A 101919-nucleotide genomic window follows, 5' to 3' on the forward strand; every position below is an offset into this window, starting at 1 on the left:
ACCCAAAGTTGAACATTTTTCAACTCTTGGCAGCTAGGAAAAAAAAGGCCAAATGCTCAGTGCCGAGTAGAAGCCTCATCGCACAGTGGGCGTTTGTTGCAGAGTGTAAATACACAACACTTCCATTGCTGGCAGCTGGAAGACAAAAAATGCTCTGGTGGACTCAGTGTTAATTAGTAGATTAATTCAATTTGAGGCAAAAAAAAATGGAAGTGCACCGAACAGACTGTCCTTGTTTTCTTTACGTTTTCACAGTTGTTTCCTCTTAATGCAGATCGTCTGACGGTCATCAGCTTCACGTCATTGACCGCGCTCAGCTTTCAGCCTGTGATGTAATCAGCTGAAACTCTGGAGTCAATAGTCTGAATCATGTTGAACTCACATATTTAGTTTGATGACTCTAGATAGAGCTGAGCAGTTAGATGTGGAAGAGAAGTTTAAGGACCTTTAACGTCTCTGCAGGAAGTGACAAACAGAGACGAGACATGTTGTTAAACCCAACATCTGTGCAGCAGGTCGAGGGCAAGAAAAGCTGTATTTTTATGGAGTGTGGACTGTTAACTGGTGAGATTCCCTTGAGCAAGACACCAAATTCCTGACTGTTCCAGTAAATTTGTTTTAGGATAAACTGCAGTCAAAAGATATGAAGAAGTTGATGTTTATGATCCTGTTAAAGTTACAGCAAAATGTCACTAACAATCTATTCTTCATTGTCAACAAAAATGTTATATATATTAAACTTTATTTACAACCTGAACACCAAAAATTAGCACATTGTGTAAAACGTAAATAAAAACAGAAAGTTAGTGCTGGTAACAATCTGGATAGTCCTCTTCAGCCTAGCGGACACAACGTTCGTGATTTCTGAAAACAGTTTGAAGTGAGGACTCATCAGGCCACAGCGCACTTTTCCACTTTGCGTCAGTCCATCTCAGCTCAGGCTCAGAGAACCACACCCCATCCCTTTCATGCCTAATCATGACACTGTCACCTGTTGCCAACTAAACTGTTTACCTGCAGAATTATTTCGGGTGTTTTTGGTATATTCCACAACTTTCCCAGTCTTTTGTTGCCCCTGTCCCAACTTTTTTTGAAACAGGTTGCAGGCATCAAATTCAAAATAAGTGTATATTTACAAAAAATAATGAAGTTCTCGTAGTATCAATGTGTGAGCATCAGATATCTTGTCTTTGCTTTGCATTCAATACAAACTGAAAATGATTTGTAAATCATTACATTCTGTTTTTAATTTATGTTTTACATCACCTCCCTATGTTTTTGGAATTGGGGTTGTATTTTCAACAATGATTCTGACAAATGCATTCCTTCCTTAAAAATGTTATAGGACACAAACCATCAGAATAATATCACGTTATGTCTCTTTTATGTAGAAAAGACCCACACGCCTCTAGATTCAGAGACTCCTTCATGTACAGCAGTTTTATGTAATGGTGGTTCGTGGTGGTGGAGTTATTAAAGACTGGAGCTATTTAAGTCTTGTGCAGCAGATGTGCACTGATGATATCTACAGTCATTTCACTCTATTTTTGAAACAATACATTTTTCACTCTTTTAATATTTTGTCTGTAATCTGATTCAGTCAGAAAATCTTTTCATTCCTCATCCTCCTTCTCTCCTCTTTATACTCTAAAACTCTATTCATTTTTCTTGTATTTTCTTGTCCTTGGCCTTCTTTTATAGTATATAAACCTTTGATTTTACTCAGATCTTCTCATGTAGATTCTAAAATACCGGTGGCTCACCTCAATAACAAGCATGTTTTTAACACAAACTGACAGCACTTCGCAAGCTAGTGCCATCCTGGTAAATACATCCCACTGATCAGGCCTTAGGAGGCTTAGAAAGATTTCAAAAAGAATCAGTAAAGACAGTAACAACCAACTACAAAGATCCTGGCAACAACTTCCAGCATACATCAGAAACAAAAATTCATTCAACAGTTTTGGAGCTGACCAGTTTAGCCCCAGTTTCTTGAGGCAGTTGAGGGCAGTGCCCTGCTCAGAGGTGCTTTGCTCAGAGGCTGCCTGGGATTAAACACCTCGACAGATTGGAGAACAAGGATAAACTGCAAAATTTGCCTTCTGTTTCAAACCGAGATGAGTTAATCCACGCTGACATTTATCCTGATGTCTTATTACAGAGGAAGTCTGAACTGTTTGACTTCAGGGTGAAAGTTTGGAGGGAACTTTTTTTTATATTTAGTTAATCCACTTCTCTTTAACCAGAGCACATTTCAGCACACACAGCTCTCTGAATCAGATTCACACAGAGCTGAGCTCCAGGCATTTGCTGTCATGAAATACCATGAAATAACATTATTTGGTTTTGTTTAGCAATCTGGGCTCACAGAAAGATGGTCTCAGTAAGACTATTCCCATCTGTACAGAAGGAAAAATATGATGTTTCTCCTCTGTTCGACATGTTTGACTCAGTATAAACAATGAACAGGGATCTTTTATGGTACACATTATGAAATATAAAAATATCCTGGAGGGATATCACAGCTAACATGTTTCTATTATCAATCTAATTCACCTTTAGGGTTACCTTCTGCCAACTGAAGATACCAATGGTAACATTTTTCTCACTAGATAGCTTCTTCACACCATACTGTTTCCAGTGGTGGAAAGTAATTTAGTACATTTACTCAAGTATAGAGTGGTTGTACTAATGTCACAGTTTGGTGAGTAACGCAGACACATGGCCATATCAGAGGTACTGAGATGTAAACTGCAGACTGGGGGATGACTCCATGATACATCGAACAGATGAAGTAGCTCTTATCACACCCCACTAGTGATGGAGGGGTCATACAATGTGGGGGTCTCCCTTTGCAAGGTGCAGTCCATTTGTGGGTTCACATCTCTGTGCATGGATCATTTTGTCCCCTGGGTACAGTCTCCCAGGTTCAGTTATAGAGAAGTTGAGGGGTGGAATATGGAACAAGAAGATAAGAAATATAACTGAGAGAGAGGTGTAGTGTCTTATATTTACTCAACAGGATCTTTTTTGTATTTTACAGGAAGCAAATGGAGGGATGCAAGAACAAGAATTCTGATTAGCCTACAGTTAGCTTCAAGGTCTTGATGCCCCTGTCAACAAAACTTTATAACAGCTGATTGCAGGATAGATTGGTAACAAGCTTGGTAGATGTCGGAAGGTGTACTTTTTTCCCTTTCAATTGAACTAGGTTAGTAGCTTTCCCCTACTTCCATTCTTGGTGGTAGGCTAGGCTAAACATGTCCTGATCCCAGCACTGTACTACTGTGGAGATGAAAGTGACCTGACTCTGGAGAGGACAGTTATCAAGAGGTTTTACCTAAATGTTAGCGTGCAAAACTAATTAATGCTTGATGCAGCAGATGGATACAAGTGATACTTAGAGCCTCTGTCTTAATGCAAATGAAAATTAGTGTGAATGTTGATGAGTGTGCTATGTGGGCAGATAGTTTTATATAGATATACAAATAATATAGTGAGGAGGCAGAGGATTAGCTTTTAAAATTGACTTCTCAGTAGTGAAATGAGTTTCCTAATGCAGGTATTAGTCACTGACAGCAGGTCAACAGGTTTGTTTTTCTGTGATGGAGATAATAAAGAGTCCAATCTGTGCAAACATGGCACCAAAGAAAGCTTGTTTTTCTGTTGAAGGGAAATTATGAGGCTGAGGAGCACCATTTAAGGCTAACTGTATGTCATCCACTTTCAGCTTTTAATGGATCCTGTGACCTCTGGCATCCTGGAAATGCCTCAATTTTGGAAAACCTAAACCGTTAACACACTGCTAATGATGTCAGATAGGATTTTTGTTCTCTGAATGAAGTTTCACAGGGTCAGTTTAGATAAGAGGAAGAACTGGACTCATGGTGTAATACCATTATCATCCATTTAGTGTAAATGAAAAACTGAGGAGGCATCTAGGCATCTCTGTAACATCATTTCTGAAGCTGCAAGTCAGGTAAAGTAACATAAAGGGTAAAAAAGTCTGCCTATGGAGAAGATGGGGTGGATGGATAGGCACAAACAAGTCAACACTGACTTCTTTTTAAGACGTTATTTAAACTAATGTAACTTACATATGTAATATTATGGCAACATAAGTGATGTACTTATTTTAACCTAACCATGATCTTTTCTTGAACTTGCCCAAGAAGTTTTGTTTCCTAAACCTAGCCAAGTAGTTTTTGTGTCTTCATTTTGAAAGTCTTTGTGAAGTTTTAAGTGTAAGGCCACTGACCAAGCTGCTGACCAAGCAAGTATTTGACAAGTTTAGAGTGAGAACTTGTTGCATATACAGACAAATGAACATGAGCCAAGTACTGAGCCTTGTGGGACCCCACAAAACCAACAGGTTCTCTAAACATGAGAGGCTCAGCAGTGAAGGCTGAAACTCCATCCACCTACTCATATATATGTATAATATATATATAACATTAATAATTAAAATTATTTACATAGGAGACACTAGAAATAGTTTTAAAAACTCTCTAACCTGAAGGTCTCTGTTGTATCTTTCAATTCAGAGTATAATTTCTTCAAGTGACCAAATGCTCCTGTAAAAGTAGAATTAGTTTTAATTGTGTGTCTCTGTCGGGTTTTTAATTTCCAGGAGTACCACTGGATGCAGTGGTGGATATATCCATTTAGAAATAAGAAATAAAGCTCATTTGCAACCTTTCCATGGATTAATTTGTGTAATGAGGAGCTGCTACAGTTTCTCCTCTGAAGAAATATGAAGCTGCGGCTGATTAAATTAAAGCAATGAGTCTCTGCTGAGGAGGTTCATACGGTTACTCTCAGTCCGCTGTTAAACTCAGCTGTGTTCAAAAAACTCGGAAACTCACGCCAAAACAATCAGGATAAATACACTACAGTTAAGAAGAAAATATACAGTTTTGATTTGGGGGTGAACTGTCCCTTTAAACAAAAGGATCTGAGAACCACTACTTGAAGGCCATAATAGACATGTATATCAAAATGTACCACTTAAACAATGCACTGGTGACAAGAAAATGTGTGTATACCTGTGTATTTGCACCATTATACTTCTTATTATGATGCTGCTTCTTTATAATTCATATTTTCCAGATTATAATGAAATGATCTGCCTTATTTCCTTCCATCCTTTTTCTGTGACATGCTGCCTCCAATTTAATAAAAAGACATCCACACTACTATTCATTTGGTGTATTTTGGAGGTGACTCTCCAACTGAACTAGATACCTGATTCCTGATGTTAAAGTTTGTACGTGTTTATCAGATGGGGCTCATAATTCTACATGCTTTTTGTAATATTTTTAGGTATTTCTCCTGTGATTTCCAATTGTTTTAATGTTTAAATCCTCCATGCAGAAAGCGTGAAGTCATTTCAAAGTTTTTATCCACATTTGACAACATGTCAGTTAAATTCCCACAGATATCTTTGTGTGTGATACACAGAACGCTGTCTTTCCACTGCCTTGTATGCAAACTTCTCAGATAAATGGCAGCAGGGAAAGTTGGGTGTGTCTGTGGAAATAAGGCCTGCAGGTGATTCTGAAAAGCAGGCGATAAGAGAACAGGATGAATCAAAGTCTTATCAGAGAAGAGCTCTTATTGCTCTTTTGTTTACTACTCTTCCTCAGACGAATGAGCTGCCAGAGAGCGTCATCAAACATCCTGCAAACATCCTCTGGGTTTAAACGCCACTACAGGCAGGAAATAAAAAAATTACAGAGTGGATATATATTTTAATAGAATAGTGGATGGAGAGAGGAATGTACATTAACTCTAATTGTTTAAGTCAGTTTTAAAGAAAAAAAATTAAAATAACGGACACTTCTTTTTAAAGATGCACAGATTTCAATTTTCTTGGCCAATTCTGATTTTTTTTTTTTGAAGGGTCTGACCTACCAATTCTGAGTTTGGCTGATTCCAATTTTCAGTCTTTCTAAGAACTGTAATTGACAGCATTCACAAACATTTTTGCAACTTTTCTTGTAAAAATTAAATTGGATGCTCATAATAAAACACTGACTATTAAATATTCATTAAATACAATTAAAATTTTATTTATTTACAGGCCTTATTATAGTTATTATATTAAGATTATGAATCGGGTGAACATGATGAACCGATTTCACGTGATCTCCTGTGGAAGCAGATGTAAACAAACCGGAAACTGACACGGTGCAACAGTTTGCTGCAGTAAAACTTTGCCGTGAGAAAAACAGACGCAGAAGTTAAACGAGTCTGGATGAGAAAATGTTTGAGGAGACACATCAACACAGGTTGTTTATTCTTCAGCCAGAACAGGAGGTGAGATTTTAACTGTCGCTCTGTGAACAGCAGTCTGCTGCTGGCTAACATTAGCCTGAAGAGCTAGAGAGTTTATAGCTTATCTGAGACATTGTCAGCTGCTCTGTCTCGTTGAAGACTGTCTGTCTTTTCTTTATCCTGTTCTTGGAATCTATCACTGACACCAGCTTCAAGCAAGCATGTGTCTGAGTGTGTAGCTATTATCAGCGCTGTGGTGATATCATGGTCAGTTTATCTGCAACAGGTGTGCGACAACGACCGGCACAGAATCGGATTCGTGACACTGACTAGCCGGTCAGGGCCGGTCATGCTGAAAACCGGCATTCTGAGCGTTGCCGATTAATCGATGCAAGACTACTTATTTTATCTCTAAACTCTTTCTCTGATAGATCTCATTGTTATAAATGTCTGATGCTGTCTGAAGCTGAGTTTTGCAGCAGTGTGGTATGACTCTAACAAGACTGAAAACATGGAGCCAGTTACAAATGACTGTGTGGGTCGTCCCTGCATCTCCATCTCTGCTGCTGATGAACACGAACCTCACCGCTGTTTAAAGTGTGTTTGTATAAAATCTTAGCATCTCAATTTATTAAGTAGCTTATTTCTAACTCTGGGGGCATAAACCTATTAAGCCGAAACATAAAATATTCTTTTGATTAAGTCTAATATTTTTAAAAGTCAGTAGATGCGTGATATTATTCAGCAGGACTGCAGTGAAGTATGAAGTCTGATATTTAAAACTTTGTTGTACTGCCATGCAGAGTCCTCTTTGTGGTTCTTCACGTACTACTGGTTCTCTCTCAGTGCAGCAGCCTCACACTGTGTTTTGCATCCAGTATAATCACAGTCTGTGCGTCTGCGGTGGGAAATGAAGTGACGGCCTGGTGATGTATCACCTCTGTGTTTCCTTTAATTAATCCTCCTCCTGTGCAGTAAAGTGAGTGTAATAATTCCACACAGGCCGCTCTGATCTGCCTAATGTGTTGCTCTACCTCTGACTTAAAAGCCAAACCATAAATCCAGCTGCAGCAGAACCTTTAGAGACACTGGCTGAATAATGTACCTATTAGATGATAAGGAGGGACTCAGCAAGGGGCGGGGTCACGACAGGAGGGGACGGTCTTCCTCTCAGCTCTGAGGTTAACCTGTGTCAGAGAAACTCAACCGGAATTGACCTCTGAACATTTTTTTATTTAAATGTTAGTCACCTAAAGTTCTACAAAGCAAACTATCAGGTTATAGTAAGCACTGTTTCTTCCTAACTGCATTTTTCCTTCCATAAACTCATCAAAAATCTTTAAAAAGTGGCTTGAATTTTTCACTGTTTGGACAAAAAAAATTCTTGACTGAAAATTTGAAATGTGCTACTATAAAATTCTGTAAACTGGTGAGGTTGGTGATGCTTGTATTATCTCCTCCGTTTCTCCTCCTTGGAGAAGAAGTTTAAAAAATTAACTTTTAAGTTTGAATAATGTCTCTATACAGAAGTGTCCTTGTCCCAATAGCTTAAAAGATGTCAAATATGTCAGACTGAATTTTGGAGAGAAGTGAATTGCCTTCAGTTTTTCCCAGTGGCCACTTTTGAATTCCCAAAATGCTCAATAAGCATTTACTCTATAAACCACCATTATAAAAGAGCTGAGAAGGAAATTTTAAAATGAAAACTACTTGGTTAGGTTTAGTTAAAGATCATACTTTGGGTTAAAATAAGTACTTTAGAAAGTTACAACATATGAGGAGTTAAAAAATGAAATACAGCCTTATTATGTTTATTCTGTTGTAGATCATGGTTTTAGAATATGATGCATTGTTCACATATGAAGAGAGCTCTGTATGTATTTAAAACTTATGAGGGCTTTTAAAGGTAAAGTTCAGGAAAGATGGTGACTTTAGTTAAATGTTAGTAAAGTGAACCTGTTTGGTGTTTCAAGTAATTGTTTTCACAAATCTAGTCTGAACTTTACCTGTTGAACCAGACTCCAGAGACACAGGTAAAGTTCGAAAAACAAGTTGGCTTGTGTAACCCTGAGTAGTGTGCTCTCTGGCAGACAGGTGAGAATCCTGGAGGCAGAGAAAAACATCTGTCAGGTGAAAACTAGCTGGCAGGTAAGCAACAGGCAAATGCAAAACTAACTAAACTAAACTAAAGTACTGAGCTGGATATGTGGCACAAACAAACCGAGTACGGCACAACGATCCAGCAGAGACTGGATGTTGCTGCTGGCTCCTTATACTGAGACGGTGATGAGAGCCAAGTGATTTCTTTATGACAAAACCAAAACACACAGAGCACACCACATCCACTCTAAAGAGCTGAAAATAACAAAAAGACTCACTCACATAAAGCAGGTGTCACAGACAGGAGTCATGGGGGAGAAGTTGTGACACTATCTTTCTTGAATCTAAGAAAGTGCCATGAGAGCCTAAACAGAACCGTATTTTTGTCATGGTTTAGTAAATAAAAATGAGTAACATCCTCCTCTCTCACCCTCCGTGCTTATCACTTGCACTGCCTTCTCACATTGCAAATCATACCTCTCTGACCGACAGTAGTTCATAAGTATAAGTAAATCCAACTCTAACAGAGCCCTTCAGTCTATCAAGCTCTCCCCCATCAGTGCTCAGCCCCCTCCTTTTCATGCTCTACATGCTTCCACTTGGTTACATCATACGCTGACATGGCCTCCATTTCCACTGTCATGCTGACGACACCCAAATTCATTACCGCTGACACTCACTCCCACTCAACCTGCCTCGCTAATATAAAGGGCCAGTTGCACCAACAGGATTTAAGCCTGGTCTTAAGATAAGTTGGTTTTAACTTAGCTTTCTAAATCCAATCTAATCTTGCTCCATGTAGCCTTCAGCCCTCTTCTTGCTTAGATTGGGTGTAAATCTTACGCCTAGTCAGGAGCAGGCATCAAATCAAAGTCTAGACTGATTTATACAGATATACAGCCTCTAGCGGTGATAACATGACTTATTCAACAGAACCGTGTGGAAAATTAAAGCAATGCAGACGGGAAATGAATGATTATACAGTCAGATGTAACATCAGACATTAGAATTAAATATCATGTGTAGCATTTACATCTGTCCATCTATTTTATCTGAACAACCATTTATATCCTCCTTTATTTCTCTCTAAGTCAAGTGCCTCTTATTTGTTATAATGTTGGGTTGCTCAGCAGTCAGCATTTTCTTGTGCCGGCTGTACAGCTCTTGTAATTTTTGTACCTCAATAAGAGATGCCATCACTTTTTTTTTGTCTTTGACCCTCCATAAACATTGCCACAAATTAGAATTGATTAACTACAAATCAGCAAGACAACACAATATTGTTAACAAAGTATCGTAGTAATACATGCTGATAGACAACAGCCATAGTCTTGTGGACATTCACATGAATGTATATTTCTAAGACGGGGCATAGTTAAACCTGCGCTTAAGTTTGGTTGGTGCAACCAACGTAGTTCAATCTAACGACTGGTCTTAACATAGAGCGACTTAGCAGTAAGGATCAGACTTAGTAAAGACCAGTTGCAACCCACCCCTGGATGCGAGCTATCATTCTCAAACTCCACAGTGACAAATCTGAAATAATTCCACAACCCTGGTGTCATCTGACTCATCTGACCCTCTACTTTGAATGGCATGTTATTGCCCCCTCCATTATCTTCTCAGCAGCTGAAACGCCCATCCATGCCTTCATCACCTCACCTCTAGACTACTGCAAAAGCATCCTGTACAGCACATCCACTAAAATCCTTAACAAGCTACAATGAATCCACTGAGACCACCAGTGGATCCTTTAAAGCCTCCACTGGCTCCCCAACAAAATTCTCCCCATCATTTACAAAGCCCTCCACAACCTAGTCCCCTCCTACCTGACTGACCTCCTGCTCCAACATAACCCTACCTGCATCCTCAGATCTGCTGACGCCAGCGTCTTCACGCTTCTCTCCCGATCCAAGCACCTGACCTAAGAGGACAAGGCCTTCTCCATTTCTTCCTTTTCTCTGTCTCCCATCTCCTTTATCATCAGTTTTTTAGCTGTTTTTATATGGATGTAGCTTTCTGCTGTTTCTAGCTGTCTGTAGTTGCTTTTATGCTGATACTGCCTTTACTGTCTCTTTATATGTTTGATATTCTTTTATCTTTCTGCCATGTAAAGTGTCTTTTAAAGCACTATACAAATAAAATGTATGATTATCATTAATAATAATAGAATAATCGAAATATAATCACTAGGAGGCAGGGTTGAATGGATCATCATTGTTCTGTTTTCAATGTGAGCATTCAGTCTTATATTAATATATTAAAATAGGTTCCAGATATCATAAAGATAATCTGCAGCTCCGCCAGCAGCTGCCAAAATTCATTATCACTGCTGGAGGACAGGATTTTATTTTGTAGTGTGAATGTTTTGAACAAAGAAAAAAAAAACAAAAAAAACGTCTGACTCTGCATTTGCATCTGTGCAATGTTTTCACATGTATTCAACAAATGTCTAATTTCTTCTATTTTTCTGCTGGATTTCTGCAGAGAAACACTGAGCGAGAGATGAAGAATGAAAGATGCAGTCGAGTTTGAGTTCAGTTCTCTGAAATATTTTATGTGTTGCCTTGAGAAACTCTGTGCTCTGCATAGCAATGACAGAAACAGAATGTAAATTTCAGATTGAATTTGGATGAAATGTGCTCACTGGTGACCTAAGGCCAGTTTCATTCTCTGCGTCCTCCTCTTTTTATGGGAACATTAAACTTGTTTCAGCTCTCTTTCCGCCGGCTGAAAGGACCAAACCAGTCTTGGCTCTGAGTCCATCCAGACGATGTTTTTAAGTCCCAGCGTTGTTTTACAGCTGCAATATCTGCAGGAGAGATGGCTCTTTGAATAGTCTCTGCTTGCTTTTAAGACGGTTTGTTAAAAAGTCCATCATTCATCTTTACTGCAGGCAGAACTGGAAATGAATCGTTTAAATGCACGGTTAGGTTTCTCTGCAAATATGAAGCTGTACAACAGAATGGTCAGGAGAATAAAAAGTTTCATTTATAGGCTGTTTTTAACTTGGTTTTTGGTGCCGTTTGTCAGCTTTTTTGTCAGCAGCATTACAGAAAAACTAATAGCCTGATTTTCATGGAAGTTGGTTTATAGACGAGCCAAGGAAGAACTCATTAAATTTTAGAGGGGATCTGAATCACAGGGTAGATACACAGATTATTATAATTTTTTTTTAATATTGTAAGATGGGGCATTTAGCCTTGGTGGGATGAATGTCATACATCTTAAAACCCAGTCGAGTATAGTAAAGTTCAGTGATGACAAAACAGCCAATTGTAGCAACACGATGACTCCATATCACAAGCCAGATTCACAGGAACCAGTAATCCTCTGGGGTAGACAACAGGTGTAGCTGCTCAACGTTCATACAGAAAGTAGTTGTTATGGAGCACATGGGGTTTGTGATTTCATGGGAAAACCAGTACAATTGTAACCTCAATTATGAGTAGAATACCTTTTAATTCTCTGCCCACTTTCCTCAAGAGGCTCTTGCCTTTTGCAGGCCGCTGTTGTAAATAAGAATTTGTTCTTAATGACTTGTCTGGTTAGATAAAGGTAAAATGAAATATAATAGAATAGAATAGAATAGTGCTCTCAGTAGAGTGCAAATCTCTTTCAGGCAACATGAAAATAATAACTCCTTTGTAATCACCAGTATTTTAATTAGTAGCTGTAACTTAATCACATATTTTTTTCTCAGTATCTGTAAAGGATTACAAGTACATTTATGTTGTAATGTAATTCCATGTATTAAATTGAATGTAAGTAGTTACTTTCCAACACAGCTTGTGTGAAATGTTGTCATAATTAGGCTATGAATTCTAGAGTTATTGCCAAAAACATGTATTGCAGCAGCGGCCCTGAAAACCAAAACCCAATCAGTTCCAGTGTCCAAGGGGGACATTTGTACCAAAGTTGAAGAAATCCCCTCTAAACATTCCTGAGATATTGTATTTACAAGAGTGGGACTGTAACAGTCTGGATTTTGCTATAATGTTTCCTGTTTATCTTGAAGTACTAACCTCTTGTGTCATTGCAGTTCCTTTTCTGCACCCGGCTCTGCCTCCTGTGTGATCTCTGCATTTGAATCCGAGTTGTTACAGGATTTCTGATCTTCTCCACCAAAACTGAATCAGTTCATCCTTGAGTCCAAGTGAACATTTGTGCAAAGTCTGAAGAAACTGCCGTAAGGAATTCTTGAGATATCACCTTCATAAGAATGGGGTGACCTGAAAACATAATGCCTGTGGCCACAGCTGTTGCCAACATGGAGGCAGGAAAAGGTTTTCTAAGGTTTTTTAAAAAATTGTGAATCATAGGGGTCAGCATATCGTCATGAATTTATGCAATAAAAAATTGCATGTCCTTCAGCTTAGCGGAAATAACAACACTTTTTGCTTAAACGAAGGTGCATCTTCCGAAACATAAATACACACATATCATGCAAACAAATATATTTTTACTCACATCCAAATGTGAATGGTCTGACATGAACTCTGAAAGATATTCAGAAAAATTGTGTTTGAAGGGCAAACTGTTGGTCTTGGCAGAGGTCCATGCTTCAGTTTTTGTGCAGACCTAAACAACAAGAAGCTGATTTGTCAGACTGAAAAGCTCTCCAGTCGGGTGTAAACACACGTTGTAAAGTTAGTCCTGGTAGACTTTCAAAATAAAGACACATAAAAATCTTGTTTAGGTTAAGGAAAAAATCATGGATTGGGTTAAAACAAGTGAATTAGTTATATTATGTTACACAAGTTACAAAGAGGTCAGCGGTGGTTTCAGATGCACACAAACCCCGGTTTCTTGGATGAAAGTCCTGTGTTTGTTACAAACAGAGAAAAAACAAACAGCTTCTCTGATAATAAACATCCCTCCACATGTGGCTGAGCTGCAGTTTGCAGATGTGATTTTCTTGTCTCTTTACAGCCAGTGAAAACTACAAAAGTTAAAATATTTGATCAGCAGATCATTTCAGATGATCACACATCACTGCAGGTTTCAATCAGCTGTGATTCATGAACTCACACAATGATAAAATGTGTCGTGTTTAATCACTGATACTTAGTTTTTATTGCTGCTGTGTGTAATCAGGCTACTGCTGTCAGAGACTCATAATTCACACTCAGACACACAAACACACACAGTCACAAAAACAACTACACAATTCTGATATAATGCTCCTTAATTACAGGAGACTGGACTCAGACAAAAGCTCCTATTAGCTTCTTTTACCAAATAATTTGGCCTGAAATGTGTTCAGTCTCTGCTTGGAACCACAGGGGTTACATGTGACTAACATTTCTAAAGGTCAGAGTGAAAACGCATGGAGCAGCTCCACATCAGATGGAGTTGGTCCACTTTGAATAAATGTCATCTTTACATGTGTCACACGCTAAAAGCCATCGAACAGGTTTCCAGCTGGCTGAACTTCACTGAGCGCCACAGAAACATCCTGAAGGTGACGAAGCTTCTTCAGGTGAAGCGGTGGAGTCTGACAGCCGGCAGGTTCAGACTGAAGACGTTCAGGAGGAAATAATCAATACAGGAGCTTAATGTGACATGATCTGTCTCTACACTGAGGCAGAGGCGGATCCTGCAGATAGTTTATATTCTAGTGGAGACCACAAAAGGTTGATTGCTTTGTTATCACAGTTGTAATGGTTTGACTCCTTATTAGCCCTGTAACACCATGGCTCAGTGGACGGCTGTTGTTCTGTTATGACGTACCCACCGGTGTGCCAGGGTGTGCCTGAGTAGCTTCCACATGTCTTCCTGTACTTTTCCATGGTTTAGACATCCTTAAGTCAGCTCATGGCGGCGATGATGATAGCCTACTGAAACTTCCAGTAACTGGGCCAAAAGTCCGAACCATCCGAATATTTTCACACTAGAAACAAACCGAACCATGTTTCAATTTGAGACTTTTGCTCCAACCAAGGTTCAGCTATTTGGTCTGGACTGTTGCAAATCAGAGGTTTCACATCTGTAATTTTAGGTGTCAAACTGAAAAGTTTTAAAATGTGAAAACACCCTTAGGCATGTGTACCCACAGAGACTTCTTATTTCTAAATAAGTAACTTTCTATCACATCAGGCTTCATCGTGACCTGATGACACAATAATCAGACACTAACAAGAGCCACAGGCACAAAACATCAAAACAAGCCAATACAGAACATAAAAGGGGTAACAAAGACCCCTGGCTGAACTCAAACTGGGGACATTGTGACAAAATTATCACCTTAACTGACCATGATGCCCACATGTGAAGTGATATTTGAAAATGTGTTAAACGAGGCATCTCAGAAGTGTAGAAAGACAAGAGTGTGTGTGCGCGTGTGTGTGCGCGCGCGTGTGTGTGTGTGTGTGTGTGTGTGTGTGTGTGTGTGTGTGTGTGTGTGTGTGTGTGTGTGTTTGTGTATGTGTGTGTGTGTATGTGTGTGTGTGTCTTTGCTGTGAAATGTTAAATGAAGGAGTCTTCATTAGCTGCAGGTACGATCCCTCTGCCGGCTCCACACACTTTCTGCTTGTCAACGAAAAACAGCGTTTGTCAGATTGAATCTGTCACTGCTGCTGAGTTAATTTGGTTTCTGGAGGAACAAAATAAAACTCAGACACTAAAGAAACAAACACAGACACTAATAAACATCCTCAGAGTTAGAGCAGACGCTCCTGCATCGAAGGAATCAGACAGATCGCTCCCTCTTTTAAAGCCAGCTGTGTCGTTCTCATGGTCTGCAGCTGTTTGTGAATTGGAAGCATTTCCTCTGCTTCCTTCCAAACCTCTTTGTAACACAGTATGGAGGAGTTTGCATTGTGAAGCACACATGGTGATGATTTCCATGAAATAAACACAAAGACTCGCAGAAGGTTTACGCTTTATTCTTCATGAAAGAAAGACGACACACTTCTTTCCATTATGAAAAAACGATCTTAGTATTTATTGTGCAAACAGGAGCATTTCAGTTTGTTCTGAAAGTAAACCACAAAACACTTGATGCTGTCGACTTGCTAAAGCTAGCATTCACATACAATTCAGAGCACCTATTTTTCTTTTTCATGAACATAAGTTTAATTGCTGGAATGCAGCAAAAACTTAAAGGATGCACCAACATCTGAGTGTTGTCTGCTGGGTAATGTACATGAGGAAACTAGAGGAGCGCACTCAGATCCCCGCAGGCAACAGATGAGGCACCCACAGCAATATCACTACAACTACCAGATGCAATGAGCAGAGATTTGCAAACTTCTGCCAACATTAACATGATCCTTGCATTAACATTTCTTATTTGTTTTGATTCTACTTGAGAAAGTTTGGGGACAGCGAGTCGAGGTTTTTGGCTCAACTTCATTGACTTAAAATGTGCACGGAGAAGAGGAAGAGGGTTCAAGAAGGCAAAACTCCTGCAACACTTGTGGTACATTGAATAACTCCATTTGCAGACCAATGCATTTCAGCTCCGCTTTCATCGGTATCATCCTGAAACACATTAAAACCAAAACTTGTCTAATTAGGGACATGAGTGATACCAAATTTGGTTCATGAAGTGAAGAAGTGCAACCAAGGGGTGGTAGCAGGTTTATACCTGACAAACTTTACCCCAAAATGTGTCTATTTAATATGGCATAATTAAATAACACTTTAATTCAGAGACTTTTACACCATTTTATACACAATATAGAGAAAATAGCAAGATATGTCACAGAAGAATGGATGCATCAAAAATGAAAAAATCAGAATCCATAACACAAAAAATGCAACTGCAAAATTTCATGAGTGAGGTATATTTAATATAAAAATGCATTAATTAATTTATAGATGATCCTAAATATATACATTTATTATATTATATTATATTATATTATATTATATTATATTATATTATATTATATTATATTGGAATCCGATCAGAACTGATCAGAAAAAAGTGTATCAGTGCATCTTTAGTTCACTGGAATTTAAAAATGGAAATTTTGTGCGTCATCTGCATAACAGTGATATGGATACTAATTTTCTGTTCGTGTATGATATGTCCCAGTTGTAGCATCTAGAGAACAACAACAGGCCAAGGATGGATCTCTGGGGAACACCTCAGGTCAGAGGGTCCACAAAAGACGAGGCATCACCGACCACAAAAAAGTTCAGTTTGATAAATAAGATTTAAACCAGTCTAGAGCAGCGTCCCTGATGCCAACCCATTTTTCAAGGTGATTCAATAAAATAAATTTCTAAACTGTGTCAAATACTGAGCTGAGATCGAGAGTTTACCCTCAGACGATTGCTGTGATTTAGATTTAACTTCCTCCATGTTGGCTGGTACTTTGACAGTTTGTGATCACAGTTATATGTCATGTGTTAATTTCAGACTCTATCTCTTTTGACTGAACCATCTTCATCTCCTCTTGACTCTCCATCCTGTCAAACAGACAGTTTTCATTTCCTGTGCTGTTACAGACACCAGATGAGTCCCGACAGCGTTTGTGTTGATCTCTCTCTCCAGACTCTCCTCATACGACGCCTCCGGCTGCTGACTGACGGCTGTGTGGAAAGCTAATCGATGGCAGGAAAACATCAGCAATAATCACCCCCGCCAGAGGCCCAGAGAGCGTGACCTGACGGAGACAGAGCCCCGTCAGAGCAGGAGGGCAGCGGTGATGGAGTCTGTCTGACAGACGGGAGCTGCTGAGAGCTTTGATAAGAGTCAGAATGTAACCTGAGGCCTCTGAAGCTGAACGATCAATCAGCTGGATGGATTCATTCAGGGAGGAGAGACACACTGCTGCTGCCGCTGCTGTCATCATCAAACGTCTCCATCAACAACCAACAGTTTTTTTCTGCCATCATTCATCTCCAAACACTGAACATGGACAACACATGTTTCTGCCTTAAAGTTTTCAGGTGATGCTTGAAAAAAAAGGATGTTTCCAGATGTTTTTCTGACTTTAATGTTCATACAGAACATCCTTCTACTGAACAGGTATACAATTTGTTATATGATAAGTTATACACTATATATTTTTTAGATATTTTTATGGATTTTGTACTTACTGTCAGTGTTGGGAAATTGGATTGTATGGGGTACTTATCCTTAGTCAGTGCATTACCTTCAGAAGTCACCACAGTCCCAGTTTAGTAGAAGGAGAGAGAAGTCCCACATAAGGCCCACCTAAAAAAATCAATTAACTGTCAATGAAAGTTAGAACTTTTTCATCCCTTTACTTTGCCGTCAGACAGCTGTTTATTTTGGCACTACAGTTTCTCAACCCTCGCACTCACCTATATTCCTACGCTTAAGAGCAACGGCCTGTGCTGCATTGTATAACCCTGCTGATCAGCTGTTTAGGTTAGAAAGTTGCAAGATCAGACTGCACTCAGACTTGATTAGATGGTGCATGTATGCATTTTTCAGGTTGTTCAAATAAACAAGTGTCACTGTATATAAAGTAAACAGCCTATGAAGCTACGGTTGTCTCATAGTCATTGTGCAATAAAATGAAGTGAGAACTGAAAACTTACCTTGAAGATATTTCTCATTAGGCCCGCCTGGTCTTGGATGTTTTTTTTCCAAATTATCTTCAGAAAATAGAAGGTGGTCTGCAGGACAGCAGCATGCAATGCAGCAAAGAGCTCTGGGTGGTTGGTGATATAGGCTATATGTGAGGCACTGATGTTCTCTGATGCACAAAGATCCTCAGGTTGTGTTGGAACTATTCCCACTCATGACAGCAGTAACCCTTCTGGTCTAAGGGCATCTGCTTACAGTTCACACATCAAATGTAGTCAAACTATCACCCAACTACTGCAAATTGTAGTTAAACTAGTAATTAAACTTCATGTAGTTTACTGCACCCCTGCACTGCTTATCTACTATATTTATAAAATATTACAGACTAGGGATGTAATATAATGCTACTACCTTCATATATTTATCTCTCAACTTCAGTGTTGTTTGATTTTTTAATTCTGCATGTTAAATCTGTGACTTGTGTACAGTATTTTCCCTGACACCTCCAAATTCTCATCAAGCAAAAAAAAATGTTTGGACAGAAGCACTTCTTGGATTCAAATTGCGTTTGTTTGAGGAGCTTTATGAGGGTACACAACACAAAAATAAACAATTTAAATGCCTTTTTTCTCATGGTAGGCTCATATCAGACTGTTAAACCAAACTCAACCAAGTTTTGGCATCCATCATACTTCAGGGAGTCAAAAGACGTTTTGACAAAGAGTGTCTGCGCAGTTTTCTTGTGATTTTTTCAACCCGTTCACATCCCAATTCATCACCTTCTGGCGTTCCGAGTTTCATACTGATGTACAATAATTACCCTTCAGTGGGTGTATAAGATGCTGCCTGAAAGCCTTTTCAACACGTCACTAATGCTGTAAAACAGTTGCAGTTTGGTAGGTTTAGGCACAAAACAACCTGGGAAGGTTTAGGATCAGACAATGTTTGGGGTTCCATCATGTACTTTACATGTTGTCACTGAAGCCACTTGCTAGATGAAAGTCACATGATGCATGTATTATATGTACCTTAAAACTTTTAATCACGTTTTGGTTTCACATGGGACACAAACCCCAGCTTCCCAGGTGAAAGTCCTGTGTTTGTTTGAGCCGTCCATCCACACCTCCTCCATATACAGACTTCTCCCTCTTTATACTACATAGTACGCTGGTGCATCTCTTTCAGCTGCTAACAGGCACCATGCACATCTGTATGAGTCCCGGAGGGGTGGTGACAAATTGTTGGTTGGGAATGGATGTTCATTCCCATCAGGTTCAGTTCACAAAGCAAAGAGAAAATATGCAGCACCCAGAAACTAAACTGCACTCACATGCTGGAAAAATAAAGCCTGGCTCTGTAATTAAGTTATGGTAATTTGATTAAACTCAACTTTATTTTGGAACTTTACTCACTTTTTAACAGTGTGCTTATTCAGCAAAGATCCTTATAATTAAGGTCTGTAACTCAAATTGGGCCTCACAAAGACGTACATACAGGAACACACACATGCACAGAAAAAGACACACACTTATAGAGGCGGTATCATCCTCTCCACATGGTTGATTGACAGGTGAGGGGGCGGGCTGCTGGTGCCATCAGGCCTGAGCTGTGTCAGAGTGCAAGTAAACACACCATGCTGGAGAGAGAGGTCTGATCCTGAACGCCTCATCGCTCAGCGGGAAACAGTCTCAGCTGATTAACAGAAAGCAGCGACTGGTTCAATCGTGCAAGTGAGATGCAAATCAGAGACAACTTTGAAGATTCAACCGTCGGAATTATGAGTCAAATAAATTAATATATAATGTCATGTATCATATAGACTTTTGCAAAAACATCATTACATTTTTAAATCATGTCAATTCCCTTAATTTATATAGCAATAATATGATGAAATGAAATAATAATTCAGAATTTAACAGAATAAACAAATGTATTTATCAAGTGCCATATTTAAGAAATTCCTTATTGTATAATTTTCTCTTATTATTCTCTGGTATTTTTTATATTGTGTATTATAAGTTATTTTTCATTTTTGTTTATATTTGTTTTAGTTAATGCATATTTTTAATACAAATTTAAGTAATCAATTTCTAATATTTTTTTTCTAATAAATCGGTTGATTATATTTTTAGTAAAAGTCTGTCATTAATCATCAGACTCCATATAAAAAACTCCTTTTTCTGATAGCCAGAAATATATAGCAAATATATAAAGATACTGTTTTACAAATGAAAATCTGAATATGAACATAATTTGCAAGTATTTCAAGAAACATTACAAATGTGTTGTTAAAGGTTTTGACCATATAATTGTACATTGTTGTGTCATTACAGACTGTGTGCGCTGCAGCTTCAGTAGAAGCTCTGAATAATTTATTCCTTCATGGAAAAAGACACAGTCATTACAGCAGAATGTAAAGAGCAGCAGATTGCAAATCACAACAATGCTGGAGTTCAGGGAAAACATAAAAATAGTTGCTGGCTCGTACATTACAGTAATAATTCATGTTGTCAGTGCTGCTCACCAACAACTGTAGATCCACATTTTCCTTTTCTGATGACAGCAGCCTGTCTGCAGAAACATTCTTATGAAGGAGGATTATATCTGACAAAATACTGCTGCTTTAAATCCAGACATGTTCAGTTGATGATGGAAGAAGCAGCAGGAAGACTGAAGCTCGCTGATTAGTAGAAGTTTATAAAAGTGGCATAAAGCTGCTTTGTGCATTTCTGCAGATTTCCTGGTGTCACAAAAGAGGATATTTGGTAAATCTGTGCCTAAATAAAAACCTGCATACTCTAAAGCTCCTGCTTTCAAATTTTTACTTAAGTATGAAAGCATTCTGATCAAAACTAAAGTTCCCAAAAGTAAAACAACTCATAAAGAATGGCCCCTTTCATAATAATAAATAGAATTATTGTAACCATCACTAATGTTGTAGCTAGTAAAGGTGGAGCTAATTCTAACTACTAATGAGTTATATTCGGTATTGATTTAAATCTGTAAAGAGTAAAATTAAATAGCTTTGGGCTGTAAAAATCCTTTCATCTGGTGTTTAAACTATAAATGTCAAAAAGAAAGTGAAAGGTTTGCATATTAATTGAAATTGTACTGAAGAATCGGTTTTATAAGTAAGTAAGTATATATAGTGTAATACATGATTCAGTAGGAATTAATTAAAATTAAAAATATCCCCCAAAAATGACTTATTGTAATTTGAGTGTTTATAAAGTTATGAAGCGTGTCTTCTTACACACACACACACACACACACACACACACACGCACACACACACACACCTTGTGCTCCCGTTTTTCCGCCCCTGCTGCATCAGTCCCGGTGTGGATTTTGACACACGTTATTGTAACTGGTGTGACGTCAGTGAGAGAGAGAGAGAGAGAGAGAGAGAGAGAGAGAGAGAGAAAGAGAGAGAGAGGGTGCAGATCGCAGCGGATCTTCAGACCTGGAGGCAGCAGCTGCATCTCCTCCTCCTCCTCCTCCTCCTTCTCCTCCTCCTCCTCTTCCTCCTCCTGCACTTCTCACCACCGGGCACCGACCAGCCCGTCTGCGGGGCGACAGACCCGGCGGGGAAACGTGCAACATGCCCGCTGAGCAGCTCCAGCCGGGCCCGGTGTCGGTTTGTCCACTTCTGGAGGGATTTACGCGGACAAGCGGACGGAGACTGCCGGTGGATGTGAAGCGCAGAGAGCTGTGAGTTATTGGAGAACTTCATATCCGGAGCAGGTTTTGAGTTTTAATGAACATGCTGTGGTGGAGGGGATCACCCCGGCCATCTGCTGCTGCTGCCGGCCGCTGCGCACCGTGACGCACCGGGGAGCGCGGCGAGGACCCCGGCAGCTTCACCCGGAGAGCCCGTGGAGGGAAGACAAACCCCTCTGTGCTGTTTAAAACCTCCTCCTCCTCTTCCTCCACTGTGGATTGGTCACTTCAGGCTTCATATCCCGGAGATGCAACAGCCCGTCTGCCGCCTCCGTCCTGCTCTGGGTCGGATCGGGATGGATGTGGCGCAGTGAGGAGGCTCCAGCCTGCGGAGAATCACTGTTTGGACTTTTTGGCTCCCCTCTCCCTCATGCAGCTCCTCCGGCTGGCCTGGGCTCTGACTGCCGCTGCGGTCTGCCTCCTGCTCCTCCTGCTGCTCCACAACCACCTCCTCAGAGAAGGTACGGCTCTGTAGTCTGCTCACACACTCTGACTTTGATATGGTGCCTGTGTGTGCGCGCGTGTGTGTAAGGTCAGAGTCCAGAATGCTTCAACAGGTCACAGAGAAGCTGTTAAATTGATTGTCCATCTTTTCCACTTTTGTTGTTAAAATCGACATGTGTGCGCACGTGTGTGTTTTGTGCACTTGTTTTCCCGTGTGTGTGTGTGTGTGTGTGTGTGTGTGAGCAGCAGTGGATGGTGTGGTGATAAAAGGCGGGAGATGGAGAACAGATAAAGCAGCAGTAAAAGCAGTAACACCACCAGCCCCAGGGTCGGTTCATGCCACACCGGACAGGGCCGGGCTGTGCAGCCGGACTGAGGTGCTCAGGAGGCGTGCTGAGCTCCAGCTAAGGTCCGCTGGCTTTTATTGGAAGTATCCAGAAAGATTAGAGACAGACGATAGAGAGAGGAAACACACACACACACACACACACACACACACACAAACCACTAATGTTCACTTTCATCACAGGTTAATCAATAAATATTTAAGTACCCTGATTAATTGTTTAATCAATAAAATTAGAGACCGATATATGGGCCATTATTGGCCTGATACTGGCACAGCTATACTGGTCTATATTTTGGGATATATATGTTGTCCAGTAATTTCTTATAGATCATAATGCAGAATGAATGCAAATCAGATTCTTTCTTACTTTCTAATATCATGATATCGATATCATCTGTCCCATAAATCCCCTAAATAAAATGTTAGACAGGAGTGAAAAGTGTTGATTTCATCACACTCAGCAGTGTCTTCAAATGTCTTTTTTTAATCCAAAATGAAAAGATATTCAGTTTACAATCAGAGAGAAAATGCAGGAAATCACAGAGAACATGCCAGAGAATGGTTGTAACTTAAAAACTTTTAATCAGATTTCCCAAAAAAAAAATGTAATTATGCCAGTGAATTAAAACTTGTAATTAAAATAGTGATTCATTTTCTGTCAGTCAAACAATCTATTAGTCACCTAATTTACATCTGAGTATTCATTAATTACCAGAGGTGGAAAGTAACTAAGTACATGTACTCATGTTCTGTATTTAAGTACTTGTGTATTTTCATTTTCTGCTGCTATACCTCCTCTTAACTACACTTTAGAAGTAAATAAAATACTTTTTACTTTAAACTGTTGTGACTAGTTTTTTTTTAGATTAATAATACAAAATAAAATAAACAAATAAATTACGCTAAATCACAGCCAGAGTACAAGTAATTAAAATTAGGTCCACTTATAGCAGCATTACTTACATCACTAATTATTCAGTGATATTATATAGTTTATTATTCTGAAATTCTGCGGAGGTAGAGCGGGTTGTCCACTAATTGGAACGTCTGCATGTGTTCTTGGGCAAAATACTGAACCCCAAATCTGTATCATCAGTGTGTGTGAGTGTGTGTGTGAAGGGACGAATGTGACATATGGCTGTAAAGCTATTTGAGTGGTCAATAGACTAGAAAAACTCTATATAAAATGCTGTTCATTTACCATTTAACTATATTTTGATTCAATACATGTAGAGTACTTACTAGGTGCCCCCCACTATTGTTTCATGATCATCTCTATCCACTTTTGCTCCCTTTTCTAGCCTCCTAGAAGTAAAGCATCATCATACAAAACTAATGAGTAGTTACGAGTTTTTACTGAGGAATTCACAATTATTTCATTAATAACAAATCAGAGTTGACAGGACAAGATGCTAAGCTAGCTCGTGATGGTATGTTGTAATACTTTAATTTATAACCAGTTTAAAAAACATGTAATAAAGCTAATTCTCCATCAGTGACACCACGAGGAGCGGCAGCTGCAGGTCCATCAGTCATTTCTCCCTCCTTCGTTTCTCCTGCTTCATTTTTTAATCAGCCATTCAACACTGAAGAAACAATCATGGCTCCCAAGTCAAATATAATCCTACATATAGAAACAAAGTTCTACCCCTGCATGTTTTTTAATATGAGAACTTTATGGCAATTTGTAAATACTTGTACCTGAAATGGGAAAATTAGAAGTCCCCCAAGGATACACACTGAAATATTTACTAATGTGTCGAAGCTTTGAACAGTTATTTTGTTGAATATTCGTGTCAATAAAATACAAGAAAATTAGGCTTAAACTTCTTCTTAATTCTAAAGTGGCTCCCCTTTTTGGAAATTACTCCTCCACCATAGAGTCTGTTGCAACATTACTTTGATTTTCCGCCATGTTTGTTGTTGCTGTGTGTAACGGTATGACATCATTCTGTGCTGTCAGACAGTCAGTAATGTAGTCAGTCAGGTTTGCAGCATCGGTCTTAAAACACCAGCATCTCCTGGAGAAACTTTGACTGGGAAGTACACAAGCTGAGGCGAAGGCAAAGCTGGCGTTTCACTCGTCCCGCATTGAATCGGGTCGGTGCACAGACTTGCATACTTGCTGATCCCCAGTACTGCATTTTAGGCAGTATGGGAGGTATTTTCTGATATTGGTATCCATGTTGGAACACTTTTACAGTAGGTGAAAGTCCTGTTCTTTCTCACTCTTTATACTATGTCACATGACACAATGAGTTTATAGCTACATAACCTTGTGACACAGAGCGGCGTGACACATGTCAGTATTTGATGACCTGGGAGTGAAAATGGGCTGGAATCTGATGCTTCCTACCCGCCTCTGAAACCAACTCCCCACCCCGTATTTTAATTTGTGCCGATTATCGATTGAGTCATTTTGGATGCTTTTACATACGTCTTAGTGATAGATGACATGAATTTTCTTTACCTGCAGTCTTACAACGCAGCCTTCAGTGCGCAAATGAGTGTTTGTAATCTACAGCTCAGGTCCATCTGTCCAACATTAAGCTTTGTTTTTGTCCTGAAGCTCAGAAGAGTCCAGTTGAGTATCAGAGCCTCATTTGAGCTTCGACCTGCATTAACAGGATCAATGTAAAACTGCTCAGTGATCCATGTGGAACTCGGCTTTTAGCTTAAAGAGGATGGGAATAAAATAAAATCAAACGGTCTCTGCTTCCCTCCTCAGCAGCGGTAATGATCCCATGTGATGGTTTGTGAGTGTCTGGGCTGGTTTGTGTGCGGCTCGTTATCAGAGGTTTGTGTAATGTTGAATTTATCCCTCAGTGTGATGCTCTGCAGGAGAGCAGCAGCATTAATAACATTAAAAAATTATAAACCCAAAGTGAAGAGGACAGTTTGAAGTACAAACACTGAATTAAACACACATGCTGAGCCACAGTCACACTGAGTTTTGATTTCATAAAACATCAAACGATCAATGTTTTTTCTGTTTTTGTCCCACTTTGAACCTTCAGCGCTCTTCCAAAGGAGACGCGTCACGTTTGCAGTAATGGCTTCAGGATTAAAGGGGCATTTAATCAATGTTTTATTTGAATTTCAAAGTCAGTCTGTGGCAGGTAATTCCACAGGCTACATTTATATTACACAGTAATCAGTTACTTCTGGGGCTCTTGTGGGGAAAATGTTTTGGTTCAGTGTGATGTTGATGTAGACTATTTACATCGCTGTTGTGAAGCGCAACTGCTGTCTCTATTTTGATAGCCGTTTGTGCTGGGATGTGTGCGATTAGTCGACAATATAATTTGCCACCCTTACTAGTTGGCATCACAAATACTATCTGGTTAAACTATTTATCAATATTTTGTTCATGTAAATTGCCAGTTAACTGTTGCCTCTAAGCTGTTATGCAGCTGCCCACCTCTAGTTGGCGCTGCAGCCCTGACAGACAGCAGCCCCTCTAACCCAACACGAATGCCCCAATGGCCCAGATGTTGCTTTCAGTAAAGTGGGGCAGATGACCTCTCGTAAAACCAGCGTGGTTCGGCAGTGTTTTGAACTAGAAAATGAAAATAAGGTTGAATGTAGACTGTGTCAGAATAAACTGGCATAGAACAATTTGAGCATAGAGCAATGTGTAACCTCACTCAGCACAGACACAGACATTAAAATGCAAGCGGACCAGGCTACTGCTGCTAGCACTGCTAATGTTAGCCACACTGTGCGACAGGCTGGCAGATAACAGTAGCTCTGCGTAAATGATGTTGTTTGTCTGCAGACACTGTGATCTTGTTCCCTCTGAAAAGGTGATGTATTCTGCGAGTTGTTGTCATGTTTTGAAGGATAATGTGCAATGTTCTTATGACACGGTGCAAAGTGCCACACATTTCAGTAGTATACGATTTGGCTATTAAAGAATGTGATTAACGGGTTCAAATGACTCTTAATAGCGTGGTATTTTTTTTCCAGACAATGTTTAACATTTTGAATTAATAAATTCTGCTCAATTTTAACTGCTTTCTGAGTGTCTTCTTGCTGTCAGACAGGCTGACTTGACTAAAATAATATTTGCATTTCACCAACAGGGAAATTAGTCACCAGCAACATCCCTAGTTTGTGCTTACTACACCATTTTTTAGCCAAGTTCAAGCTGGTCAGTTTTAGCCTGATTTTTTACTGAATGTGCCTAGCTCTGCTGAATTTCTTTTCACTGTGTGCCACTGGGTTTGGGTGCTTCATTTGGACTGCTGTTCAAATTGATGTGGTCAGACTCTTATTCTCAGTGGATCCTGGCTAGCTTAGCCTGCCTTGTCTAGCAGTGTCTCCTAAATCTGGGCATGCCAGATGCGCAAGCTTTTGGAGAAACAGAAAAAGTTTTACAGGGAACTGCTACTGTTACAAGAGAGCAATTGAAAGGCTTCATGAACCTTATCGTAGAGTCTATGGAAGCACGGTTGGATGCCGTAGCCAAAGACATACAAGTACTGAAAAAAACCTTCAATTCACACAGGAGGATGTGGACACACTGACTACCACTCAGGAGAAACTGTCAACAATCCATGAGAGCATGCAAATGGTAGAAGGCAAAGCAAAATCCCTGGAGAGGCAATCAAGGAGAAAGAATCTTGTCTTTAATGGCATCCAGGTCAGTTTTAGCTTCACTTACTAAGCTGTTTACAAGGTTCATTTACTGTTAAAATCCCCTCTGATCTTTCATGTGGACAGACTGTTAAACCAAACCCCATTCTAAAAGCAGGTGGTTTATGGTAGGGCCATTTTTTTGTGGTAAAAACTTCAGATATATCATCACTAAGGTAATTTTTTGTTTCACTTTGCTCTACAGGTGTAATTGGCACATGTAATTTGCTCAGTAACATCATGAATCAACCTGTGACAAAGTGTTTGCCACAGATATACATATTGACTTGCCAGTTCCCACGGTCTACCATTTTCATCCCCTCTGCAGAAGTTCTGAAGCCACAAATCTGTCCTGTTAACATCCAGGTTTATGCAAGGTGCTACTAGTTTATTCAGTTTGGCACCGTCACTTTTACAGTGCTTGTTTTATACTTAGGATTTCAACCTCCTTAATATACTGTCTTTGGCTCCAGCTCAGGACTGCTATTCTCATTTTTGCATGAACCATTGGCTACATATTGCTCCTTCAATTAAGTGGTAATTAGAACCTAAACCATAATGTTTGCCTAAACCTAACCAAATCATTTTTATGCCTAACCAAATTTTGTCACATCATAAAACAGATTTATTTTCATCAGTGATGCTCTCTTAAGAGTTTGAACCAAAAGCTCTGCAATTTTTGTTTGGCAGCTGCTTCTGACTCTCCTCCTCGTATGCAGATGTTTCAAATAATCAGAGCTGCTGCAGAAAGAAGAAAATCATAAAATCCAGCAGCTGCTCATTGAAATTCAACAGTCACAGCTCAAACTGGCTCAGCTGAGCAGGTGATGCTGCAGAGGCTTTTATTTTGAAGAGGTATGAGGTTAATCACATGAAATATCAGATCAGTTTATCAACTTTTTCTTACTTTATTGAACCAGATTATTGCTTCGTCATACATCTGTTCATGTTACAAATGCTGGCATGTTAACGTTAATGTCTGTAGTGCAATATAGAGCTTTTAAAATTCCAAATGGGATCTCAAATTATCCCTTTTAAAGAACTTAAAGGATCATTTTTAGGAGGCGGTACCTCTTTGTCATCTCTTCTTCATTGATCATCTCAGTGTGAAAAGCTTTAATGAGCAGACTGAATTTAATTCCCTCACGCTCTCTGTTTACTGAGTTTCTCTTTTCTTTTCTCTGCCTGCTCACAAAGCTCATTTAGATCCTGGAAACAAGCCTATTATGCAGCAGATACACTGTCGTGCCTGCGGTGTAGAAAGCTTACCTAAGGAGTCTTCGGAGTCCAAATGAATTCTCAATGCTCCATTAAGTGGAGCATATATTCATGGGAATTATGAACACACTGCATCTGAATGAAAGAGAAAATCAGCAGCTGAGCAGAGAAAAGAAACACAAACAGAAATTAACGGAGCAAAAAGCTGCAGAGGGTGTAATTGGATTTGAATAAATTCATCTGGAGGAGGAACGTCAGCGAGTGATTCAACACTGAGCATGACTCAAACTGTGTTTAAAAATTTTAATCACACCTCAACTGCGCAACAATTCAATACACAACTAACTCTGTTGATGAGTTGGCTTGTGTTATTGTGTGACTTCTGTGTTTTAAAAGGTAATTTTAATTCGTTTTAATTATTGTTATTTCTTTTTTAATTTTTGCTTTCAATTCAGTTTATTCTCAATTAGTTTCTAGAGTTCTAGGTTTTATTACAGAATATGTTGTATTATAATATTGTATTAAATATTTTTTGTTATAATAGGTTGTATTATAATTATGATATATATTTGTCAGAGACAAGATTTAAGAAAATTTAACCAAACTGACAAATACGGAAAGCACAGAGATTTCCTTTAAATTTTTATTTTATTTTTGTAAGTACACATTATTGTTTGAATTAACTAAAGTTTAGTTTTTGTTAACAATAATAAACTTGATCACCAAAGTTACACAATAACACAAACAAACTGACTGAGGCGGAGGTAGAGCAGCAACTCCTGTTTTCTCTGAAGTAAAATTACCAGTTTTGCCAAAAGACTGGTGGTTTGGAGAAAGCGATATTTGGCTTTTATAAATGCTTACAAATGGCTGTCTGACAGAAAGGTTTAAGTCATGAAAATACTCTAAATATAGCATGCACTTAGGTGGCTAAAATAGGCTCTGTTGCAGGATCTGTCCACAGCGATTCGTTGCTTAGCTTCCTACACCAGTACTCCGGCTGCTTCTCCAACACGGGGAAGTGTTTACCGCCATCTACTGTAGTTAATACACAGACTGTGGAGAAGTACCTAATACAACCCCACTTCAAATAATCCAAATATTCCTTTAATCTCAGCTCTACCTCAAAACCTGAAAATGTCTGCACCTTTGAAGATGGATGGATCGAATCAGTGCTGACACTGACAGACCTTTTCAAAATAAGAGCCTCTGCAGCATCTCCTGCTCAGCTGAGTCTGTTTGAGCTCTGACTGTTGAATTTCAATGAGCAGCTGCTTGAGTTTATGATTTTCTTCTTTTGTCAGCAGCTCTGATTATCTGAAACATCTGCATATGAGGAGGAGAGTCAGAAGAAGCTGCCAAACAACAAAAAGGACTTTATTGTTCAATCACCAACTCTGGATTGATTGAAATAAACCCTCAGTTCACCAAGTTACATATTAAAATATTCTGGCTGTACAACTCAATGCTGCATCTCTGGTGTCCAACCTCCCTCCTCTCCTGATATTTCTTGCACCTGATGCGATCATTTAGGGCAGGGGTCAGCAATGTTTGCCCCCAAAAGAGCCATTTTTGGCCAAAAACAGCCACAACCTTCACAATCTCTATTTTCCTCTAAGAATTGTCTTTTTCTGGATGTGGCATCAAGAGCTACTTTAGGGAGACTCAAGACTAGCCACCAGCAAAATGTGTGGAGAGGACAGGGACTATTTGCATATTCATGAAACCTTGAATACTAAATGAAGGCAAGGTGCAGAGCAATATGTAAGCCCCTTTAACAAGGTGTTTGAACGTATTTTGCAAAAAAACCCAAAAACTTATTACTTATTAGACAATTTAGTACTTCTTTTAGAGCATTTTATATTGTGAATTACATAAAGAGAGGTTTTGATGTATATTTTTACAATTGGAGAACATAAGAATCACTTTAGACTTTCAAAAATGATAAATGAAAATTAAAATGTTAAAGAAAACAACTTTTTTTTTAAGTCACAGCCACAGCGAGCCACTGGAGTGGGCAAAAGACTCACAAGCAGCTCCGGAGCAGCAGGTTGCAGACCCCCAACTTAGAGGTTCATTTTATTTTGTTTCTGTTGAGAGAATCTCAATAGATCCTTTCCAAAATACTGTCAGACACTTGACAATTAACACTTAACAGTTTTAGCCCCTCAGTGGCAAAAACAAGAATTTTTAGTGGTCATGTTTTGATGTTTAGCAATTAATATAATGTTGCAGCCTGTTTCATGGCTCTTGGCTGCAGTAGTCTTGCTCAGTATTGGACCAGTTTCAAAAATTGTGTCCCCGTCAGTCATTGCGACTCAAAAACATGGAAATTAATGTCTGGGGTTACCCTTTAAGGGATGGGAACATCTTTGATGATGGTGAGACCCGGCTTGATTTCCAGGTTATGAGCTGGATGGCAGGAGAAGTAGAATTAATTGAATGGAAAGTAGCCACAGTCCACCTGATCTTTCTGTTTCAGTGTCTCTCATGTCACTTTGTGTCGTCAAGCTGCTCTCAGTCATTATGTGAAACATGCTCAACACTAACGACTTTGACTCGTATTAAAGTCCTTTTTGTCTTCAGAGACTTTGTGGCCTGCCTCATGTTGGATTCTGGATTTGTCTCCTGCTGCAAACACTCATTAACTGTCACCAGAGGATCAGAAAACAGTCGCTGCGTCGAGTCAAAACCAATTTCAGCCTCATCATTATTCTTCTGTCTTCACTCTCAGGACAAACACAGTGACTCTGGTTTTGCTGCTCTGTGATTGTTGTTCTTATTTTCAATTTGCAGGGAATTTAAAAGAGATGACGGATAATAAAAGCTCGACCAGAAGCTATCAACCAGATGTCAGTTTATCTTCCTTCCTCTCATTCATGAATAGATTACGTGTCAGCTGTGATTGAGAAAACAGCAGTCCGAGCAGAGAAAACAACGCATTGTAATTTCATTATTCTGCTGTAATGTGAGCGAGCTGTTTGGAGTCTTTATGCTGCGACAGACAGGAGGCTGAGTTTCATCTGAGATTCATTCAACCGAATCATAAAGTCAAATAAATGTACAAGAGTTTTACTGCAGACAAACTGCAGAGATCAGTGGGAGGAAATCGATCCCTGCAGGCAGGAAGTCATCACAGCAGGTTTACTGCTGTAACAGAAGGAATAATAACAACAATAATAACAGAGCCATACAAGATATAAAAACTTAAATAAGACATTATCTGTGTGCTAGATTTTCTTTATGGAGGTAATAAAAAATTTCCTGCATTTTCAAAACTGGAGTTTACAAAGCAGATCTGATGAGTTTTAGTTGAACAATAATAAATATTTTCCATTAACACAAAATCTGATGTTGGCAGGAAATTTAAACATTATGATGTTAATTTTTTAGTGTTTTCAGCTGACGGATAGAAACATTTCCACATTCACAAAAACTTAACTTTCCATCACAAGGTAATGAAACTTATACTTAAAGGCATAATCTGCAATATGTTCCTACAAAACAATATAAAGACTCATAACTCATAATCATAATCCTTTTCAATCATCACAAATGATCGAATAGAAGTGTGGTGGTGTCTGTATCTGCTGAGACTCTGCTTCTTGCCTTTCTCATTATTTTTCTGTACTTGGGACACTTTTCCAACCAAAAACTTTGGCATTTGACATCCTGCATGAGATTTATCAATCAAATATCTGTCTGGACGGACAGCTTGGACAAATCCTACTGATCCTTCCTTTAAGTTTATGTTTGAACTTGTGAGCCTCAAGGTAGTTTTGACAAAATAATCTTTACTTTGATTCCACTTATTAGCTCTGAGCTTTCAGCGACATCTCCCAGTCTTCAGCAACAGATCGAGTTCTCCTCAGGTGGAAGTTAAACTACATTATTGTGGAACCAAAGTGGATAAAAAAAAGTGTCTGATGTGGCACACAAGTAAAAAACAAATGTGAATACGAGTAGAAGTAGAAACACACAGAGAAGAAAACATGAAAACACATTAGTTGTCTGACTGACTGGATGCACACTGCGGGTATAAGCCTGCCATTGGACCACTTGTTTTAGTCAGCATCGCGGCATCCACTATCTGCGTTTTCAAAGTCTCCGGGAAACAACAACAACTTCCTACATGAAAAAAACAGCAAATTAGTGTCTGGGGTGCCAGTGGTATGAACATAAACAAGCTAACAGCTGTTGCCTTTTCTTTTGCAGTGATGTACATATTTTAATGCCTGGGCTTGCCTCCCGATGTGCAAATGTTCCACCGAAACAAGTTCCCCTCAATATTATGCTGCAGCGCACCGTCGCTGCATCCTAGGCCAAACTCTGCCCATGACTATCATTGGTTTAAAGAAAAACAAACAAGCTTTTTTCTCCTATAGCAGAATGATAATGTGTGGAGCCAAACCTTTCTCCAGCGCTGTGGAGATCTGATCATGCCGGACTAGTTGAACTAGAGATCATCCTGTGATGCCCGTCAACATGCGTGTCCGACCACACCAATCTTTGAACTCTGCCTACACACCTGTATCTTTTGTGGCTTGCATGTTGTGAATCTGTCCACAGGCAGACATAAAAACACCTGGCTAAGTACTGAAGACCACTGTTGTGGTAGTTTGTCCTACTGTTCGCCGCCATGATGACACTTACGCACAGAAACTTATATCCACATAACAAAACAAGAAGACACAAGACCAAGAATGACAAAAAATTGAGCAATGTCACCTTCAAGATCAAAGTGACAAGTAGCAATGTGCAGGAGGAGCGAGAGGATCATACTGCTGCCTGTTCCTATAATATTTTTATGATCATCCAGTAGCATCTGTGAGGATCAAAATACACCCCAAGGCCAAGCCGCTTGTGTAACAAAATGTTTTAGGGGAAACATGACTACAGGTATAGTTTTCACTTAAGGGGTTATCTTAATATGATATAATTGTTTCAGTGTGTGGCTACTTTTAAAATATAGCAGTGTTGTAGTGATCCACAATTAGTTTAGTTAGACACAACTTGCATACTCTATGGCTCTTGTCCAGGTCCCTTTTTCCTCCAACTTCACAGAAGCCAAAATGCTTTTTACACTAGCTTTAAAGCTATGTGCCAGTTGGATTGTATCCATCTGCAGTTGCTCAAGCTCAGCCATCTTCACTGAAACTCAAGAGGTAGCCTTGGAACCATGGTGCACATGTGATTCAGCAGCCCAGGTTTACAAACTGCTACAGGTGATCATAATAATGGGAATTGGGTTTTAAATTTCTGATTATTTACTTTTCTGCATTGATAATCGTTCAAGAGAGAATCACAATGCAACAGTTTTTGTTTTTTTTTCCCAGGCTGCCCACTTCTTAAAAATTGACAAGTTACAAAAAAACTGGTGCAGAAACAAAAATGAAAGTCAGCTGAGATCCTGTGACCTTTTTACGTTTCCATTCACTGAGCAAAACTAAGACAACAACTTGCCAATCAGCTCTTTGGTTTGTTTTTTTAGCAGACATGTTCTACTTCACTGACTGATGACCTGCTTTGTTTGGGATGTAACAGGGTCACAACATCCACTCCTGATATGACAAAGGAGGGGAACAGCACATGTTTTAATCATCATTTTCAACTGAAAAGTGTTATATGGTAATAGCTCCATACAGAGAGGGAAAAAAAATCTGAGGCTTAAGCAGAGTTTCTGCATATGTGACTGAAAACCTTAGTCCAACTGTGGTTTAGTTGGTTAGTGGTTTAACATAATTGAAAAAGTCGTAAGAGTCATTAGGAGCAGGAATATCCACAGCATATTTCATCGCATCTCAGAAACTAGTAGGTTTCATACTTGTTGTATGAACAGGTTTGATGTACAGTTAGTTATTTCAGGATTTGACTCTCATCAATTCTCATCGAAAAATCCTGCAGCTAGTTTGTATCCATGTAATGCTGCTCACAGTGAATACAGGTTGTCGATTCATTAAAAACCTCCAACAGCTAAAAGTTTGAACGTGCAATTCCCAACAAACCTGCAGCTTCGGGCCTCAGTCGTCACATTATATCATCAGATAACTATTACTTTTAATTTAGCTGCAGTGTCTCTTTGATCGTGTTTACAGTCATCTCCTCTCAGCATCCTCTGCTCAGACTGCTGGAAACCAAAAACAATAACTTCTTCATCCTGCTGTGCTGCAGCAGATGGAGAATTAAAGCAGTCCGATGATGAGCTGCAGCTAACGAGGAAATAGAGGGCCGCCGCCGTTCTGCTTCTGGTTACCATGGGATACCTGTTACCGAGCAGCATCTCTTACATCATCTACATGCAGACTGAATCCCAATTACTGCAGAAAGCTCCGGGGCTTCTCAATCTCAGCAGCCCCGAGCGTTCAGGATCACTGAAATGGAAAAGTCGACCTGTGATGTTTAAAAAACTAACGTCTCTCCGAAGCTCCAAAAGTGATCCTGTTGAAAGGAAGTTTTATTTTCACTCTCTAAGCTACAGTTTAAAGGAGAAAGGGGTGCAGCAAAATTATTTTTGTTGCGATCTAGAAGGCCAGGGACATAAAGTCATTGGGCTACTTGGTGAACTATATCCGCTGGGCTAACGTCTAACACGCTAACTAACTGGGAACATACAAGCACCATTCAGTCACTGTAGCTCTCAGCTCGTCTGTATTTTCCCTGCAGTGTGCTATTTACTCCCCTCTGGCATTTTGTTCTGAGGACTGTACGCCATTTCATTCAATAAAGACTTAATGAGGAGGGAAAATAAAGCTCTCTGTGCTCGTTAGCCGTGTAGACCAGGGATCACATCTGGAGTCCTGAACAAAAGATCTGTTGTAAAGGTTAGGAAAAGATGGCAGTTTCAGTTAAATGTTAATGGAATAGGTCAACAGTTTGAAAAATAATTAGATGGGAAGATTTATGTCAGCAAACAGATAGCTTAGCTTAGCATAAAGACTGGAAACAGCTTGGCTTAGCACCAGCACGTCTAAAAATATCCAATTTATATGTTAAATCTTCTGCACAAAATCAAAATCACAAAAAAAAACTATTTTCCAGGCCTTATGTGTTGGCTTGAACCAGTATGTTTTCTGGATCCTTCACTTGTTTCCTGGCAAATTGTAGTTTTTTATTTTTTTTTTACAAATTAAACAAACATGTTAAGTTTTAGACATGTTTGTAGGCAGATTTTGTTACCTTTTGAGCCAGGCTTACGACAAGAGTTTGGAGCTGGATGTCTCGAGTTCTGACAAATATCTTAAAAAAAAAAAAATTGTCCTGATTTTCACCACGATTAAGGTTTCAGTGCTTTCACAGATGTTTATCATTCAAAGAAAATGTTGCATTCATGGTGTTGAAAGCTATGCTCATTAGATGTGCTAAGCGGTGAAATAACTGTACCCCACACAAGAGAGTTTGAAAATACAATCAGCCAAGCCACGCTAAGTGTTTCCTGTTGTTTCCAGTCTTTATGCTAAGGTGGCTGCAGGCTGCATCTTTTATTTACCCAGAGATATGAGAGTTGTAATATCTGACTCCTATCTCAGAGAGGCAATTAGCAAATTTCCCAAAGTGCTGAATTATGCTTTTAATGAAGACATTCTGTTCATGCTTCAAGGCTTTTTTCAATTATTAATCCAGAACACCATCTTTCCCGAGCCATGACCAAGAACTTCCTCTAAACATAAACAATGTTAATCATGCTTTAGATGCAATGTGCAGATAATGTGATGAAAATTTTACAGATACATTGATTAAAAACATTTTCTCGTGAGAAAACATATTCTAACCATTTCTATTTTGCTAGTTATAATTTGCTGTTGCAGAATATTAACTATATTAATTATTAGGAGATAGAGTAATAAAGAAAAAAAATTATCTACAGTCAGGTTTTAGTTCCTCATCAAATACTCTCATTCTATTCTTGCTGAGCTCAGACTTATCTTCAATCCTCTGACCTTTGACCTTTATATCAGATATGACTACACTCATGAAGAATGAAGGTTACAGTGTCCTCTCCTCTGTATGTTTTGTCACTGGCTGTCAGATGGTGACCTTTGACCCTTGAAACATGAATGAACATAAACTGCTGAGGTCACAGTCTGACTGTCTGTATTTATACAGTGAGGAGGAGGAGGATGAGGTGATAACCTTCATCACAGCAGCTCTCAGACAGAGATGAGATAAGTTTATTAGCTTCCATGTAGCCTCGAGGCTAACAGGAGGGGGGAAGACATCAGACAGAAAGCAGCAGTCGTGTTAATGCAGGCTGTCAGATGTAATTATGAGCTTCATTAAAACTGCAGTGCAGAGAGTCTCAACACAGAGATCAGTGAACACTGGTGGTGTTTTGAAGAAGAAAATTCAATCTGTTAAATCTGGATTTTATGAGATAGAACTAGGTTTTTTAAGTAAATCCTTTACAGTGGAGCTCACTGGTGTGACAGAAGGTTCAGCTCATCTAAAGTTTTAGTTCTGGGTTCATTTTAGTCCAGACTTAGTAGCCTTTTAAAAATGATTTTCACTTGTGGATGTATGGCTAGAGTTATTGTATAAATTCTCATGCAAACCTGTCACATACCAACAAAATGTCACCGCCCCTCACCGTCTTATGCTGAAGCAGCGGCTATGGCTGCAGTATCGGATGTGGTCAGAAAACACATGATTAACGCTGTGAAAGGGTTGCAATTTAAGTTTAGGTAACTCACATGTCACTCCAAGCTTGCTAACTCACATGTCACTTCATATTCACAACACAAAAGTCATGTGATGCTCATAATATTATGTACCTTACAGTTTTTTAATGACATTCTGGTCTCACTCAGGACACACAGTCTGAGCTCCACGATGAAAGTCCTGAATTTGTTTGCGCCATCCATCCATCCATCCCACATCCTCCGTGTGTGTGCCTTTTTCCCTCTTTGTACTGCATCAACAGCCTGGGGCATTTTAAACATCCCTGCATGGATTTACATTGAAGTCACTTGAAAAGCCTGGCACGTCAGTTTCACCAGCAAACAGGTACCGTCAGCATCTGCATGTGAAGCTGTATAATGAAAACTGGACCTAAAAGAGGAATGACGAAAAGACACAGACTAAGACACTGTATCAAGTCGCAGAGGCATGATGACATTTCGTCAGTATCTGACGAGTTGGGAGTGAGACTTGGCCGTTTATATTTTCATTTTCAATTTCATTTTTTTTTAGTTTTTGTTTTCTTTGAAAGTTTGAATCCTTAAGTATTTCTTGAGCCACTCAATGCATAAAAATTCAGTAATTAACCTCTACATTATAGTTGTCATCATTAGTGGTGGAGTCTGCCATTTGCCGACAGGCTGACTGTGATTATTAATTTAAAAAATCTACAAAACAGTCATTATGGGCATCTTATGACAGTGGATCAGTTTTAAAAATTGCAGGGAGTAATGAATGATCAGCCACAGTCTGCTGCAGGCGACAGGCTGCACAGTTTCTTCATTAAAATAACATGAGTTTGTTTGGCTGAACTGCTCTGTTTACAATGCAGCTTTTCTGTTGTATTTCTGTGAGTAGCTGCCCATAGATTGTTTGCAACAGTATGCAAGACATTATTCTGATGTGACGTCACAAACCAAATATGGTAGTCCACATTATCTAAACTGTGATATCATCAGTGATCTGATTATTTTGTGGACCTCAGAACAAAGTCTTGAGGACCACCTGTTATTTCTGGCGCCCCCCTAAGCGGGCCCAGGCCCCAGGCTGGGAACCAATGCACTAGATGATTCAGCCAGGGCACAGGACCACACACTTGGTGTTTATTCTAAACAATTTCACAGTGGTGTTTTTTGAGACACCTCACAGAAGCTTGTGTGATAAAAACAAACAAACATGGAGGCAAGTCACAGTCAGCCGGTTGCACTTGTGTTTGCTGAATTTTGCACCGAAAAACAAAAAAAGAGAAAAAAAAATTGGATGAAGTCATGGCTTAAATGACGGAATCAGCTTTTTGCAGCACGAACTGGTGTTTCAAGCAACAACGCACAGATGATGATATTTCTGGTCAGCTCTCTCTATTGTGGACTTCTGCTAAATATTCCTGCACTTTTACTTCCACAAGTTGAAAATCGGAAATACCCAACATGTTCAATATCAAACATAACATCCCTTGTGCTTGAATGGGTCTTGAGCATCTAATGGGTCCTGTTTTGTTTATCCTGTGTGTGAGATGCACATGCACTAAATACACAGTCCTAAATAGGGAGTCACACTATTCAACAGGTGGCAAAATGCCAAGATATCCTGCAGTGTAGCTACAAAAAACTGTAAACTGCTAAACATCAATGTAACCAATGTAGGATTTAATACACTTTAAAATCAGCTTTTCAAATGTCTTGTCAAGGATAGAGAACATTTAGTGCTGCCTTCCTCTGCTGATGTGGTCGTATGTCTAATGAGCTACAGGTGGGCTGCTGTGATTGGTTGATTTGACTAATGGCCTGGCTGGTTCCTAGTCAGTGATTAGTTCCTTTCCAGCATCTCTGAGGGAACAAAGTCCAGCTGCTTCTCATCTCTCCAGGGCTGAGAAGTACAATCAACAGTAAAATTGGTTTACTTCCTATGCAAATATAGTTGGAGTCGTACGGCAACTCTGTTTTTCTCTGATGTGGGGAGGTAATTTGTTTCTATACTGATGTCATTAAAAGTGGAGGAGCTTGTGTGTGTTGGAGAGTCACACAGACATTAATCCACATGAACGATAACTCGCCTGATGGACAGCAGCGATGACTCTGAGCTGATAGAAACAACAGCCCCACATCTTCATTCATGTTTCACAAAGACGCTGCTGACAGCGAACGCTGCTCACCTCTCAGCTCCTGAGTGCTGCTGCCGCTGCATCATGTTTCAGGCTGACAGATGAAGCTTTTTTCACCCCGACAGTCTGGACTTCAAACAGCTATGGCTGCAGAAACGACTGAATAGATTTTTAAAAGGCAGCAGAAGCATAGAGTGGCCTTTGTAAAGTAACAGTAAAATAACGATTTGTGCTCAACAGAAAAGCTGTGTTTAAAAAGTAGGCTCAGAGAACTTCTGACAAGACATGTTCTGTTCTTTCATTTCGCCTAAACTAAAGATAGAAAAAACTTTTTTTTTTCAGAAAGATTTGAAATAACTTTTGACCTTTTTGGGTTCCCAGTTAAAAGTGCTGTAGTATAGCACATTCAGCTGGTAGGGAGCCTCAGGGTCAAAATAGTTTTATGCAATTTACACTTGCTTTTGGTTTTCAACACACAATAAATATCTGTATATGAATGAATAGAAGACAATGACAGTGTTACAGGAATATAAGAACCATGTTGGTTGCTTCTGTGGAAAAAAAAAAGATTACATTTTTAAGGAAAAAGTAGCAATGCCATCGGCTGCCTGCAATGATCATGTGAGCTTCATCTTGCAGGCAGCAAGCAGTCTCTAGCCACATCATTTCTTCAAGGAGGTCTGTCTCCTATTTGTTAAGATCTAGTTGACAAACCTCCTCCTGGTGCTTGTCTCTTTTGTCCTGCAGGAAAAAGTCTCCCTTATTTTGTTCACATTGATATAAAGAGAAAGGAAATGGCCTGTTAAAGAATCAGAGACAATGTTGAACCTCTGTCCTTCTTAGAAAGACTTGTCTTAATGAGCTGCTGCTGTTGTTGTTGTTTTTTTTTCCTGCTCCGACCCCACTGACCTCCGTCTTTGTGAAGAACTGTTCCCTCTGGTCTCTGACTCTGAGGAGAACAGGTTGTTGTAGGTCCGGTCCTTTCTGAAGAGGGGACAGACCATGGCTCTATTGATAACAGTTCATCAGCATGCAGGAGGGGTTTCTGCTGTCACCACAGCAACCCCCCAACTCCTGAGGCTTCTGTCCCCTCCGATTCACCCAACATTCATTCCTACATCATTCAGCCTCTGCTTCAGCTGAACTCAGGGCTTTATGGAGGGCAATGTCTGTCTGTTGGTTGGTCAGTCACTTAAATAACTCTTGAACTATTGAATAGATTACTATGACATTTTGTGCAGGCGTTCGTGATGCATCCTACATTGACGATCTCTTGACTTTTCCTGTAGCATAACCAGCAGGTTTTCACTCATCCAGTAAATTAGCTCCACATCTGCTTGATGGACTGGCAAAACATTTGGTACGGACACTCATGTCCCTCTTAGATTGAATTTTAACAACTTCACTGATCTTGTATTTATTCCATTAGTGGCATTATCAGGTCAAAAAAGAGGTTTCAGCTTTCTTTGGAGAGATTTTCTGAGGAGGTTGTAGAGGTCCCCACGGAGGATTTAGCTTATATTAGGGATTTAGCTATTTTTTGATGAGGTTTAAGAGGTCTTGAAAAGTTTCAAGGGGTCCTAAAAAAATTATAAAGGTCATTTATGAGGTAACATAATTCATTGAAATAAAATTGAAATGTTTAGCTGTCTTTGAAGAGACTGAAGGAGTCCTTGAAGAGTTTCATAGATCACTGATGAAGTTTTAGCTTTCTGTGTGACACGTGTAAAATTCAAGGGCTGTGGACCAAATCCGACCTGTAACCTAATTTTATTTTATTTACGTTTCCATGAACTACATGTCCCAGAATGCATCCAATTTTGTAATCTAGGGCACCGAAGGCATCTGCAGTATACACTGGATATTTGTCTAAATACCATATAGTTGTTCCAGCAGTGGCAGCTGTTAAAGTGATTGTAGCCAGTTAATTGTATCAGTCAAGCAAAATGCAGTCATTTCACATTTAAGCAAATATACATTTTGGATTTCAACCTTTCTTGTAGGCTACCCAAACTGAAACAAGTGGAATATTTTTGGTTTCTACCCTTCTGCCTGTCCTTATTCTGTATAGGCCTAGACATACATTTACAAGTGGCACTTTGAGGACAACCATAAAGCTGTTGGATGATACAGAGGTTGACACCCCTGCTTCAAGAGGTTTTAGAGTTACATGAAAAGCTGTTAGCTGTCTTAGAGGAGGTTGCAGGGGTTCTTTGAGGGGTTTTAGATATTCTTGGAGGTAAAAGAGCTCTCGGACAGGTGGGCTTCCTTTAAAGGGTTGCAAATGTCCTTGAGGAGGTTTCAGAGATCTTTTAACAGGTTTTAGATATCCTTGAAGCAGTTCCAGTGGTCATCTAGAAGATTTGAGATGTTATGGAGGAGGTTTAAGATGTGCCTGAAGAGGTTTTAGCAATCCCTGAGTAGGTTTAAGAGATCATGGAAAGGTCCCAGGGGTCCATGAAAAGGTTTCAGGGACCCTTGAGGAGAATAAGTGTTCATTGAAAAACTGTTAGCTGTGTTAGAAGAGGTGCAGGGCCGATTAAGAAGGTATAAGAGGTCTTGAACAGGTTCCAGGCTTACTTTAAAGGGTTGCAAAGGTCCTAAAGTGGGTTTGTGAGATACTTTAAATGTACTGAAGATTTCCAGAGGCCATTTGGGAAGTTCCAGATGTTACAGGGGAGGTTTGAGATATTCTAAAAAAAGAGGTTTTGGTTTTGGTTTACCTTTAGGAGGTTTTAAGGGTCTTGAAAATGGTCCAGGCTTTCCTCAGAGGGTTTCAGTGGTCCATGAGGAGGTTTGTAAGGTCCTTCATGATGAGGTTTCAGATCTCCAGGACATTTAAGAAAAGGTTCCTGAGGCCCTTGAGGTGGTTATAGTGGTCCTCAGGAAGAGGTCATTCAGTGGAGTTTTAAGGTTTCAGTGGAGTTAACTCACAATATATTGCATGTAATCGGTATAATTATTACCGTTGCTATGTTTCCCTGCAGTTTAATAACATCTGAGCTTTGACTTAGAGAACCATGTTTGAGGTGAACAGATACGACCTTAAGCAGATGCCCATCAGTCAATCAAAGAGCAGGATTCAGTTTCTATGGTTACTGGGGTATCATTTATGTAAACTGTCGGATGAGTGTGTGAGGTTTTGGTCAGCGGAGAGACAGATTGATTGACATGCCGAAAAAAACTGACAAAAGACAATCAGCTGTCAGTCGGTATAGACGTCCATCAGCCATCAGTCAAACACTACAAACACACATCCTAAATATGAATCACCATCTGTGTGATACACGTGATCTGCATGTGGATATATTATCTGGAAAATAACATTTTATTCACAGGCTTTTGCATTTGCAGCTGACATTACAGTAATAAGTGTTCAAATGGTCTTTAATACCATACATATACATATATATATATTTAATATATTCCAGATATAACCAGATCAGATCCTTCTCCAAAAGCAGAGAAGAAAAGGTCATTCAGGTGTGCAGATACACTGACTGTGTTAAGCTTGAGTACTCTGTGAGGTGACTATATTGGGAGAATAGCAACCAGTGAAATAGAGAAATGGACACCATGTCAAAGTAGTAATAGAGTTTCAAGTGTGAACTCTACCTCCATTTCTTTATTCAGCTTTCTTTGGTATATTTCAAGCATCCCCTATAGGTTCTGACCACTCACTGCTTTCATACAGTCATACAGTGTGCCTCATTTTGCATCACTATGTCCCTGCTGACCTACGCTGACTTTTAACAAGTGGATAAAAGCATTGTTGCTATTTGTTGACTCTTAAACTGAAGTCAATACAAGAAGAGCTAAGAGAAAAATGTAAATAATCAAGACATCTTGATAAATAAACAACAATTGTCAATTGACAATGATTCCCAAAATGACATGTGAAACATGTGGAAAGGTTGCAGTTTGGTGGTGTTTAGAAAAAGATCATCCATCAATCCAACCCGTTTTCCTCCACGTATCTGGGTTGGGTTGTGGTGGCAGTTTGGTTAGGTTCAGGCAATATAACGATCATGGTTTGGGTTAAAATTAGTTATGTCACATGACCACTGACTATAAAATAAAGATGGACCATGCGTCACCACTTCCCCCCACTGTGCTGAACTGAAGCCAGAATATCCCAGGTACAGGCGCTGACATCTTGCATTGGTGACGCCATTTGGAGTCAGTATCTGTGTAGTAGTGATCAAGGCTGGATCCGTGATATTGACATCCTGTGCAAACACCAGGCTGACTCAGTCACAAGCAGAGCTCAGCTGTCAATCATCATGTGAAACCCACTTTTTATAGCATTAAATAGCCAATTAAAACCAGCATGATAAGAACTACCTAAAATTACAGAAAAAATCTTTGGAAAAAATGTATTTGCACTTTCTTGTTTAAGTTACTCTTATATTACCTCACCTTACTTCCTCCTTTGCTCTACAGCCACTGAAGGTCACGGTTTAATAATTAATATAATTTTGGGTCATAATAGTCTGTCTGAAAGAACATTTGAACATTGAAGAACATGTCAATATACTGAATGACTGTGAATGAAAGTGTCATGAAAACACTTAAAACATATAGTATAATTACATGATTTACTTCTGTGCATCCCTCAGGTCAGCTGGCAGCGGGGACCTGTGAGATCGTCACTCTGGACCGGGACAGCAGCCAACCGAGGAGGACCATCGCCCGACAGACGGCCCGCTGCGCCTGCAGGAAGGGACAGATCGCAGGAACGACACGAGCGAGACCAGCCTGCGTTGATGGTAAAACACTGCTGCTAAACACGCCTCCACATTTAACAACAAAATATGTTGTTTGTCCAATCCTATCTAGAATGACATAAAGACAAGTTTTCTGATCTGTCATCATTTCTGTGTGCCTTCCTAAACTGTTACAAATCACTGGTGAGAAATAAATTCGTTTATGATGCGATAACACTATGGTTAACTTTTGGTTAAACGACTTGGTTTAGTTTAGATAAATACTGTAGTACTTCGTTATGGTTAGGGGACCTATTTGAGAGAGAGTGCAGGGAAAGGAGTTGTTTAGTTGAATATGTTAAACTAGTCTGCCTAACACATTGATCTTTTATCTGACTGAAGTTTGTGCAAGTTAGAATCTATGGCACCGACCATGGCTCTAAAGTGTCAGTAGTCTAACCGTGTTGTGTACTGATAGATCCATGGTGCTGCCCGTGGTGCTGAAGTAACAGATGGATTTGTAATTGTGCCTTTTTCTTTCAGTCCAACTTTTTTGTTCTTTTTGTCTTGGATCTACAATATTCTCTAAACTAAAGACTCAACTCGATACTAAATTGTAGCCTCAACTTGCAGGCACCTGGCCAAATCTGGCCGCTGATTGGGTGGCCATTTTCTAGTGAGAATAATTGGATTCACACCGCTTTTTTTCCCCTTTCCCTTTTTCATTATTTCAAATGTTACCAAAGCATTCACAGATAAAATGCAATTGTAATTATTAAATGCAGTAAAATATCTGAATTATATCTCAATACATGCATCAAGTTAATTTGGTTAAGGGAAGTTAATAAGTCAGTTAATTTGAAAATACAGATTTTCAAAAGAAGATCAGGGGTCATTTTGCAAAAATAATGTAATAGTGTGTTTACTGCTAGCTGTTGCTAGCTAGTTGCTATATCTTCTTAGAAAACATGAGATAGGTTGAATATGAAGGAAGTCCTGCTAGATAGAAGTTCTGCCTGAGTCATATCAGATAGATTCACATCATCTATGGTGGTTGTTTAACAATGAAAGCAACAACTCCCATGATCCAACACCACCATGTCTTTTGTTATTGTTTCAATGTGAGTTAGACTTCTTGCAGCAGAACTTACATACTGCGCATTTAACAATTTAAATTATTTGCAAAGACAAAGTGTGTGACAAGTGTGTGTTGTGTGTTTAAGGATAAATTAAGAATTAATTCAGGTTATTTTAAGGCATTTTTGTTTCACAGTAAGAAGCACCATTATGCAGAATCTTCTCTGAGACTGATAGTCAGTTCCCAGCTTGAGGCTTGAACTTGTAGTTTTTGAAGGAAACAAACCTGCAGCTTCCCTCTAAATCCTCCTCATTTCTTCATCTGGAGTGCAAAGTTCAGAAAGTCAAGGCCCAGATGGGAACAGCCCAGAGTTGCATTGCATTTCATCACCGGCTGTCTGCCTTTCTCTTTTGCTTCCTCTTTCTGCCATCTGGAGATGAAGACAACAGCTGGAGGGACTCAGTCTGCTCTGCAGGGATTTACATGTAGGCTCTCCTGGTGATTGTCAGAAACTCTGAACTGTTGTTTAGCTGAGTTAAAGAACCTCTGCAGTCTCTCCTGCTGCTTTCTCTTCAGTAAAGCTTCATTTGAACGGAACTTCAAATGTTTTCTCCTTCAGACTTCAGATATTAGTTTTTCCTCACATCAGCAATTCCAACAGTCAGGATAATTACAATTAGAGCAAAATATCCAAAATTATCATATCCAAGATTGTGTTTTCACCTAATCAGCAGGAAAAAGAGTAGCATGTTAATTAAACAAGTTTGATTTCTGTCCTGACTCTACTAAATATTCAACTGTACTCAACTTTAAATCCAGAGACAGCAGACAGATACATGCTAATATTCAGAAGAAAAACCAGCTTTACTTGCAGTAACACAGTATGTGTGTTTATGTGGAAAAATATTTGTATTAACAGAGAATCATCTTACTTGCTGAGAAATATCAACAGGATTCATCTACTCTGTGGCAAAATAAAGTAAAAATTGTGCTCCAATGGTATTTTTTTTTTTTAAATATAAAGTAGTGTTTGTATCTCATGAAGCCAAAATCCATACAGTTGTCTGCATGTATTTGTTTTTTGTCAGTTTGCATAGTTTTTACAAGTCATGCATGCTAGTTTTAGTTTGTAAGAGGTTAAAGTTTGTGTCTTTGGAGCTGAACAGGTGAAAGTTTGTGCTGTTGGACCTGAACAGGTTTTTTAAGTTTGTGCTGTTAGTGATCAGAGCTGTCTGAGCGTGCTCTGCTGCTTTGGGAGGATATTTTCAGCTGCAGACTCGATGTGATCGCAGCGACCTGTTTTCTGAGCTCAGAGATTCATCAGCAGCTTTCTGTTTTTTGTCCTCCCCGAATGTCTCAGAAAAACTTAAACCAAACCTGCTTAAACTCTTACTGACCTCTTTGTTGCAGTGAATGACCAGTTTTTCCTTTTTCCAGTTATTTATCTTGTAAAAATCCAATAAATAACTGAAGGACGTTGAGGAACTATAGAAACCAACGTGCATGGGATACTTGACACATACGTTTGGACATACAGTGTAACATACAACAGAGAACACTAATGCACATGTTAGTGAAATAAAAGGGTGAACAGACCGATCTGATGTATTGATCATGATTTTCAACTGTGATCAATGTGAGTAACAAATTGTAACTTTCCAGCAGAAAAAGTTGTATTTTACAAAGTATTCAGTGCAAACTTTTATCCCTCATGTGAGTCTGTGACCTTTGCAGAACCGTGTGTTGGTATTTATGTCAGTTTGTGTTTTCTGCTGCAATCTCAGGTAACATAAACTCCAAAGTTTCTTCAGTGTTTCAGCGAGAAAAACTGGTGTAGTTCAGATAAAACAAAGCAACTTTGTTCAACCTAAAAGACATGTTTGGGAACAGAAAAACAGAAACAAAACAAAAGTGTCTCCAGAATGAGGTAAACAAAAATACCGGATCTGTACACAGTAGTGGAAGAAGTAGCCTCTTCAAATCATTTGCTTAAATAAAAGTGGCAATGACACACATTAGAAATAATATTAATCGACCAATATATCGGTCTAGAGTTATGTAAGAGCCATAAAATGCATCTTTTGTATCGTTTTGTTATGGTATAGTGTTTTACATTGTAATATAGATGCATCTTTCTGTGCAGTTTATTCAGTTTGATCGAGACCAAAGTTACAGTGTGAAAACTTCCCCTGGACCGCAGTCTGGACCACAAAGCCGGACTTTGGTCTTGTGAAAAGCGGTGGTCTCATTTCGGACCAAACTGAACTGTGGCTTGGTTTGTTTCTAGTGTGAAAAGATTTTAAGGATGGTTCAAACTTTCATACGAAGTCAGTCGCACACCCATCTACCAACCGACCAAAACCAACTAACAAACCAGCTTTTCAGGTATTTTTAAAGTGTGTGGTCAGAGCCGAAGTGCGGTCAGTGTTCAGATAGCCTTGAATAAAACTTGGATCTCTCTGTTTGCATCGCAGTGACCTTTCCGCTGCTGGTGAGAGCTGCATGTTGGTATTTATGTCAGCTTGTATCTGAGGTGGCCGCTCACTTTGCTTTTTGTTGTTCTGCTGCTGAAATCCCTCAGTAACAGAACAACAGATCTCCGACCACCAAGCTCAGAGGAAGGATCAGTCTGCAGTCACTTCTTATCTGTCCTCTCACACCTCAAAGCTCCGGCTCAGATACCTCAGCTGACTTTAACCATGAGTCTGAGTCCTGGTTCCTGTGCAGAAGAAGCAGGATAATCCCAGCATGCATCTGAGGAAGTCACACTGAAAAGAATTATTGTCCATGGAGAGCCAACAAGATTACAGATACAGAACTTCGCCAGGGTAGAAATGTCCTGTTAACTCTGGCTGGAAAAGCACAATTCTGTGTCTCTAAGTTTGATTTTTATGAAACAGCTGCACGTAAATTATAAAAAATAATCTGAGAAAAATGACCACAGCTGCTTCTTATCCACCTCCTCTGCTTTTCACACCTAATCTGAGCAGTTGAATAAAAAGATGCTGAGAATATTACACGTAGCTGCTTTGCTTCAGACAACAATGGTATCAGATTGACAGCGATTAATAAAAAAAAAAAAGGCCATGAGGCTCTGAGTCTGTAGTGAAACAAACAAACAAACGAGAGACAAGACCTTTTTGTTTCTCATCCAAAAGAGATGAACTGAAAAGGGCAGCAAGGTGGTGTATTCAGGGACTCTGAGGCATTCAGAGGGATTCCTGGAGACTAAGTAATGTAAAAACCTGCTCTGACCTCAGACCTGAAGACAGAAGAGAGGAATAGAAAATGTGTAGGGAAGGAAAGCAAATAATGTCAAGAAGTGAAAGAGTAGCCTGTTACAGAAGCAGCAAATATGTTTCACCAATGGAAAAACAGACATTACATTTTTTTTTAATGCGAAATGGGTCTGGACTGCAGGAAGGTCAGTCCAGTACCTGAACTCTTGTACTACAAAGCTACACTGAAATAAGCAGGGACATCCCTAAAAAAGACGTCTGGATGGCAGCACGTTGCCCCAAAACCGGTATGTACCTTTCAGCATTAATCGTAAATTCATTCTGTTTTTTTTTTTCTTTTTTCATTTTAAACAGGGTCTCAGCTTTTTTAGAATTGGGGTTGCATTTGATTATAATGATATCTGTGTCACATAATGACTGTGATAATAAAATCTCTATCTTGTAATATAGCAAAAACTATTTTGGAATTCCTATGAGAAAATTATCCCTTATGCAGGAGATTAAAAAAAAAACTCATAATGGTCATGCAATTATGAGCTTGTTGTTGTATCTTGTGGATGAGTTTTTTTTTTTTGTTTGTTTGTTTTTTGTTTGCTTGTTTTCAGTTTTCACACATAAAACTGCATAAAATCCAGAGCATGAAAAAGTAAGAGTTGAAGCCAAGAAGCCCTGGGCTTATACAATAAGGATACATATCTAACAATCATTCTGATTTTAAGATGTAATTCAGAAGATCTTGTACTAATCCTAACCCTCTGCAGAAAATAAAGTGAACCAGACCCTCAGGAAAGCAAATGTAAAGAAGAAAAAACAAAGAACAAATATGAACAACAAGATCAAAGTTAAAGTTAATGCTGATTAAAAGGAGGGAATCAAAAAGAAGCATGAATAAAGGAAACAAAGGAAAGACAACAAAGGAGGATTTTCACCCCCTTCATCCATTCTTTAAAAGAGAAATTATAGTTTCTGTGTCCACTTCACTTTCGGACTTCAGCACAGGCTTTATTTTTTATTTTCCTCCATCTGTTTGTTTTTTCCTTTTCATTTGTTCCTCGTTCTTTTGTCTCCGTCCCTCTCGTCCTCAGGGGACAAAGCAGCATCCCTCCTTCTGGATGCCGTCTTTGATGAATGAAGCGATTACAAAATGGCCTCCTCTCTGTTCGGATAAATGAACTGCGCTGAGCGGTGGCGGCAGCAGCGGATGGATCTACGTAGTGGTCGTTCATTAATCAGCGCGGTGATGCAGGGCTCGCAGGTGTTCAGGTGTTCACTGATACCTGAGATTAATCCACAACACTGTTTGTTAATGTGAGAGTCTGCTTTCTGTTTCTGACTCTTTTTCTATATTTAGCACCTGAAAACACCCTGATTCCCCTTGAAACTGAACCAAACTAAAACCACTAAGGATGGTTTGATCCTCTTCTTGTCCACATGCTGAGGTCACCTTGAGCCAGGTCAAAAACTCAAGGAAAGTCAAGGATGTTGAAGTTTTGAGTTGAACAACAGAGAAGACAGATCAGTATTTTCGATCAGGAAGTTCCCAAGAATTCAAAATCCATTTAAGGTGTTTTTATCACATATGAATTGGTCTATATATCACGGATACTCTAGTATTTGTCCCAACAACTTTTTAAAAAGTCATTTTGTCTGTCCTCTTGGGTATTCTTAATGATATTTTATTGTCATTTCCTGGGAAAAAAAAAATGTTGATGACTAATCCTGAACTGATTTTGCGTCCAGTTAAATGCTTTCTCACTTTTTCTTTTATCTCTTTGTACAAAAACCAGCAATGTCTCGTAGAAGTTACGTTTATATATATACAATTAACGTGCACCAGCAAGCACATTTTTTAAGGAAGCATAATGTTCTATTAACATAATGAGAACATGTTGTCAAGTAAGTACCTGACAAGTCACAAAAATGTCACTGACAAGTTTTTAATTTGTTTTCTGGCAAAATAAGCAATCTTGCAAGACAACATCCTCTCATAGTGACTACAGCATTATTCAAAAGACAGCAGTGTGTGACATGAGATATATTTTTTATTAATATTCAATCTTTCCCTAACCCCGACTGTCACTAAGTCCAAGATTGGTTAGGCAGAATTCGCTGTTTGCTGTGTCTGCACGTGGATGTGCAAACCCGGAGCAAGCAGCTGATGGTAGCGAACGCTCACCTCGAGTACGAGAAGAAGAGAAGTCAGACGGATAAAGTGCTTCTGTTGCCAACAACTTTCCAAAATCACAAGTTTTCTCAAACCCGACCTAAAGAGCTTTTATTGCCTAAAAATGTAGCAACACCTGTGAGCTAGTTCAGGCAGTCAACTTGAGCTGCACCGCTAATCACATGTGACATGCTTCACTCTCTGTAGTTCATACCAAACGCATCCCTCCAATCTGGCAGCCTATTTATAGTGCAAAAACCTCCCATTTCCCCCTCTGCCTGTTATTGCCATTGCTGCCTTGCATCAGTGTCGCTGCCTGTTCCTGCAGCCCCATCACCGCCCCAGCATCCACCTGAAGACTCCAATAGGGGGTTCAAGATATCTGCTCATTGTTCCTCATGTGAGGAGTGATGATATCGGAGCCTAGACGCCAATCTCTAACTATGTTCTGCTGCTGCAATGCAATGTCTAACTGAACTACCCATAATGACAGTATTTCCTAACCTAACCTAACTTAACCAAAGCACTTTTGATTCAGAAGTGCATAGTGTGTAAAGTCCTGCACCTACTTGCTAATCCAGTGTGTTATGTAAATGTACTGTTTCAAAGAAACCATAATACATAATCTAGGCAGGAATTATGTTTGTCACCGCAACATAATTATAAAAACAATATTGTGCTGCTTCCCAGTGAATACAGTGTCTGAGACCATTTTGGAATACAGTACAGGGGTTATTTACGGAGTTTCCTGATGGAAAGCTTTATTTGTTGCTGAAGTAGCTAACCGCTAAGTTCTGTTAGCTGATTCAGCCAAAGTGCCAGGAGCCAAACCCAAGCAAGAAACACACCTTGGTACTATATTCCCTGTCATCAAACTGGCCTCCGCTGGTCTTGGAAGCAGTGTTCAGTCCTGGTCTGGCTGTATTTACTCTGAGCTTTACAAGGAGCTCTGTGTTTTCTGCTTTTGCTCCAGAAATATGTGAATCAATATTCCACTAGCCATTTACTAGGAGCTTTGAAAATGTAAGAAAACATCACTTTTTAATCTTTTTCAAACTCATTTACTTGGATATGTGCGAATATACCCACAGTTTATATCAGCGCAGTCTGCGATGTTTGGGGCTGAACAGTTCAGTTAATGTATCAGTCGGAGCTGTTACAGGTCCTGGTTGGACATTTTGCCTTCTTCTCTCTGAGTTGATGTGATCAGTCTGAACCTTTCCAGACGATTTCAGGAAACAGCAGCATTTACAGCCACACTGTGAGGCGTCTGATAAAATGCCCAGACACCGCTGAGGTAATGGAGGCGTTATGGAGGGAACCATGTGGCGTGCCTGCTCAGCAGAGACGTCCTGGGACGATGGAGGAAAGAGGCAAATCAACAAATGTGGCGGCCGCTGTCTTCTTCCATCCTTGTCCTCAGCAGGAAACTTGGAAGAGCTGTGATTACACGTCCTCCTCTCACATACAAACAGGGCGCTGCTGTTTTCCTGCCGCTCTGCTCTCTGACACCTTTCATTGCGTCTCAGGGGGAATCTGAGTGCGCTCAGTGCTGCACAGCCGAGCCACAGGGAGAGAGGTGGTGAAATGTTTCTGTACATGCCAAACCTGAGAAGGAAGACACAGAGACAGCAATAGGGACATTACAAGATTACTAACAACTACTATATGAGTGTTGATTACATCATCATCAGGAGAAGAAGAGCTGCAAATCAGGGCACAATATTTACCCTCTGCCATTTTTGGACGTTCAAATTCTTTATTTCTCGCTGTAGAGCAAACTACTGAATGTCTATTATATGGAAAAGTGCATGAGGGGGTGACACAGCCAAGAAAAAGAAGGAAAAGAAGAGGGACAAAGAAGAGGAGAAAAAATGTATTTGAATCTGTCGTGATCAACCAGGATCTATCCGGATCTATGTGGATCTAAATAGTCCCCATGACTGTTTGAATATCATCACTCATTGGGTTTAGTTGACAGGGTGAGTTAAAACCTGACAACCTTATTGAGTTTCGGACTAAGTCAGCAGTTTTCCTGGGTTTATTGTAGACCATCTGTTTGAATTTGGTTACTTTTAGCTCAGAGTTAATTCTGGATCCTGTTAGCTTCAAGTTAGGTTTAAAGCTCATTTAGTTTAGTGTTAACTTCTGGGTCCTGTTAGCTTAGTCCAGTCAGCTTGGCCAGAAATAAGAAATTATAACATCCCAGTTCAACCAGATTACACCATTTAGATAGAAGACCCCATGCTAGATTCTAAAAAATGACCTGTTTATAAGTAGTTGAAGTGTTTCCTCATTCCAGTGGATCCTTTTCTCTCCATTGTGATAGAGGTGTGAGCATTGTGAGAATTTAATTAAGTATCATGGCTGAGAGGAGCTGCTGTTCAAAAGGAAATTGGTTTGATAATTGGGGGCTAACAGGCTATCACAATCACACCACTGCTCTCCTGCTCCAAAGGGAGAACTGATTACCTGGTTATGTATTACAGGCCTGTACAGAGCCTCATTTTCTTCATCTTTCCCCCGGCTGGGCTCACAGAGTGTAATTTAGTGCTGGGAATGAGCGCAAGGCTGGAACGACGAGAATGATTGGGTCTGTAAAGTGTCGCCCAAACAGCAGGAAATCCCTCTGAGAGAAGAATTCATTTTCAAATGAGATGACAGAAAGAGACAGGCTGGACACAGGGTCAGCTGCGACTGACTGACTGATTAGACAATAGGGTTGAGTGATCTCCATACCTTCACATGCAAAATATGAAACATCACAATGGACGACGACACCGTTTCTGGGTCTAGATGGGTCTTCATCTCTGCACCACATGTTTGTGACTTAGTTCAGCAGCTTCTTTTTATTTTACACCACGTGTAAAAAACAGAACTTAGGCAAAAACTGTATGGTGCTCTGAGGGGACACACTGCCTCAAATACAGAGGGCTTTTTTAAATCATTATGTTATGATGGTAGAGGGCTCAGTGGTTGATGACTGTTAGCAATTGCAATGAATGATGGCATTGTCCATTCACCAAATGCTACTGGACTATATGAATTATGTTTCATTATATAACATTACCCTGCGTTGCTCTGTGTTCTTCTGTCCAGAGACAAAAATACACACATTCTTTACTCAAGTAGGAGTACAGATACTTGCGTAAAAAAGACTGTGGCAGTACTGTTTCATCCCCTTTACTCAAGTCAAGGTGGAAAAAGTACAGGCTCTGAAATGTACTCAAAGTATAAAAGTAAAAAGTCACCCTCTGTAGGACACTTCTCCCAGCTCATCCTGTGCAAAGCTAATGAACCTCAGCTTGAATCTCCCACTCTGTCTGTTTCTTTTACGTCATTTTTGTCATTACATCCTGTTTCCTTTTTTTGTTTGTTTGTTTTTGTCTTGATACAACTTGTAACATCATTTTTGTCTTATGTCTTTTATGTTGTTTTTGTCTAACTACATTTTTTTTTGTTGCATCTTTTAGGTAGTTTTCATCTTATGTCATTTTTGTCTTGTTACATTTTGTTATTTTGTTTTTGTATTCTTAGGTCTTCTTAAGTCATATTCATCTTTTTACAACTTTTATGTCATTTTAACCCTGTTATGTATTGTTACATTTTTTCACTTTTTTTTTACATCTTTAACATAATTTTCCACCTTGTTCTGTCATATTGTCTTGTTTTGTTATATCATTTTGCACTGTATTCACCTTGTTACACCTTTTATGTTTTTCAGTTTTTGTCATATTAAATCTTTTAAGCTGTTTTTTTTTTCTTGTTGCATCAATTTCGTCTTGTTTTGCCTTTTTATGTTGTTTTCATCTTGCATTAAAAGTAAAGTAATGAACCTGTTTTTTTCACTTGCTTATGATTGCATACTGATTGGTACAACCATCTTGGTTGGTGTAAATATTCTGTGTTAAACCATACAAATAGACATGGAAGTTGCAGAGCAGCTGTCCTCTGCTCCTATTGTTAGGATGAGTTAGAAGAAGAAGAGCGTCCTTTATTAGACTGAATCTGACTGTAGAGTTGTACTTTTTATGGTGGTATATGTCATACATGTATAAATATATGTTCCGTTTAATTTGTTCTTTTGCTCTCCACACAGACGTGTACCTGCTTTCCTCTCGCCTACAGATTCTGCATATTCATATGCACATATCAGTTTATAGAGATTAGATTCATCTGTGTCATGTCATGCTCCATCATGCTACATTATGTTATGTGAGGTGGTGCACATTGTTACGACATGCAATGTTGTGTAAGAAATACCTGAAGAACCTGATTCTTTAAGAAATTGAATTGAATGCATGAATATTTTCAGTTTTTATGGTACAACTACATATAAGTATTTTAGAATGTTATGTTTGTCATGTCAGTCACTGTAGTCACATGAGACGACTGACCTTTAGTACCTACTTTAATCACATGCACTTGTTTCAGGAAGTGTTTCTCTGATTTATGTTATTACGTTTGATTCTTCCTCCTCATATCTTTCATCTCCGTAATGAGACACATCACTCTCCCTTCTCTCTCCCTTGGGTGTTTATCCCCTCTGGGACGAGCGGCCATCTTTAATGAGATGCACATACTGTTAATTGCTGACAGATGTTTGTTCTATATTAATTCACAGAGACATCTGGTCCATCACCTTGACCTTTGACCTCCTCAGCACTGACTGTTAGCAAATGTTGATTACCTAGGGACTTGATATGTGTCCTAGAATCCTTTACTTGAAGGGAACATCCACCAGTTTTACACATGAAGATCAAGTACACTATGGTGTCAAACAGGGAATTACTCCAAGGGTCGTGACACCAATTTAACTGATAAAGTTCAGTTCAGTGATCATGGTTTGACCTGGGAGAAGTCTGTTGTGTCTTGAAAATGATGATGATGATGATGATGATGATGATGATGATGATGTGAGTGATGTCATCAGGGTTATCTCAGATTGGGCTTGGAGACCACAAATTTATAACAGAAAGCCTGCATTATAAACTGGAGGTGTGAAGGTGTGGAGACGTGGGTGTTTTACCAGACAGGGGGAGTCTGATCAGGAGATTATATCCAGTTGCATTATTGGAAATGTAGTTTTTTAGATCTTGACTCATACAAGGGACAAAAAAATCTGGATATCCTGGCCTCCGTCCCCACTGAACATCCTGTACTTCTGTTTATTTCTTCTTTATATTAGCTGCTCAATGAGAATCCTGGTTTCAAAACTCAACACACTCCTTCCCCTCCCTTTTCTCTGTGGGCCAATCAGGGAGCTACACTATGCAATGTGGTTGTGAGAATGTCCTATTTCTTTATAAATAGGTGATTTTGATGAAGAGGAGGCTTGTACAGTAAACAGAAACAGTACTCTGAATCAGCTGTTTTGTTTGGTTCTTTGAAATGTGACTTCACGCCTTTACATTTCCATTGAAGATTAAGAATAAAAATGAAATATTTAACCAAAAGTTGTAAGTTTTTACGAGAAAAAATGGGATGTATTGTGATTTAAAGAAAAATGTTGTACTTATAAATGATAAAAGCTGATTTTTATGATACAAATTTTCCTCCTAATGTAAAAATCACAATATTTTTTAGAATGAAGTCAAACTTTTAATGTCTGTCTGTAAATCCAAATGTTATGAGAATAAAGTTGTTGTTTTTTTTTCCCAGAATACAAGGATGTTTACTAGGAGTAATTTTGTAATACAGTAAGATTGGTCTTACTTTTTTGAGAAACACTACTTCTCATCAGAATTACAACCTTCTGATTATTAATCCAAATATTTCTTTTTCCAAACAGTATCTGTGATATCTTCCTCTTCATCTCAGTTCTTTCAGTCCACTGACGAAGATTATCATAACATTCTGTGTGTTGGTGTAATAATGACTTTACATCATACAGGAACAGTGTTTTTCATAAAAGGATTCAGTAATAATGCATAACAGTTGCACTGACAGGAATCCAAAATGTGAAGTGGATTATAAGACCGTAAGAGCAATAAGAGATCAGTGGAGCGAGTAAACTAATCAGCTGTTTGTCTGCTGGTGATTTTAAGGAGAGGTTTGGGTTGAAAAAAAAAATCATCTGTCTTGAAATAAACCTCACACAGATGCATTAGAAGAAAAACAATGTGTGGAAACACAAAGCCAAAGATATGACCAGCTCTGTTGTGCAGTGGTATAACAGCAACAAGAGAAAATAACTACATAATTGGGGCTGAATATGTAAATTAGCTCAACACAAACACATCCACAACCATCTCAGGCTGTACAGAGCAGGTTTAATTAGTCATTTAGCTGAAAATGTATTTATTTATTACTTCTACATTGTTTACAATCTAAAAATAGTAACAATACAGAACAAAATCATAATTTATTTATGATGAAATGACAGGTTGAACATGCGCGGGAGGAAATGGGTCGCACAACAGTGAGTCATTACAAAAATAAAAGATCAAAATAAAAATGAGGATGAAATAAACAAACTCACCTGTCATTTCTCCTCCTCCTCCTCCTCCTCAGTTCGTATCGTCTGGAGTCGACAGTGGTGTGAGATGACTCCATGTTTGGACGATGAAGGTTGTGATCTCCTGGTCAATCAGTCGGGCTGGACCTGCACGCAACCAGGAGGCCGAGTCAAGACCACCACGGTGAGAACAGAACCCAACTGGACCAAACTGGACCAGTCATTTGACTGATATCCTATTGGTAAATCCATAGGCATATATATACATATATATATGTATATATATACATATATATGGGTGGGCACAGCAGTCTCTGGTTTCCTGTTGTTTGGCCTGTTGTTTGAGTCCCATTTCGTCCGTTTCGTCCTCTGTCACCCATGGCGGTGCATCAGCTAATTTGGCTGCATGTTTGAAAGATGCTGACTGCAATGTTGATCATCTCAGGGTCCACTGCTCTTAAATCCAAACCGCATGCTTCTTTAAAATGCCTATAAATATATTTCTGTCATAGTTGATGCGTGTTTCAGCAACAAAGCCAAAAACAGATAAAGTCCAGCCGCTGCATCTGCTAAATTCTAAGAAGTTCATATTTCAGTTGAAGAAAATGATTGTACAACAGTTGAAGAAATTCCCTCCAGGTGTCCCTGAGACATCGCTTTCAAGAGAATGGGACGGATGTGAGGTCACAGTGACTTTGACCTTTGACCGCCAAAGTTGTGCCAAAGTTGAGAAAAAAAATCCATTAAGCCATTTTTGAGATATCATGCTAACAAGATCGGGACAGGCAGAGTAAAACTGAAACACATAAATGTTTGTTACATAAATGTTACAAACACAAGAAGGAGAAATAGTGCTGGACATTATATTCTTTAGTTCCCTTCTTTTACTCTTCCCTTTCCTCCTGTCCTTCCTTCTTTCTTTCCTCCCTTTGTGTGTTTAATTTCAATCAATGATCTAATTTTAACATCAGCTTCCAATAACATAATAAATTCTTCTAATGAGGAAGCCGCTGGCCCTTATTAAAATAACAGCCTGTGTGTGCGTGTGTTGATAGAATAATTGTTACCCATGAGCACTCTCTTCTCCATCTGTCACTCTTCACAGCGGCTGATTAACAGGAGTTGTTTCAAGAGCCTCTTCAAGCAGCGGATATCATGACATCAACCAAACCCCATTCAAGATTTGTTGATTTTTAAAACACAGCTCTTCATTTCCTTTGGTTGAACAGTCTGATGAAGCTGATTATCTTCACACTAAGAAATAAGGGCTCCAAAAGGGTTCTCACTGAAGGGCTAAGGTTCTACCCAGAACCCTGTTTTAAAGAAAGAGCTCATTCTTTGTAAGACTAGGGCTTCCATTAAGAACCATTTTATCCTAAGAACCCTGTTTTAAAGAAAAAGTTCTTCAAAGATTTCTGAAATCCTTAAAGAACGCTTTATTTATGTAGAGTCCCCTGAGTGGGTTCTAGATAAAACATCTTGGAAAATAAAAAGGTTCTCAGTGAAAGAACACTGGGTGGGTCCTTGTTAGCTCCCAGAAGGTGGAAAGGTTCTGAATCGAAACCCCAGAGAGAGTTCTGGGTGTAACTATTTCACCATGGAATTGTTCTATGTAGAACCTTTCCTAGACAGTTCTGGATGAAACCTTTCACAGGCTAGGGGTTCCATGCAGAATTATTTTCATCAAAAGTTCTTTGTACCATTATATAAAATGGTTCTTGGTAGAGAGAACCTGGTTGGATTCTAGATAAAATAATTGGAATATAAAACCCTGGGTGGGTTCTTGTTAGCACCAAGTAGATGGTAGAACCATTACACCATTGAAAGGTTCTCTGTAGAACCTCTTCTAGGCATTTCTGGGTGAAACCTTTGACTGACTATGGGTTACATTAAGAACCTCTTTCATCCAAAGAACCTTTTTAGAAGGAAAAGTTCTTTAAGGATTGCTGAAATGCTCGAAGAACTTTTACTATAAAAAAAAAACTTCTTGGGTGCATTCTAGATAAAACCCTTGGAATACAAAAAGGAACCTTGGGTGGGTTCTTACTAGCACCCAGAAGGTGGAAAGGTTCTGGACAGGTTTCTGGGTGGAACCATCACACCATAGAAAGGTTCTCTGAGGAAAATAGAGTTCTCATATGAGGACGAGAACTCTCCATGGTTCTAGTTAGCATCTTTATTTCTGTGAATGTGGTTTGAAGTTTCATTTCTGTCTATTTAAAACATAAATGATAGATTAATCAATAATGAAAGTAATTGTTGGTTGCAGCCCTGACATTTTCCCTGTCTGATGTCTGCATCCACCACACACTCACATATAAAATCTGATTAGAACATCAGTTATTTCTATCCATGGTCAAGAATCAGCATTCTCTGGGACAAATCGAGTTGCTCTGATGCCAGACTCTGATTACAGGAAGCAGGTCTCGGTGTTAGATGTTTAAGAAATCAGATTACTGCAGAAAGACGACTGTAACCTTCTGTCTGCAAGTAGAAACGCAGAGTTTCCTCTGAGTGTCTGAAAGCTGACAGGCAGCGTCCTGCATCAACACACCAAACCTCCACTCACTCTTTCTTTCCTGCGTTCTGGTTGGTTGGTTTGAGAATAATGAAGTCTGTCAAACCGCCACTGACTTTCACACGTCGGGACGCTTACAAACCTCCCTCCTCTCTGCCCTGTCTGAGAGTTTCTCCTCCGCTGGGAACTTGTTGTTTTAAAGATGGACAGCAGAGCGAGGAGCTGCCTGCCGTCATGAAATTCAGAGCGAGATCGTTGGAGCGTCGCCTCTCGGCCTCCTGAGGAAACACGCAGACATTCCTGCAACACTGTGGGACATCTGAAATCAGATATATGTGTGGAAATTTTGTCTTTTTTTGACTGTCAGATAGAATTATTCATTTTAAAATCTGATGCTTTTGTTTTTACTGGTTTTCTACCTCTCTCAATTGTTAAAGATCAAGATTTTTAACATGAACAGAGCAGGAAACAACTATATAGATACAGTGGAGTAATAGCATCTTGAGAATGAAGTCAAACTCCATCTGTGTAGCTTCTGTATTTTTCAACCTGGACCCTATTTTCCCATGTATTCTGGCTACGTAACTAATGAGGACAACATTGGTCCAGACCGCTGCAGTCGGCAGAAACAAAACTGAGGAGCACACTGTTAAAGTAAGTCACTAAAAGTGCTTGTATTTGCCACTGACCAGCTCAGATTGTTATTCTAAGTGTCTGACAGGAAATTATTCCAACAGAGAGACACTTTCTTAAAGAGTAAAATCATCAAACAGTCATTTTACCTCTCTGGTCTACAGCTTCCAGAAGTTTTTAATCCTTTGAAACAGCAGAAAACACACAATAATACACCTAACTAAAAGACAGAGGCACACCCTGTTGCAGTGCTTTGCATGATGTCATGTTGTTTAAAAAAAATTACTCATAGGCTGATACCGATACCTGATACCTGACAACAAAATGATCTATGAAAAAATGGAAAGCAAACACAAAGCAACATCAACATGCCCACTCGCTTGCTCTGCACATTGAGCTGCTCTGTAGGGTTGCAGTGCATGTGGGAAAGGGGCTTTAGAATAATAATCTGAGTCTGTCAGTGGCAAAAATAAGCTCTTTAAGTGGACATACTTTGACGGCAGACGCTGCCATAACAGATAATGTTGCAGCTCGGTTTCAATTCAGCCAGCTGCAGCTGTCACACTCAATACTGGACCAGTTTCATAAACTGTTTTCCTCATTAGTCAATTAGGGTGTTTTCACACCTGCATTTTGGTTCATTTGGTCCAAAAGGAAAAAAAGATGCATTTTTGCACTTTAGCTCTGGTCCAGTTCGTGTTCACACTGATCTCTTTTTTGCAAACAAACCAAGAGGATGAAAATGTTTTTGCAGACTGACAGGAAACTTGTTTATTGGACACTTTTTTGGTGATTGTCATCCTGCATCATCAGGTATCAGTCAGACAGAGAAATCAAATTCTTGTGACTGACTGAAGTTTGTACGGCACATTTGCTTCTGATGTGTATATTTAGCTCACAAGGAAATAACCAATTATAAGCTTTATTTAACAAATCATGGCATGATATGAATAATGACTAACAGATAGAGACAGGACGAAAAGGAGGCGTCTCGTTGTCTACAGTACACTGCACACCTGTCTGTGGAGCCCACTTCACTGAACTGCTGTGGCTTGTACGTGTGCTGTGTCCACACAGAGACAGCATACTGCAGCACTGCGTCTACCAGGCCTCTTTGTACATGAAGTTAAGAGAAAAGAAGAAAAGAATAACCATTAAGCACCAGGGCTTTTGTTTACCCTCATACAGAGAGAGAGGGAGGGAGAAAGCACATCTGTCCTTCACCTGATTTTTTTCATGTCATGTTACTGTAGGACAAAGACAAAGCACATGGTGTGAAAGCACAGCAGTTTCAACAGATTTTGACCTGTAATCAGGGAAAATAAATATAGTCTATACATGTCTTATACAGATCAATTGGCACTGCTGTCCTGAATAGATTTCAGTTGGCAGATGGATTTCTGGATAGTTTAGCTTTTGAAATTGTGCAAAAATCATATCTTCTGTCATAAAATCCTGCTGTTGGTTTGTTTCATTTCATACCAGAAATGAGTCCAGAGTCCGTTTGGACCTTTTCAAGCGGACTCGGCCCAGTTGTTTGGTCTGCACCAGGGTCACACTGACAACTTTCACAGCGGCCCAAACAAACCAGACTAAACAGGCAAACAGGCCACAATCCGTTTTAACTGGACCAAACAAGGCAGGTGTGAAAGCACCGTTAAACACAAAAACTTGGGAATTTTGGGTCCAGGTTGAAAAATGACGGTTACAATTTAATTAACTTTAAAGGCAGCAACTGAAGGTCATCAGCTGGGAGTTATACAAAAGACTTTTGATAAGGCTAAGGTGTATTTTGATGTTTTGATAATTACATGAAAAATCAGTTTTTTTAAATAATTTTATTTTAGTGAAGATATTAAGAATTGATCCAAGGTCTAAATAATCATAAAACATGCCTGCAAGCATGAATGGATGATGATTTTAGTTTTCTCTACAGTATGGACCATAATCCAGACTCTAACTGGAAACTGAGGATGCTGGAAGAAGATGTTTGATCCTGCTCATCCTCCAGCTGATGAACTTCTCTCCAGTGTCTCACGCACAACAACACTCTCTCATCTCTTGTCTTCATTTGGTTGAACAATGTCGGTGCGTTGTTGTGTCTCCCGCCTCCGGCTCAACACCAAATATATAGATGAGAAAATCTCATTTTTTAAAAAGGAGCTTCACACAAACAAGCTCCTCTGCTAATGAAGGACAGCAGATCTGATTGCCTCGCTGTAAGGCAAATTAAATTACAGAGATGCAGCGTTGAGTGGGCGGACCGACACGAAACTCTACTGTGTTTACACGAGGAGTGGAATCAGCGTTCATTAAAACTCAGAAAGCAGGATCAGAGGAACAAATGACGTTCAATTAGCCCTGAGGAGGTTTACAGGTTTACAGGGACGTACAGAAAGTGTAGGGAGCTTAATTGGTGATGTATAATGAGTCTGGTTGAGGAAAAAATGTGAGTGCTCCTTCACTCTGTCTGATGTCTCTACAGACTCATGGAGACTCTTTTTAAAGGATACAGCTGTTGTTATGGAGCCTTTGAAAGACGATACTCACATTAACATTGGGCCACATGTAAGAACATAATAACATCCCAAAAAAGCTCTTTACACTTTGTGATTTTAAGTGTCTGGCAACATTATGGAAAGGATCCCTACAGAGATAGATGTTTTCTTAAAGAGTACGATCTTTTTTGTTTAACCAGTAAAATATATTTATTTCTCTCGCTAAAGCCATGATACTCCATTTACAGAAACACTAATTCCACTCATCAGAAAGAAAATAAAACTCACCAAAACCGCTTCACTGTTCAACAACTCTGGACTGGTCCAAATTAACCCTTAATTCACAGAGTTGAGATGTGAAAAGGTGGTCAGCAGTGAGGAAAAACAGTGTGTAGAACCAGAATATTTTCATCCAAACACAGAGAAAATCTTGACAGCGTTTTGTGGAAATCTGCAAAGGAAAATGCACGTTTCCATTCACTGCTTTTTGAAGTTTGTTTGTATATGCAGTTGGTGGAGGTAACTCTCCAGTCAGGAGCCATAAAACTACTGCAGAAGAAGAAGGTGCAACTATATGATGCCATTAAATGAGCACCAATCAAACCTCAAACTGTGAAAGACAGTGTGGGAAAGATTATGCAATTATGGCATTTCTGCTTGTTTCACGTGTTAATATGAGGAAGGTCACAGTCTCCTCATCACTCCACACAGATGTGATGTTTTTTTTCTGCTGATATTTTTAATCTATTCATCTCTTGGGTGTCCTCCAGAAATGTTTGAGTCTCAGACACTTTGTTTCCTGCATTCTGCTGACTTTTAAAGAATAACAAAGTACACATTTAATTAGTAAACAGATGCATTCGACGACCAATAACACAGATAATATATACTTTTTTCCCCCCTAAGGCTATGTTAATTAGACTGCTCTTAGAAAAAATGTGCCCCTTTCCTTTTAAACTTGAAGAACACATTTAATGTATCTCGTTATGTCTTACAACTGTTTCACAAAGCTGTACTACAGTGTCCTGTCATTTGGCCTGATTTGTGTTCTTGATGAGCAAGACAAGTTGCAGAGCAATTGGGTGTAATCAGATGTCTGCTGCTCAGCTATGTAAAGACCTCATTCTGAGTAAGGCTGAGTGCGTCCTCAATGACCCTATTCATCCTCTACACAATGCCATCAGATAAAGGGAAGGTTTCTGTAAGGGAAAATAATGTCATTCAGATTGTTTTTCAAGGGTCAACCCACTGTACATCCCATTCATATGCTATTAGACCAACCTTGTGAGCCCTATTCAGCCATGTTCTCTGCTTCCTGAGTTATGTCGGGTGTTCAGACCCCAGTGTACCTGTTTCACAAGTCCAGGGGTCTCAGTTATAAAAGTTGTGTACGCACAAAGTTGGGCCTGAAAAGGAGGCTTATGCCACTTCTCATGCAAAAACTGTGATCTATAAAAACAAACTTGACAGGAGAATGTGTGCACCTGTAAGTAAACTCTGACCTGTGCATATGAACATTTTGGAGACAGGAAAGCGGCGGCGCAGATCGTGAGGTGGTGAATTGAAGCCAGAGTGTAGAAATTAAATGTGAGAGGATAAAGTCTTTGACACATTTAATTTCACACATTAGATCCATGTTATCATAAACATTCAAGCAAGGAGTGTTATTTGTACTTGTGCTTGTAGTGAGTTGTAAGTAATCAAAGTCCGCTTAACATTTCGTCTCACCGTCACATTTTCCACCCGTGGAGCACCGGTGAGGGAGGAGACGGCTGTATTGTATGATCATCATCGGTTGCAGAAATCCAAGAAATAGCAAAAGAAATGCAGAGCAGAGCATCAATAGTTGTAATAATATATTCTAATACTGTTCTTCTATCAACAAGTGTGATCTTAGTATTCAGTTTTAGTGTGTAAAATTGCTGCAGGGAATGACCGTGCTGTCAGAGCGCACGGATCACGCTGAGACACCATGGAGGCTGCAGCCTTCGTCCACACACACTCTGCCTCCTCCGGTCAGCTCACCTGCCCGGCACATCTTCATCACCTGCACGTGTGGACTGTGTAAAATATTAAAGTGTCTAAATAAGGCCAGAGGCAGCTCTCGCACAACCGTTACGCTCCAGATTATCGCTATCAATCCTAATCAGAATGCAGGCCAAGTTCATCACAAGAAAACTTGCTCACTTGTTCCACTTTTAGATGGTATCCCAGGTGGGGGATACCACTGATTGTCACGATCATTTTTGTAGTTTGATTGTGTAAATATAAATACTGCTGTGACTCTCGTGTGTAATGCTGCATGGTTGCAGCATAGATTGACAAATCACCATCCCAGTGCGAATACAAGTTGTGATCACTCTGGCTTTCTGGTGAACAGGAAAGGTGAAAGGTGTGTGTTTGATATGATTCTGTGTCACATGAATTCTTTTTCTTGGTTTTCTTCTCTGTTGTTGCCATTAAGATAAAGATAAGATAAGATGAAATAGGATAAGATAAACTTTATTGATCTCACACTCTGAAAATTCACTCATTACAGCAGCTCAGGGATAGTAAGTAGACAAAAAGGTGTACAAATATAATAAAAATAAATAAATAAACTATATACACTGTATATAATTGCTCAACTGTTGTAAAACACTCATGGTGTGAAGTGTTATTCTAAGAGAAAAAAATATAAATCATTATTGCCATGTAAAAAAAGGATAAAATTGCTCAGAGGTACAGAGATTGGTAGTGTAGGATAATGCACCAGCATTCATGCACTGCTTTGCATTGACCATTTATGGCTGAATGTGGGCGTATAGAGGGCGAGATGTGAGGCTGATCCATGTGCGCACATTTCCAGGTGGACTGTAATTTATAGGGGGAACATCGCCTGCAGGTGTGAAGACGGACGTTTTTTTTTTAAGTTTGATTATTTTTTGGCGCACGCCATTTTCAGCTTTTGTGCACACAAACATTTTCAGTCTGCATCCTACGTGCTGTTTTATAAATGAGATCCTGGGTAGCTGTAATGTACAAGAAGTCATGGTGGAGCTGCTTTCACATTACAGGTAGATACAAATAAAACGGTTTAAGAGGGGCTTCACCTGAAACTTCACCTGTGTGTTTCAAACTGTAATATCTCAGGAGGATTTTAAATATCTATAGGCTCAGAGAATATTAAAAATGGGTTTATAGCTCCCTTTAATATTTTAAGAAGCTGCAGCTTTACAATATTAATGAGACGACTTCTGGCTTGTTTTTGCTCTGGAAGTGAAATAAATAGTAACGGAGCTCATTGTTTCTCTTCACCAGCCGCAATTCATCATAAAGCAATTATGTTGGAAACAAGGCCGCCTGCTTTCCAGTTTACTCGCAGCTGCCGTGTTTATCATGGAAACAGCAGATAACATACACACACACACACACACACCTCTGATAACTGAAGGCTGTATTTGCTGTTGTAGAGCAGTAATTTGATTTAAACTGATGTGTAACTAACAGCACGATGAAGCTCATTTCTGTCATCTCTGTTCCTTTCTAACAGTTTTTCTCTCTCCATGTTCTCGTCTCCTCAGTCTGTGATGACATCCGGTTCTCCTGCCATTTATTTGGTTGCTATTAATTAAGTTTGTGTTAACGATTTTTACAGTAATGTTTTTTTTAATGTTGGCTACTGACTGGTTGGTTTTGATACATCACTTTTTGTGTTTTCTTAAAAATAAGATTAGGGATCATGTGATTGCTTCTGTATCAGTATGAGTGAGTGTATGCGTGCATGATCAACAGACCTGCAGCCAAATACTACTGGACTGATCAGCCTAATTTTTTTTAAGTACACATTCTTCTTTTATGTTCTCACCTGGACTTAAGGATGAAGGATGAAATTGTATATCCAAAAGGCCTAAGGTCAGCTTCACTGTGGCATCATAACGTTCAGCTCTCTATCAGCCCCCTGTACTCCTCTATAAAAATAGTCTCTACATGAAGACAGCACATTCAGCAACCCTCTTCGTAATTGGCCACTATAGGGGCTACAAGTGATCAACAACTTCTTTAGTTTGAAATCTTGTGGTGGCATTGCAGTAGGTGCTTCACCATGTATTACCTGGTGGGGGTGTACACTCTACTGAGTGATCTCTTCTACTTAAGTTTGTGTTAACAAGTTGCACACACTTTCCTTTATTAATGTCGGCTAATGATTTGTTTGGATTTGATGCTTTTATTTTACTGCATTTTTTTGTTGTTGTTGTTGTTGCTGTTGTTGTTTTGTTTGTCTTATCAAAAACAAGATTATTATTACAACTTGTGTTTACATCTTCACTAAAATCACCCTCAGGTTGAGTATGTGTGCAGACAAACATAAAGCAGACACACATCAGAGATGTTAAGACAGAGTAAACTGAGTCAGAGAGGTTAATATTGTGTCGCTGGAGAATCAGGTTTCTCTAGTTTCCAATTACAGAAACCAATTTAAACCTTGATAAATCGTTTACAAGCTAATAAAGTGCAGACTGGCCCCCAAATGGAATTTAATAAAGTGTATCAGAATTATATAAACTGCTGCTGTGTGATGGTGATGTGTTAAGACACTGTCTGACAGAACATGGCCATGTTTAAAGGGATAGTTGAGACTTTTTGTGAGGTTTGTGAGGTACTTATCCATAGTCAGTGTATTGCCTACAGTATATGGCAGAAGTGAACACTATATTGAGACTATTTTCACTGCCATACCTTACCGTCAGACAGCCTTTTCAGATGGGGAACTGCTGTTAGATAAGCCAAGTGTCTCTCTCTCACTTAACCAGAGTCCTTTGGCAAAAACACCAGTCTACACGGTCTACCGCTGCCTCAACCTGTTAGTTTGTTTGTGCTATTGTTTGACTTTGGTGAATCCAAACTAACCTTTCACAACACATAACATAACAAATAGACTAACAAAGGTGAAATGACTGTTTTTCCATAGGAGTCTGGTTGCTTCAGTGAGAGTGATATTTGGCTTACATAAGGGTTGAAAATGTTATTATATTATATATTGATTTTTTTGATGGCTTTCGCTGCTGATCCTGTCCACAGCCATACATTGCTTACTTTTCTTACACTAATACTAGCATTGTGCTCTAGGTAATACACTCACTATGGATAACTACCTCATACAGCCCCACTTCAAATAATCTGATCTATCCCTTTAAACAGAAGATGGCGATCCTCAAATATCTGTCACAAAGTTGGATGAATATTAATAATATGATTTCATGCTGCTGCATTAAGACTTCCTGTAGTTGAAGCTAAAACAGGCACAAAACACAGGGACCTACAGTTTTTTCGTCCACCTCCATCTCAGCTCAGTAAACTGTTCGGCCGATGTTTTCAGTGAATCTCTGGTTATTTGTATCAACACCTGGCTGTGAATTAAAAGCTGTCTCCCATTGGGGTAAAGCAGCGAGCGATGCGTGACAGGTGCTGCGTTCCGATCCTCTTCCCGTAATTGATCCCATTGGGCTGTCGGGCTTTAGCGGGAGCCAATCAGAGCAGCCGGTTCAACTGTTTGCCTGCAGCTGCTTTTGTGAAGTCGACAGCAGGAAACAGGAGGTGTTTGAGTGTCTGATCAAAGCCGTGATCAGTCAGGTTGGTCCTGCTGATGCTGACATCATAATGGCATCCAGTTTTCTTAATATCTGATCTGTGAGGATTTATTTTGTTTACTGGAGCTGATGACTCAGAGTGGAGAGTGAAGTCAGTTTTTATCAACACATTGAAGCTCCAAGTAGTGACCATACTGTAGACTCTATAAAAGAAATTAACGTAGCCACAGTGACTTCACCCATTGATTTGTGGACTACCATTTTGTAGACTCGAGTTTTACATTTTACCCATTGCCCTCTTGATTTTTTAGAGCCAGAAGTGATAGTGATATTTTGAGAAGAGGGTGGAGCTTGAGAGGAGTCTGGGGTGGATCTGACTGAAAACCCAGTCACACTATACACACCCATTTATACTGGCAGCTTAAGTTAGCAGCTAAGGATAGAGATAGCTACTTAGCTTGGTTAGCAAGGTGCATCAGTGATTTACCTTAGCTGTGATATTAACAGCGATCATAAAGAGCAAAAAACGGGCTTCAAACAAAATGTACTTGCCAGGAAAAAATGAAGAGCCGACTCCTTAATATGAATTGGTAGTGCAACCAAACTTTTTTTCCTGACCTTGAAATTTGCTTGGTATTTAGTTGTTGCAAAGATGTGGAAGGAACTGGTGCCCATTAATCTTGCATCGTGGCCATCTGGCCAAACTGGCGTTTTATTCTAAATGCATAATGATGCATTTTGCCTTCTGCCTCTGGCTGCAGATTTGTTATGTTCATGTTGTATCAAGAAGCTAACCTGGCTCATTCTTTTAAAGCCGTTCAGAAATGGGGGGTTGTTGCTGGACAGTTTCTCTCTTTAATGTAAAGCAACTATAAATTATATTTTTCTATAATTTAATATACAATCCCACTTTCAAAAAAGTTGCGATGCTGTGTAAAACGTAAATAAAAACAGAATCTTTTTTGACCTACAGTATATTCCGTTGAATACAGTATAAGTGCAAGATATTTAATTTCAAACTGATATAACTTTGAACTTGATTCTCTGAAACTTTTAATGATTTTATGGATTGTAGATGGTGAAATCCCTGCGCATAGCTTGCATCACATTGAGAAACATTGCTCTTAAAGTGTTGGACTATTTGCCCACATAGTTTTCAACAAAGTGGTGAACCTCACTCTGTCCATGCTTGTGAATGACTGAGCATTTGAAGAATGGCCCTTTTATACCCAATCATGATACTGTCACCTGTTACCAATTAACCTGTTTACCTGTTAAATGTTCCACACAGTTGTTTTTTAAATCTTTTGTTGCCCCTGTCCCAACTTTTGTGGAACATCTTGCAGACATCAAATTCAGTATGAGTTTATATTTATTAAAAAAAACAAAACAAAAAACAACTAATTAAAGTTTTCAGTTTGAACATTGAATATTGTGTCTTTCTACTACACTCACTTAGAAATAGGTTAAAATGGATTTGTAAATCATTGCATTTTGTTTTTAATTATGTTTTACACAGTTTTTAGGAATTGGGGTTGTATCAAATGACAATGTAAAAGCAATGAATGAATAAAAGCATGAATCTGCAGTTCTCCTCAACTTTTTGGAGCTCTCAAGCAGCCAAAGAAATCAGTTATTACAGGTTTAGGTGGGTTTAAAGTTAATAAACTCTGACTAACAATCATTTTCAGTCTGACAGATTTGGTATCTTTGGACACTTTGAGATCTTCACTAGAATTTAAAATAAAGTTCGGAGAGTTTGAACTAGTAGTCTGTAATGATGGAGCCTTGGGTGTGTGTGTGTGTGTGTGTGTGTGTTTTGGGGAGGCTTTAGAGTTGAAGAGGTAAAATCTGCACACTGCTGCTCATCTCTTTGAGCAGCTGAAAGTGTTCAATGTTTCATTCCATCGCTTTCATTCGTACATGATCATTACAGCCTGTGGAGCGAGGATGTAATTTGCCGTTGCAGAGGTGTAATCAGCCGTCGCAGCAGAAAGCAGAACTCATTTGCGTCTCGCTGCATCGGCTCACCTGGAGTTTCTCTGCTTCATCACAACATGACTGTCCTTGAAAGAAGTGTGCGACTTTACCTGCCTCTATGTTTCTGCATGTTTGTGTGTGTTCGTCTGGATGAAACCAGGTACTCTGAATTTATTTTCGGTCACACCGGGGGAAAATGACAGAGGAACAAATCACAGTCTGCTCAATCAGACAGAAATCCAATTCTCCTTGGAGAGAAGGTGAATGTGAACACGCCATGATGCAAATTCAGACACTGAATATCCTGTAAATTGTTTTTTTTTTTTTTTTTTTAGAAGAGCAAGACAAGATTACGGCGTCTGTTTTCACCTTGTTTTCTACTCAGAGAGAAACTCCCAGGGGTCAGTTTGACTCTAACCTCGCTGTAAACACTCAGGTGGTCACATTACATAGTCTGTTTTCCTCTCTCTTTACTTCAAACCAAAGATGTTCCGAGTCTGTCAGCAGATAGGATTTGTTGAAAAGACAAGTTCTCAGATGGCAAAAATCCAAATTCATTAAGCTATTGAGATAATTCAGGTAGAAGCTTCTCATTTTCAGACGGTGCTGACAGCATCACTTTTACAGCTAAAATGAAAAATGTCACTTGCTGCAGATTTTATCAGCTGCAGATAATTAATGGTAATTCTGTAATGAGCTCTCTGCAGCCGGTGTCTGCGCTCAGCCAAAGATTTTCTTTTTTTTTTTTTTTCTTTTGTAAGGGAAAAGAAAATGTCACTGTGTAAAACACCACTGTACTAACCATGTGAGATATTTATAGTCCAGCTAGATCAACTGATTGGCAGCTATTCAGGAGAGTAGAGTAGACCTGCATCAAGTAACAAGTGAAAATTATTGTGTAAAGGTCAGTGGGCCCCAGCTGTGTTAAGGCAGCATTCAGACTGCAGCCCCAGAGATTTTGTTCATTTCAGGTTAGGACTGTGAACAATTCAAACTAGAATCAGATATTTATTTAAAAAGTAATATGAAGAGACTGTCATTCAAAGCTTTTTCTGACTTTCCAGAGAAAGGTGATACTTATCTAACTTCTTGTTACTTGCAAATTTGGAAAGCAAACCCAAGTTAAGATTTGTTAAATTTTCAGTGAGTTTTCCAAAAGATTGTCACAGATGATTTACAGGTGATGGGGGAAATCATTGGAAGCTCCTCTTAAATTTTCAATCTGTGCCTGTTTCCCCCTCAGTTTTCACTCTCTTTAACTCTACACCAACATTTAATTAATTGGCAAGTCAGTGGCACTGTACATGAGTTACAACTGTTTTTATGACCAAACAAAAGTTTTATTTAATTTGACATTGTCTGGGTTTTATTCCTCTATGTCCAGTGGTCTCCAACACACAGTTAATATCTATGTATTGATGGATAGAGGGCAGTATTACTGTCCCAGGGATATGAAAGCCATGTTGATGGGGCATTAGTTAAGTCTTAAATATTAATTTGGAAAGAAAAATATAATAATGCTGAGCAATTTTGATGCAACTTTTCCTGATGGATGAATAAATTTAAGTTCTTTATTTGTTTACCACATGGTTTATTTTATTTTTAGTCTATATTGCACCAGGAAAAGTCTGCTGCCTGAGATGTTAGCAGTACCTGCCTGCTCTGTAACCATGGAAACAATCACTGAATTACTTCTGATACTGAAAAAAGCATCCAAACATGATGATAATGTGACAGCAATTGAAGTGATAAGGCTAGTTTTATGATTTCCGTTATGTGTTAATCCTCAATAGATATCAGACAGAGAGGCTGTTACTGGAAAGATTAAGTTGTGCTTCCAGAAATATTTGTATGATTGCAGCCTGCATCACCTGAACACATCAGGAAAAACCCACATGCTGGTTTGTGGGATGCTGAGAACCACAGGGTCTACTCATTGTGTCTTTCAGATTCGGAGTGAAACTTGACACCGAGATGCAGTTTTTCTGTTGTGATTATTTTAGTGTTCATTTTGATCTGAGGATGACCTGAGTTATCACAGCAGGAGTTACAGGGTGGAGAGTTACCTCCTTTTCCTACAAAGAGGTAACCGCTTCACGTGCGCTCTGACAGCAGCAGTTTAAGCACCACATTTGAAATGTCTCAAACACACCTTCTCCTCCATGTTTAATCATCTGTGAGTGGAGCATTTAGGGACGGTCTGAATGTTGATGCTGTTTCAGAGTGATGTATGGTTCTCGGCATAATCCTGCTCGTCCTTGTCTGACTCCTCCGGCTCTTTTAGGATTCCAGCTGCAGTCAAACAGGATGGACATGAATAATTCAGGGGTGAGTGGCTCAGAGGTGCCGCCGCCGCTGCTCCTTCTTCTTCTTCTTCTTCTTCTTCTTCTTCTTCTTCTCCTCCTTCTTCTTGCGAGTCTTCACCTGAAAGCAATTACAGAGAGCTCTGCCTTGACAGAGAGGAACAGAAATTAAGTGTCCCTACTCGTCCCCGGGGCATCGTGTTTTTATACAGAGCCTTCAGGTGGACATGTCCACACTGTCCACACTGCAGGGATGTTGGCGAAGCTACTGTCAAATGAAAGTTTAGTAGAGGAGTTTTGTATAAAAAAAAATATGACTGTCTATGATTCATTCAGGACAGCAAATTAAGCATCTTTACGTATTTGCTGATGATGTGTAACGCAGCTAAAGTGTGGAGTTAACATTGTTTAATCAGTTACAGCTCCATTAATAAATAAACCCTGCTCACCCGGCAAATTTTTCCCAACATATCTCATGGAAATCTGTCATTAATTAATCCCTCTGAGTATTTTCTGCCTATCACAGCCTGAGGTATCTTCTTCCTCTGTGTCATAGAGCTTAGGTCAGTGAGCAACACTGCTGCACAGGGTGACACGTTGCTTTAGTACCATGAAAGCTGTATTTATTTCAATTCCACATACACCATCCTGCTTCTCAGAATACTTACTAGAGCACCAAATGTGGATTAATCTGCCACACAAAAGCTCTATTTCTACCTGTTAAAATGTTTGTTAAAGAATATAATGACCAACAGTTTTAGGAAATTACTGAGCCTGTTTAACAAAACAGCCCTGATGTACGTATTCAGTGGGAAGCAATGGGCAGCCACAGACAGAAAGTTTTGAGAAAGTGACCAACAGTTGTTGGTTTGGGTCTGTACATGGGATTTGTGGGCCAAATTCTTTTTTAAATAATAATTTTAAGGTGTCCATGTGGCCTGCTGGTTAAGATAAATACCATATAATCGTATTGTCTCAGGTTTAATTCCTAGTAACTGACAAACTACTTTAACAAAAACAACTTGAGATTGAGAAAACCTGGATTCAGATCAATGCACAGCACTGAAAATGCTCTGTTCGAAGTTAAAAATGATCTCAAAAACAACTGTGATAGAAAAAATGTCCTTTTCTACTAGTGAGTGCAGCTGTCAATGCTGCTGATGAGAAATATTATTTGATATGGAGTCCCACAGGGTTCTGCCCTGGATCCTCTGCTTTTCAGTCTGTATATGTTACTACCAGGGGTCATCATGTGTAGGCACAGCACCGATTTTCATCGATATGCAGATCACACTCCATTCTAAATAACTGCTGAAAACTGCTGAATCCCTTGAATCAGATTACTGATGACCCAGACTTTCCGGTAAATGGATCAGGACAAAGCAAATAAAGAACCAAATATTTTCAGAAGCTGACGAAGACCAAACCAAAACAAAGTGAATATTGAAGTTAAATTCATCAACCCAAGGGGCTAAAAACTGAGAGATGCCACTTTTAGATATAAAGTTAAATCTGCAAGTTTTTAGCTATTTGGGGACAGTAGAGGCAAGCTGTGACGACACGTCTTCTTTTGTGTTGACATGTTTAACTTGTTCACATATCTGGCAGTTACAGAACAACATTTTTGTTGTATCTCTGGTCACCTGATAAATTTGAGTTCAATATTCACTCCCTTTTAGCTTTCTCTTGGTTTCTACCAACTCCTGAGGGAAATATATGGTTCTTTTGCAGCTCAGTGCTCAGTATGTCTGTGTCTGTTATTTGGTGATGAGCAGCTAGAGCACAGCAGTTTTTTTTTTCCTGTGAAAACAACTGCCTACGGGCAAAAACAACCTTATGAGAGCGATAGGAGTGAGCCACAACAGTAAAGCTTTAGGTAAGACAGTGAAACAATGAGCTGAAAATCACTATAAAGCTCTGTAAAGCAGAGGGGAGCTGCAAATGCAGGGGATAATTCTCTGTAGGTTCAGCATTATGATCGCCCCCTTTAAAATTGCTGTTTTCACGTCATTTGATGTATTGTTTTTATAAAAAATATCTGCTGGAGTCTGTGAAAGTAAAAAGTAAAAGCTGATAATTATGTGGAAAAACATCAGTGTGGTTTTGTGTTTGTTGTTGCAGAATGATGAACTCAGCAGCAGCAGGGTGAAGGATAAAACACGTCTGTAATCTTCAGGCAGTTCAGTCAATACTGCTGACTGCAGGTTTGGTCGACATCTTTCATTGTTTGTCTTGAGCTTTAGTCAAACTTGACTTTTAATTTTTTCTATCTCGGAAAGGTTGTTAAAATGACCAAGGAGCTTTTCAGCCACTTGTACTTTCATGATGTTTTTGTAGTCGATATTTCAGCTCCTTGTTTCCTCTGCTTGTTACCTCCTCCCTGTGCGTCTCTAACATGCAGAGACGTGTTGTTGTATACATTCCCATCCTGTCGGTGAGTCTGTGTTCAGATTCACTTCCAGCTCAGCTGCTTTAATTGGATGAAGGACTGTGTGGTTTTTAATTCTGCCGCCTGTGTGAGGCTCGTTTTCACTAATGAAGCCCAGCAGAGTCGAGATGCTCGCTGACAGCAGCTGGAAGAAAAACATGAAGCTGTGGAGACTCAAACTGCGCTGCTGCAGACAGGTTTTAATCAACCAGTCTGAACATAATCAATATTTTTTATGCTTTTTATGTCTATTATTTTTAGAAGTAGCAACTTTGAAGTTACATAATGAACTGATGCACATAGGACTGCACTATATCAACATTCAGCTCTTGATTTAATGAGCACAACTTGAACTGTGCTGTCAGTATTTTATTTTATGTAGTTTTGTTTATCATCCTATGATAACCCGGCTGTGTTTTGCAGCTTAGCTGTTCATATTTTAACCTAAAATGTGTGTAGAGAGTGTGCAGTGTGCACAGACTCTTAAACTGATGTGCACTAAACTGATGTTGTCAAAGTCTTTGTTGGTTTTTGTTGGTGTATCTTGTGGCATCAGAGGAACAAGTTTCTTTTTTTTTTTTTTTTTTGCATATATATACTGAGAGCTATGTGTGATGAGAATAACAATGAATTCTTTATTTTTATCTGAAAAGAATCCAGAGGATATAATCCTGAAATAAACATGAGCCCTGAATTTGAGGCCAAAGTTTTTAATGACAAATATAAACTTAAATAAAAGACAATACAGATGTCAATGACGTCTGTTGACCACCTTTCTCGTGAATTATGATATGATGTTTCCTGAAGGCATAATTTCCTATGAAAAATGAGCTAGACTTCTCATCTTGTTGAGAAGACTGGCTGCACACGCCGCAGTACATTACATCGTTAGATGTGTCGTATTCTTGCCACTTTTTCATAGTCTGCCTTTTGTGTTTCTGGTTCTTCTGTAACCATTTGTGTCGGCTTAACAAACCCTAGATTCACAAGTCAACACTTTGCTCAATAGAGACAGAGGACAATCTCCCAGCTTTTGTTGCTAAGACTGGATGGAAACAATTTGAGAGCTGAGGCGCTCAAAGATGTCATTGTTTGAATCTGTATCTGGTGTGGTTTGTACCCGAAGTTATGTTAAATTGGGCAAATGTTTGATTTTCTAAACTAATATTCACTGACAATGGAATTGTTCATCAGCAACAAAATGATTTAAAATTGGAATATAATTATCGGTAAATATTTCCACATCCTCATACTGTACTTTTCATCTATCGCTCTCTTTCTCTTTTTATTTTTAGCTAAACAAAGTTGTATTACCTGTCCGAAGCTCACAGCCTCCTCCCATGGAAAAAAAAGAAGTTTCATAAGTCAAAAGATTTTGTTTTGCATTGGAAATAGAAACTCTAACGTAAAGCTATACAAGTATAGAAATATCTCACACCTGAAGGGAATGATCTTGGTGCATTAAATCAGTGTTTGATTGAAGTAGATGCAACCTTTTTTTAAGTCTGCCAAAGTAATCATGAGTCTGACTTTTTATGAAGATGACTTTTTAAAAATTACAATGAGCAACTTCTGATAGAAGAAATATGTTTCCATCGCATTTTCTGTGCTTTTCTGCATCTATATTCGGATTTCGGTGCGTCCCAATAAAAGAGTTTTTAAGAAAACAGCATTACTGGACCACAGTCTTTAGGGCAGCTCTTCATATTGGGATGTGCTCATGGCAAAGTCGTGTGCATATTACTGAGGAGAATCAGGGAGAACATAGTTTCTGGGTTCTCAGGTATGTCATTGAACAAAAAAAAAAAGAAAGGTAGTAGGTTTGTTCTCAAATTGTTATTGTGAGACTAAGCTTACACATACTTAAGTAGCCCCAACATGTTGGTAGCTACTCGTTGTTCTGAAATGGGCCATTCTGCATAATGAGTAACTTTACTTGGTACCACTACATTGCAACTAGAAAATGCAAGTACTTTTGTTTTTAAGTTTTAATTTTGAGAGCAGGACTCATATTACTTGACACAAAAATAACAAACTTGATACAGGTTTAAAAATATTTATATTAACTTATTAACTTCAGACTCATTTAGCTGAATGTCTCTTCTCGGCTGATTGGTTGTGAGAGATTCTCTCCTGACGCTCATTTCTGTTCTCCAGGTCTCCTGACAGCGGCGGCAAGGACAGACGCTCCCCAGAGAAAGACTGGTTCCCATTGTCCATTGCCCATCATCGCCAAGCGGAGCATCCACCGCCGCCGCAGCTGCTGATGACCAACCATCAGCCGCCATCAGAGCCGCAGAGCGAGGCGTCCCTGCGCCACGCCTGGGTGGCCTGTGGAAACTGCAGCCTGAAGTTCTTTGGAAGTGACTCCGTTCATTTTCCAGGAGATTTGAAAAAAGCAGATTATGACCAGCTGCTGGATCAATTTCTTTTGTTTGGCACAAAACTCTGTTTCGTTTTTACAGACCAAAGATGAACAGAGCCAACGATGAGACGTTTTCAGAGGGGCGGACACTTTCAGAAGCCCTCCCACACGCCACCATATCTATGTAAAGAAATGAACACATTGTTATATTATACAGTAAGTGACTTAACTGAGCAAAGTAAAATTGTATATGAGTTAATGATAAAACATGTATCTGTATGAGGGGAGATGAAGCTGTGGATGTTTCTGTTGGGACAGTACAGCTGTTCACATGTTGAACATCAGTCGGTTGGAGAAGATCATAAATCATAAAAGGCTTTTTTTATGATAAGAACATGAACCTTTGTGCACTTTTAGCAGACACCTAAAGACATATTTCAAAGATCTGAGGCAGTTTGGGAAAACTGTCTATCAAACAAGGGCAGCAAAAACACCCAACATGGTACCCAGGTCAATGTACTTTTTTAGAAAACTCTAAATTAAATAATTTATTCCTGCAGTTACACATATAGATTTAACACAGACAAATGAAATAATCATAAAACTCAGTTTTAGCCTCTTTGAGCCCATTTTGATATGACCATTGATCATTTATAACATTAAATTAGATTTTTTTTTGCATAATTTCACTGTTGGTTGCCTTCACACTGTGTCAAGGCAGTCATCTCTGAAGAATTTAGTAAACCATATCCTTCCAGTTTTCCCTTTGTTCCTCCGTGCAACATACAGCAGTAACTGGTCATCAATATCTATTTTCCCAAGCTGCCATCTGGCGTGCTTGGTGCAGCCATTTACAGAACGTTATCATCCATCAGTGTGGATGCTCACATCGCTAATATTATTGTTACTGTTATAGTTATCATTCTTGGGGAAGACTAGGCAAGCAGCTTTGTCTGCTGTATGGCTGTAGACACTTTGCTGGGATGCACCAACAACAGCTAAAGTTTAAAATTAAACCTCAGTTTAGTTTTTACCTCTGAACCTGACTTTTTACATTTGTTGCACTAAAACTAGAAACTGTAATTTAAAATGTGATCCAGTATTAGCTTCAAACTTATGCTTAAGGATGTGTAACTTTGAAAGCAGCTGCCCGTTTGAGATGGATTTAGAAAAATAGTTCACTGCTGAGCCATCATGAGTAGGCTAACTAGATTAACCAACTTTTTAGATAGCTAGCAAACGATGCACCATTTTGTTAACTTTTTAGTAGGCTAGCAAACACTGTAATATTTTAGCTTTTAGCTAGCTAGCGAACACTAACGTTTTATCCTTTTAGCTAGCTAGCAAACAGTGCAGTGTTTTGCTAAAGAAGTCGCTAAATTTGGCTTTACTAAATGCATATTAGTTTTGAATCTGGATCACTTTAAATCTAGTTTTGCAGGTGCAACCCAGTCTTAGTGTTTTTGGTAATTTGATGATTCATGTCACCTCTGATGAGCTGAAATATCAGCATGTTGTTGCAGTACCTCCCAGTGGACAGATGTCATTTCTACTCGCACTACATCCAGCGTTAAAATACTCTCCATGATCTCTGTAATCAGTGTGCAAAGTTTCCAGTTTCATCATAAAAACTGCAGAACTCTAAATGATTTCTGGTTCTTCTCCACCAGACTACTTTATGCATTAAATCAGATTTTACATTTTTTCAGTGCCATATTTGGACAACTTGCAGTCATGGCATGGTAGGTTTTAATGAAACAACAAGCAAACCATTTCACACTAGAAGCAAAGCTGTCATGTCTGTTTTGGGGGGAAAGAAGCATTAAATGTATTTTCAAAAGCCTAAAGTTCTATATTTAACAATTTTATATGTTGTATCTTTGTAGTAAACCTTATTTAACACTTGATTTGCTCATCATGAATTGGATTCACAGCCAGCTGCAGACATTTGAACGTCGCTGCTGTCAAAGCTTGCTTACAGTTTCTGACAGTTTCTCAGCAGGGAAGAAGGAAGAGTTTTTGATACCACTTTCTGATAAATCACCCCTTGTCAATCATTTATAAGTTCTTACTGATGATTTTATTCTTACTGTTAATTAATAATTTATTAGTGCATTCAAAGATCAGTTATAATCTATTAAAAGCCTACTTAATCTTTTGATTTTCTAAGTAGTGAAAAATCCCTTTGGCTGGTTGTGTCTGTAGTTATATAATATAAAGATTTCTTACAACAACCCTTCAATTCTGCAGTTATAAATGTTAATAAGTTGTTAATAAATTTTTCCAGAGGGGTAAAAAGACAAAACAAGTGTCATGTAAGAGGATAATTAACCAATCAAAGGGATTTTTTAAAACTATAAAGCATCAGTAAATTATTAACATCAATAAAGACATTAGTTACAACTTATAAATCTTTTTTTATGAGAAAGTGGCATCGTGTTTTCTTTCAGTTATTGTAGGTTATGTACACCAAATTCCACAATGCAGTGTGTCTGTAGGTCATTGCCTTATTCATCTCAGACTCGCAAACTCACCATCTCTGTTTTGATGCTTTGCCATTATAAATCATATTTTTCATTAAACAGAAAACACAAGTTCATATGTCTTTCATCTCAAAGGTTTTCTCCTGATGACGGATTAAAGAGTTTTGTATCAAAGACAAGAAGAGGCTAAAAGCCCGAAGATGTTTCTCTCAATATGGTATCTTTGTCAAAAATAAAACCGCACAAGTTTTATTTGAAGGAAGAATTAATCACGGTGTTATGTCAGGTTACCAACACATTACAGTAACCACACATTTTAATTTCTATACATATAGTATATTATACTATTTGAATAATATTAGAAGTAGAAGTAGAATTTGATATCAAAGTGCTGAAAGGAGTTGAAGGTCAGTGGAAAATCAAGCATATTCAGTTTTAATCCTTAAGATTCTCATTAAATCAAGCTGTATTTTTTTTTTATACTGATACTTACAGTCTTTAATTACCTCTTTGGTGGTTTTCATTGTCAGTGGCGGAGTCTGCATTTCCCACACTGGATTCAGCTTGCCTTCCCAACTACAAGACATTTACCCAAATCGATGCATCAACAATGCAACAATTTTATCTCTGTATTATCAGCCTCACTGTTTATTGGCCACCTATAGTCATGTCAGAGCTATATTAAAGCTACTACAAGAAACTTTAATATTTTGTTGATTTTGGTGGTGGAAGCATTTCCACCAATAATAAATACTAAATATTACATCCAAAATAATATTTCCTAAACAAAAATCTCCTCCTGCTTCTTTTTAACAACTTACGTACAACTCACTTGAACTTAGACAATGGAAACAGGCTCATTTCATCTGATTTTAAGGAGAATCTGACCCGGCGCCGTGCATTAAATATAACAGTGTGAAAATAGCCAGTCTTCCCGTGGATGGTCTCATTGTCTTATGTAGGTCATATAGAGGCATCAGTATTAAACTGAGACTTCTTGTAGTAGCTTTAAGTTACTGCAAATGCAAATTGAACTTTCTACTTCTGATTAGCACCAGACGAGAACCATAAGAAGAAAAAAAAACTACCTTCATGTTTGAGCTGATATAGTTTAGGATGTATTTTAGCCCCATGCCAAATGAACACATTTTCACAAAGTCAAGTATGTTGCCTTTCAGGTTATAAACCTTTTAATTTGGGTATGATGCTCTTTTAAATAATTTATTATAAAGGTTATCATCGGGAATGCAGTGATGTTTTTAAGTGAATTTAAATGGGTTTAATAGTTACATGTTCTGAGAGAGGACATTCTTTCAACAATATTATGTACATGTGTAAAATTATTTGAGCAAGAGGAGTTAAAGAAGGTGATGTTATATTGTTTTAAACATAAGCTATGATTATAAAGCTGTGAAAAGCTAAACTATTGTGGTTATAAACAGGTAATTAAGATTTAACCTTGAGATAATGTCATATGAAGTGTTTTGATATCCTCAGATAATGAGATAATTAATTACAAGATTTTAGATATGATATCGAAACAATATAATCAAGTTCTGACCTTCAGGTAACACTGATAAGATGATGAGCAATCATGTTTTTGCTTTTTGTAGAGGTGGTTTTTATTGTGGATGCACAGATAAACACACTCAGGTGTGTGGTTGTAAACCGGTGATTTATATCCTTAGCTCCTCGGGACATCAGTCTGATGGGTGTTATAGACTTAGAAGTCTCCCTGTCAAACAGAAGGATTCAGACATTTTCAGACGTTTTCCTGCTGAATTCACAGAGTGAATGTGTTTTCAGGCATCAGATGAACTAAAAATACTGAGCAGAATGTAGGCTGAGCTCTCTGAGGCTTCACTGCTCTTACATTATCCTCTTTTATTTATTAACTTTAAATTCTGGCCTACTTCTTCCCTTCAGCACTATTAGCCCACTTTTACACACCGAACAGGAAATCACCAGAAGTCTGCTCCTCCTCTTCCTCACCTGTTTATTAAGATCAGGATCAGTGACAGCAGACAGGACAGTTCATTTAACGCTGCAGATGAATGATACTTTCAAAACTTTAACAATTGTTTTTGTCATGTTTTTTACATTAATATCAATCCAAATTCAGACTTAAATGCGCCTGCAAACCCACACACTTAAAGAGATAGTTTATTTGAAACAGAGTTATATGACGTGTCTTGCTTACAGTAGATGGCGGTCAACATGCTTCCAGTTTGGAGAAGCAGCAGGAGCACCAGCACAGAAACTAAGCAATGTGCTGCTGTGGACAGGGTCAGCAACAAAATATAGTTTAGCCACCTAAAAAAAATCACAGCTCACAGCTTTATCTTACCGTTAGACAGTCTTTTCTGATGAGATACTAAGGTTATATAAGTCAAATATCACTCTCTGCAAGGCAACCAAACTCCTTTGACAAAATCTGTCATTTTAACTTGTAAAACATGGGAGTTGCTGATCTACCACTGCCCCCATTGGTTAGTTTGTTTGTGGTATTGTGTGATTTCAGTGTTTTAAAAGGTATGTTTGGAGAGGCCGTTTGGGTTTGCTTCAAATCAGATCATAAAGAAAATCATTCTGTAGGGTTTGAATGAGAATTCTGTAATATTGTGTCATCAGAAATCAAGGAAACATGTCAAGTTGAAATACTTGCTTCACTTAACAATGCTACAGCTGTAGTGTCCCCCTTTGACATTTTCATTTTGGATGGTTTGTATGTCCATTTCACATTAATTGGAGTGCAAATTAATGCAGAATGTTCACTGAATGAGTAAGTGCCTACTTATGAGCTGTAAGAAATCATAAAAATCTTGTAGAAGGAGTAGATGTTTAGAACTGTTAAATTGAGCAATATGAAAAAGGAGTCTGGCAGGCAGTGAGACAGGCAGCCACTTAACTCAAAGTACAGAGTGTGTATTTTCAGAGCAGTGGGCTTTTGTTAGGATAATGGGCTTAACTTTACATTGACAGACAACTGACAGTTATAAACAGCTGTTTATAACTCAGTGTAGGACTCACTGTCGCTTGATTGCCAGTTTATGTGGTTGCGTGCATCCTGCACATCCTGCGTTACTTCAGGGAACCTGCAACTTGCCTGTCTCTGTCGTGTCTGAGGAGGAGGGGGTGAGGGGAACAACTAAATTATATATCAAATTCAGATTTCAACCAATTTAATATACAGTTTATGGCACGAACTCGACTCAAGTCACAAGTCATTTGTTATTAATTGTTTGCCAGAGTTCTAGCCTGTAAGGCAGGTATATTTTGTCTGTTTGGATTGTGATGGGCAGTGAATGTTATTGATAACCATCATCCCTGAAGTATTTTAGTTTAGTCTATTTGTCAACCTAAACCGATGCTGAGCTCAACACTGGTGAAAAGAAGAGGACCACAGCAGGTTTTCCTCAATTGTGCAGCGAGTGCGAAACATGAGTTCAGGTAAGGTCTGCATCAGAAGGCAGTCATAAAACAAGTTAAACCATTTTCATCCCTCATAGACTGCAAATATAAATTTGTGTCTGAAAGCATCTTTGCATTGACATTGAATGCTAAGTCATCACTTGTAAAATCCAGAGTTAGACCCAACATCAAATCCTTTCACCAGAAGAACCTTTATCACGACAAGGGTCATGAAGATGGGAATGAGTCTTGTCTCATGAAGCCTTTTATCCCCTCTCAGATGATGATGAGCATGTACACATGAACAAAGTTTGCATAGGATCCCAATTTTGACAAATCCCACTTTTTCTTTCATGAAGCAGCTAGAGACAATTACAAACAATTATTTTTTTTGAAAAAATTGCTAATTAATTAATTGCTTCATTCATTCATCAGGCAATTTTTCTGACTCCTGTCTGGTTGCAGCTTCTCCAGTGTGAGCATGTGCTGTTTTTTGTGTTTAATATCTCTGTGAACTGAATATCTTTGGGATTTGGGCTGTTGGTCATTCTAAAAAAGACATTTGAAGACTGGAGTATAATCATTACTTGCAGGTTAGTAAGTAGTTAGGAAGAATGACATCTTTTTAAGCGTTTCTCCCAAAATTATAAACACTAAAATCCATTATTTAGTGTCAGATACATTAGTGAATATATTTTGTTAATCACAGTATCTTGATTGATGTAATGTTGAAATTTAACAGTAATATCACAAACACTTTGTGCGACCTCTCTCCCTCCTCTACCCCACCTCCCTCTCTGTCCCCGTGGCATCAGGGAGTTGAGCTGATGTCAGCCAGTCGCCAGGCTCCATTTAACATCACTAACAACCTGAATACATTAACACCTTTTATTACACCCCTGCTGCTGCGACTCCCTGTGTGTGTGTGTGTGTGTGTGTGTGTGTGTGTGTGTGTGTGTGTGTGTGTGTGTGTGTGTGTGTGTGTGTGTGTGTGTGCGCGCGTTTAGTGGAGAAAATGCTCAGCAGATTAATTGATAATGAAAATAACTGTGAATTTCACATGTCTGTTCATCTTGTTACATCTTTCGTTGCTATCTTGTTGCGTCTGTTGTGTGTGATAAACATCTAGAAAAATTTACTCAGTTACTCAAGATAATCCACAGATCTGGTGGTGAATAGTTTCATGTAGGATCTATTTTCTTTCTGCAGTAGAATACACAAAACCTACTTTCTTTTCTATTAGAAATAAAGACATTCCTACATGAAACTGCATGCAACAAGGTCTTTGGATTATCGTGACTAACTGGGTTCTGGAAAGAGAAGCTGGTTATGAATGTTTTAAATGTAATTTTTGGTGCTTTGAGCACCACAAGCCAAGTGCCATTCAGTCCCATTATACTAAAGAGAAGACAGACATCTCTACAGCCAATATCTCACACCAAAACTATCTAAACAGATAAATAACACTACTGGCCTTTTTGATTTTGGGGTGAACTGCCCCTGTAAATGCTTTTCATTAACACTGTTATCTGCTGGCTCTCCAACACTCCCCCCTCCCTGTCACAGCCCACCCACAACAACACTTGTGCTGCTGACAGAGAGAGGAGAGAGTGCAGCTGGTACTGGTATATTGATATTGAGGAAACTGAGTATTGAAATTGTTTCAAATATTCAGAAATGTGAAAAATTGATATTTCTGACAACACTAATGACTACAATATTAAATTTCTGCCATTCTCTGTCAATTAATCTCAGTAAATCTTACACACTGGACTTTTATTTATTATTACTGACAGATAAACAAAACTACAATAGATAAAACTCAACTTCTAGTAAACCAGAATAATCTTCTCCTTGAATATTTGCTGTAATAAATAAAAGCTGTTCTGTGATGTCACTTTATACTTTAATTTAAAGAACAAGATTTCTGGCAGAGCTGCTTTTTCTCACCGCAAACTCATTAGGGCTTTTTTCATCTGGAGCCTCACAGTCCTGATGTAAACTCTCTCTGTGTGTCTGTGAACCAGTCTGTGAATGTTAAAACCAGACTTGGCAAAGCTCAGCAGAGCTCTATTAAGCCCTGCCAGCCTCACTGACATGATGCCATTAAAATGTGACCCGAGTTGTGAGAGGGTTGGTTTGATGTGTGTGTGTGTGTGTGTGTGTGTGTGTGTGTGTGTGTGTGTGTGTGTGTGTGTGTGTGTGTGTGTGTCCTCACATTTGATATTCCAGCAGTGTTTCCCAGCAGTAAAGACCAGTGTGGGAATCTGGAACTGTGTTGTTTGGAGGAGCTCAGAGCCACTTTGCTCAGAGTAAAACAAAACGAAGACTCTTATTCTGAAAATCTGATGGATGAGAGAAGAGAAGGGCTGATAGGAGAAAATATTACTGCACTGTATTACAACAACAAGTCTGAATTCATGTGCAAAATGGATAGCGATGTTGGTCCACCACTTTAGACCAAAATTTCAATATGTCAATCACCATCAGATGGATTGCCATTAAACTTTGTAAAAAACTTTACACGGTCCCCAGAGGATAAATCCTATTAACTTTGATTATCCCTGTAGCCCCATCAGGTGGTTCTATTTCAGGTTTTAAGTGCGTCACACTTGACTCTCCATCATCTTGTTTTGCAAAATTAAGTGATATTCTGTGTCCAGCTGAAAAACACTTTTGTCCTGAATGTTCATAGAGAAAGTCAAGAGGTTGCCAAAATAAGGATAATTCCAGCCTGTCCTCACCAGAAAAATGGCTGTAGGTCAAGCAGACTGATCCATCAAAAGAGAACAGATCCATCTTTGTTGCAGCATCTCCCAGAAAATAAACCTAAACTTGAGCTGTCTTCTACTGGTGATCCGTGAAAAAAATGTTTATTATATTTAGGGTTTCGCCTTAACATGTATGCCGCCACAGAAACAGATCTTTTCTCTTGTAATGCTGAAGTCCCCAATGCACCGCTGTGCTGTATCTGCTATTAGCTTGTTAGCTCTATTAGACCGGCACACTGAGAACGACAGAGGCCAGTTTATTTTTCTCCACAGAGTTCAGCAGATTGTTCAGGAATGACTCTTTGTTTTTTGAACTGGTCAGACGCTCATACTGAATTCTGTCCTGATGAATTTTACCTCTGCAATCAAACATCTTTTCAAATGTAAATGTCTTGTCATATACATATTCATACACACGCATGCATCATCTCCATAAACATAAATAAACACAGGCAGTGTGCAGTAACTTTTGTGTCCTTGAAAACCCTGGACAAAACATAACACAGAAATCATGGAGAGCTGACTAAAGTTTGAAAACCAGAGTTGAAACTGAAGTTGTGATGTTTAACAGCACCAGACATTAGACAGACCTCTCTTTTTTAACATTTTAATCCATTTTTCACTCTGCGAGGGACGTTAAAAAGTATAAAAATGTAAGACACTCAGCGACAAAGATTTGAAAGCAGCAGTAAAAATTTCAAATATCACTTCAATTTAATCAGCTGCGTGTTTATTAAATGTTTCTCTGCCCGAATCATCCAACAGAGGCGGCATGTAACAACTACAACCATTTTAAGGTACTTGTACTTCAGTTTTTTCAGTGGATTTTCTATAATCCACTACATTTCAGAAGGAAATATTGTGATTTTATGTCACTACATGTATTTAGGAGTTTGTTGTTCCGTCACTCTGTCCTCACAGTTGGATCTGGTCACGTTCGCTCTGCAGGACGAAGCTTTAGCTCCTCGCCACTGATAATAAATGGCCACCGTATCAGCCTCAGAGCGCAGAGCTGTACTGGATGCAGGAGGCATGAAAAATGCAGCAGTTTCCCCTAAAACTCATCCTATATGTAACATTAGCATGATGACATACACACACACACACACACACACACACACACACACACACACACACACACACACACACACACACACACTTTATCAAACACATGCAGGCCTTGCAGCAGAGTAATGCCATTTTCCATCAACCTGAATTATGTTACATACTATATACAGCACGCAGTATATACTCTGTGTCAGTGTGTGTGTGTGTGTGTGTGTGTGTGTGTGTGCGTGCGTGTGCATTTGTGTTGAAGGCTTTTCAGTTTGAATAATTGAAGCTTGGGAGTTTCATGTTTGCAGGATGTGATCGATGCACGTAAATGTTCATATTTTCATACTGTGCAGACAGACACACACACACACATGCATGCACACACACACACACACACACACACTGGGTAGCTTACTGTACACTGGAGACCCTGGAAGTATATTCTCATGTTAAAACTGCTCTTGTTTCCAGTCATTAAACACGTTCATGACTGACTGATGTTTTGATTCTCAACCATGAACTGATTGGAAGCTGAAAAGGATATTTATTTATCAATCTAGAAAACAGTACATTATTCATCTCAAAGGGAAATGTGGTGTTGCAGTAGTTCACATGATAGAATGTCTGAAATTATGTGTTTTCCACAGTATCTGTTCTTTGTAACTCCAGCATGGTTCAGGGTCAGACTGCGACCTGGACCAGAGTTACTTTCAGATTTACATGTGATTTTTACATTCAAAAATAATATATAATATATAATACATAAAATAATAGGCTTATAATATAACATAGTATTGTAACACTGAGTTTAAGTTCATGTTTATGTGTGGCTTTTTTGAGGGAGGCATCCATTATAGTGTGTAATTGGCTGAGGAGTAGGTCCGGCGAGGGAAAGAGAAGTGGTTACGTGCACTAATTGTTAAATTACATGGCAATTTGTCTTCATCTGAAGGAAAGAAATGCAGGTCATATTAACAGAGAAGTAGCTAACACAAAGACAGCGGGTTTGCCACCCTGTTCTTGTTGCATTATCGGGGACACCTCAACCTTGAGTTAGCTGTTGATGCAGCAACAGCATCAACCACAATGCTACAATATGATATAAGAGTGTATTGTTAAACCTTAAACAAATTTTGAGAAGTCTGATTTTAAAGGAAAAGCCTGTGTCATAGTTTGGGTTTTTTTTTTGTTAGTTATTTCTTGTTTTATTTTTGTAGTCCTGGTCATCCATCATGTGTCTTGACTTTAATTCCTGTCTTTGTCTCTTTCTCACCCTTTTTGATAAGCATTAGTTTCACCTGTGTCCTCGTGTTTCGCCATTTCTGTGTGAGTTTGTCATCACCCTTGTGGGTCATTCCCTTTACTCTGGATCTCTGTTTCATTTGTTGGACTTTGGATTTGTTTTTGTGGATTGTGGTTTTCTTCATTTTGCCCTGATGGGATTTGTTTGCCTTTGGTTTAGACCTGCCTTCAGGTAAGATTTTGTTCTTTCTTTTTCTTTATTTGAACACTTTTAAACTGTTTTTTCTTTGCCCTGTCTGCAGTTTTGGGTCTGTCATCTTGTAATTTGCAGGTAAATTCAGAAAAAATCAATTATGTTGCCTTGTAATTTTCCGACCACTACATGAAAATGATGCTTGCTAATTACCACATAAATACGGGGGTAATCTGGAGGTAATTTGCGAGTAATTTCTAAGAAATTTCAAATATATTATTTGCTTATTACCACCTATTTACCATGAAATTATAGGACTTGGAAATTGAAACATTACCAAAAATACTTATGAATATTATATTCAGTTTCTTCCATATTCTGCCAATGAATACGCATAAATTATCATTAATTGTATTGCTACTTCAGCTCCTGCTTCAGATCCAGATCTGATTGTAATGAGTGGATCCCACTTAGTCGGTTCAAACTGTGGAAATTAAAGCTCCAACTTCCACACTTGCAGTTTTAACAGGAACCTACTGGAAATGCGTCACAGAAATGGGCCCTTGTCAAAACCCTGACTGGAAAACAACAGATGTTTTGGGTTCTTTAATACAATAAAAGCACCAGATTTTAGATGCTTTTGTTACAGATTTTTCATATTGACTCTTACGTGACAAAATAAAAGATCATCAGAGGTCTTGTAGGTCTTCTAAACTGGACTAAATGTTGTGTTTATAAGAAGACCGTACGATGTAAATGTAAATGTCTTCTCAGTCTCTTTGACGTCCACTGAAACAGAGAGGAAGGTGACATTCAGGAGTCTCCACTCGGTTGTGAATCAATCAGTTTTGGTCTCCAGAGCTCAGCAACAACCGGCTGCTTCACAACAAAAGACCTCCGCCTCCTGCCTCCTGTAATCCTGTTACTACACCTCCACTGCACCGTCCCTCCACATCACCCGGAGGAGGGTTTACTATCCGACATGCAGGATGGAAGGTCACAGAGACTCGGTTTGTATTATCAGGCAGGAAGTGAGGCATCAGTTTGCTGCTACTGACCAACAGTCGACACAGTGGAGGAGATTCTGACTGCAGCTTCATCTCACATCAACAATAAGCCGAACTATCTGCTGGATGTTCTGCTAAACCTTCTCATCCAGACTATGGAGAAACACACACACACACACACTTCCTCTGACATCTGCAAACAGGCCTGGAGCTGTCACTGCAGACACCGGAGTCATGTCCACTGTCCAAACGTTTCTTAAAATGTTAAATTAAACTAAGAAAAGCACATATTTTACAACTCTACAGCTCAGAGGCAAAAATTGCAGTTTTTACTCTACTAACTTTATTTTTCAGATTACATTTTTCCTTCCTGCTGAAAACCGTCTATCTTCAAATTTGGTGATTTTGAATGTATGTGATAAACTGAAAGTCTTACTTCATGAGTTGAGAAAATTCTCCTACTTCTTAGGCTAAATAGACTACTTAAAACTGTCTTGAAGTAGCTGGAAAATGCATCATCACAAAGATAAAAAAAAAAAAACAGGGCTGTTTTTCTACCACCATGAAAAGTTGACTTTTTAAAGCAGATGAAGGTCCCCAATACAGTTTTTGATCCTGATCCAGGACTTAAGAAACCAGACGGACAGCAGCTTAGTAAACAGGGTCAGTGATCCATTCATCGAAGTTAACGGTCTCTGTCTGTCCTCATGATCAATACCACGTCAGCTCTGTATCTCTGATGCCTCCACGCTGATTAAATGTCAGAAGCAGTGGTGTGGAGAAGCAGATCGAATTGGCTGTCATCTTATTGATGTCAACGTTGCTTTTACTTGGCTTCGCAAAATAAACTTTTACCTGGAAACTTTGATGTCGTGATACATAATTCAGTTTCTTGGCGCATTATTCAAACTTTAACCTCCATCCTACTTTACCTCTGTCACTATTTCCTGATGCTGCTGGCCATTTGGAGCTGAAATAAAAGATGATTAGAGATTTAAAATGCAGAGATGTTGACTCTGTTTTAGGATGTTCGGCAAACCCTTCTCTCCTTTACAGTCACAGACGTCTACAGGTTTTTCCTCTGTCTGATTTATAATTAAGTCTCTCTGACAGAAGTTTATGTATAACGAGCATCATCTCACCTCATTTAACAGCTGAAAACTGCTGATCAAAGGTGACAGTAAAACTCAGCAGATGCTGTGTCTCCTCTGTGACACCAGACTAGATATGGCACTGAAGCCATATGTGATAGTTGAACATGGGATTTAAAAAAAGACTGTTAATCAGCTGCTACAACAAAAAATTAATCGATCAGCAAAAAACAAAAACACAACAGAGGTGTGTCCTCTGCCTCTGTGACATCATCAGGTCTGTTTAAAGGAAACATCAACATGTGTGAGGTCGGTGCAAACTAGTCATGTGACAGCTTTAAAGAGACAGGACAGGTGAGGTCACGAGGACAGAGAGACATCAAGGAGTCCTGAAGGACGAGGAGGGGGTCGACATCAACGGGCAAAAGAGGCGAGATCCCGGGAGGGTGGAGGAGGGGAGGGAGGACAGGTACGACAGGTACGAGAGGTAAGACAGGTACGACAGGTCACTCCCTCTGAGACGTGCTGGGGGAATAGAGAGACGACGCTGCCTGCAGATGATTAATGTCGGGGTCAGAGCGGCTTGTTGAAGGTTAGATGAGGACTGAGGCAGGTGAGGGCTGAGGCGACGGTCCCAGCTCGCCGCCATGACACCTGTGGGCAGGGACAGCGTGGTTCGAAGGACTCCCAGCAGGCCGCAGATGAAGCTTCACCTGTCTCCCCTGAGCTTCCCATGCCTCAGTTTTCGCTTCACATGCTAAATTACACTGCAGAGGCATTCATCATCCGTAGAATTCAGTGGTTAAATTTGAAATGTCTCGTTTTCTTAATTAAACCCTCATTGACATCACTGGATTTTTAAAAAGCTTTTGTTTTTTCTCGCGGTCAGTTTGAAGACGTGTGTGGTGCCCTGTGCTTATAAACACCCACTGAAACTTATAAATTTAATTCCTCACGACACCGTTAAACAACTGGGGAGATGTTACTTGTGTGAAAACTGAGAGATGAGCAGGCTGTGATTAATTTTACTACTGCTGGATGAGCTCGACATATCGCCTGAGGTTTCATTTATATTTTTACCCCTGAAGAACTCTGACAACCAGAAGCTCAGCAACATCACTGGCAAAATTAGACTGATGTTGAGCTGTTGCAGTAACAGTGTTTCTCTTTTTTATTGAGAAAGAATTCAAGCTGACTGAGTTTGTTCTAAAATATTCAAAAGGAGAAAGAAGAAACAGACTTCTTAAACTGTGGCGTCTCGGTCTAGAGAAGAGCTCAACAGGATAACAAATCTGTCAGGCTGAATTTTGTCGAAAACTGTCTAAAATGTTAAACAGACATGAAGAAAACTGAAGGAATAATGCAGACATAAAGCATCCTTTCAAAGTTACTTTATGTTGTGTGGTAACAGTTTGAATTTACACTTGATATTTTTTTACGTAAAGGTTTTTATAACTATTGTTGAGCTTTCCGTACCTAAAATTGTGACATATTTTGGGAAAATGTTGCTTTATGATTAAGAGTTAGATGAGCGCATCAACACCACTGTACTGTGTATAAAATGTGTATAAAAATAAATATGAGTCTACAACCAGTGGCCAGTTAGCTTAACTTAGCTTAGCACAAAAACTAGACACAGGGGGAAACAGCTTACCTCGCCTAAAACTCTGAGCTCGTTGTTTTAAATAATTTTTTCTGTCTCTTTTCTCCTGAAGAAGATGAAACTTGTTTCAAAATTTAAATTCTGCATGTGCAGCTCTTTGTTCCTTCCACTAAAACATCTTTAACCTTTAACCAAACTGCCTACATATACAAACAGTCCGAATAAATCAATATGTCCTCATAGCTTAAAGTACCTAAACGTCCTCAAACGACCTGGACAGAATAGGTTGTTTGCCACTGACTCCCAAAAAGACATATATGACCATTGGAGAGTACCAGCATGAAGGTCTATTTATTACAATTTCAAATTGTCGTAACTGTAATTCCTCTTATTTCCACAAACATATATTCTCTCAAAATGCTATGAATGAGTGAATGACCACAGTTTCTATTTTCATGTAATGACTCGTCCCACATGGGAAAGTAAAGGACTCTGCAATGGACTTCAGGACTGAGAAGGTTGTCTTCTCTCCTTTCTTTCCTTCCCTTTGTTGTCCTCTTTAACTCAAGTGTGTCATAGAAACAAATTAAAGACTTTAAAACATGAATTAAAAATGAAGAAAACCCCGAGAGACAGAAGCAGGACAGAAAATAATGGAAGAAAAGGAAGGAGAGGAAGAAAATGGAAGAGAGGAACGGTTAGGCAAGGAGGGAGAGAAGGGGGAATTAAAAGAGGGAAGAAAAATTAAATAAATTAATAAAAGAATGGAAGGGAAAAAGGAAAAAATAATGCAAAGGTGTAAAAGGGGAAGAAATATAAGATAGGAAGAAGGGAAGGAGGACTGCAAAGAAAGTAAGAGGGGCGTATTGGAAAGAACACAAATGATGGAAAAAGCAGAAAATTAAAGGACAGAAGACATGAAATTACATTAAAAAATAAAGGAGGGAATACAAGGGACAGAAGAGGGGAAGGATGGAAAGAAGGAAGGTATGTAAGTAAGTAAAGTAAAGTATACAGAGCATGGAAAACAAACAATGAAAGGAAAGAAGAAAATAAAAAAAGAAGAGCAAAGAATGAAAGAGAGGAAAGAAATGAAAAAAGGTAGGAAATGAATGCAAGAATTTATGAAAGAACAAAAGAAATGCAAGGACTGAAAAGTGGAAGAAATAAAGGAAAGGAAGAAATGAAATAAAGGTAGAAGGCAAGGAATAGAAGAAAGAAGAAAATAAGGACGGCAAGAACGTGCACAGTTCCTGTAAAAAAAAATTAAAATAAATAAGTTACATGACATTTAGATCTGTAATGTTTCCATCCTTTGACAGATGTTTCAGATGTTTTCCTTCTTCCTCTCTCCATGCTGATCCCTCTTTTCCAGGATCATCATGGTGAAAATGTGCAGATGGACCTGAAATAAACATAAATGATTCACTCCTCGTCTTCTCAGAAGGTCAGAGAGGAGCCGAGCTCAGCGGTGGTCGTTTAGCTGCTGTCCACGAGCGGCGAACAGCAAGCGGCCGGCAGCTTAAAAGGGAAAATATGTTTCTTTCATTGGACCATGTGGTAATGTGAACTGATGTCACGTCACATATGGAAATAATCCACATCAATAAATAAACTGTGGGTGAGGGTCCAGGAGCAGCTGGTTGTCCAATTAAAAATCAAGACATTATGAAGTCAAAACAAACTGCAACATGGTAGATTTTTTTTTCTTTATCTTTTATGTCTTTAGCCGCTGCTCTGAGATCAGCAAAGTCCTGCTCTATGATGTATTTATGGTAATATCAGTTATTCTGCATTAATTTCTGCTCTTTATCTCTAAAGTGGAAAAGGAAGGAGAGCAGTGAGAGGGAACCAAAAGGTCAGTCAGATAAACAACAAACTAAATCTCATTATAAAGCTCAATAAAGTCACATAGAGCTGCAGATTGCAGAGTGGTAATTTTTTGTACAAGCAGCACCTTTCACATTATGATAAAATATGTTTTATAAAATAAAAAATATCGATTATAGCCACTTTAAGGGATTGCCACTACTACAGTTCATCCTGATGGTGATATGAATGTGTGCATCAAATTTAATGGTGTTCATCTAACAGTTGTTCAGACATTTCACACGAAACAATATGAATATCATGGTGGTGCTTCAGAAAAAAGTAAGTGGATCCCCAAAGTCAGTAAGATTCATCCTCAAAACACAGGAACGTCTGTACCAAAGACATTTCACTAAAAGCCAAAACAGCAACACAATGCAGTGACTTCTGGCAACTCGCTCTATTGATGAATAAATACAGTCGAAAACTTTGTTTTGAAGCTCCCTCAAACAGTAGACATGAGGCTTGAGGTCATCGTTAAAAACAGGGTTTATTCTGAGGTCAGACCAACATGTGAGAACTGGGTTGAAAGAGGAAAAGATAAATCAGTAAAAAGATACAATAAACAAAACTCACGTATGTATGTCCCTACAGCCATACAACAGATGGTATATATCTTTGCATAAGCCACTACACACACTCTCACACACATCAAACCACAGCCTGCGGCTTAACCTTAAGTTGTTTGCTCACTTATAGAAATGTAACTTTGCATACACGCTACATACACCCACACAGTATGTAAATTATGCACCTCAATTTCACAGAAAAATGTAAATTTAATATTATGCTCATATAATTATCACCACACTCACTTCTTCACCACATGACAATGTATTCGACCAGACATACCTCGCTGGCTGCCTACTACTAAAGATGGGCGAAATCATGCCTCCTTCTTATCTTTGTCTTCTTTCTTTTTTATGTGTTTGTAGCTTTAATATTTAAATGTACTCAGAGAGCTCATCTAATGTTTTTGCCTCTTTGGTGCAGGGTGCGTTGATTAATTGTGATGTGAAGAAAGCTAGGTGGGCAGTAATTAGTTCCACCTCTAGGAACACTGCATTACAGGAAAAAACTGGAGGACAAACAAAATGAAACTAACCGGCAATGTGATGCAGTTATATTGTTACTCAGGATTAGACCAGAATCTGGTATGATCCATCCAGTGAAGCACAGCACAGAGCTGTCTGCGTCACATTTGGACTGGATGAGTCTAGCCCGTCTAGTTTATAGTCCTGGGAATGGACATCTGACAGGATTATACTGGTGAGCGATGTGTCGAGCTGGACACTGGCACGCTTCCTTCTCTTCCTCAGTGGCCACTTGAGTGTCATACCTAAACAGACAGAAGGACGTCTCATCTAAATACAAAAAGACGAGACAAACACGCGTACAGAGCAACACCACGTTGCCATAGGACAGTGCCATCCTGGCCATTTTTTTCTCCTGGAGTGGAAAAGCCAGTGTGGCTATTTACACCCAGGTGTATGTAGCCAATCAGTGCAGAGACAAGCACCAAGGCGTAGGTAGCCAACGATACCATTTGCACCTGGGGTGTAAATAGCCACACTGGCTAGAGGCAAACTAGGCAAACCACGTTCACTTCCTAAACCTAACCAAGTTATTTTGTTTCTTAAACCTGACCAAGTTGTTTTGTTTCTTAAAACTGACTAAACTGTGGCTGAAAACTGAAAATAACTTTGTGTAAATAATAAGTAAACCAAAATCTAAAAATGAAGTAAAGATAAATTATTTCCGTATCACCCGTCTGTTGTTCCAACCCCATTGCTTGTCAGATTTTTTTGACAGACATCTTCCTTCATGTTTTGTCTGACCTCTGACCTGCTGCAGGATGTTTTGTTACTGTCTACAGATAAATATTTCATGATTTGACACACACACACACACATCTAGTTTTATGTACTTGTCATTTTTATTATCAAATTATTTTCACATTTTCTGCTGTGTCACTGGTATTGTACAAACAGTTTGTGGTTCAGACTTTGCTCTGAACTGTCAGAAAATGTCTGTGAAGCAGCTCTGTATTGAGTGCTGTTTAACCTGCAGTGAGACGCTCGGCCTCCTGGGAAATGTGTCCCGTTCCTCTCCTACACCATCCATCAAGGCCGCCGAGGGAGGCAGCGGGCTGTTTGGTCCCGGGAGGAAAAGCTTCCGGCGCCGCAGGTTTCTGTTTTAAACCCACACAAGAGCAGAAGGACGCGAGCTTATGCGATAAATAAACGTTTTGTGTGAAATAAATCAGCGGAGAGTTTCATCGTTCAGTGTCGCAAGAACACAACGAATCCAGACGAGGAGCCTGTTCTTATTCTATCAGCCGGAAAAACACCAAAACCAGGTTTAATTTAGTCTCATCAATCATTTCACTTTAATTCATGTTTATTTTTACTTATAAAAGCAAAGCTGTATTCACATACACAAGCACATTCTCACTATGAACATAAATAAATGGGTGCAACATTATTAAAAATTTAGGATTTTTTGTATCCCATCACCCAAGAAAGTCAGATCTTATAATTATACTACTCATTAAATTGTAATTCAGTCTCATAACCATGTTGTCAAATACGCATACTGACATTTTGAGAATGAAACTTAACAATTATCTCACTGACCTGTGAACTGCAAATAGAGCTGAGACGAGGAGCAGAAGTCTACTTTTCTCTGAGACCACTTTAATTGCATTATATTTCAGGATTACTATATTATTGCCCATTGATGCCATTAATAAACTCCCTACCTCAGCTTTTATTATGTCATCATTTAGTGTTAATTGACCTAGTTTTCATTTAGAAACTTCTGACCCTAGTATTTATATTTCATGTAAAAATTGCTGAGTCATATTTTATTTATTGTTATTAATAATTAAGATGAGCTTCTCACAAGTATTTATATTATTTTCTTTATTTTCTTTAAACTAAAAATAAATCTAACTCCCTTTGTGTTTATGTTGATTTAATTAGTGAAACAAATACTTTAAGAGATCAGAAAAGCTTTTCAGTAATACAACAGTAGGGTTCTGTAGGGTCCACCAAGTTAAATTTAAAGTCCAACTGAAATTAATGGAGCCTCTTTTCTCATCTGCTGCATACAAATCTGCTCTGTAGTGTTTTACAGAGCAGATTTGTATGCAGCAGATGATCTTCTTTGAGGACAAAAAATCAGAAAGCAAAGGAGACAAATCATATTTTTTGGTTTCATGATGGCTTGATGAAGCAAAAGCAAAAGAGAGTACAGACATTACACATGGACTCTGCCTTTCTTGTTCAGGAGAGGTTATGATCAGGTAATGTTTAACATTAAACATTTGATATTGATTGTTGTTTGTTTACTTTATGACAGTGTTTGTGCTCTTGTTATCCTGTAATCAGCTCTTGTGGCCACAGTGGCTGCTGTTCAGCATTTCATAGGATTACTTTTTGTCCCAAATAAGTTTGATTTATGTGGCACAACTTACCTGTTCCCCAGGTTTTAAGAACACCTTTTTTGTCTGTGATTCAGTAAATACTCCAGATTTTCTGTTAAGTATCTCCAGTCTTGTCTATGTTTCTGGTAGTCTTGTTGCTGTGTCCACCTCTGGGATGTACAAGGTCAAAATGATCAAATGATATAGCAGGTCACAGTCAGTGTATAGAAAGGTTTGCATGACCTTGCAATATTTTGCACATAGAGTTACTTATTAAATTTCTTTTTAATTATTTTTATCAGGTTGCGCTGCTATATCTTTTTAACAACAATACTGTGTTTTGTAATATTCAAGTGTAATTTAATAAAGTTGAATTGAACTGAGGTCCATGTGAGGAGGTTATTTCAACTTACTCATAATAACAGGGACAATAATGGTGTTTTTATACCAAGTCTGTATTTTTCATTTGAAATTTCTGCATGTTTAAAAATAAATACACCCTTTCATTGTGTTAAACCCGTTTACACACTAACTCCAAAACTTTTCATTTGTCATTAAAGTTTTCAGAACAGATTCAATTTATTTATTTTTTTTGCATCCAGTAAAATGTCTGTAGGAGGAGAGTGAAATCACAGATGAAGACGCCATGCAGGCGTTCTCTTCCTCTCCGTCTGTGTTACTGGGAGGTGTGGAGATTGCTAAGCCTCTTCAAGTACCCATGATGCACAATGCAAAGTGGAGAGAAGAAAATGCAAGGGAGGAAATGAGAGACAGGGAGTGAGAGACAGAAAAGAGATGACTTGTCCATCCATGTCTCCAGCTTGGCCCCCGGCATGAGGAGACACTCCAAAGAACCGAGAGGTGAGAACTTGTGACACAAAATTATCCTCACTGCTTTATGCACCGGACTCTGTGTGCAAGATTCCTGTGCGTAACAATTTTTATTACTCAAATATCCCAAGTCTGTCAGGCTGAATTTTGGATAAATGTGTCTAATTGATTTTGTAGCTACAAAGTATATTTTCATCTGACAAAAAATATTATTGTTTACTATTATTATTAAACTATTGTCCTGAAAATGTTCTAGAAGATGATAAGAACAAGATGAGTTAGAGATGTGTCTCTGTTCTTCTTCTAGGGTTGAAAACTTGTCTATTTTAAACTGAATTCCTGCAGTCACTTCTTCCGTTTTACAGTTTTCTTCAGACCCAGTCTTCTGGATGAAAAAGGAGCTCTAACTTCCATAACACCCGTATTTTCCAGGTCATCTATATGCTAACATTAATTTGAGTCGCTTCAGTAATTCAGAGTGATTTTACAGACGTCTAAACTCTCAGCCGTGCTGTGAACACCCTCCCTGCGGCTGTGGGAGTGTTTTCTAAAGACACCTTCCTCACACAATGAGGAGGGGAGCGAAACCTCTCTGGATGAAGTCGTGATAGAAGCAGAGTCAGTGTTGCATCGCGGTGACACTGAGCCAATGACACTGAGCGGACCTGGCTCCCACAATGCATCAGCTGTCCTCAAATATCAATTTTGCACTTGACTTCACACGGCTGGCTCCCCATCGAGGGCTCCTCCGGCTCGTTCCATCCATTTGTCATTAGTAGATCATCAGCGGGGGCCGACACACACACACACTCACACACACAAATAGATATACTGTGTTAATACTACAGGCAGTCATTTCTACAGTACAACTTAGTTATTGAACTGCTGAGACAGATGCAAATAGTCCAGGTGAAATTGAGTGAAATAACTTGAAAGCATGGACCTCCAGTGTCAGAAGAGTTTGGAGGGTAGTGTCTTATTTTAATCACCTTTCCAAAAGCAGAAACACAAGAGCAAAAGTGTAAAGAATCAGTGAAAAAGCATCTGCTCTAATTTAAGCATCCCTCACAAAAGGGACTATGACATCATGTGATCTGTACACAGTCACCACCCATCTAGTTAGGTAGCATGAACCCATTAACTTGGTGAAACTCTGTTTAAACGCGGTTGGTAAATACTGTCACCATTGTGTAGACCACAAACATCACATCAGCATAATCCTCGTGTGACAACAGCGTTTGAAGCATCTGTGTATATAAGCTCTGTATTATTCATGCATTTCAAAGCATACAGCGTGAAATGAGCAGCCAAACTTTCTGTGGAACCTTCAATTTTCTTCTCAATACGTATTAATATTCCTGTTACAAATTATATGGCACCACTGTATAATTTTGCCAAAGTACAAGTTATTCAGTTTTGACAGTTGTGTCAAGTTCTTGCAAATTGATTTTTAAATGTGTGAACAATCTTGCCCCAGCTATAATTTGTCCATTTGTCACAAAAACAGGCTCCAATAGAATAATCACCAGGGGATCAGCAAATGGCAACTGCAGACTGGCACGGTGAAAAACCACAGCTGGTCGGTCATCCTTTTCAGTAAAAAGGAACACATTTTTGGAACGCACTACCAACAGAAATAAAAATTCAAACTGATCTAAAAACATTTAGGGAAAAGGGGAAACACTGGCTAAAATAAAACCAAACCATTGACCACTGAACACCGACTTCTGTCTATGCATTTGTACTACTTATAATGAACTCCATTTTACCAATGAATTCTTGTCTCAAAAAAGGGAAAGGAAAATAGAGAGCAACAGTGGCTGGCACAAAGCAGATAGGTGCTGGTGATCAGTGCACAGGGGTTAAAGTTTACCAGTGAAGTTGTCTAGTGGCAGTAAAAATACAGTTTGCCCACAAAAACATTGTAGAAAAAGATCAAGATGTTACCATGGCTTCTTTCCCAGCAGGTGGAGGGAAAGTCTATGGGATTAAACTGGAGCAGAGTGAGCTGATCTTTGGCTGTGGAGCACACTCTGCTACACCTGGGTTACAAACTTTGGACAAAGTACAAGCCTCGCATTTGCACACATCAGAGACGGACAGACCTGGTGCAGACAGCTGCATGGTTTCTGTTGTGTGAGACATGGGATTACTTTTCATTGTTCTCTAACATGGAAACTAATGACAGTGTATAGCTTGAGTGGCAGCTGCAAGAAGGGGGTAATGTTTGCATTTGTAAGCAGTTGTAGTTACTGATCAAGTAACTTTACAAAACTTTATGGTGTGTTTCATGTTACCTTTGCTCTCCTCTGCGCTCTCTCCCTCCCTCTCCCAGTGAATGTATATTAGCAAGTTGTCAGATGTTGTTATGCTGAACATACTTAGTGACAATCATGGCACAAAACTGGCATCAGCCACCAGCCAAATGCTGGTAAATGAATATGCAAGTGACTGGAAGATTTGCTTCACTCATCAGCCAAAAAAACAAAAGTGATTCTTTGACCATATGTCTCCTCTGTGAAAACCAATGCCAGACTGTGTCCCAATTAGGACTGACATCATTAACTAACTTTAATTTTGTAATATATCATTTCTTTGTCTCTGTTGAGAGATTCTCTCTATGTGGGCTTTTGTCCTTCTCATGTACCTTAAGCATTTCTGTTGATGAAAGATATGATAGATGACAGATGCCAAATCACCCCTGACAGGAATAGATAATGACAGCTACAAAAAATGGTGGCACCATTGGAAATGTTCCAGTCTGCCTTTATTAAGTCTACCCCAGAGCTCTTGAAATTTCCTACGAGGATTCACAGAAGTCACCAACATAAGCTATCCCTTCATAGGAAACCTGTTAATGATTAGACACTGCAGTTGATTAGACTGATCTGAAACATTTCAAGCTTTGACTAGCAAAGTCACAGCCTCAACCAATAGTAAAGACGTTTGTGTAGTTAAACTGTGACTGTCAGCGCAGAAGCAGCTATTCAGTCATGTGAGTTAAAGGCTCATGCCATCAGAACATTTGTAAAAAGTGTTCCCATCACCCATTAAGTGCATTAACTCTTTTTCAAACAGGCCAAAAACCTCTTGAAGCCAGTGTAAAAACTTTTTTTGCAAAACTGGGAATTTTACTTTTAATTTTGCCATTTTGATCAACCTTTTCTAATGTAATACTTCAACATGCACATAAAAGTATGCTGGTGGAAAACATCTATTGATAGAGACAAAGATTTTTCTCTTAGCTCTCTCGCTGCTGAAATCTCACTGCTCTTGTGGCTGAGCTGAAGCGCTGCCAAACCTTGACAAAACTGATTGCTAAACTGAGTCATGGGCTGACTATTTTATCTGCTAAACTGAACATTTTCTTTCAAGTTAGCAAACTGTTTCCTCTTCTAACCTGAAATGCTGTTAACCTGAAACACACTTGTAGCTGTTATACTAAAGCATCAGCTAACCTGGACCGCTTTATCTGCTAAACTGAATCATTAGCTAACATAGCTTTAGCGCCAAACAGTTTTTTAGTTTCTTAACAGAATTGTTAGCTTTAAAATTTTAAGTGTAACGTTTGTATCACTTTTCATTTTACTACGTCCAGCATTTGTGCTAAGCTCAGACCAGTCTCTGTGCATAAAGATATAACTGATTTCCATATTTTTCCAATTATTGTTTGGATGTACCTCTTGGGGAATGGTAGTGGTAACAGCGAGCTGGACGTCTGAAGCTCATGTTGTCAGAACAACTAGAGGAATGATTGTAACTGTAGCTTCTGTAACATTAAGCATAAAAGCATATTAGCCTTAACTTTGTTTACTGGCCCAAAGTTTAGACAGGCAAACTGACCTGGATAGTCTTGTTTTTTAAGGTTGAGGGAGCGCTCTACTAAAACTGTTGGCCTCCATTTGATTTTGTGGTGAATGCGACAGCACAACAACATGTTCAGCCTTAACTTTGTCCGTATGAACA

At 39.0% G+C, this 101919-nt stretch overlaps 1 protein-coding gene across 1 annotated transcript; it reads left to right on the plus strand.

Annotated features, from left to right (window-relative positions):
- The first annotated feature begins 21356 nt into the window (after nt 1–21356).
- LOC146316774 (chemokine-like protein TAFA-5) lies at nt 21357–77899 on the plus strand. The gene is made up of 4 exons (XM_084734338.1): nt 21357–22068; nt 43650–43799; nt 56731–56858; nt 76762–77899. The coding sequence occupies exons 1-4, from the start codon at nt 21978–21980 to the stop codon at nt 76768–76770; spliced, it is 378 nt and encodes a 125-aa protein (XP_084590464.1). The 5' UTR covers nt 21357–21977; the 3' UTR covers nt 76771–77899.
- The last annotated feature ends 24020 nt before the right edge of the window (nt 77900–101919 follow it).

This window comes from Lutjanus erythropterus, chromosome 13 (genome assembly GCF_056507025.1).
Source record: "Lutjanus erythropterus isolate fLutEry1 chromosome 13, fLutEry1.hap2, whole genome shotgun sequence".
Classification (NCBI taxonomy): domain Eukaryota; kingdom Metazoa; phylum Chordata; class Actinopteri; order Lutjaniformes; family Lutjanidae; genus Lutjanus; species Lutjanus erythropterus.

What these genes read in the sequence shown, in the direction of transcription:
- LOC146316774 (XM_084734338.1), top strand. Translation starts at nt 21,978, where the DNA reads ATGCAGCTCCTCCGGCTGGCCTGGGCTCTGACTGCCGCTGCGGTCTGC. An exon ending in CAACCACCTCCTCAGAGAAG is followed by an intron (nt 22,069 to 43,649) that starts GTACGGCTCTGT and finishes TGCATCCCTCAG; the next exon opens with GTCAGCTGGCAGCGGGGACC. An exon ending in GAGACCAGCCTGCGTTGATG is followed by an intron (nt 43,800 to 56,730) that starts GTAAAACACTGC and finishes CCTCCTCCTCAG; the next exon opens with TTCGTATCGTCTGGAGTCGA.